Consider the following 121,896-nt stretch of genomic DNA (forward strand, 5'->3'; position numbering starts at 1 on the left):
TTTGCAAAGGGTCCATCGGGGCTGCAGCATACCTCCCTGCCACCCCATTGCCTCATTGGACCCTACGACAGCAGAAGTACTCGATGCAACTGTGTGCGTCGGCACATGTGCACGCACATCATGCACACGCACCCAACGAGCGCATTAGCAAGCGTGACATGCACGTGCAGGAGCCAAAGCATGCAGGTGTGCTCGGTACTTCCGCTGATATAGGGTCCAACGAGGCAGTGGGGCAGCAGGGAGGTATACTGCCGCCACACAGACCCTTTGCAAACGGAGAGCCAGCAGGGGGAAAGCGGAGGGAGGGGTGAGTGCACCCTCCCCCACCCTTAAAGTCAACCCCCTGCCTTCGAACTGGTGGAACCACCGGTCCTTTGAACCAGTTTGGAGGCCCATACAGGGCCCATAAATCTGAATCACCCTCTACACCCACTTCAACAAGGTTTTGGAGTGCATGTAGAGGGGCGATTCACCTGAATTGGCTCCAAGTGTTGTTCCATGGCTGTACACATGGTTGTTCCATGGTACACATGTTGTTCCATGGCACAACTTGAGGCCTAGTTGTCTTTCTTGCAGTCCTCAAGGTCAACATCTCCTGTCAGTAGGTAAGATGTTTTTGTATCACAGCACCACCATATTTCCAAATTGTACTTCTTTGGCTTGCTTGGCATTTGTTACCAGAAGGGACAGCACCTTGGAAACCCAACAGCTGCTCATCTACTGCTGGTCAGACCCAGGAAAGTAGCTGTGCTGCAGCTCCCGCACAAACAAGGTCAAGATTCCAATAATGGTTGCCAGCTTGGCAATCTCTTCTCTCCTGTCATGTGGCTTTGTCATCAAACCTTAAACTACTTATGATGTCCTCAGACCATCTCAGCTGCATCGTAGCACAGAAATAGGAGGGTCTCAAATGTACTGCCTGTAGAATTGTCCTTTTTGCTAAGCAGGACCCTGCCCTGGTTTACATTTGAATGGGAGACTACATGTGAGCACTCAGTGGTGGAGGAAGGCCAATGGTGGCAGCCTGGGTCCAGCCCGCCACCACGGCCTCCTAGCCCCGTCCACCTAAAAGTCAGGGAGAGTCACTCCCGGCCACTCTGTGAACACTGCACTGGTTTAGCTTGCAAATGGGGCCGAGCAGCCTCGTTTGAGAGCACAATCCCTGATCAGTGCCACATTTGCAGCACGGCCGGAAGCGATGCTCTGTGCCTTTTAGGCAGGGATAGCCACTCTGGCTGCGCTGTGAATGTAGCGCTGGTTGGAGATTTTGCCTGAAAACAGGGCCGCGCTGCCCCATTTGCAAGCAAAGATACCCCCCGTGTCTGATGTCAGATGCAGGAAGCATGGTTGGGGCACCCAGCATGGCCCCTGATTGGCAGCGGCCCATGTTCTTTGAACCCATTTGCTCAATGGTGGCTCTGCCCCGGTGAGTGCTGTAAAATATTCCCCTTAGGGGATGGGACTACTCTGGGAAGAACATCTGCATGCAGAAGGTTCCGAGTTCCCTCCCTGGCTTCTCCATATAGGGCTGAGAGAGATTCCTGCCTGGAATCTTGGAGAAGTAGGCGCCAGTCTGCGTAGACAATACTGAGTTAGATGGACCAATGGTCTGACTTGGTAGAAGGCAGCTTCCTATATTCCTACTGTAAGTTATATTACCTCACTTTGAACAATAAAAAGGCAGGAAAGCTTTTTCACTAAATCTCCCCTCCCCAACCCATGATGTTGATAGGGAACTAACTAGGGATTTGAAATTTGATTTGACCTTGAATAGATTCGGATTGAATTGGGGGGTGATTTGGGGGTTTGACCTTGAATCAAATTCCCCTAAGAATAAAGGGCCCGATTCGAGGTTTATTTATTTAGTACATTTTTATACTACCCCATACAAAAAAGCCCCTGGGCAGTTCACAATATAAAACCATTAAAACATTAACATAATTAAAACAATTTAAAATACAATAAAAACTCTAAAATCAAAGCTTTAAAACTATAAATCAAAAGCCTGACTAAACAGGTATGTTTTTTAGGTCCTCTTTAAAAACATTCAGCAAAGGGGAAAGTCTAAATTCATTAGGAAGAGCGTTCCAGAGTCCCTGTGGAACTCTAGAAAAGGCCCGGTTTTGCATCACCACCAACCGAGCTGGTGGCAACCACAACCTGACCTCCCCAGATGGTTGAGGAGAATCATCCCGATTTGACTTGAATTGATTTGGGTGATCTGAGCACCATTTTTGGGGAGAGAACTGGTCTACCAATTTGGGTTGGCAGGTAGACCAGCCCTCTGCTCTGGACTTAGCATGTCAGCCCACCTAGGAGAACTACTATACCCGGGTAGGCCAGTTCTCTAAGGTGGGCAGAGGTGCTAAGTCCAGTGTGGAGGACTGTTCTACCACCAACCACAATTGGTATACTAGCCGTCCCCAGAAAAAGAGCACAATTTTGAGGTCTGTTTGAGTCAAAATGGTGCCATTTTTCCAGGGAGAGCTAGTCTACCAATTGGGGTCAGCAGGTAGACCAGCCCTCCACTCTGGACCAAGGGCAAAGCCACCATTGGGCAAACAGGTTCAAAGAACCCAGGCCACCGCCCACAGGGGCTGCACCTCGCAGCCCCAGACACACACCCCATGTTTGACATCAGATGAGGGTGGCATTATTTTGCTCCCAAAGGGGCCACGCAGCCCCGTTTGTGTCACCGGCTTGCCACCCCCCCACGTCTGACGTCAGGCACAGGGGCGTGGTCCCCCTCCCAAATGGGGCCGCGCGGCCCCATCTGGAAGGGCGATCGGTCCACGCTTCGTTGGGCAGCGCGGGCCAGAATGACTCTTCCTGCCTTTAAAGGCAGGGAGAGCTGTTCCAGCCACACTGCCAATGCAGCACAGGCTGATCTCCCTTCCAAACGGGGCCGTGCAGCCCCGTTTGGGAGCGTGATTGGCCCCACTGCATTGGCAGTGAGGCCAGGAGCACCTCTTTCTGCCTTTAGTCACACTGGCTGTGCAGCGCGGGCCAATTTTGGTCCCCCCTGCATCTGACATCAGATGCAGGGGGTGGGGCCAGGGGGCCATGGCAGCGGCCAAACACGGGCTGCTGCCAGCCTCTCTCTGCTCCTATTCCGGACTTCGTGCATCTGTCCACCTTGCAGGACTTCTCTATCCGGGTACACAAGCCCTCTGAGGTGGGGCTGACCTGCTAAGTATGTAGTACATCGCTCTGGGCTCCTTGGAGGAAGAGCGGGATATAAATGTAACAAACAAACAAACAAACAAACAAATAAATATAAGTCCAGAATGGAGGGCTGGCCTACCTACGAACTCTAATTGGTAAACCAGCTCTCCCTGGAAAAACGGCACAATTTTGAGGCCCATTTTTCCAGCTCTCCCCTGAAAAATGGTCCTCAAAATGGTGCTTGAATCACTCAAATCAAATCAAGGCAGCCAGCCAAGCCAGCTGCTTTCGACAAATCAATTTAAGTTTTTGCTATTTGATTTGAGCTCAAATCGAATCGCAAAAATTGATTCATGCATACCCCTAGAACTAACAGCCTAGTCCATGGGTTCCTAACCTTGGGTCCCCAGATGTTGTTTGACTACAACTCCCATCACCTCCTTTGATTATTGTGGCTGGGGACGAAGGGAATTGTAGTCCAACAACATTTGTATATAAATTGAAATAACAACAACAACAACAACAACAAACAGACAAACATCTGCCACACAATACACCAGATATAACTGTAGTCAAGAAGAAAGAAAAACAAGTCAAAATAAACATGCAGAACAGAAGAAAAAGGAATAGAAACACTCACAAAATACAAAGTTCTACAAATTGAAATTGAAAGGTTGTGGCAGAAGAAGACCAAAATAATCCCAGTGGTAATTGGCGCCCTAGGTGCAATTCCAAAGCAACTTGAAGAGCACCTCAACACCATAGGGGCCACAGAAATCACCACCAGCCAATTACAAAAAGCAACTTTACTGGGAACAACCTATATTCTGCGACGATATCTATAATAACAGCAACAACATTGATAATAAAATTCAGCAATCCCAGGTCCTTGGGAAGGACTTGATGTCTGGATAAAACAAATCAGTCAATAACACCTGTCTGACTGTGTAAACAACAACAATAATAATCTGGAGACCCAATGCTGGAAATCCCTGGAACTGTAGTTCTATGAACAGCTAGGGCTCCCAGGGACATATCTGGGATTGGGCAGGCAGGGCATGTGCCCCGGGCGCCACTTGAAGGGGGGACACCATTTTTAAAATTAATTTTTTTTTAAATGGCCGTCAAAAACAAAATAGCCACCGCGCATGCTCAAATGGCCTCTGAAAGGCCATAGGCCTGGCCAGGCCTCACAGAGGCCATTTGAACATGCACATCAGCCATTTTGTTTTTAGTGGCCATTTTTTTAAAAAGTTTTTTTAAAAAGGCCACCGCACATGCTCAAATGGTCCCTGTGAGGCCCTAGAGGCCAGCAGGTGGAGGGGGAGCCATTGCAGACCCCCCACCTTTAGGAAGCCCCCCCAAAGGGGCTACAGGTAATTTTTTAAAAATTTAGTATAATATAAATCACTGTACACATATTGAGTTTGGCACTATGTACAAAGAATCAGGGCTTGTGAATACTGAGCTGAAGCTTATGAGCTAGGATTGTATTCATTTCCTCTTACTTTGCTTCTTGTGATAAGTGAGTTAAATGTGATGTCTCAATAATATGGCTATTAATGGTGAGTTTGTCTTTGAATCAGTGTTAAATCCTTAGTACTAAGGCCCCACTGGGAGTTTCTTGCTCTCTTTCTCTCATTTTAACTGTCTTTCTGAAATACTATAATATATTCCAAGCAGTGACACAGTTTACTCTGCATATCTTTGAATTATTTTCAGAGTATCTGGGAAAAGCCAAATTCTCCATTTATTTTAAAAACTTATGTAATAGTGATGCTACAATGCATAGTAGAGAATTAGACAGGCACTTCTGTTTAATTTTCCAAGTACATCTCCACATAGTATTTGGGTATTTCATGAGCCCCAGCATAGTGAAATGTGTAGTTTTCCATCATTTTTTGGTCTGACTATGTCCACGGCTAAATAGCTTTTGAAATATTAAAAGATTAATGAGCTTTACTTATTTTTGAGCTGATATCATGGTAAAATTATCTGAAAGTTGGGTGTCAGATGTTTGGACAGGGGGTGCAATTTCAGTGCTTGTCCTAGGCGCTATTTCCCCTAGATACACCTCTGAGGGCTCCCATTCAAAAACATCTCCCTATCAAACACACCTTCTTCCCAACACTACATTTCTCAAGATCCTTTTGGACAAGCCATGATAGCAAGAATGTTTTCAGAGAGATACCAGTTTGTAATGTTGATGTATTCTTGGTGTGTTTTAGGATTTTCTCAGTGAGCAGAGGGCTGGCAGGCAGTGCAAGCACATTGTGCTTTCCCTTCTCACACTCTAGATGTAATGAAAGAGAAAGAACTTGGGAGGTTTAAACGTGCACACTGCAAGTTAAACAACGGTGTATTCAGCTTTTTAAATGCTTTCTTCTTGGCCATTCCTCCAGAAATGTGGGTCAAGAAACCAAACTCACTTCCATGCTTCTCTTCCCCCCCATTGCGTTAAAATAGTCAAACACCAGCCTTGGAAAAGCCCTTGTAATATCCATGCGTTGCCAGGTTAAACACAGTGACAGCTTGCTTCTCTGAGCTACCACCTGTAGGTTCATGACCTCTGGAGGTACATAGGACTGTAACCTCCTCCGGGTCCTATTCCCTTGTCCACTTTGGACTAAAATAAATAAAACACCAATTCAATTAACGAACTGCAAATGAGACGTTTTCCACTTCTGGTTATACATTTCCCCATAAACAAGGAGAGAGAGAGAGAGAGAGAGAGAGAGAGAGAGAGAGAGAGAGAGTTTAAAATAAAAACAGTACTCCTAAAGCAGATTATATTTTCTAACATGCTCTTACTGTGCCTCAGCTGCATTTTCTCTCTATATTCCTGGATTTTGAAGGGAGATGTTTTCCTTGAGCTTTCTTTTTTACTTCTAGTTAGCAGGCTGGAATTTGAACTAAGATCTCATCTACACGTTCCTCAGAATCATGAGGTAAAACCCATGTTAGGACCAAACTAACTACACTTTATTGATAAGCATGTATGGGAACTTCTCTTGGCTGAAGGGCAGAATCCTAATCAAGACCATAACAGGGCAAAGGTTAAAGTATCCCCCTCCATGGCTGCTAATCAGGGCTTTTAAAAAGCACACGAAGATGCCAGTCACGATCCCTATTTACCAGTAATGTCCAACACACAGTCTGTGTACAGTATAGGCGCATACAGATCGGTAAAGGTAAAGGCAAAGCGTGTCGTCGAGTCAATTTCGACTCCTGGCACCCACAGAGCCCTGTGGTTTTCTTTGGTAGAATACAGGAGGGGTTTACCATTGCCTCCTTCCACATAGCATGAGATGATGCCTTTCAGCATCTTCCTATATCACCGCTGCCCGATATAGTACCAGTGGGGATTCGAACCGGCAACCTTCTGCTTGGTATACATGTGATATTCAGGTGTCATATTTAATACATGTCCACCTTGGTTTGCATTTGGATTGGTGATGACTGCATGTGAGCACTGTAAGATCAGGGGCGTAGCTAGAGGAGAGGGGGCCATGTTCACCCCTCTCTCTGGCAACCCCTCAGAGTGAGGGAGATAATGAAGAAAAGAGAGGGGGTGGAGCTAGGGGGCCCCTCAGGAGCTGGGACCCCCGGATTCTTTGAATCCTTTCTCTCAATTATTGCTACACCCCTGTGTATTCCCCTTAGGACAGGGGGTGTTAGTACCCCGGGGTACTTGAAGGCTCCCAAGGGGGTACTCAAAGCCTTCCTTCCTTTCCATACTGCAGACATGCTATTTGTTCCTCATCTGAGGATCGCTGGCTGAAGAAGGGAAGGAAGGACCCTATCCTGGTTGAATTTGTTTGTTTGTTTGTTTGTTTGTTTGTTTGTTTGTTTGTTTAACATATTTTTATACCGCCCAAAACTTGCGTCTCTGGGCAGTTTACAACAAAAAATAACAGAAAAGTTAGAACATTAGTTAAAACAAATAAATGACAACAGAGAAATTAAAACATTGGTTAAAATAAATGATAGCAAACAAGTCAAAACATTACAACAATTTTAAAACCTTAAAACAATATTTTAAAACAATGTTAAAACTATTAAAACAGTATTTAATTAAAAGCCTGGGTGAACATAAGAACATAAGAACAGCCCTGCTGGATCAGGCCCAAGGCCCATCTAGTCCAGCATCCCATTTCGCACAGTGGCCCACCAGATGCTGCTGGAAGCCACAGGCAGGAGCTGAGGGCATGCCCTCTCTCCTGCTGTTACTCTCCCGCAACTGGTACCCAGATGTGTCTTTAAAGATTTTTTTAAAAAAATGTCAGAAATGGGGAGGCTCTTATTTCAGCAGGGAGCACGTTCCAAAGCTTCAGGGCAGCAGTGGAGAAGGCTCGTCCCCAAGTAGCCACCAGACAAGTCGGTGGCAACTGCAGACGGACCTCTCCTGATGATTTCAATGGGCGGTGGGGTTCATAACGAAGAAGACGTTCTCTTAAATACCCAGGGCCCAAGCTGTTTAGGCTTGGTTAATTGTGGCAGTTTTACTAGGAATGCCCTGAAATTCTCTGTTCTCACAATCGGCTCCGTGGGGCTCACTTATCCTGATTAACCTTTTGATTGTGTGAAGCCAGCCAAAATAAATAAAATGAGTTACTTCATTGGAATGTAAACCAGACATACATACATACACAGAGACACACACTCAAGAATTCTATGGGGTGTCTGAGCTGAAGGTTTGCATCCGAAGTGGTACACCTGTTTAGGAATGTTGGAAACCCCTGCCTTGAGGGCGGGGGACTTCAGCTCCATGCAGAAGGCCCCAGCTTCAAAACCTGGCAGCTTCTCCAGGTAGGGCTGGGAAAGTCACCTGCCTGAAACCTTGGAGAGCCGGCCGCTGCCAGTCAGTGTAGACAATACTGAGCTAGATAGACCCGTGGTCTGACTTGGTATATGGCAGCTTCCTGTGGCCCTGTGCCATCTGTAATTGTCTTCCAATCTCAGATGTCAGGTTGTCTGGACGTAGGGCAGGATACGACAAGATTGGTTCATTCAGACGTCAGCGTATCGGAAGCTGAGATGCCCATGAGGAGTGGGATAACACACTCTCCAGGGTTGTGGGAGATCTTGTGGACCGGAGGTGCTGGTGCAGATGTGAACCTTCCCTTAGTTACACAGGGGCAGGGGCGTAACTATAATCGGGCAAGGGGAGACAGTTGTCTGGGGGCCCACTGCCTTGCAGGGGAGGCAGAGGCAAGTCACATGACTGACTCCCCCAGCTGCGCACCCGCCCGGGCTTCCTTCAGTTGTATTCATCCTCCGAAACTGATGTGAGTGTTAAGAGCTTCAGGGGGGGGGGGGGGCATTTTAAAATCATGTCTCTGGGCCCACTCCAACCTGCATAGGGGAACTATAGGAATCCCTCCAGAGCTAGATGGCCTTCCTTGTGTGCCACGAGGCATCAAAATCCAGGAATCAGGGACAACTCTTCATACTAATAGATGTCTGGTAACATTTATTACATTATAGCCAACACGTTGGTTATTGTTTGAACCAAAACTGGAAGAGAAACAGAAAAAGGAACCAAGTTGAGTCCCAGCGGTTTGCAGGTGTGATTTCAAGAATAGGGGAAGCCTTTTTAAAAACATTTTTAAATTTTTATATTTATATTCTGCTCTTTCTTCAAGGAGTCCAGTGATGTTATGTTTATCCTCACAACACCCCTGTGAGGTAGGTTCAACTGAGAGACAAGTGACTGGCTCAGAGTCACCCCGTGAGTTTCATGGCTAAATGGGGATTTGAACTCGGGTCTCCCTGGTCCTTGTCCAACACTCTAACCACTAACCCACTCTGGCTTGCTGCTGGCTGGTTGTCTGTGTCTGCCTATCTGTCTGTCAGTCAGTCTATCATATGCATATACCACCTTATATATCTAGGCAGTGTGTACAGAATCCAAATTACTATATAAAAGCAAAAACAAACAAAACACTTTCACAGGAGAAAAAAATCAATTAAAAACAATTCACAGAGTGAAACAATTAAAATTGGCTTTACTTGTGCAGAGTGCTGGTACTGAGATGGCGGCGAGAGCTCCTTCCTTGGGCCCACCTTCCTCCCAAATGCCAGGTTGGGCCATTTTGGCCTCAAAAATGGCCCTACTTAGCATTTGGCAGGAAGGCAGGCCCGAGATGGCCCGGATGGCAGAGATGGCAGCAAGAGCTCCTTCCAGGAGAGGACCCAGTTTCCAAACTATGTACAAAAGCAGCTCTACATAGAGTGCATTGTAGTAGTCCAACCTGGAGGTTACCAGCTGGTGTACGTCTTTTTTAGGTCATTCTCCTCAAGGAATGGTGGAATTGTAGGATCACTAGCAGCTGTTAAACAGCGCTCCTGGCCATAGACCCAGGTCCAAGAGCAGTCCCAAGCTATGAACCTGTTCTTTCTGGGGGAGTGTAACCTTGTCTAGAAGAGGAAGTTCTATCCCATCTTGCAGATTATGTCCCCCGCAACAATGAGCACCTCTGTCTTGCTTGGATTCAGTTTATTATCCCTCATCCAGCCCATCGCTGCCTGTAGGCAGGCATTTAAGGGGCTCATGCCATTTCCTGATATTGATGACAAGGAGAAATAGATTTGGGTGTCATCAGTATATTGATAACACCCAGCACCAAATCCCCTGGTGACCTCACCCAGTGGTTTCATGTAGATGTTAAAAAGCACTGGTGACAGAATGGAGCCCTGAGGGACTCCATTTAGTAGCTCCCATTTTGAAGAACAATGGCCACCAAGGATCACCATCTGAAATCTGCCCGAAACAAAGGAGTGAAACCACTGTAAAGCAGCACCTCCTACCGCCAAATCCTTCAGGTGATCCAGAAGGGCATCATGGTCAATGGTGTTGAAAGCAGCTGAGAAATCCAAAAGAACCAGCAGAGTCACACTCCCTCTGTCAATTCCTTGGCAAAGATCATCTATCAGACTGACCAAGACCATCTCAACCCCATAGCCTGCCCTAAAGCCAGTTTGAAATGGGTCTAGATAATCAATTTCCTCCAAGATTGCTTGGAGCCACTACCCTGTCAATCATCTAAGTGGGGTAGTAATGGAGCCTGGGCGACTCCAACACCATCTCAGTGACCAGCTCCATAAGCTCAGTTAGGCAGGCTGCCAAGCAGTAGGGATGTGCATGGATCTGGCTGGCCCGGTTCGGTTCGAGTTCAGACCAGACTCAAACTTCACTGAGCCAGTTTGGTCCAGAACTGCCTCGAACCCACCCCCCGGCTCAGTTCGGTCCGGGGGGCCTCGTGAACGTTTTTTGTTAAAAAAAATTACCTAACTCCCCCAAGGGGGATTAAAATAACCTTATCCCCCTTGTGGGGTTAGGTAATTTTTTTTAAAAAAGTTCACGAGCCCCTCACGGACCGAACTGAGCCGGGGGGTGGGTTCAAGGGGGTGCTGGACAAAACAAAAAACAAACAAACAAATGTTTTTGTATTTTTTAAAAAACAAAACACTTTCACGAACATTCATGAATCCCCCGAACGGTCGGGGGGGTGTTCGGTCCGAGGTCGGACCGAACAGGGGATGGTTGGGTTTGATTCCGAACCTTCAAACCGAACAGGTTCGATGTCGAACTTCTCGAACATCGAACCTGTTTGCACATCCCTACTAAGCAGCAGGGTAGACGGCACACCAACTGAATCCCCAGTCTATCCCAAGTCCCCAACCTAAGCCGACCACACACTCAACGTAAGTCAATCCTCTCACAGGGATCTTGGTAAGGGAGATGAGATTCTTATGCACCACAGCCACGCTACACACATCCCGCCCACTTCCCCTAACATACTCAGCCCACTTCCCCTAGCAGAGTACCGGGGGGGGGGGGGAGAAGTTGGGCCCACACAGGACCATTAGCCTCCCGCAACCAAGTCTCAGTTATACAAGCCAAGTCGGCTCCTTCATCCATGATCAAATCAAAATAAGATTTTGATCTTATTTTGAACCCAACTGGCATTACAAAGGAGCATGGTTAGGTTCAGTTATTGTTATTGTTCCTAGAGTCTTTGGAGGAGGCTGTATACAAGGAATTTCTAATAAACAAACAAACAAACAACTCTCCAAGGCCTGATCGCTGACAGGGCAGCCAGAAAGGAAAACAGGAACTTAATTATTGGACTCCCTTCCTGTGTGATGGCACGGTGTCCTGCCAATGCCCAAACCTCTGTTCCCCACCACTGAAATAGCTGCCCCAATCTTACCGAACCATGAGACTGGGAAGTCAGATAATCTCATCAAGGGGATACAAAGAATGTAAAGATGTCAACTCAGTTTTACACTTTGCTTCTCCTTTCTGATCAGAATACAAGCATTTCATGCCATGTGGCTAGATTCTGCACAGCGGCTTGTAGCATGTGAACAGCTAGCTAATAACAATAATTAAAAGAAACCTACATAGATCAGGAGAGGGCCGCTCAATTGTGTAATGTTACTGAAGAAAGAAGTTTACTGTTGTATTGTAGTATACTGTGTTGCATTGTATTATCTGAAGAACACTGCTCTAAGGCAGGGGTTCCCAACCTTAGATGTGGATAAACTACAGTTCCCATCATCTGCTGTGGCCATTGCTGCTGAGGATGATGGAAGTTGTAGTCTGGGACCCCAAGGTTGGAAACCCCTTGCTCTAAGGTCCTTGGGCCCTTGGCAACTACCCAAGGGTGCTAGCCCCGGATGCCAGCCTGAGGAGAGCTGGTCTTGTGATAGCAAGCCTGAATTGTCCCCTTTGCTAAGCAGGGTCCACCCTGGTTTGCATTTGAATGGGAGACTACATGTGTGAGCACTCTAAGGTATTCCCCTGCAGGGATGAGGCCGCTCTGGGAAGAGCTGAAGGTTCCAAGTTCCCTCCCTGGCAGCATCTAAGCCCCCTATCTCCAAGACAGGGCTGAGAGAGGTTCCTGCCTCCAACCTTGGAGAAGCTGCTGCCAGTCTGGGTAGATACTGAACTAAATAGACCAAGGGTCTGACTCAGTAGGAACATAGGAAACCACCCTGAGCCATTTTTGGAAGGGTGGCATAGAAATTGAATTATTATTATTATTATTAGTAGTAGTAGTAGTAGTAGTAAGCAGCTTTACTGGGAACAGCCTATATTCTGCTACTATATCTAATCATAACAGCAACAACATTGATAATAAAATTCAGCCATCCCAGGTCATGAAGGACTCAATGTCTGGATAAAACAAACCAGTCAATAACACCTGTCTGACTGTGTAAACAACAACAACAACAACAACAACAACAACAACAACATACTGAGTCAGACCATTGGTCTATCTAGCTCAGTATTGTCTTCACAGACTGGCAGCAGCTTCTCTAAGGTTGCAGGCAGGAATCTCTCTCAGCTCTACGTTGGAGATGCTGCCAGGGAGGGAACTTGGAACCTTCTGCTCTTCCCAAAGCGGCTCCATCCCCTCAGGGGAATATCTTACAGTGCTCACACATCAAGTCTCCCATTCATATGCAACCAGGGCGGTTAGCTAAGGGGACAAGTCATGCTTGCTACCACAAGACCAGCTCTCTCTCAGTATAAGGCAGCTTCCTCTGTTCCTGTGTAAGCCCATGAAATATTTGAGGTTTGAACAGGGGGGCTTCCTAGTTCCTTGCTCAACTGCCTAACCACTATGCCACAAGAGCGCTACAGAGCTGCAAGGGTGTCTCCCATGTGAATACAGTGAGTTGTGGTGTCCTGCCACTCAGAGGTTAAGCTTCCCATCTTCCTGTCATGGCCACTGTGGGTATTCAGGTTTCTGGCACCAGCAGTTGTGAAGTGTGTGGCACGGCCCCAAAGCATTGTTCAAAAGCCTCCTCTGTGGTGCTTTCTTCTCCGCGCTCACCAACACCTAACCTTCTTGCTCTTTCAGTGGCTTTCCCCCCCTTTCTATTTTAGGCCTAGGAAGGAGAGAAAGATTTCCATCCCAAACCCCATTTCCTGCCCTCACAGCTGCAAGCCAAAGGACAGAGCTCCATCCCCCACAGACACACACACGCTACCCAGCTAAAGCGGACGAAAGTGCCCTGTTTCTCCACCGCAGCTCCGTCACACGCTCCATCCGGCCGCCCACCAACATGCGTGCCAAGAGGTGAGTCTCTGAAAAATGGTTGCAGTTCTTCTTGGTTTCCACCCACTTCCTCATCTGAATGATGAGCAGAGCGAGGCCCTGGGAGAAAAGAAAGCGAGAAAGGATTGACTCAGTTCCACACAACCTTTTACCAAAAAGCAGAAATGCATACTATTTCACTGAGAAAAATGGGAACATCCTTATGCACCAACAGCACCATGCTCTGTGAGCATACACCTGCCCCAGGCATGCTGCTGGAGAATCTTCTCCATCTGTGATATGATAGCTAGCTAGATCACTAGATATCGCGTGAGAGAGAGAGAGAGAGAGAGAGAACAGTGTTTTTGGTGCCTTGGCAAAGCTAGCTGAGAAGTGCAAAGCCCCAGATTTAACTCGAGCTGCAGAGGCTGCTCATTCATGGGCTTGAATGTTCAGCCTGTGCTGAGGACTAGCCTCCTGCACTGGTTTGAGGATACAGTGGGAGACAGTTCGCAGTCTATTATGCAAGCAAAACTTCAGAGATAAAAAGATGCCTCTGTGAAACTGGAAATCCAGTCTGAGATCATGTCTGTTTTGGAAATGAATGCTGAGGCAGGCAACTCATCTTCAAGAGAGGGAGTGCAGCTGATGAGACTAGCTCAGGGTTTCTTAACCTTGGGCCCCCAGATGTTGTTGGACTACAAGTCCCAGAATCCCCAGACACAAAGGTCATGTCTGAGGATTCTGGGATTCCAACAACATCTGGGGGCCCAAGGTTAAGAAACTCTGGACTAGCTGTTTCTTGGGGGCTGAGGGGCAAGGAGCAAAGATGATTATTTGGGGGTGCAAAATGTGCAGGCCCTTTGGGGAGCAGGGTACAAGAGGACTACATATATTTCTTCGCACCCTGTGTAGTACTTCAGGGGTGCAATACCAGAAGGGGAGAAAGAATACGTGGCAGTGCTATATTCTGGCACTGATGATGTCCCCACGCCCAAGAACTGGTGCCCTGGGCCAGGAGTCCCCAACTTGTGGTACTCCAAATGTTGCTGAAGTACAGCTCCCAACATCTGGAGCACTGCAGGTTGGGAACGCCTGCCCTAGGTGAGCGCCTAGGTCTGCCTGGTGGATGGGTGAACCGAGGGAGAGAGAGAGACCTTCCCATGAGGCAGGGTGAGAAGGGTGCCTCAGGTGGTGGAGGTGCACAGCGGGGGCAGCAAGCTTTGGCCTCCCACCACCACAGGCACTACACCATGGGCCTCCCTCTTGCCTACTGCCACCAACCCTCCTCACCCCCTTGGCGTGTACCTCTTCCTAACCCACCCACCCCCACCATGAGCTAAGAATACCTCTGCCACCACTGCCTGGGCGATTGGCATCGTCTGAGATGCTCATATGTCACCACCACTGTCTCAGTTGCCCACAGATCGGGGGGGGGGGTATCCTATAGTCCTTTGCAAAATGTTTTGAACTGCTCCTGGTGTGTGTGTGTGTGTGTTTCTTAAGTGTACCCATCGCTAATCCTATGAGTGGCAGCTCTCGGGAGAGTTCGCGAGCAGCTGCCTGGATAGCGACGGGCACAGGTGGGAGGGAAGAGAATGGCGGCGGCAGCAGCCACTCCAGTGGGAGGGAAAGACGGCGGTGGGCGGGCAGAGAAAATGACGGGCGGGTGGGTGCGGCCGGGAAGAAAACAGCGGCTGGGGGGCTGGCTGGAAGGAGGCAGAAGCAGAGGTGGCGGCGAACAAGAGGCCCACCTGCTAGCCAAAAGGAAGGCTGGCCCACACTGGGGCCGAATGTGAAGTGCGGGAGGGCAGAGGAGAGGGGGGCACAGCCTCCCTCTCTAAGCCCGCCTGCCGGCCAAATGACAAGCCAGCGAGTGAGCGAGCAGGTGGGGGGGGGGAGAACGATGGAGAACTAGAGGAGCAGATGCTCTGAGCCCCATTCAGCTCGTATAATATATATTTTGAAGAGTTTGTTTGTGGGGCTGTTTGTGAAAAATAAAGTCATACCTCCTGATTACCTACAAATACCAAATTTAACATACACAACCCTGCCAAAGAAATTAGCTGACTGTGCTACTTTTTACACCAGAATATGCTGGGGGTGGGGAGGTGGAGAGGTTTAAATAATTTGTAAAGAAGAAATTCTGAATATAAACATCAGATTTGAATGGTTACTGTTCTCAACAGGTCTTTAACGTTCAATAACCATCAGATCACTAATCTCAAAATGACATCATGCCCAAGAGAAGCAGAAGGTCGTTCTCAGATTCAAATTTGCTATCATTCGCATTTACCATATATGGTATATTTTTTAATAAAATGAATAAAGTTTGAAGCTGAAATCCTACACATTTCAAACTGTTCTTTTAATTCCCTTTTTGCAAACATATAAGTGTAATCTTTGCCTGGTCAATGACGGGCCTCACCTCCTAGTAAAACAAAAATGTCAAAAGCACTATTTCCATCAGTCCTTCTATAATTGCCGTGCTTGATTCCATGAAGAATAAATGCAGTCATTTCTTTCTCCCACGACTCCCCAGATGTTGTAGGACTACAGCTCCTATCATCCCCCACCACAGTGGCTGTGTTGTTGTAGATGATGAGAGTTGTACTCCAATAACATCTGAGGACCCAAACTTGGAAATCGGGCACAGACGGTGATGCTGTTTTCATTTTTTTAAAAAAATTGATATGACTTAAATCCCTTTGCAGTTGCCTTTCCCGTAATCTGACAGCACTGATTTCCATGAGATGTTCCCATCAGGATATATCATACCAACACCATCTTGGGATTGTGGTAGAGCCCAGGCGGGTCTGTGCAAATATTCGTTCATTCATTCATTCATTCATTCATTCGATTTCTATACTGCCCTTCCGAAAATGGCTCAGGGCAGTTTACACAGAGAAATAACAAATAAATAAGATGGAGCCCTGTCCCCAAAAGGCTCACAATCTAAAAAGAAACATCAGATAGACACCAGCAACAGTCACTGGAGGTTCTGTGCTGGGGGTGAATAGGGCCAGTTACTCTCCCTCGCTAAATAAAGAGAATCACCACGTTAAAAGGTGCCTCTTTGCCCAGTTAGCAAACTCACAGATATGAGTATTTGCTGTATTTGCTGCTTGAGTGGGACACTCAAAGTTGGCCGCTGAGAAGGTCTGGCCCTCCTCCCAGGCCCAGCACTGAGACTCTTCAGTGCCTTCTTTTGATAATGGAAAGAGACCACATCCATTATCCAAACAGACATGGCAGCTCATCCAGCGCCAAGCACATCAAAACCATTGTTCGAGACAGCACAGACAATGAATGCCAGGATATCACCAAGCCAAAGGCCCGTGCGTGTATTTCTGCCCATCATGGCATCCAATGGTATTATTATTATTTATTATTATTTATTCAATTTCTATACCGCCCTTCCAAAAATGGCTCAGGGAAGTTTACACAGAGAAATAACAAATAAATAAGATGGATCCCTGTCTCCAAAGGGCTCACAATCTATAAAAGAAACATAAGAGAGACTCCAGCAACAGTCACTGGAGGTACAGTGCTGGGGGTGGATAGGGCCAGTTACTCTCCCCCTGCTAAATAAAGACGTTAGCAGCGGGTAGGATAGGCTGGTCTTGCAGTAGCAAGCATGAAGGCAATCCTTTGTTAAGCAGGGTATGTCCAACCCCTGCTAACATGGCAAAGAGGCACCTTTTAATGTGGTGGTTCTCTTTATTTAGCAGGGGGAGAGTAACTGGCCCTATCCACCCCCAGCACAGGACCTCCAGTGACTTTTGCTGGTCTCTCTCTTATGTTTATTTTTAGAATGTGAGCCCTGTGGGAACAGGGAGCCATCTTATTTATTTATTATTTCTCTGTGTAAACATCCCTGAGGCATTTTTGGAAGGGCGGTAGAGAAATCGAATTATTATTATTGATGATGATGATGATGATGATGATGATGTCCTGGTTCACATTTTGGTAGGTGACTAGATGTGAGCACTGCCTGCTGTAAGATGTCCCCCTTAAGGGATGGGGCTGTAGCTCAGTGGAAGAGCATCTGCTTTGCATGCAGAAGGTCCCAAGTTCACTCCTTGGCAGCATCTCCAGGTAGGTTTCAGTGCCTGCCTGAAACCTTGGAGAACTGCTGCCAGTCAGTGTAGACAAGACTGAGGGATCTTCCTTGTGAGACAAGGCTATAACACCTGGGGCTTTTTCGTTTAGAAAGGAGATGACTAAAGGGATAGATGACAGAGGCTCTATGGTGTTAAAAGGGGGCTTAGACAAATTCATGAAGGACATGTCTATATCTGTGGGTACTAGACTTCATGCCGATAAGCCAACTCCAGCCTCAGAGGCCTCTCAATACCTGCTTCAGGGGAGCAACAGCAGGAGTGAGGGCATGCCTTCACCATTTGCCTGTGGGCTGCCCAGAGGCATCTGGTGGGCCACTGTGTGTGAGACACGATGCTGGACTAGATGGGCCTAGGGCCTGATCCAACAGGGCTGTTCTTACATTATGGCCAATGGTCTGACGCAGTACAAGGCCACCTCCTATATGTTATGTTTGCTTGTGTTAGCCCTATTGAAATGAAGAGGAGCTGCATAAGGGATCCGGCTAGGAAAATGAACCTTACTCATTTCAACCCAAGGAGCTTCCACATGCAAATGTGCACACAAACACACACACACACACTCCTCTGCACTCATTTGTATCAGACATGACCTTTTGATTTCTCGGGTAGAGTGTAAATTGCATGTCGCCAGCATAAAATATTAAATCCAATTTATATTTAATTATTGATGTTATTATGAATTCCATAGTAATGGAAGTCAGGGGAGGGGGGGAACCTTCTCCCCCCACCCCCCTACCCCACCATTAAATAGCTTGGTTGCATTAGCCGGTTTCTTGAGGTTAGCTAATTCCCTCTGTTTCTTCTGAAAGGGCGTGATGGATGGTGATGGGGAAGTTTGCAAATAGTCTTCCAGATATATTTTATATAATTATTCTGCCAATAAAAGAGATCAGGAGGTTTCTTAAACCACAGCTAATTATTTTGCTCAGAGAAAGGGTAGAGAAAGAGATGTGGGGGGAGAATTATCTGTGTTAATTCTTTTGACCCTCCCCTTTGGAGGCTTTTCCTTTGATGTCCTTCAAAGATGTGCTTTATGAAAACCGTCATGGGTTTTATTAAATAAAGTGGGGCAAGGGGGTGGGCAGAGTGGGGAACCACATTGGTTTTTCTAGTGGAGGGTTTTAACCAAGCATTCAACTTTGCTCTGGCAGTATTTTGATCAAAGAATTAATTGATCTTGTCACTATTTGATTAGAACCTAATTTTCTCTCCATATAATATATATAGTTTATGCAGGGATCTGGGGAGAATGGGGCATCTTTGCCTTCATTGGTGGTATTTTTTCCATAAAGTATAGCACTTTCACCAGAACTGCCCATTTATGTCATGCAAGCAATTCCAGTTCCGCTTCCTGCCTAACTTGCTAACAATTTTGTACATACAATACAACTTGAATCAGGAGTCCTCAAGTGTGGATAGACATAACACTGCAAGAAAACTCAATTAAAGTTCCTTAGACATGATATGAGGCCAGCTACTATTCAGCTTCGTAATTTCAATGACATTAACATTGGCATATGTACAATGACACTGGCATAAGTATGACATTGGCATACGTACCAACAAATCAAACACCGGTTCAGCTGTCAGTCTTGTCCTGCCTCTTCAAGGGCTTACTCACGAGGCCTGTGCACATTCAGAAAATTTGGATTCAGATTTGGATCTGACCAGTCTGATTTTGATTGGATTTGGATCCTATGGGCTTTGGCGGTGTCAGAAATCGGATCGGATTCAGAATTCGCATCCGAATTCTGACTTAAATTTGGATTTTTCTCTATAGTGGTCAAAGGGGAAATGGGGGTGGATGGGTATAGATCACCAAAAATAAGGGGATGATCTTAGGGATTAGATATTGGGTACACATGTGGGGCTGGATGACAGGAGACAATGTATGCAATTTGAAGCAGATTGGGCAATTATGTGAGTTTTCGTGAATTTTTAATTTTTTAAAAATCTAAGAATTGACAAAACACGTTTCAAGGCAGAGAACTACAAAAACTTCTAGAACTGAAGCCACCCCCCTTCAACCTTCATGTCTTCCACATTTGGAGTATTCTGAAACATACCTTCATTTAAAAAAGGGGGGTAACAGCACCCCTTATTAAGCCAACTCTTATATTTTTGAAATAGTTCAGCACAGAGCTCTGAAACTGGGCACAGTTTCGCTCCAAATATGGAAGACATGAAGGTCAAAGAGCGGGGCTTCAGTTCCAGACGTTTTTGCAGTTCTCTGCCTTGATGGCCAGGGGCGTAACAATAATAGGGCAAGGGGAGACAGTTGTCTGGGGACCCACTGCCTTGGGGGGGGGGCAGAGGCAAGTCACATGACTGACTCCCCCAGCTGCACACCCACCCGGGCTTCCTTCAGTTCCTTCTTGGAACTGCAAAGTACCCTGTGTTGTTGTTGGTGATATCTAGTGGTGTTGGTAGTCGATTGGAGCTTGACTTCAAGCAAGCAGGCAGAAGATCTGTTGCATGAGGGTAATAGAGGGATCTGTGTCCCTCCCCCACAGCACAGTGATTGGAGGAGACACATGAGGATGAATTGCTCCTTGGATGGTCACTGTTCTCTGCCACTCAAGAAACCACTCTAGATTTAAAGAAATACAAGCTCTAAGCATTGACTATTTAAATGTTTGCATTTTTCTCAAGCTTCCTCCCCACCCCACACCCCCAATCATGGAAAATACACTAAAGAACATGATTTTAGCCACTTTAGTGAACTTTGGGTGACAATCCCACCAAAACACATCACGGGCACCATTTTGGCAAATTCCAAAATTCTGATGTATTTCTGAAATTAATTTTGACATTTAGGAATTAATTCTGACTTTACTGATCCAATTTTCAGGGGGAAAGTCGACTTCAGATTTTACCAACTTTTACCGATTTTTCACAATTTTGGATAAAATCCAAATTTTCGAATCCAAATTTGCTCAGGCCTATTACTCACCACTTTTTCGGTGTTTTAAAGAATTGTGTGCATGCCATGAATCCATTGATTCATAGTCTGCTTCATTCATAAACAGAAACTGTTCTTAAAAGTGCAAAACTGCTCCTGGGAGTGCAGGGGATCTTGACAACATCTGAGGTGCTAGCCAATTGGCTTTATCCACAGCCAGCTGCTTCTTCAAGTGTACAGAATCTGTTTCTTGACCCTGAAGAGAAAAGATATGTTTAGACTGAGGATCCAAATCTGGAAATGATAGCTGGTATGGGTGGCGGGGGGGGGGAATTGACAGGTGCTGAGGAAATCATTTGTCACTCTGCACCAGCTGCTCTCAGGGTTGATGCCATCAGCCAACTTCTCAGCAGATGTGAGTGTGGCCTAGGAACAATCTTGTTGGTATCAAAATAGTAGTAGTAGTAGTTGTTGTTGTTGTTGTCGTCACCCTGGTGGAGAGTCTTGGAGGTGGAGAATCCGTCTTGCGGTAGCAAGCATGAATTGTCCCCTTTGCTAAACAGGGTTCATCTTGGTTTGCATTTGGATGGGTGACATCCAAATGAGTTACATGTGAGCACTGTCAAATATTCTCCTTAGGGCATGGGACCATAACTCAGTGGGAAATTATCTGGTCCACTCCCTGGCATCTCCAGGTAGGGCTGGGAGAGACTCCTGCCTGAAACCTTGGAGAACGTTATATAAATATTCGTGGTAGTTGTCATTTAAGACCTCATTTCTCTTCTGGACCTTGTCAGGGCAAGTTGGTCACTGGGAACTCTCCAGGGTGCTGCAGTCCCAATTGCCCGGCTGCTTCATGGGTTCTTACCTGCAGGACATTAGCTAGCTCCATACAACCGTCCATGGGCAGTTCACAACCTAAAAACAACCATTAAGATATCAAGACGATTAAAACAGTTTAAAATACAAATAAAAACTCTTTTAAAAACCCCATTAAAACCCATCTGTTTGGCCTGGCCTTTCAGGGTTTTTAATTAGTTTTAACTGTTTTAATGTTAACCTGGTTTCCAGGGTTTTAATTGTTTTGATAGTTTAATTGTTTTTTAATATGTTTTTAAATTGGTGTTTATATTTGTATTTCTGTTTTAATTGTTTTTAATGATTTCTGGTTTTTAATTGTAAACCGCCCTGAGCCAGCTCGGAAGGGCAGTATAAAAATCGAATAAATAAATAATAAATAAAACCCAAAGCTTTGAAACTATAAACTAAAAGCCTGGATAAACAGGTATGTTTTTAGTTCCTTCTTTAAAACATTAAGAGAAGGAGAAACTCTAGTTTCCTTAGGAAGCATGCTCCCGAGTCCCGGGGCAACTCTAAAAAAGGCCCCGTTTTGAGTCGGTGGCAGCCATAACCAGACTTCCTCAGATGATCTTAATTGGCAGTGGGGTTGATAATGATGAAGAAAGCATTCTTTTTAGTTAGTTAGCCTAGCCTCCAAGGAGTACATGGTTATGTTTCTCCTCACAACAACCCTGTGAGGTAGGCTAGGCTGAGAAATAACTGCCTGGCCCAAAATCACTCAGTGAGTTTCATGGCTGAATGGGGATTTGAATTCAGGTCTCCTCGGTCCTAGTCCAAAACTCTAACCACCACATCATGTCGGCTTTGTGATATTGCGTCTTTTGTGACATTGCGTCTCCCCGGTCACTGTTAATGGTGGTGATGGTGGGGTGTGTGTGTTCTGAGCCATTTTCTCATAACTTTTCCTGTTTTAACCACTTCGAGAAAGTTCTTGTTGAAAAGCCGTGGTTTACTTCCCGACTAAGGAAGCACCAGTGCTACAGATGGGATCAACCCTCAGCAGCAGCAACCACATTGGGGGCGGAGTTTCTACAACCCCCTTTCCCCCGAAAGTATCCTATGTCACCCAATAATATATTCCTAAGGGTCACACAGACCTTAGGGACATATTTTCAGGTAGCACAGAGAGCTCCCATGGAAAGGGGACATAATCAACACACACACACACACCGCCATGTGAGCACCATGGCTGGAGTAGTTGGGAAACTCCCATCGCAACAGGGCATCACATGCAGCCCTGGAACTTCCTCAGCTAGAAAGTTTTGGGGAGGAGAAATAGTCTTGTGGTAAGAAGCATGGCTTGTCCCCTTTGCTAAGCAGGGTCTGCCTTGGTTTGCATTTGGATGGGTGACTCCATGTGAGTGTTCTAAAAGATTCCCCGTAGGGGATGGAGGCAGTAGCTCAGTGGAAGAGCATCTGCTGTGCATGCAGAAGGCACAGATTCCACCCCTGGCAGCGTCTCCAGGTAGGGCTGGGAGAGGGTCCTGCCTGAAGCCTTGGAGAGCCGCTGCCAGTCAGTGTGGGCAATACTGAGCTGGGTGGGGTCTAAATTTGGTATGGCAGCCTCCTATGACCATCTGTCAGCCAATATATGCATAAGAACATAAGAACAGCCCTGCTGGATCAGGCCCAAGGAAGCCCATCTAGTCCAGCATCCTGTTTTACACAGTGGCCCACCAGATGCCTCTGAGAAGCCACGGGCAGGAGTTGAGGGCATGCCCTCTCTCCTGCTGTTACTCCTCCGCAACTGGTACTCAGAGGCATCCTGCCTTTGAGGCTGGAGGTGGCCTGTAGCCCGCCAGCTAGTAGTCGTTGATAGACCTCCATAAAGTTATCCAAAGCCCTCTTAAAGCCATCCAGGTTGTTGGCTGTCACCACATCTCATGGCAGAGAATTCCACAAGTTGTTTACGCGCTGTGTAAAAAAGTACCTCCGTTCGTTGGTCCTAAATTTCCTGGCTATCAATTTCAAGGGATGACCCCTGGTTCTAGTGTTTTGTGAGAGGGAAAAGAATTTATCTATTCACTTTCTCCACACCATGCATGATTTTATAGACCTCTATCATGTCTCCCCACAGTCATCTTTTTTCTAAACTAAATAGCCCCAAGTGTTGTAGCCTTGCCTCATCAGGAAGGTGCCCTAGACCCCTGATCATCTTGGTTGCCCTCTTCTGCACCTTTTCCAGTTGTACAATGGCCATATTTATTGTTGTTGTTGTTGTTATTTATTCAGTTCCTATACCACCCTTCCAAAAATGGCTCAGGGCGGTTTACACAGAGAAATAACAAACAAATAAGATGGATTCCTGTCCCCAAAGGGCTCCCAATCTAAAAAGAAACATGAGATAGACACCAGCAACGGTCACCGGAGGTCCTGTGCTGGGGGTGGATAGGGCCAGTTACTCTCCCACTGCTAAATAAAGAGAATCGCCACATGAAAAGTTGCCTCTTTGCCAAGTTAGCAGGGCTTGTTTTTTGTTTTTACAGTTACCATTACCATTAGGCTTTCATTCTGTTTAGTCTACACTGAACAGTAGGAGAAAGAAGTGTTTAAATAAATAAAGACCTGCCCCTCCCTGCTGGCACGTTTCAAGAAGGCACCTGGCTGGCCGGATTCGAAACAGGATGTTGGAACAGATGGCCTAATCTAGCCAGGCTGATCTTACGTTCCTAAGTTACAGCCTCGAAAGCTTCTTTTTCCTCGTCTATAAAACAGGCCTCATAATGACCTATTTCCCGGAGTTGGTGTGAGGATTAATGCCATGATGGTTGGGAAGCACTGCACATTAAAAAGTGCTTTAATAAGAAAAATTGAACTAGTTATTTTTGTTTCCCCCAAAGGGCTGGCTGCTAGAAGGCTGCCCATAGTCTGGTTCACCCACTCTCAGAAAGCCGGTCAAACCACTTCCAGATGAGACGTTCCGGAGTCCCTGTGTTAAGTGAATGGAAGCAGAGCTGCTCCTTCAGGGTACGGTACATATTGTTAGCATCAGTCCTGGTTCCAGCTTAATTATATCCTCGGTGTGCTGCTCGTGACCCAGGCTCGAAAGACTGGGGCAACAGAAGAGAGGAGAGCAAGAGGATGTTGTTGAACTAAGCACAGGGCCAGGTTACATGGACACTGATGCGGGTTAGACGGTCAATATTCCACTCAACACAAGCTATGGAGAATGTGCCCATCTGCTGAACCGATGTCAGACTCCTCATTTCTTCTCCCCTCCACTTTCTTTCTTACCGGGCCTATTTTCTGCTGTAATGTAATGAAACCATTGAAAATGCCATCTGGCTTGCAAGACTGCTTAAGAGTGGCATTGATGAATTATAGAGAAAGGAGAGCTGGTCTTGTGGTAGCAAGCATGACTTGTCCCCATAGCTAAGCAGAGTCTGCCCTGGTTGCATATGAATGGGAGACTTGATGTGTGAGCACTGCAAGATATTCCCCTCAGGGGATGGAGCCGCTCTGGGAAGAGCAGAAGGTTTCAAGTTCCCTCTCTGGCTTCTCCAAGATAGGGCTGAGAGAGATTCCTGCCTGCAACCTTGGAGAAGCCGCTGCCAGTCTGTGAAGACAATACTGAGCTAGATAGACCAATGGTTTGACTCAGTATATGGCAGTTTCCTATGTTCCTATGTTCCTCTGCAGTTCAGCATATGATGTGTTCCAATAACACTCTTCCAGTTCACACATTCTACCCTAACCAAAGGGAAACCCACTGTGTGCAGCTCTGCAGCACCAGGAGGAACTGGGCAGGCCCACCCAGATGGCCAATATATACAGGAACGTAGGAAGCTGCCTTCTATTGAGTCAGATCATTGCTCCATCCAGTTTGGTATTGTCTACACCGACTAGCAGCAGCTCTCCAAGGTTCCAGGCAGGAATCTCTCCCACTCCTACCTGGAGATGCTGGCAGAATTTCCACCTGGGACCTTCTGCATGCAAGCATGCAGATACTCTGCCACTGAGCTACAGCCCCGAACGGGGAATATCTTGCAGCCACTAGCGGAGCCAGACCATGAGCCACATGTGTCTGGCCGCAGCTGTGGCCCTGCTCACCCCACCCCCTAGGTCTGATTTCAGTGGTGGGGGGTAGCCATGCCCCCACGTCTAACATCAGACACGGTGGCGGGGGGCATGGTCTGGCTCCCAAACGGGGCTGCACAGCCCCTTCAGGACCTAGATGGGGGCCAGTGCTGCATTCGCAATGTGGCCAGAAGCTGTTCTCCCTGCCTTTAAGGCAGGGAAGAGCCACTCCTGGCCATAGGGCGTGGCCCCTGAGGGGTGGTGGCCCGGGTTCTTTGAACCCAGTTGCCCAATAGTGGCTACGCCCATGCTTGCAGCACTCACATGTGGTCTCCCTTCCAAATGCAACCCAAGGTGAACCCTGCTTAGCAAAGGGGACAATTCAGGCTTGCTGCCACCAGATCAGTTCTCCTCCTGAAGCCTATAGCACCTAGTATTCACAGGCAGTCTCCCATCCAAATGCTTCTGAGAACAGACAAGATTGTGTATATTCAGTACAGTATGGCAGTATGTATGCCATCTCTTGTTGAAAAGCTGTTAGAAAGCCCTCTTTCTAGAAATCCTCTGGCTGTACAATATGCTTGCACATTCAGGAAGAGCATGAATGGCATCTTGTTCTGTTCCCGAGCCACTTTCTCTGCAACCCTGGATCTCATCCCACTTTCCTTGCTGCTTGTACCTGATTCTGGACTAGACCTGACTCAGCTAAGCCACTTTAGCTTAGTTTCCAAAGGGAAGATGGCTGATGAGATCAGCATGTCCGTGTCTGTGTGTGCCCCCTAATAACATTTGCTTTTACAGTCAGATACAAAGCAGCACATGGGCAGGGGTCCTAAGGGGCCACAATTGGGTTTTGGGGTTGTTGTTTTGTTGATCTGCCATCTTGTTTCAAAGTATAGGACACACCCCTTTGTAACCCATGTGCTGGTTTCAGCAAATACAGACCAATTCACAGTATGTGGGTGGGGTCCTAGCAGTGTTCCCTGTAACAGGGATTCCAAAAAGGTTGTTGACTACAACTAGAGATTATGGGAGTTGTGGTCAACAACATCTGGGAATCCCAGTTAGAGGGACCACTGGTAGGTTAAAATAAGCTGAAATGACACCAATAGTTTCTTTTAGAACTACTTGTTCTTGCTTGGACCTTGTAAAAAATCAGAAACCAGGAGCACATTTATGTCATCACGAGCAGTTGGGTAAGGCTGTGACCTGCACCCTTTTCCATATGTCTCCATCAGAGGTGCACTTAGATAGTTTTGGAGGCTGGACTTAAAGGCCTTTGGAGGGCCCCTCCCACTGCAAGTTAAGCATCACCCTGCTACACATACACAAACATTGTGACAAGCACAGTAATTCCCATCCCACCTTTTTCTTTCCCCACTCCCCACTCTGTCTCTAAAGCACCCGACACAGGTCAGAATTCATTATTGGCCTTCAGGAGAGCCCTGGCCTGGCCTTCCAGGGTTTTAAAATTGTTGTAAATGTTTTTAATTTGCTGGTTTTCCAGGGTTTTTAAACTGTGTTGAATGTTTTAATTGTTAATGGTTTTATGATGTTTTATTGTCTCTGTTTTTAAGTGTTAATTGATTTTAATTGTTTTGTTTTAATGTAAACTGCCCTGAGCCATTTTTGGAAGGGTGGTATAGAAATCAATCAATCAATCAATCAATCAATCAATCAATCAAATAAATAAATAAATAGAATGATCCCACTTGGCCGCCCAGCGCAGTGCAGGCCAGCTGTGACCACACTACCCGGGACAGCCTAGAGAGGATTTGGAGGACCCAATGGTGTGTGGAGGCCCTGGACTTCGGTCCCAAAGTCCAGGGGTAAGAACACCACTGGTCTCCACGAGGGTTAGGGTTCAGAATGAGATCTGGGATAATCACCAAAGAATCAGGTACATTTTTTAATGTGCAATCGGGCACACAATATGCAGTTCTCGGGGGAAATGTGCACTTCCAGAAGAACATTTGTGTAGCTCAAAAATGCAAGACATGCAAAAGCTGTATGGCGTAAGCTGATATACACAGAGACCGATAACAATGTGAAACATAAAGCATCCAGACTCTTCTGGCATGCCAGGCCCTGATTCTGCAAGCAAGCAATTACCATGAAGCAATATCTGAAGCTAAAGTGTAGTAGATCAGGGGCTCCCCACCTTGGTATTCCAGATGTTGCTGAACTCCCATCACCCCCAGGTGCAATTTATTGTGGCTTGGGATGATGGGAATTGTTCAGCAACATTTGGAGTACCAAAGGTTGGGAACCCCTGAAGTTGATCTTGCTTAAGGATGCTTTTACACAGTGCCACAGCCATCACTGAGTAAGCAGGGGGAAATGTCCTAGGGCCATGGGGGTATGGGGGCCACCAGGGCGCTCCTCAACCCTCCTCCAGGGCACCCCCTTACCTCCCCAGTGCTGCTGCAGCCACACGTGCCTCCATGAGTGGGCGCTGTGCATTCCCCTCCCCATCCCCGCTGCCACTGGTGGGCGCCACGCACACCTGCCCTCCTTCCTGCTCCACCAGCTGCAGCACCTGCTCCCTTCCATTTCCATGCATACTTGTGGCCCATCCATCCAATGAGCACTTTCTTCACTGGCTTCTTTCCTCTCCCTTGTGAGCAAGGGCAGGTGGGGGCAGAAGGGGCATGGCCAGCACGGGATATTGCACCCCACCCTCCCAGCCTTCTTATACCCTTGCTTATATAAATTTATTTCCCTTCTCTATGTATCTGTCATGTCCAGACATTATGGGATTTGCTGGAGAAAAGTCTCTCTGAACATCAATAAGAGATGTTGAGAGCCAGCATGGTGTAGTGGTTAGAGTGCTGGACTAGGACCAGGGAGACCTGAGTTCAAATCCCCATTCAGCCATGAAACTAGCTGGGTGACTCTGGGCCAGTCACTTCTCTCTCAGCCTAGCCTACTTCACAGGGATGTTGTGAAAGAGAAACTTAAGTATGTAATACACCGCTCTGGGCTCCTTGGAGGAAGAGCGAGATATAAATGTAATAATAATAATAATAATAACTGGAATACACAAGTGTGTTGTAGTGGCAGATGCTACCTATGCAGATTAGAATCACCTCCCACTGTGGAGTTCCAAACTCTCCTTTTTGAAAAGCCCAGGATCCGGTCTGCCTGTGGCTATGTCCTTAGGAAGTGTGTGCTTCTCAACCCACACGGATGCTTCTCCTTGCCTCCTCAAGGGTGCCCCATGGTGTTGGGACTTGGCCAGTTAGGATACTTTCCCCTGCAGGCCTGATATTATTCCCTGGTATCCTGATCTGTTATCACCATGTCCAAGTGGGGCACAAGAGGCGAGGGGAAAGAAGATGTACTTTCTTGCCATGTACAGTGTGTGTTCTGGCTGCAGACCAGCCCTGCCAGCTTGCTGCTGAAGGTGCTGAAAGTGCAAAGTAGGACAGTGTTGGCTTATTTCAAGAGAAGACACGATCACAAGAACCCGTTGCCTGGCCTCGATTACACCAGCTGCAACTAATTAAGTGCTGATTTCTTCCAATCCCATAATAGCTGCAAATACCTGATGAACGTAAATGCATGTGGGACGGTGGGATAAAAAATCAACAACCAAGTTGGAGTCGGGCGCTAAAGGAAAAGGGATTAGAGTCTGTTTGGGTTTTATATCGTTTTTCCCCAAGGGGCTTCTGAAATGTGTATAATTTGCCTGGCTGGCATTCCAGCTCAGAGACAGACAACAATTTTCTAAGAGAGTCAAAAGAGGTGTAAGAGAGATTTTGTTCTCCAGGATGTACACACAAATGTCTTTTGACCCACAATCGCCACAGCAGCCCAGCCCGCTTTCGTGCGGTTGTGAGAACCACCGGGCTCGTGGTTGAGCCCGGTGGTTCTCTGGCAGTTAGCCCACCTAAAAACCCTTCCCCTTAACCCAGGTTAGCAGAGCGAGTGCTCTGCTAACCTGGGCTTTGGGGTTGTGAGAAGTCACGGCGCATCTCCGTGCCACAGCAACTCACGAGGACACCCCCAACCTGGAGGGTCCATCAAGCATCCTGGCCTCGGGGGTCTCCTGTGTGCACTGTACACTCGTTGTACGAGTGTTGAACATAACATGCAAATGGGCCTCCTCTGTTATTTGCATGTTATGTTGAACATAACATGCAAATGGTAAAACTGCCGCCCTGTAACCAGAAGGTTCCAAGTTCGATCCTGACCAGGGGCTCAAGGTTGACTCAGCCTTCAATCCTTCCGAGGTCAGTAAAATGAGTACCCAGAATGTTGGGGGCAATATGCTAAATCATTGTAAGCCGCTTAGAGAGCTCCGGCTATAAAGCGGTATATAAATGTAAGTGCTATTGCTATTGCTCTCCCAGCCCTATCTGGAGGTGCCAGGGAGGGAACTTGGAGCCTTCTGCATGCAAGCAGGCAGGTGCGCTTCCCAGAGCGGCTCCAGCCCCTGAGGGGAATCTCTTACATTGCTCAGATGTAGTCTCCCATTCAAATGCAAACAAGGGCAGATCCTGAGGCACTTCACATGCTTAGTGTGAAGCGCCAGGAGTGCTCGCCCTGGGTGGCCGTATCGGCTGCCCACACAACTACCAGCTCCGTCACGAAGCAGCGGGGGTCGGGGGCTGCCTGCCCCCTGGAAGTCCCCGCATGCCCTGCTTGAGTGTGCCAGGCATGCTGGGGAGACCCCTGGGCTGATAAGAAGTATGCCCACCTATCCCATCTAGGCTGGGTGCTCCTCCTACCCTGCCAGAGATCGTGGAAATGAACCTACTTACTTGTCAAAGAACAGGTGATACCCTTATTTACCCAAAAGGAAGAAGACCCAATTAAAATGACCCCTTGAGTTTTAACATGAAAGAACTTGGGGAAAGCCAAGTCTTGGATTCACGTAAATGTAGTATTATTTATCATCTTGCGTACTATCTTTACTGTGTTTTGTACATGTTGCTTTGGTCCAAGCTTCATTTTCTCCCTCTGAGGGAGTCCCAGTTCCCAGAGCACAGGAAGCCATCAGCCAGCCATCCGTCAGCACTTTGCCCTCGGCCTTGCGCACCCGCGAATGGAGTATTGGAGTTGGGCAGGTTTCCTTCGGCTGCTCTCTCATTTTCTGAAGCAAATTACTGAGGGGTTTATGCACCCCCTGCCCCCCTGGAGGATTTGGTTAAAAGACTATTCTGTCCCAAGAGTCCTGCTCAATTGCCCTTTATGAATGAGCTGCTGGAAAAAACGATCCATGCATGTGTCAGTCAGGGAGAGGAAAGGACGTTGTTCTAGTCTCCAACCGATGTACACAGGATGCCGTGTACCCTATGTGGATACGGGGCTGGTTTGGGCCAGACTACATAATATACACAAACGATTACATTCCATACATACATACATACATACATACATACATACATAGATGAATGAATGAATGAATGAATAGAAACTGTTGCTGTAGAAACCTGAAATCCAGAGTGGAGGCTCAGGGGGAGATGCTGGGATGTCTCTAAGAGGTAGCAAAGGCTAGCAGGCACTCCCCTAAAAATAACCCCTGCAACCTCTTTCACTGCCCCACCCACCCAACTGGAACTTTGCAGCCAAGTGTCAGACAATGCAGTCATAGGCCGGATTCAGACAAAGCATGAAAACCAGAGGTTGGCGAAGCTGCCATTTCAATTTGAAACTGTGCATAGCATCACATTGTGAGTCGCCGGACCAGACCTGGGAATTTTGAATGGGCTTAAAGGTCCATCCCAGGACCCAGTGTTTCCCTCCACCCAACTGCGGCCCAGCAACCTCCAGCTGCAGGAGAGGGGAGCCCCTCCCTGCTGCCCACCTCCGAGGCCCATCCCAGCAAGCTCCGTGGCCAGACCGTGGGCAAAGCATCAGCATGTCTGCAGAACGGCCACAATTGGCCACGATCTCGAAGGGGGCGTGCCGAGCGCAATTGTGCCTTTTTGAAGTGGTCCGCCCATCCTTGGCATGGAAAGGGCATTTAAATCCATTCTCATGCCATGCCCGTGTTTCTTCTGACAGCAATGGCGCCGCCACCACCGCCCCCCCCCCCCGCAAAGAGCTCTGCACCCAAATAGTCCCACACAAGCACTATTTTCCTGTTACTCAGAGAAGGGAAGGGAACGTGCTGCTTTACTAGGAGGGGATATGTTGATGAGGGAGGGCAAAGGATCCTGGGGAGGGTGGTCTGTCCCGCTATGACCTAGGAAGGATGCTCTTGCGAGGGATCACCCCGGCAAAACAGCCCATGCAGGCTAAACCGAACTCCTGCTCCCCTGGCAGCTTGCGGCTGGGAGGCTTACCCTCTCATGAGAGGGCCAGCCTACTGGGGAGGATCACAGGTTGTGGGCCCTAGGGCTCCCTTTGGACTGCATGCTCACACGGAACCCACCAAAGGTGGCCCCACTTCTGTGGGTGTTGGAAATTCTCTGTGGTGAGAGAATCCCTTTCTCATTATAGCAGAGTGCACAGAGGCACAACACAGCGGTAGTTTAGTTAGGCATGCGTGTGTGCTGAGAGTAAAGTGACTTGGAGCCAATTCATAGTTTCAAGTCAATATAAAAGGCATTTATTAAGGAACTCCATTCTAGATAGGAAAGTGAGGAGTTAGGATCTCTAATCTATCTATCTAGCTGGATGCAGATGGATTCTGCATCCTCTCTGCACATATGGTGCAGGGAGAGAAGCTTGCCATGTTGCAAGGTAGGCGGCCAGGTAGGAAGGAGAGAGAAAGGAAGGAAGTTTGAATCCCCTAAGATTAGCAATCTACATTTCAAAGGGATAGCATCAGAGCAGTGGAGAAGTGATGACCAATGTCTTGACTCTCTAGCCCTCTGACTTACTAGTCTGTCCTCCACTGTCTGAGACAAAGAGACAGCGCAAAGTCCTTTAACTTCCAACAGTGGGGACCCCAACTCTCTATGGTAAAAGATAGAACAGAATATCTGCCCAAAAACACCACCCAAAAAACCTTCCATGTGAAGGCTTGCATGCACCCAAAGGAAATGTTGATGCCAGCTGCGTGAGCGGATGGGGGAAACACTGGGTTCTGAGACGGACCTTTAAACCCATGCAAAATTCCCGGGTCTGATCCAGGATTGCACCATATGCAGATCTGCCTGTGCGAGGAATATTGGGAGAGGAGAGCCTTGATTTCCAGCACCCCCAGGAGAGTGAGGTTGCTGGTTGGGGGAACAATCAAGAATGCAATCACCAAGTAGGGAGAGGAGTCACTGGGGTACCCTTCCCCGTGGCTTTCCTCCATAGAGCAACGGGGCTGGATATAGAGCCCCAATGGCCTGACACGCTCGTGAGAGAACAAATAGTCTGTGGGGGAGGGGGTTGTTTTGTCATTGTGCGTTATTAGCTATTACTAATCTGCACCTCTCCTTCTGTTGATGTTAGTAACCACCTTGCAATTCCCATGCTTTTTAAAGAGTGAGGGGAAACGGTAAGTACTTTAACTTACTTAAGGGGTTGCAGGTTTTGTTTGTTTTATATTGTAATGCTTGTAGTGTGGATTTGCCTCAAGAGAATGAACTGGGCGCTAGAATGTCCCTAGTTCAGCTGTAAGTTCATGAGGTGGTGGTCTTTAGTAAACTGTGATTCGCAGCCCTCCAAGCTTCAGTTCACAGATAATAAAAATGGGTCTGCTTCACAGAGTCTTGTGGTAGCAAGCATGAATTGCCCCTTTGCTAAGCAGGGTCTGGCCTGGTTTGCATTTGAAGGGGAGACTACATGTGAGCTATCCCCCTTAGGGGGTGAGTGGAGCCACTCTGGCAAAAGCACCTGCCTACTTGCATGCGGAAGGTTCCAAATTCCCTCCCTGGCACCTCCAGATAGGGCTAGGAGAGGAGGCCCATTCACATGTTATGTTCAACACTTGTACAATAAATGTACAGTGCACACAGGTAAAGTGTGCCATCAAGTCGATTTCAACTCCTGGCGCCCACAGAGCCCTGTGGTTTTCTTTAGTAGAATACAGGAGGAGTTTTACCATTGCCTCCTCCCACGCAGTACAAGATGATGGCCTTTCAGCATCTTCCTATATCACTGCTGCCTGATATAGATGTTTTCCCCATAGTCTGGGAAACATACCAGCGGGGATTCAAACCGGTAACCTTCTGCTTGTTAGTCACACATTTCCCCGCTGCACCACTTACAGATCCATATGCAGGTATAGTCATTCACATGTTATTTAACTGAATTGATTGATTGATTGATTTGATTTGGATGCTGCCTGACTCCAAGGGCTCTAGGCGGTTCTAGAGTTAACAGCTACAGAAGTCCACTTCCTCTCTGCACCATGCATTTGAAGGGCCTGTCTCCAGGTCCACTTTGAACACAGGTACAGCCACTCACACAAACACAGGTACGAGTATACAGACATCTGCACACTCGTACAGCACAATGTCTGAATCCGGCTAGACGCCTTCCTGTAGCCTTGGAGAAGCCACTGCAGTCTTTGTAGGCAATACTGAGCTAGATAGACCCATGATCGGACTCGGTAGAAGGCAGCCTGCTTCCTCCTCTGTCGCTATGTTCCTAAGGATTTCTGAGATCATGTATGAGGAGCATGTAGGCCAAGCTCAGGAGTTTGCATTATCTATTATATTCCGTGCAATTTCCAAGCGAAAACCTCACTGCAGAAGGGCTGCCACCGCCAGACCACGACCTTCTCTTTCCTTCAGCAATTAGACACTTCTCCAGCTTTCCAGATGGCCCCGCTCGGCTCTGATGAAGGCATTTGGTTGTGATTCTCCAAGGGAGAGAGTTGGTATGAAGCGACCCCAGCTCGAATTTACTCTGGCATCCTCACAGAAGCCGCTTCAGTGTCATCATCCCAGTTCCCTCGTTACCCGATCCAACACAAGGCCCTCCTGCTCTCACTGGGCTACCAAGAGCTACATCAAGCATTGAAACACAGTCCCATTCCACTCAGCCAAGAGCTTGATTATGTTATTAATTAAAGCAAGATGCCATGCCTGGGAGATTTATTTTCTTTTCCAGATCTTGAGCACTAAGCGCTGCTCAGGAAGCTCAAAAGATTCCATCGGGCTCTGAAGGGGCTTTTTGTTTCAAGCTGCCTCCCCGCTTGATTTCGGCAGGACCCTCCTTCCCCTGCCCAGGCAGGAAGCCGGTGTTGTGGGACGCCTGCTCCACTTCCCCTCCACAAACAGCACCAAACATTCCTGAGAAATACGCGTCAACATTTCTGCTGCTGCAATCAGCAGGGAGGGAGGGAGTGTGCATGGAAGGGAAAGGATGGTTTTCACTTTCGACTTTTGAGCCACGCAGATTTTCACCACACCTTCACATCTCCTGCTTTGCAGATAGAACATGCTCTGTGGATGTTCAGTGGAAGGAGAGGAGAGCCGGTCTTGTGGTAGCAAGCATGACTTGTCCCCTTAGCTAAGCAGGGTCTGCCCTGGTTGCATTTGAATGGGAGACAACACATGAGAGCACCGAAAGATATTCCCTTGAGGGGACGGGGCCAATCTGGGAAGAGCAGAAGGTTCCAAGTTCCCTCCCTGGCAGCATCTCCAAGATAGGGCCGAGAGAGATTCCTGCCTGCTACCTTAGAGAAGCTGCTGCCAGTCTGTGTAGACAATATTGAGCGAGATGGACCTATAGTCTGACTCAGTCTATGGCAGCTTCCTATGTTCCTACATGTGCTCTCCATCTTCAGAGCCCAAGCTCAGTCCTGGCCCAACATTGGCTCTGCTTCTGGAGACTCAGAGGCAATCGAGGTGGATCAAGGGAAGGGGCAGGAAACCCACCAAGGGGTGTCAGGTCTGCAGAGCTCCAGGACCACTCCAGGGGAGTGGCTAGCTCTAGTTCTGATGGTTCCAGGGGGCTGCTGTCATGGGTGGAGTGGAGATGTGCGGACCAGCTCGCCCTTGAGCCGGTTTGCCACTGAGCCGGACTGGGATCGGTTCAAGGTCAAGTCAAACCCCTCCCCCCGGACCACCTTGGAGATGGTTTGAGGGTGCTACATGGGGGGGGGATTAACTACTTACCACCTCCAGTGGCCTCGGGGGTGCTGCTGTGGCCACAGGTAGAGGGTCCCCAACAGTTCTCCCCTGGCCTCCCCCCAAATCTTAAAAGGGCTGTTTTGGCCTGCTTCAGGACCTTTTTGGCCCTTTCTGTGCTGGTGGTGGCCATTTGGGAGGCCGCTGCACATGTGCATTGGCTATTTGCATGGCTGAGTCACCCAGCTATGCAAATGGTCAATGCACATGCGCAGCAGCCTCCAAAATGGCTGCCACCAGCAGAGAAAGGGCCGAAATGGGGAAAAATTGCCACGGCAGCACCCCCCAAGGGCACTAGAGGTGGTAAGTTGTAAAAAAAAAAATTCACTGCTGCCCCAAGCCAGGACCAAACCAGTTCAGACTCAAGCCAGTCAGGGCCCCGTTTCGACATGCACAGAACCGGACTGGGCCCAGTTTAGCTTGAGTCCAGTTTGACTTGAACCAAACCGAGTTTTCTGGTTTTGTTCACACCCCTAGGTGGAGAATCCTGGCAGGGTGGACTCCCCTTCTTCCGCAGACTCACTTCCTTCTTTGTCAATATCCAGGCAGACCCTGAGACAGATTTTGGAGGTGCGATGGCATGGGATTGGCTCTCTGGGATCACATGATTTCCTTGAACAATGATGCTGAGCTGCCTACAGTTCTCTCCTCCAACCAGTGGCTCAGAGAGCGAATATGTATCTGATCCACAAGGTTCACCGTTGAGCTAACAACAACAGCAACAACAACAACAACAACCGTTGAGCTTCATCGTTGGGTTACAAGCATCAGGAGCTTCTTTGCTTTGTCAAACCAACCATGGACATCATTGCCAACCACCAGACCCTGTGTAAATTGGTTTGGCTTGACCCAAGAGCTTTTCCTCCCTGCCTCTTGCTTACCCCTATCAGGTGATCTATAAAACTATTACTCTGACAAAGCAAGATTCATATACATGAATGTCCATTAAAAGAAAATTGAGAGTCTAGGGTATATGGTCAAATGAGATTAAGGAATCGATGTTAGCAAATGAGTGGGCTATGCAATGGGACTGATTTTATTTTAATGAACTGAGTCAAAAGCATCAAGCAGGAGGGCTTAATTTAATATAATGAAAGGCCATTGTTCAATGGGATGGTCCTTCATAGCTTCTTACAGTTTCCATGATGGCATGCTTTATCACTTGCATCCTTGACTAACTGCTTCTGGAATGCAAGGAGGCACAGTGCTAGAAATCAGAAGGCCCTACTTTGCACGGCTGTCCATCTCACAGATACATTAAATTTAAAAACACATACATTGCAGCAAAATCAGCTCATGCCATCATCAGAGATGTGTTTTAGATCCTGTTACATATCTGCTCCCTACTTCCCCAAGCAGTGATGTCCCAGGGTTCAGTGCTACTTGGATTCTGGCTTCTAGGAGGAGAGATCACTGGAGGCATATGGGAGTCTCTATAATCATTGGTTTATTTACCAATATACCGGTGGACTGTTAGATGCTATTACAAGAAGGAATTGTTCCACTCTTTTTGGAACTGTTCAGACCTCACTTGGAGTACTGTGCCCAGTTCTGGGTACTGCATGGAGGAGATCTTGATGGATCGGAGGAGGACCACAAAGATGGTGAAGGGTCCTTTGAGGATAGGACCCAAGTTCTATGAGGAATGGTTAAAGGAGCTGTATATGTTTAGCCTGAAGGAGAGAAGACTAAAAAGAAGGATGAGACCTATAATCCCATGAGTCTTTCCAGAAGGAACTGTGGAATATTCCACAGTTTAAAATTTGAAATTCCAAATTTTCTTTGAAATTTTAAATGAAATTTGAAATTCCATTTCAAAGCTTTTGCACAAATTCCAAGCACAATCTTATTCCCCATACTCATGCGGCTGCAAGCTTTCACACTACTTCCTAGTGCAACCTCTGTACACATGCCAAACAGGGACCTCGCACAATTTTCACAATTCCACCTGCTGGCCAGTTCTTGCATTCTGAGAAGAACTCACTTTTTTCATAACAACTTCTGTGGCAACTGGGAGAAAGGGTGAATTCTTTTTGGAATGGAGCAGACTGGCAGGTGGCACTGTGAAAATTCTGCAAGGTCCCTGCTTGGTGTGTGTGCAGAGGATAAGAGTGTTCTTGGAAGTTGCACGGAAGCTTGCTGCAGCATGTGTACTGGAGTAAGACAGCACACAGAACTTACAGAAAAGCTTTGCAGATCCTGCAGTTTACTGATACTTGGAACATAGGAAGCTGCCATATACTGAGTCAGACCACTGGTCTATGTAGCTCAGTATTGTCTTCACAGACTGGCAGCAGCTTCTCCAAGGTTGCAGGCAGGAATCTCTCTCAGCCCTATCTTGGAGATGCTGCCAGGGAGGGAACTTGGAACCTAGATGCTCTTTCCAGAGCTGCGGCTCCATCCCCTGAGGGGAATATCTTACAGTGCTAACACTTCTAGTCCCCCATCAGGCGCATAGGGAGGCTGGTGACGGCCTGTGTTTGGCCGCCGCCGCAGCCCCTTGGCCCTGCCCCCTGTGTCTGATGTCAGATGCAGGGGGCCAGCTACCTATACCCCCACATCTGACGACAGAGGCAGGGGTGTGGTCTCCCTCCCAAATGGGGCCGTGCAGCCCCATTTGGAAGGGAGATCGGCCTGCACTGCAGTATGGGCCAGAGCAACAATCCCTGCCTTTAAAGGCCACATGACCCCATTTGGGAGGGAGATCAGCCCCACTGCGTTGGCAGCGAGCCCCTAGGGGGCGGCGGCCTCTTTGAGCCCATTCGCCCAATGGTGGTTCTGCCCCTCCCTTTCATATGCAACCAGGGTGGACCCTGCTTAGCTAAGGAGACAAATCATACTTGCTACCACAAGACCAGCTCTCTTCCCCCATGTCTTCAAGGACCATCTGCTGCTTCCCCTGTGTAAATTGCAACCAGGAGGTCACTCTTTTTAGTAGGTTTTCATTCAAATTACATTCATTTATTTAATTCTACATATAAGTAAATGTTGACTTCCCGCTTACCTATCTGCGCAGTTCACAATAACTATACATATAAACCATTGCTAGAATAATTCAAAGTATATATACTCCACGCTACTACTCGATTTTACCCAACCCAACCTGCTGTTATTACTATATTTCAAACCCTACTGAAAAGGCCATATTAGAAAAATAGTTCTTTAAGTAAAGCAAAAATGGTTCCCAATCTTCTTTAAAACATTCCAAATTTTCATCTCTTATAAGTGCTATAAGTTTTGCCATCTCGGCATATTCCAAAATTTTTATCAACCAGTCTTGTTTTGAGAGCATTTTAGTGTCTTTCCATTTCTGCGCATATACTATCCTAGCCGCCATGGTTGCATACATTTAAAAAGTTGAATTTCTTCTGGAGAATTCTCTTTCAGTTATTCCCAGCAGGAAGGAAAAACACAACATAGCTTCTAATGCTGGAGAAGAGGACAGAGGCAAGAATGACAGTAGTCACTCAGCAGTCAGGGATGGTGATCGTAGTAGATCAGGGGAAGGCCTTGGACATCAGGAGTAGGACATCTTATGAGGGTGTTTTGGCAGGAAACACTGCCAAATCACAGTAATACCCTAACTCGGGGGTGGGGAACCTTGGCCCTCCAGCTGTTGTTGAACTACAACTCCCATCATCCCCAGGATGGTGGGAGTTGTAGTTCAAAAACAGCTGGAGGGCCAAGGTTCCCCACCCCTGCCCTAACTTCTCACATACAAAAATAGGGACAATCTTGAATATGTAAAATACCCCTATTTATTTATTTATTTATTCATTCATTCATTCATTCATTCATTCATTCATTCAATTTCTATGCCTCCCTTCCGAAAATGGTTCAGGGCAGTTTACATTAAAACAAAACTAAAATCAATCAACTATTAAAATCAAGGGCTGTGAAAACAACATCAAACCAATTATTAAAACCATTAAAACAGTTTTTAAAACCCTGGAAAACCAGGCCAAACTTTTTATGGTTTAAAAATCGTTGACAAACCGTGGAAGGCCAAGCCAAACAGATCGGTCTTAAGGCAAGATCCACTGCTTATGCACCCCATCCTCCCTTTTACACCTTCCGGAAGGCTCTTCTCCACCTGCAGGGCATTAAATTGCCCACAACTTTTTTTTTTTTTTAAGGCTTTAACATGTTGAATCTCGCATGTGATCTGGCCTTTACAAAATAGCATCAGTTCAAGCCTGCTTCGGTTTCAGGCAGGAGTCTCTCTCCCAGTCCTAGCTTGGAGATACTGCCAGGGGGTGAACCTGGGACCTTTTGCATGCAAGCATGCAGGTGTTCTTCCACTGAGCTATGCCCTGTCCCCTATGGGGGAATATCTTACAGCGCTCACATGTGGTCACCCATCTAAATGCAAACCAAACCTGCTTAGCAAAGGGGGCAAGCCATACTCAGGACCACAAGACCAACTCCCCTCCCAACCTGCCCTCCACGTGTGATCTATCAGTCCGCCTGTAGAGTCCTGGCTTCTCAAGAACTGCGTCAAGAGACGCATGGGCGTCCAGAGCAGAGGACAAAGGGAGGCAGTCCCACCCCTTCACTTGAGCTAGCCCCATTGAATTCAATAGGGCTTACTCCCAGGTAAGTGCCCCCCCTCAAAGTCCTACAGACACCCATGCTTTCATCATAACTGATTGGAAAGGTGGCATCCTATCAGCCCTGTGTTTCCAGCACTCCTGGTTACCGATCCCCACAGCCTGGGTCATATGGCTGGGTCCTCCTCTCTCGGCCAAAATGATCAATCATAATCAATTCACATTTTAAAAGAGGCTGCACATCAGCCGGTTGCCAGCAGCACCCAGCCATCCTGTAATACTTATTGACAACTAAAGTGTGTTTTCGACATAGATGCTGAAAGGAGGATAGAGAAACTCAAAGAGAGCAATCGTTAGGTTCAACAACAAAGTTCGGCTTTGCAGCATCTAAAATGCTTGGGTTTTGTTTGGGTTTGTGTTTTTTTTGTGGGGTTGGGTTTTTTTGCATTTTTGCTGCACGCCCTCTCTCCTATCATTTTGGTAAGAACTGTAGTGTGCCCAAGCAGGAAAGGAAATCATGTGGTCATATTTTCAAGAAAAGGGGCAGACTGAGGCAGGTTTTGAATGCAACTGGGCGGGGAAAGTGAAGATGCACGAACAAGCTCTCATGCCATTAGAGAAGGCCACGGGGCAGTGGCCCAAAGAACACGCAGCTTCAACTCTAGTCATCTTCTATTAGAGTTTCTTCTCCTTCTGCCCTGACAAATTATTTCAGTCAGTTTCTGGAATACAGAGCCCCAAGGGTGGAGCTCTACATTAATGTGTGACATGGGGTGGCTGGGTTCACCTAAAGAGTTGATTGTGCGTCTATCTATCCTTTTCTTTCCTGAAATGCAATCACATGTCTGGCTTAAAAAAAAAAGAAGTATGTATTTATTTATTTGGCATATTTATCTATCATCCAAACTCATGTCTCTGGGTGCTTTACAATAAATGCAAGCCAGAATTAGCAATGTAGAACAACCAGTATCTGTTTACACATTTCTGACATGTTTGAATCCTTCTGACATCCCTCTGAACAGCTCAGGGTCACAGACAAGGTTTTCACCCTGGCTGCTTTCAGACACAGTGTGAAACTGCGAGTTGACGGACCCGGGGTTAAATCTGGACGCTGGGAATCATCCTGCAGATGATCACTGAGCCGTAGCCCAACCACCTTGGGTGTCAGGGCAGAGGAGCCCCTCTCTCCCCCTGATCCGCTGAATCCACTTCCCAGCAGGCTCCATAGCACTTGTGTCACCAGACTGTGGGCAAGGCGTCAGGACGTCAGCAGGGCTGCAACCATTGGCCATGATTTTCCAGGGGGTGTGTCGATCGTGACTGTGCCTTTTCGGCATCAGTCAGCTGCCCTTAGGAGGAAAGGGCAGTTCAACCCCTCCATCAAAGCCTTGCACAATCAGAACTACTGGTATCCAGGGATGCAGAGAAGAACTAGTTTTCTGTTATTCCAGGAAGGGATCATGATGACTTCCTAGGAGGGAATATGTACATGATGGCTGGCAAAGGATCCTGGGGTTTTGTTCACCATGATAAAGGATGCTCTTGAGATGACCCAGGCCAAGCAGTCCAGGAAACCTCAACACATTCCTGCTCCCATGTCGGCATGCCAGCTGGGGATTAGCCAAAGGGATGGAGTAGAGGAAAGTGTGGGGAAGCAACCATACCTCGAATAACCAAATGCCCATTCTCATGACCAAGAATTAGATGATAGGAAGCAGTAAAGCAAGTTATTGCTTCTTGTGAAAACCCACAGGACTCCTGCTTACGCCAGGGCATTCAAACCAAGGTAGCTTGTCTGTTTTACCTTGGTTTTTACTGGGATAGGATGAAATAGCAGCTGTCCTACATCAGTCGTTGGTCGTGTGGTGAAATTGCTGTGTTAAACAGTCTCCAGAAGCTGGCGGCCATGTTTGTCAGAGAGTTCTGTGGCTAGAGGGGCCAATCAGAGGCGAGTTGCGGATGCACTGAGGGCTGCCTCTGTGCTTTCAGTGCAGTGCATTCTGGTATACCTCTCTTGATCCCGGAGGTCCCTGCTCTCTTTTCCAAGAATGGAACCTGAAGCTGCTGCAATAATATGGGTGGTCAGTTTATTTATTTATTTTATTTATTTATTCAATTTCTATACTGCCCTTCCAAAAATGGCTCAGGGAGGTTTACACAGAGAAATAATAAATAAATAAGATGGATCCCTGTCCCCAGAGGGCTCACAATCTAAAAAGAAACTTCAGATAGACACCAGCAACAGTCACTGGAGGTACTGTGCTGGGGGTGGAGAGGGCCAGTTACTCTCCCCCTGCTAAATAAAGAGAATCACCACGTTAAAAGGTGCCTCTTTGCCAAGTTAGCAGGGGTTTGCAGAGGTGGTGAGTTTGCTTGTCTGTGGAGATCAGGGTAGGGGCACTTCCTTTCCCAAACCACCCCCAGATGACCATGTGAAAGACCTTCAAATGTTATGGGCCGGACCCTCTAAAGAGCAAACTTTGCAAAAAATGACATTCACCACCACCACCCAATACCAAATCTCCAGCTTTAGTTCCAGTCAGAGCCCTACACCCCCGACATGCCTTTGCAGAAGATGCATCGAAAGGAGCCATCCCGGCTTGCTCCTGTTCCAAATCATCCAGACTCTTGCTAGCTCTGCTTCTGAGTAAGAGGGCGTGCTCTATGCAATATTTAATGGTTGCTTGAGGTGGTTTTGGTTGGAAGGCGGGTACATGGGGGAAAATGTAGTTACAAAGACAGTACAGGAGATAAACGGAGATTTATTATTTTATTTTACTTTTGTGGTTGTGAGAGGTTGTTTATGACCCCGGCCTAATAACTCACAAGCCCAAATCCACATTGATCCAAGGGAAGCATTACATTAGCCTTCCCTGAGTGCCTGGAGAATTTGCTCCCCTCTCGCTCATTTCCTGTGACATGATGCCCCCAGTTTGGGGCGGGGAGAGGGGGCTGTATGTGACGATCCTTAGGACACACATTAAGAGATGTCGGGAGAGAAGCACGTGCCACTCTCTTCTACTAACTCGAATCTGGGTTGCTTAAAATCCACTGGGAATGCCTAGGACAAACACACCTGGACTGGAGATAATCTGTCCAAAATAATCTGTCCAAACTTTATGATATTTTGCACAGAGTATGTGTCATGATCCTGGACCCCAGAGCCCCACAAGTAAGGGATAGGGTGGAAGGTCTGAGAGAGGAATTGGATTGGGAGGCATAACCAACTGCGGCACCTGGCTGGTGACCCCTGCTGTTGGCAACCCCCTACTCATCAGAAGAACCCCATCCCCCCCACCAGGATACAAGGATATTGATTGATTGATTAAGTGCCATCAAGTCGGTGTTGACTCTTAGTGACCACATACAGGTGAAACTCGAAAAATTAGAATATCGTGCAAAAGTCCATTAATTTCAGTAATGCAAATTAAAAGGTGAAACTGATATATGAGACAGACGCATTACATGCAAAGCGAGATAAGTCAAGCCTTAATTTGTTATAATTGTGATGATCATGGCGTACAGCTCATGAAAACCCCAAATCCACAATCTCAGAAAATTAGAATATTACATGGAACCAAGAAGACAAGGATTGAAGAATAGAACAATATCGGACCTCTGAAAAGTATAAGCATGCATATGTATTCAGTACTTGGTATGGGCCCCTTCTGCAGCAATTACTGCCTCAATGCGGCGTGGCGTGGATGCTATCAGCCTGTGGCACTGATGAGGTGTTATGGAAGACCAGGATGCTTCATTAGCGGCCTTCAGCTCTTCTGCATTGTTTGGTCTCATGTCTCTCATCCTTCTCTTGGCAATGCCCCATAGATTCTCTATGGGGTCAGGTCAGGCGAGTTTGCTGGCCAATCAAGCACAGTACACTGTATACTTTTCAGAGGTCCGACATTGTTCTATTCTACAATCCTTATCTTCTTGGTTCCATGTAATATTCTAATTTTCTGGGATTGTGGATTTGGGGTTTTCATGAGCTGTACGCCATAATCATCACAGTTATAACAAATTAAGGCTTGACTTATCTCGCTTTGCATGTAATGCGTCTGTCTCATATATCAGTTTCACCTTTTAATTTGCATTACTGAAATTAATGGACTTTTGCACGATATTCTAATTTTCCAAGTTTCACCTGTAGATAGATTCTCTCCAGAATGATCTGTCTTCAGCTTGGCCTTTAAGGTCTCTCAATGGTGCATTCACTGATGTTGTAATCTAGTCCTTCCACCTTGCTGCTAGTCATCCTCTTCTTCTCCTTCCTTCAACTTTCCCCAGCATTATGGACTTCTCAAGAAAGCTAGGTATACGCATAATGAGTCTGAAGTATAAGAGTTTGAACCTAGTCATTTGTGCCGCAAGTGAAAATTCTGGATTGATTTGTTCTATGATCCATTTGTTTGTTTTCCTGGCTGTCCATGGTATCCTCAAAAGTCTTCTCCAGCACCAAAGTTCAAAAGCGTCAATGCTTTTTCTATCTTGCTTCTTCAAAGTCCAGCTTTCACATCCATAGAGTGTCATGGGAAAAACCATTGTTCGAACGATTCTAATATTTATAGGTATAGACACGTCACGGCATCTAAATATCCTTTCCAAGGTCTTCATTGCAACCCTACCAAGTGCTAGTCTGTGGCATATTTCTTGACTGCTGGATCCTTTACTGTTGATGGTCAATCCTAAAAGACAGAAGCTATCCACCACTTTAGTGTCTTCATTGTCAGTTCTGAGGCTGGTTGCTGGGCCCGTTATCATTAGTTTCATCTTCTTTACATTTCATTGTAGTCCCATTTTTTCACCTGCTAAAGTGCTCCGAATCAGAGGCATCTTCCAAGGACTTCCCAGGCATGACAAAAGTTTGCCAGCTCTTTCAGAGCAGGAACCTGCAAAACCAGGCAAGTCCCCTTTAAAAGACCGCGGCTTCCTGGAAGGAATGGGGCCAAGTCACCCTGCTTGAGCAGTATGCTCCAAAACCCAGCAGTTTGCAGAGAAGCAACAATGAAGCAACTTCCCACTTGGTTGTGATACCCAGCTCTGATGTCTCCTGATCAGATCTGACCGTGGTCCTGATCTGTTTCTCCAGGAGCTGTCCAAGTCCTGGGGCAGTGCTAGTCCTGGTTATGAAGGATACTGCAGGATTCAAACATGAGGCCCATTCACACATTATGTTCAACACTCGTACAACAAGTGTGCAGTGTACCCAGGTACAGATCTGTACACAAATACAGTCATTCAAACAGTTATGTTCAACATTCATATGACGACGACGACAACGGTGGATATTTATATTCCGCGCTTCAACCAAAGTTCTCAAAGCAGTTTATATAGAAAAATAAATAATACACAAGTCAGATGGTCCCTGTCCCCAATGGGCTCACAATCTAAAAAGAAACATAAGGCAGAAACCAGCAACAGCCACTGGAGGGATGCTGTGTTGGGGCTGGATAGCGCCAGTTGCTCTCCCCCTGCTTAATATAAGAGAATCACCACTTTAAAAGGTGTCTCTTTGCTCAGTTAGCAGGTGTACAGAGTACTCATCTGTACACAGGTACAGTCATTCACACATTTTTGTTGAACACAGGTGGAGTAGTACACTTCCTATCTGTACCATGCATTTGAAAGGCCTGTGTCCAGGTACTGTCATGCACACAAAGACATGTGAGTGTACAGACCATGCAAATCTGACCACGCAAAGGGCCTCTGTGCATGCGCAGAGGCCAGGTGAGTGCCAGAGGCCAAGTGAGCTGCCACACTGGCTACGAGGCAGGGTACCACTGCTTGTGGCAGCTAGCAGGTCCAGGCAGTAGCATCAGTAATAACTTTTTAAAGGTAACGCTTGCCACGTCCTCACCAGCTGCCACTAGGTAGATACAGTAAATATAGCAGTGGTTCCCAATCTGGGGGGCTCCAGATGTTGCTGAACTACAACTCTCATCATCCCCAATGACAATGGGGATGATGGGAGTTGTAGTTCAACAACATCTGGAGGCCCCCAAGTTGGGAACCACTGGTTTATAGGATCCAGGAGTCCTATACAGGATGACAGTACAGGATTGAAGAAAGGGCGTGACATGGACAGGACATGAAATGTGTTTGAACTGGTACAGAACTGGCTCCGAGTTCTTGACCTGGTAATGCAATCATGCTGAAGTGGAATCAAAGTGTTCTTTTAAAAGCTGGTGAATCCAGATGGGAACAGAACCGAAATGTCGGCGAGCTCAATGCCCTGCTTTGTTCCTGCAGACTTCCCAGCTGAGGAAAGAGAAAGATAGCGGGCCTTTTAGTCTCTGCTACCGACATTCTATATTTCTGTGATATATACTGTAAATCTGCTTCATTTGAAATTCACAGTTAATGACTTTACTCCCTCTTCTGCAGGAAACTCTACAAGGTTCCGGCTTTTAAAAAGGAAAAGAGTTTTGCCAACCAGAAGATGATGATTTGGACTGCACAGCAAACTCTATACTCCCAAGCCACTTAAAGGCTCCGCTCAGCGAAGTTTCAAGAATACCTTTAAAATACCATAATAATCCATCAGCAGCAAGCAGGATGGGAAGGGTGATGGCGGGGGGTGGGAGAAGATTCTTGAACACGTGCTGGTCGTTTTTCTTTTGTCTTACAAGGAGAGAATGCACAATGAACAACTAAGTTAGTTTACAGTTAGTTAACCTCGTCTTGGATTCGGGTAAATATGGTATAAGAGAGCACACTTTAGAACATAAGAACATCAGAACAGCCCTGCTGGATCAGGCCCAAGGAGGATCAGGCCCAAGGATGCTATTCCAGCATCCTGTTTCACACAGTGGCCCACCAGATGCTGCTGGAAGGCACAGGCAGGAGTTGAGGGCACGCCTTCTCTCCTAATGTTACTCCCCAGCAACTGGTACTCAGAGGCATCCTGCCTTTGAGGCTGGAGGTGGCCCACAGCCCTCCTACTAGTAACCATTGATAGACCTCCATGAAGTCATTGATAGACCTTTCCTCCATGAAGTTATCCAAACCCCTCTTAAAGCTTCTTAGAAGCTGCCTCTTTGTCCAGTTACGGGAGGTGGGGGAGACATTTGTGTGTGAATTTCTCCAAAGTGATATGAAAGTTCTGACTGTGATGGCTGATTCACACATGCAAGTCAGCCCTTGACGCCACGACATAATCAACCTCCCTGCGTGAACCAGGCTAAAGCAGGGATGTAGCTCAGTGGAAGAGCATCTGCTTGGCATGCAGAAGGTCACAGGTTCAGTACCTGGCAGCATCTCCAGGTAGGGCTGGGAGAGACTCCTGCTTGAAACCTTGAAGAAGTCGCTGTCAGTCAGTGTGTAGCCCCAGGATTCTCAGCGTTGGGTCCCCAGATGTTATTGGACTTCAGCTCCCATAATCCCCAACCAAAGGCCACTGGGGCTGGGGATCATGGGAGCTGAAGTCCAATAACATCTGGGGGGACCCAACGCTGAGAATCCCTGATAGACAATACTGAGTTAGATGGACCAAGGTTCTGACTCGGTATAAGGCGGCTTCCGAGGTTTCTAAAGTTACTCTGGCAAGGTGGCTCAATGCTACAGCACCTGCTTTGGATGCAGAAGGTCCCAGGTTCAATCCATGGCATCTCCAGGTCCAGCTGGGAAAGACTCCTGCCTGCACTGAACACTAAACTGCAGGGTTTCTGTGGGGATGTCTAGATCTGGAAACTCTCCTCCGCAATTGAGGAGGAGTTGGAGGCCCCAGACCATTTCCTGCATAAGAGGACGCCTTCCTTGGGGTGTCTTCCCTTGTTCTCCTTGCCATCCACATCTCATATGACATATTACTATCATTTGAACTATCTGATCAGGGGCTTTAACATAATGCAATTTGGATCCTGGTTTTAAAGAGATTGGAGCATTTAGCTGAAATTCAAAGCCAGCCCCTGCAGCCATTTGGCTGTGAAGGAATTGATTTTGACCCTCACCACTCTCTCATTTTCAACCGACTACCACTGTAACCAGGTTAATTTCTGTTAAGCACATTACTCGGGTACTTTCTGCTCCCTGGCCAAACGATTATGTGTCTGTGTGCTTTGAACGATTATAATTGCAACTCAAGAGGACAACAAGACCAAAAGGAGAAGGAGAAGGAAAGTCCGGACGTTGTGATTTAAAGAGGTAGCGACAGAGAAAACACAGCCCTTCTTCTGTTATACAAAGTTCATGTGTTCTTTCCCCAAAGTTCTTTAAGATCAAGGGAAACTGATGGAAGCAACCATAAAAAGTCTTTTTTTTTCCTTTTCTTTCTTTAGCGAGCAATACCTTACTGGAGCTTGACCTGCGCATAAAGAGGTGGTAGGATCCTGAGATGGTAAAATAGATCAAGGCGGCACAACTTTGGCCCTATGGCTCTTTCGGGACTACAGCTCCCATCATCCTCAGTCATTGGGGCCCAGAGTCACCGAAGATGCAATCTGGAGTCCAACAACTGTAAGATAGGGATGTGTGAACCGGATCGAGGTCCAGCCGGCTCAACTTTGAGCCAACACCCTCCCACCACCTGGGCCGGCTCAGGTTTCTAAACGTTGGTTTGTTTTTGTTTTTTTAAATTAAAACATTACCGGGGTGTGTGTGTGTATGTGTCTGGTGGTCTATGCAGGGGGTGCTGCCACAACCATAGGGGGGTCTCCAGAGGTTCCCCCTCCCCCCACCAGCCTCCCCCCAGTTTTCTGTGGGCTGGTTCAGCCCATTTGGGGGCCATTTCAGCCCTCTCCATGGCCGCCCTACTGACTGCCCACTGCTCGCCACTCTTTCAGAAATGTCTTCCCCAGACCTACCAAATAACAGAAATTGAGCCTGGGACCTTCTATATATGCAAAGCAAGTGCTCTCCCACTGACTTCTATCTCCATCCCCTCATGCAATAAAATAAAATAAAATCATTTTTAAAAATCCCTGCAAATAATATTTTGTTTGTTTTTAAAGCAAAACCCTAACACATCCAGGGGAGAGTTTTCTAACCCAGCCCACTCCCTGCTATGCTAGCTTTCTACTTGCAGAGAGCAGTAGCAGTTCATCCTAATGAACCAGGGGCAGGAGAGAGAGAAGTAACCCAAACTGCCTGTTTTGATGCCCCCCCCGCCTCCCCCCTGCCCAGCCTCATTAGGATGAGCCGCTGCTGGCAGAGAAAGGTCCTTTTTAATAGGAAAGAGTCAAGAATGATCTCCTGCCTGCAGTTTAAAGCAATACCCTCTATTCTACCACTTCAGAAATCAGCTGCACAGATTAATGGCATAGCAAGGCCAGGAAAGGCCCCATGAGCACCACCTACTGGTCACCAGTTAACATTCTCCGATTGCTGCCTTTTTCCTCCCTAAAGGGAAAAGTGTGCCCTCAAGTCGGTGCCGACTCCTGGCAACCAAAGAGCCCCGTGGTTGTCTTTGGTAGAATCCAGGAGGGGTTGACCATTGCCTCCTCCCGTGCAGTATGAGATGATGGTGCTTTCCAGCCTCTTCCTATATTGCTGCTGCCCAAGATAGGTGTTTCTGGGAAACAGAGACCAGCGGGGATTTGAACCGGCAACCTCTGGCTTGCTAGTCAAGCCATTTCCCCGCTGCGCCATTAGGTGGCTCTGTTCCTACCTAGGACTGCCATATTTCTTTCCCTTGCATGGCAAGCTGCACCCCCTTCTGTGCATCTGATGGAGGGACATGAGGCTGATCCTCTTTCCAAATGGCAGCCCTATTCCTGCCTTGATCTGCTGCATGGCTGGAAAATGCCCAAGAATAAAGTCACCAGGGGGTCAGCTAAAAATAAATCCAGCCCTGCCGTGTTTTTTTAACCTCTCTGGGCTACTTTGCTAGCAAATTTTACCATTTTGCTAGCGAATTTTACCTCTCTGGGCCACTTTGCTACACAAATTTGCTAGCAATCCACTTTGGGGGATAAAAGGTGGGGCCTGGCCTAAAGAAAAACAGTAATAAAAGGCAGTCGGTGTGTACAGTCTGTACCGACTCTGATTTATGGTTAATACTCCCTTAATACACTTTTGGTTACAACTGAGAACACTTCCTCTTGCAGTAACACCCCCATCTGGAAAGCCTCTAGGTTGGGGCAGGCGGCCTTTGGCACTCCAGCGGTTATCGAGTTGCAGCTCATCATCCCCAGCCAGCCACAATGGCAGGGAATGCTGGGAGTTGTAGGAAGTGGCAGCAATGGGCTTGTGGGAGGAGGAGGGGGAGCAGGAGGGGGAGCAAAAGGGGGGGGGGAGGAAGTGGAGAGGGGTAGGGTTGCCATATTCAAGCTTCCCAAATCCAGGTGACCTAATTTGCATATTATGCAAATTATGCTGCAACTAATTTGCACTATTTATTTATTTATTTATTTATTTGGCAGATGTGTATACTTTCCTCTCCATCTCTGCCCTCCCATGTGATCGGATCCAGAGTAAAATCCGGGCAAACCGGGCAGCGCATTTGAAATCCTTGTAAATCCGGGTGGAATTTAGCAGCCGGGTGGAGGAGCCAAAATCTGGGGGCTGCCCTAAATTCTGGGGGACAGGGCAACCCTAAGGGGGAGGAGGCGGGGAGGAGAAGGGAGAGCAAGCAAGAGCCAGAGTGGCAAGGTGCCCTATAGATGGCGCTGTGGTCAGTGGGGGAAGTGTTGGCACATGGGCTTTGTAATAGAGGGGTTATGTGAAGAGAGCTGGCCGAAAATAAAGTTCGAAATCTTCGAACCTCAGTGTTCGAACCTGTTCGGAGGCCCGTAGGTTCGTGCACATCCCTTGACCTAAGCTGTTAGGGGCTTTATAGTGGTCGCGGCCACTTCCCCAAAAATAAAGTTTAAATCATTTAAACGGTGGGCCCCGTATTCTGAACAGGGACTCACTCCTTTTGTCTGAAAAACTGCTGCAGGTTTTCTATATTTCGATATATTCGTCTGAGGGTTGGGACAGGTTTAGTTGTCCTATGGATGGCAATGGGAGAACTACTCAGTGCCTCCTTTCTGAAGCCTGTCAGTCAGGCTGATGCAGTGCTGGATTTAAGCACAAGCTAAATAAGCTACAGCTGAGGGATTCACATTATGAGGGGCCTCTGAATACCAAAAAATCATTAAATTTCAAGGCTTGTTTATTTATTTATTTATTTATTTATTTATTTATTTATTTGATTTCTATACTGCCCTTCCAAAAATGGCTCAGGGCGGTTTACACAGAGCAATAACAAATAAATAAGATGGATCCCTGTCCCCAAAGGGCTCACAATCTAAAAAGATACCAGCAACAGTCACTGGAGGTACAGTGCTGGGGGTGGGCAGGGCCAGTTACTCTCCCCCTGCTAAATAAAGAGAATCACCACGTTAAAAGGTGCCTCTTTGCCCAGTTAGCAGGGTTTTAGAAAAATGAAGGAGAAAGGGGGGACTAAAACAGACATTATCATTCTTATAAGACCAAAAATATACTTACGTGGCTACACCGTTATTGATCATGTTGAGTGTATAGATCTATGCAGAAATCATTGTAAGTAGACCAGGGCAAGGTGAGGTCCCCGGCCCAATTTGCAATGCAATGGGGTCTTTTAACTTAGCATAGCTTCGGGCCGCAGCATATCATCATCCGACCCTGGGCTGCTGAAAGGAGTATGCAGCCTCCAGCCTGTTTCTGGTTGCCAGTCTTGCACAGGTTGGCTAGTTTTCACACACAGCAATAGTCAAGAACGTCTATGGAAATTAGTTTGGGAAGAAGACTGCAGATCTTCCCATGGCCAGCAGAGGGTGCCTCAGACTGTGCATTGGTTTCAATGAGCCTGCTTCTTCCAAACATGAGGACTGCTGTGAGGAAGCATGTGAATGCAAAATACATGTGAAAAACTGGATGAAAAGGAGTAAAGGAGCTTTGCGGGCCGTTAGAGTAGATTTCTACATCTGGGGAAAGGAACAGCAACAGATCATCTCTATTCATCATGTACCTTTTCAACAAACTTGGACAGTTACGTTTATATCCGGCTGTTCCTCCAAGGAGCCCAGAGCAGTGTAAATGATTATATTTATCCCCACAACAACCCTGTAGGGTAGGGTAGGCTGAGACATAAGTGACTGGCCCAGAGTCACCCAGTGAGTCTCTTGGCAGAACAGGGATTTGAACTCAGATCTCCCCAGTCCAAATCCAATACTCTAATCCCCCAAAGCAGAATACTCTGCACAGACTCCCATGCACCATGCAGGGACACCCATTTTTCTCTGTGCTGTGCTGTGCTTTGCCCAAGTCTCCTTTAAGGGAAATGGAGCCCTCTTGAGCCCCTGCCCAATCTTGGACAATATGCACAGAATGTTGGGAAATGTAGTCCTTCCCAGAGTGCTTTCCTCCTAGCCCTCTTAAGAGAGGACTCCATTTCGCCTCATCTTCACCCCCAAATCACCCACAAAACAAACAAAATGGTCCACTGCCCACAAGGAGTCCGAAGATGCCCCCCAAGAGTAAAAAAAAATGGTTGAAAATCACTTCTTTCACACACACCCCTTTTTGTGTGTGGAAGAAATGAGCCATAAAATGGCTCCTGAAGTCAAAATGGCGGTCGAAAATAATCCGCAGATATGTGGGTTTAACCCTTTTATCTGCTGTCCCACCCCACCCTGGCCGCACATACTGAGGTCAGGAGTCCATTACCTGACCGCGGATACACGGAACTGCAGGTACTGGACCCATGATTAACAAGGTTCCCCTGTAATGTGCAGAGGCCAGCACAGTGGGAAATGGGTCTCATGGTGCCTTTTTGGTGGTGGCACCCTGTCTGTGCCTCCCCAGTGAGACTTGCCTAGCATCCTCACTTTGTTCTTTTAGAGGCCAGGTCTAAATGGACCGTTCTGTTCACTCGGGCTTTTAAAAACTGATTTTAAAGAGTTTTTTTTAAGTTTTGTATTGTATTTTGTATTTTCTATTGTAATTTGCTTATTTTGTATTATGTGTAAACATAACCATAACCGCTCTGGGTTCCTCGGAGGAACAAGGATATAAATGTATATTTTTTAAAAAAGTAAACAAGCAGTTCAGGTAAGAATTAATCCACCGACTTTCCATGCAACCACCATCTTGTATCACGGTGGATCAGAGTGTTGGAGCTAGGACACTGGCAGCATCAGTTCTCAGCTGCAATGCCTCATAGTGACCACTGGGCGGGGCGGTTGAGGTCAGGGATAAAAGTGCTGGACTTCTCCCCTGCCCTCTTTGTTCTTTCAGTGTTAGTCTCCATTTTGTCTCTCCAGAGATGGTTGTTTGTTTTGGTCTCTCTCTTCAGCCATGAGTGACAGCTGAAATTAAGCTGCAGGCTTTTTCACATTTGTTTGTAACCTTTTCTTTAACTGGTAGTTCTTCAATACTAAAGACCAGTCTCAAGACGTCTTGTTTTGCTGCTTTCTCGCCAAACTGGTTTTGCGTAGTGGTTAGAGTGTTGGAATAGGATTGGGAAGACCTGAGTTCGAATCCCCATTCAACTAGGAAACTCACTGGGTGACTCTGGGCCAGTCATGCATCTCTCAGCCAAACCTACCTCACAGGGTTGTTGTGGGGATAAAAATAAGCATGTACACTGCTCTGAGCTCCTCGGAGGAAGAGTGGGATATAAATTTAAATAATAATAATAATAATAAATGTGGGGGTTCAACTGCCATCCTTCCCCTACAATGAGCCCCTGGTGGCGCAGTGGTAAAACTGCCGCCCTGTAACCAGAAGGTTACAAGTTCGATCCTGACCAGGGGCTCAAGGTTGACTCAGCCTTCCATCCTTCCGAGGTCGGTAAAATGAGTACCCAGAATGTTGGGGGGCAATATGCTAAATCATTGTAAACCACTTAGAGAGCTTCCAGCTATAGAGCGGTATATAAATGTAAGTGCTCTTGCTCTTGCTATTGCTACAATAGCACCATCACAAACCATGCCATTCACGTGTCGCTATGTGGCACATCTGTACCAAATCTTGTGAAGGCATTGCAAAGTTGTTACCGGGGGCACACACAGGGACAGCAAGGTGATCTCATAAGTATACTTTCTTTGTGGAAAGTAGGCTAACAATATAAATATAAATAAATATGAACTGCCCTCCTAATCCAATGCAAAATTTATATGCAACAACAATAAATATTTATATACCGCTTTTCAACAAATGTTTCCAAAGCAAATGTTTCCATAAAGAAACAACAAACAAACAAATAAAATGGCACCCGGTCCCCAAAGGGCTCACAATCTAAAAAGAAACGTAAGACAGGCACCAGCAACAGCCACTGGAGGGATGCTGTGCTGGGGTTGGATAGGGCCAGTGGCTCTCCCCCTGCTAAATAAAGGGAATCACCACATTAAAAAGGTGCCTCTTTGCCCAGTTAGCAGGGGTAGGAGTTAGTATGCAGTTATGCAGTTAGTAGGAGTAAATATGATAAAACAAACATTTTAAACAAAATTATTCGTTTTAATTTTCCCCACAAGAAATTAGACCTGGGTTGGAGAAAGCAGGAAATCTGCTGCTGCCTTTTTTTTCCTGGAGGGAGACACTGTTGCTGCCCCATCTGATATACGATGAAATCCTGGTTATTTCTGGTTATATTTCTAGGGGCAGCTCGCTCACTTGTTCTGCCCCAGAGGAAGAAGGACAAAGGCGAAACATGACCCCCGCTTACCAATCATCCTCCTCCAGACAGTGGCTCTGTTTCTGGGGTGTCTCCCTGATTGTGAGCCCTTTGCGGGCAGGGCACCCTTTGCGGGCAGGCCACCTCCAGCCTCAAAGGCAGGATGCCTCTGAGTACCAGTTGCAGGGGAGTAACAGCAGGAGAGAAGGCATGCCCTCAACTCCTGCTGTAGGCTTCCAGTGGCATCTGGTGGGCCACTGTGCGAAACAGGATGCTGGTCTAGATGGGCCTTGGGCCTGATCCAGCAGGGCTGTTCTTATGTTCTTATGTAACCATCATCAGTCACCACCACCACCATTTTCATTACTGTCAACTTTCTATGTCAACTTCATTGAGAACATCATTTTCTTTCAAAAGCAGTGTCATTCCTCCGTGAGACTCTCAAACCGGAAGTCGAAACCTGTGTGTGAGTCTACCCCTTTGGTCTATGTGGGCTTCTCCTTGGGTGGCTCTAGTTCCTGTTACGTCACGAGTTGGGCGGAAGCGGAAGTGAGAAGCGTTTCGTATACACGAAAACACGGAAAAGATGGACCCGGCTGTGAGTGAGGACGTCGCCTCACCTCGGATGGTAGGACGGGGGAGCTTTGGTCTTCAGGATAGGGTTGCCGAAGAAAGAAAGAAGAGGGAGGGGGCGAGCGAGCGAGCGGGTTGCGGGCATCTGCTTCTTTGTAGGGGTGTCCACGAACCGCGGAGCTGCGGTCCGGCACTGGGGTGGGAGTTTCCATTAAGGGCGGGGGGGGGGGCTTTACTTACCCCTCCCAACAACGGCGCTGTATTTACTTGAGCAATCGGGCGGCAGGATACCGATGCCGTCCGCTTCAATCCCCGCTTGGCTCCGTTAATCACTAAAAATCCGGCGGCAGGATACCTCCCTGCCGCCCCCTTCAAACCCCGCTTGGCTGGCGGCCGCCCCCTTCAATCCCGTTTTAGGGAACACTGTTGCAGGGGTTCTCAAACTCGGATCCCCAGATGTTGCTGGACTACAACTCCCTTTGGCCATTGTGGCTGGGGATGATGGGAGTTGTAGTTCATCAACATCTGGGGACCCGAGAATGAGAACCCTTGCTGTACTGCCTGTTAGGCTGATGCCTCTTAAGGTGGTTTACCTGCAACTCAAAAACCAAAATAACAACTTGTTCCTGCAAAATGTGTGTTGTGTTAATTGTTATTGATTTCCGGTCAGGATGCTGAGAGTAAAACTTATCTCCTCCTGATACTAAATTCTTGACCATGTGTTTTTGTTTTCTCTCTCCTGCTATTCTAAAGCATTTTCTTCTCTTCTGATATTCTAGGTTGCTTCTGATATTTCCCAAGATGCTGTTCCCACTACAGCAGAAGAAGTGGCTGCACAGAAGAGAGAGGAGCGGCTCAGGAAATTCAGAGAGCTTCATTTGAAAAGGGTAAGAGCTCCAAATATTAAATTATTGTGTGCAGCTCTGACCTCACCTTCCTAGCAAGCTGGGATGTGGCAGTAACCCCACTGAAGGTTCATGTCAGTAGAATTACTCAGTGGGGTCTTTGTGCAGCCCTGTCTTTCATCTCTGTTTGCCTTGATTGATCTTAAGGCTTTAAATGCAAGTCTCCTGTAAAATCTTTCATAGTCTGGTATTTGATAGATTTCCAGTGGTGATTCTGGGCAACTTCACACTATAGAAACTGCAGAATGGAGGAAGACAAAGCTAAAATGCATTTCCAGTGTTGGAGCTCACTGCACTTAACAAACGGAAATACCCAAACTGCAGTTATGCACTTTCTGATAATACAGGAGCTTCATGATCTGACTCCAAAGTCATATCACTTTATTTTATATAATTTTATTTCCAAATGCCTTACCCAAAAGTTTAACGCCTCCATCTGTCTACTGGGAGTAAACCAAGTTATATTTTCCAGCTCTTCTATATATGCATATCTCCCCCAAACCCTCCTTTTCTAACATTATAAAGATGATGTAGAAACCACTCTGTATAGAATAGGAGGGTGGGATTATGCGCATGTTTTACACACAAATTTTGCTAGATCTATTTGATATTTTATTAATTAGGAGATGAGCAATTTTCTCTTAAATGGCCAGATTCAATATAGCTCTTCCCCCTGCCCTCATTTCTGTGGTCCAGATTTGCCCATTGCTGGGAAAAGTGGTGGATAACAAGGGCTTTCTTCTTTCTAGAATGAAGCCCGCAAATTAAATCACCAAGAAGTTGTGGAGGAAGATAAAAGGCTGAAACTGCCAGCAAATTGGGAAGCAAAAAAGGCTCGTTTAGAATGGGAACTGAAGGTGGAGGAAAAGAAAAAGGTAAAGTATGTGTAGATGGTAAACCTGTCACACTTTCATCGGGTCACTCACGGTGTTCCCTCTAACAGGGATTCCCAGATGTTGTTGACTACAACTCCCATAATCCCCAGCCAAAGGTCATTGCAGCTGGGGATGCTGGGAGTTGTAGTCAACAACATCTGGGAATCCGTTAAGAGGGCACACTGGTCACTTGGAATAATGCATTCTCAGCCATTCTTCCAAAGCTCTGTCCCACGTGGTAGCCACATTGCCTCTAACCTTCACGTGTTCCCACTGGCCAAGAACTCTGAACTCTGCCAGACAGAACATAGATCTGCACATAGGAAGCTGCCTTGTGCTGAATCAGACCATTGGTGCATCCAGCTCAGCATGATCTAATGACTGGTAGCAGCTCCCCAGGATTTCAGCGAGGGGGCCTTCCCAGCCCTACCTGGAGATGCAGGGCTTGCAGCTGGGACCTTTGGCATGCCAGCAGATGCTCTGCCTCTAAGGTGTGGCATGATCCCCTTAAATGCTGCCTTTGATGATCCTAGATCCACTTCATTTTAAGAGTACATATTCAGGGTCAAAACAGATTATGCCTGAACTGCTAAGACAGGGTTTTCTTGACGTTGGCTCCCCAGATGTTGTTGGACTATAACTCTCGTCATCCCCAGCCACAAAGGCCATGGCTGCGGGATCATGGGAGTTGTAGTCCAAGATCATCTGGGGAGCCAAGGTTAAGGAAACCCTCTGTTAAGAGATCCCAAATAGAGACATAGGAAGCTGCCTTCTACTGAGTCATTGGTCCATCTAGTTCAGGATTGTCTGCTCTGACTGGCAGCAGCTCTCTGGTGTTCCAGATAGGTCTTTCCCAGCTCTACCTGGAGATGCTGCCAGGGATCTGCAGCTCTTGCAACCTGTGTGCCGTCGACTCGTGGTGACCACAGGGCCCTGTGGTTGTCTTTGGTAGAATTCAGGAGGGGTTTACCATTGCCTCTTCCTGCGCAGTGTGAGGTGATGCCTTTCAGCACCTTCCTGTATCGCTGCTGCCCGATAGAGGAGTTTGGGAAACATACCAGCGGGGATTCAAACCGGCCACCTCTGGCTTGAGGATCAAGTCATGTCCCGCTGCGCCATTAGGTAGCAACCTGTTCCCACGTATATTTACTTGAAATAAAAGTTCAGCTTTCCTCAGCAGTATGTACTAGGGATGTGCACAGAACCATGGAGGAGTGGTCCGGCACTGGAGGGAGTGTTGCTTTAAGGGCGGAGGGAGTAGTACTTACCCCTCCCGTCGCGCACCGCATGTCACTTTTGTGTGTGACGTATGCAGTGTGCCAGCGGTGGCAACGGGCGCATGCGTGGCGCCAGCTTCTACTTGCTCAGAGTTTTGCAGACAACGATGGGGGCGGGGCGGCAGGGAGGAACCCTGCCGCCCCAAAAACGTTTCCTTAAAGTCGAGCGCCGGAGGGGGAAGAGCGGCGGGAGGGGTAAGTACTACCCCCCCGCCCTTAAAGCGACACTCCCCCCCAACCTCCGCTGGACCGCCCAAATTCCGGACCTGTCCGGAGGCCTTATGCATGGCTCCGGACCGGTTTGGGCACACCACTACTATGTACACTGAAATATACTTAACATTGTATATTGCCCTTTAGAGTGTTCCAAGCATGTCACGTGCACTAAGGCAGGGCTACTCAGCTCTGGCCCTTCTGCAGATTTCGGCCTACAACTCCTGCTGTCCCTGATGATTGGCGGCTGGGGATGCTGGGAGCTGTAGTCCAAGAACAGCTGGAGAGCTGTCGTTGTGTAGCCCTGCTGTAAGGTGAATCAGTATTAGCTGCATGTCTGTAACTAGCGGTATATAAATATTTCTTGTATTCGTACACATGGTTCTGGTTTTAAAAAATCCTCTATAACCCATATTATAGAACATCAATCTGTATGCCTATCAAACAACATTAACTGCTTACACCATCTGTTGGTCTAAAGCAGGGTTGCACAGCTTTGGCCCTCCTGTTGCTGTACTACAGCTCCCATCATCCTCAGCCACAGTGGCCAGTAGGAATGATGGAAATTGTAGTCCAAGAACTGGAGGACTGAGGTTGGGCAGCCCTGATCTAAAGCCATCTAGTGAGTTCATGGCAGATGCAAAGTTTGAACCAGTGGCTTCATGTTAGCTAGCATCCTTGAGGTATAACAGGCTCAGCTTATGAGAAAAATCTACACCAGCTCACAAGTAACTTTGCATAGGATTGTAGCCTTTGTGTCGTTTCAAGTGACTGGACACCTTGATTTTTAGGAAGATTCAGCATGACAAAGACTGAGAACTGGTTTGCTTGTTTCTAAATATAAAACCTGCTTGCAATATATTAGGAGTGTGTTGCAAAAGGAGAAGACTACGAAAGAGTGAAGCTGTTGGAAATCAGCGCAGAGGACGCTGAACGATTTGAGAGGAAGAGGAAGAAGAAAAACCCTGATCTTGGATTTTCAGGTAAGAATGAAGTTTGCACCCCAGTGCTTCATTCCAGCTATTGGAACTGGAATAAAATGAACACTTTTGTTAACAAGGGTCTGTGTGATAAAAGGTTTCTGTTCAATAGCAGTTTTCTTTGCTCCACAGATTATGCAGCTGCTCAGTTACGGCAATACCAGAGGTTGACCAGGCAGATCAAACCTGACCTGGAGAAGTATGAAAAGTTAAGAGAAGACAGGTAAATCTGACTCTCACTTTGTCTGTCATAGCATCTTCTCAGTCACAGAACCATCATCTAGTTCACACAGACTGTATTTTCTTTTTATCCTCTAAAATGGGTGTGCAACCTTGACTCTGCAGCTGTTGTTGAACTACAATTCCAATTATCCCCAGCCACAAAGTAGTGACTGGGAATGATGGGAGTTGCAGTTCAACAGCAGCTGTGCAGGGCCAAGTATGCCCATCCCTGATCCCAAACATCTGCCGTGACAACTGCTACTGGCTTATCCTCCACCAGCACTGCCTGATTTCCTCTCTGTTGTTAGAAGCCAGGTGCTGCCATATGGACAGTCAGTATTCTTCATTTTAGGGCCCAGGAGCCAGTGGCATCAACCCTAATGTGGTTCCCTGACTAATTACTTATTGGGCCAGTGTAGAACTTTAGCCAAAATTGAATACTCTGCACAGTCCCCTGGCAGCATGTGGAGACAAATCATTCTCACTCTGTAGGGGTGTGCTGGTCCGATTCGGTTCAGGTCCGGTACCCCCGCCTCCGGTTCGGTGCGGGAAGGGCCCATGATTTTTTCTGGGATGACCCAGGCCACACAGAGGCCCATTGTGCAGGCGTGGCAGCCTCCAAAATGGCCACTGAGCGAGGGGGAAAGGCCGAAGAGCCCTTTATGCCAAATTATGGCACAAGGGAAGCCAGTGGGGGGAGGGGAAATGTCTACAGGACACACACCCGGGAGAGGGGGGTAATGTGATTTAATTTAAATATATATCGGCCCGGGGTCAGACTGAACAGGGGAGTTTGGTTTGGACCCTGAACAGTCAAACCTGTTCACACATCCCTAGTGCTGTGCCCAGCATGGGGTGTGTGTGTGTTCCTTTAAGGGAAACTGAACCCTCTTGAGACCCTGCACCATCTTGGAAGGTGTGCACAGAGTGCTGGGAGGTATAGCCCTTCACAGTGCATTCCCCACGTAACTCCATCTCTCTTAAAGGGCCCTCCCTGCAAAAAAGTGCCATGTGGAGCTCAGTGCGGTAGGACATAGTGGCTGCTGACAGTGCCAAGAGGGCTGGAAGCAGGCTGTCAGTGCATGCTGCTGTTGCTATCACCTGGAGGCTTTTCAACTCGGGGGGTGGGCGGTGGTCCAGATGCTGTTGCATGAAGCAGACTTCAAGTGTAGTCTCAGGCTGTCTAGGCTCCTGCCATTGGCTTATTTGGATTGCACTTTGTATCCTACAGTACTGAAGGGGTCTACTTCATTGGATGGCTGGCTTGTGTGTCCATGAAAGCTGAAGCTGCAGTAAACTGGCTACCCAAACTCTTGGCAAAGCTGGCTCTGTAGATCCTGGATGGACAAAGGGCAAACTCGGGGCTCTGCGGTGCTTTCTTACAAGCTGAAGCAGGGAGATGCCCATGGGTAACTGTGTGGTTGTCTTTGGAAGAATACAGGAGGGGTTTACCATTACTGATATGACTTGACTAGCAAGCCAGAAGTTGCTGATTTGAATCCCTGCCGATAGGTTTCCTATGGGAACCACCTATATTGGGCAGCAGTGATATAGGAAGATGCTGAAAGGCATTATCTCATACTCCACAGGAGATGGCAATGGTAAACCCCTCCTGTATTCTACCAAAGAAAATCACATGGTTCTGTGGTCACCAGGAGTTGACACCAACTCGACCAGTAATACAGTGGGGTGTATTTCAATTCTCCCATTGGATCTGGCTGCTTGTCTCAGTGGCATACCCTCTTGTGGAATAGATGTGTTGAACATAAGCCTGGGGGGGGGGGGGGGGAATTCAACCAAAGCATAACAATATTGGTGTAACTTTTTTTTCCAGTGGTGAAGACTTCTATCCAACGTCAGATAGCCTTCTACATGGAACTCACGTTCCGGGTAAAGAAGGAATTGATAGAATGGTTTCAGATCTTGAAAAACAGTGAGTAGCATTTTTAAACTAGTGCTTCAGTGTCTTGATTTTGAATACTCCTATTTCATCAGACCTTTAGGGCCTAAAGCAATTGATCTTGCTTTTTTATGCATTGCTCATAATTTATTTGCAATAAATTAAAGTCAGTTTCAAATTACTCTGCAAGCTTTGCAGCTAAATGTTGATGTATAAAACTTTGGCCCCGAAGCAAATATTCTGCAGCACCTGTGACAGAATTACTGTTGGTGTGGAGGGGAAGAAGTGGTGGGAGAGAATGTTGCTACACCCGACAGGCTTCTCTTCCCTTACTATATCCCCACCCATTTGCTGGCCCCACATCTTGCCAAAGGATGCAGTTTCTCTTCCTCTGCATACAAAGTGCTAATGTGTCTCCTCGGTATCAAAATAGGCAGTTAAGGAATACATTGACACTTGAATCAATTTCTCTTCCAGAATCCAAAAACGTGAGAAGTACAGCCGGAGACGTTCTTACAATGACGACGCAGATATTGACTATATTAATGAGAGGAATGCCAAATTCAATAAAAAGGCTGAAAGGTTCTATGGAAAATACACTGCAGAGATTAAACAGAACTTGGAAAGAGGAACAGCCGTCTAGGTTGGGAGGCTCAGAAGGCATGTACAGCTATATAGCTTGACTTCACAAGAAGCCCCAAGGATAAAAACTTGTTTTGCAGAAAGGATCTTAAACTGTACACCAAGCTGATGTGCAAATGTAGAAATTGAGATCCTTAGGCGACTTTATCAAAAACTTGTTCAATAAACCTTATTCTATGTATACTTATTCCTGTGTTGTAGTACAGGCAAAGTAGCTATTTGCTATAAACCCAGTCTCTGCAATGTTCTCATGAGGATATATATCTTCAGTTAGCTATATTGATTTTTATATGAGGTTGCTATGGAAATGGTTAATGCCTTTGTGTATAGTAAAAGATGCATTATTAAAAGATCTGGTGTAGATTGCTAGTTATGGTGATATTTAATTCTGTTTATGTAGAGCTTAATTTAGCTCAGTCTACTTCAAAGATTGGGGAAAGGGCATATTTCTACCCAATTACAAGTTATGCCGGGTCTTTCTATGGACACCTTAAGTTTGCTCCAGCAGAAGAGAAAAGACTAGATGGATCTAAGCAGACAAGACTGTAAATCACTATGCAGTTTAAATGTTGTTTTGTTAAAGAACAGTAAACAGGAGGGGGGGAGGAAAGAGGCAGAGTCTTAGTTCTGAGGCTGTAGTGCAATGTTCTATGGAGCCTGCTTAGATTCCCATATTATTTATAAAATTCAAGTAAAAAATTGTCATGCCACCACACTTCAGTCAAAATAGCTTTATTTTGAAGTCACCCTTTCAATATGTACACAGTTCACTTTTGTGCAGGCTGAAGATATGCTGCTCATACAAATGGCCCTCCATTTTAGGTCTTAAGCTTCTTAAATGGCATATAAACCAACAAAGTCTAGCTACAGAAACACACCCATACAAGCAATATGGATTTCCTAACACCTAGTTTCAGCTGACATATAGCTTGACATCTGTACTTCATAGCTAATCTTGCTCTGAACAGTCCTTACTGCTTGAGACACTTTATTTTATCCTTGAAGTTTGTTAGAATGTCAAACTCTAGAAGTTCTTGCCCAATGTACAACTATCTCCGCTTTGCAATCAATACATTTAACTCACTAAGCTGACAATCTGAATTACTATGGGCATGAACCTCATTGGACAGAGTGGGACTTAACGAAGTAAATATACCAGCTTTATACTATAAACAAGTATGAGGAATTATGCAGACTTGCAAGACAGCAGGCAAAGATTGTCAACTCCTTACACTCTTCCTCTTCAAAGAAATTTTGTTTGCTACCTGTGAGCCACAGAAAATGGCAGTATTCCAGCTAAGAGGGCACAGACCAACTAAGTTACCACAGGGAGCCATACAAGTCACATTGTTGACTCAGCAGTACAAAACTTGGGTTTATTAGTAGCAACTATACAAGACACAAATGTGCCAGGATTTACATTTTTAAAAGTTACCCACCTGTAATTTCACACAGAAGTATTTGCAACCTATTTACAGAAATTCCCACCTGTGCTTTGAGCCTTTTTATTCCATCTCTCATCTGTAAGAGAAATTCAATTCTCGTATTGAGTAGCGTACTTTTAAACACTGGATTTTGAGTATTTCAGACTTCCTAGACTTAACTGCTCAATGATTTGAACAGATGCTAACATGCTCTGAAGGATGTGCAAAGTTATGGAACAAGCCATTTTCTTCCATCTTGACAGGAATCCATTGCCCAGAGCAAGTCCCTTTTTCTTTTTCACTTCTTGGAGACACTGCAGTCAAAGAGACCATAGTCTTGCCATAGTATTCTAAAAAAATAAAAAGATTTGTTGTAGAAGAAATCTAGATTAGAATAAAGACTAATAGTTAGTACAACAGCTATGCAAGTATTTGTGCTTTTTAGTTCCATAAACTGGATTTCAATTGAGTACTATTTATTTATCTATCAAATTTTTATATTGCCCAAAACAAGTTCTCTGGGCAGTCTACAAGACAATAAAAACCACCAATAAAAAGATTAAAACATTTCAGCAATTAAAATTTAAGAAGTTAACTATTAACTTTTTAAAATAGTATCTAATTAAAAGTTTGGGTGAACAAATGCATCTTGACTGCCCTTTTAAAAGTTGTAAGAGATGGGGAGGCTCTTATTTCAGCAGGAAGTGTGTTCCAAAGCCTCGGGGCAGCAATAGAGAAGGCCCGTCCCTGAGCTGCTGATGCCGGTGGCAACTGCAGACAAACCTACTCTTCCTCCAACATAAGTTTCTAAACCAAAAAAGGTGCAGAAGTCTATTCCGTTTCCCAATCTGAGAGGTACAAACTTACATTAGGACTGAAGGCAAGGCCCCTGATTGTGGAAGCTCTCTCGGTTCCATTTTTGGCATCTTCAGTCGATTTTATGGATTGCTAGAGGGAGATGGTTTGCATTTTAAAAACAGTATCATCTAGATATCAGACTGCATAGTATACTACACACATTCCAAGACAAGTTTTGTCCTAGCTTCTTAAGCTAGTGTGTACACACTACAGCTGCAACATTAAACATGTTTACTTGGAAGTAAATCCTAAATGAAGCAATCTGATTCCCAAGTAAAAACTGTCAGATTCAGGCTGCAAGTGTGACACAAGTTACTGCATATTTATTAGCAGAACTCGTGTTTGCTATTTTTAGTCAATATAAGGTATATAGCCTCATATCCATCTTCAGTTTTTCTAGTGCAGTTAAAGTTTAAGAGACGGATTGATGAAGTGTAGTCTTCGCTTTGAAATCATGGTTACAGCAACAAATTTCTGCATATCAAACCTTCAGGCATTGAAGATCAATAACTTGTCTGCAATTGATGAAAGCTGCTTCTTCCAAGCTCTCAATATCTGTAATATATTCTACATATTATGAAAGATCCTTGTACTATTTTACAGTTGTTTAAAACCCTTGTTTAATGTAGAAAATGCACTTGCTTCGGCTGCTGCTATGTAGCAGGAAAGATTTCTCTGTGTACAAGCTGTACAATTCTAAAAATGTTTAACAGCTTTTGCTAATCCGGCTCATTTTCCCCTCCCCTAAGTCAGCACAGCTACAGCCCACAGTCACTTAATTACCACCAGATTTTCTTCATCAGTGCTGGAGACCATATTCATGATTTCTATAAGACAGAAATAAAGCACGTAAAATGCGCTGTGTCTGAATAAAGGATTTTGGGGAACAGTTTGTTGCATTACACTTTGACAGATACTAAACATGAAGTTGTTTTGTTTTTTTTAAAATGAAACAGCCATTTGAATTAATCTTGCTTGAGTAAGACAGACAATGGAATATAGCCCCAGTTGAAATCTGAACAGCCAATTCCATCAAATAAAATTAGAAATTCTGTTAACATCTTAATGGGCCTGAGACGTTTCCAGCATCACTCGGCAATTCCATCTTGGCAGGTTTGCCACTAGGTTTCCAAATTTGAGAAGTATTAACTGTATTTGTTCATTTGAGAACATTAACCACCAGTGTTACTTTCAGAGCTGCACGAAGAGTTATTTACCTGCAGTACCTGATGATCCTTTTCATACTTACCTCAGAGTCCACGCTCTCCTTTTTCGGCTTCCCATCTTCATTTTCTTTGGATGATGTACACATTCTCAAACTGGCCGGCAAGACAATCTTATCTGCTCCAAAAGTTTTTGCTGCATTTGCTTTCGCTATTTCCAACAGTTCTCTCTTTTCTACAAAAAAGCAGCGAAGCATCTGATTAACCAAGATCCTCATTACCCAACTTGAGTCTAGAGACAGCACTCCTGCTAGTGCTGCAGCTTTCCCTCATCTTTTTTTAAGTATACAAATTATTCCACAGTAGTCCCCATTCTCAAGAGCCTCGAGATATATTGGAGTATCCTTTCAAACTGGTTGTGCTGCCCACTTGCTCCCAACAGACAGGACCAAGTGCAAATTAGAAGCAGCCCCATGGTGTCCTGTGAGCAAGCTTCTCCCAGTTCTGGGACTGTCTGGAAAAACTGCCAAGAAGGGAGGCGGGGTGTGTGTAATTTTTTGTAAACCAAAAAATGTTTACTAAACACTACCACTGAGAAAAAACTACAAACAAATGCAGCAACTGTAGACAAAACACAGGTTCCCCCAAGGGGGGGGGGGAGAGCAGCAAAACAGCATTCAGAGAAAACTGTCAATATAACAGTTTCAAATGGAAATCAAATATACCTCACCCATAAACTGAGGGTGGGTCGGATACCCCTCTGTACACTGGGGAGAGAGAAAGAACCCTGCATAGTAAGTACTACCACTGTTACTTTCTCCCCCAGAGGTATATCTGATTTCTGGGCTGAGAGCAGCCCCTTTCACTGTCTGGGATGAGGTGGCGAGCCAGGCGAAACAAAATGGATGGCCGAGAGCTTTCCCACCTCAATTCAGAGCTGCCCCCAAAAGGAATAGCTGGTGCCTGTGGAGCCAGAGGAACCACTGGGACGCTGGCATTAACTCTGTCCTGCAGGGGGGAACTCGCTTCCTCAACTCTGCTGCCACCAGGTCCCGGGCAGTCTTTCCCCACGAAAGGGAGCTGGTGACTGCCCAGGCAGGGCTAAGAGCTGCCCATGGGCTCGCGCGGGGCCCTGAGTGGGGTAGGCGGGCCAAGTGCCACTACTCACACGTAACCCATGAGCCAGGGAGCTGTGAAGATCCATGGCGACTGTATCTGCCTGAGGCATGCCTGGCTGTTCCGCTGGCAATGAAGAGCGCTCAATTGGCTCATCAGCTGACACGCCACGCTCCTCCTCTGCATCCAAGGAGGTGGCTCGAGAGGGCGCTGCTTCCTCTGAAGAAAGCTCAGAAGAGGCTTGCACCTGATATAGAGGCACCTGTAGATACTTCACACCTGGATTGGCAGCAGATTCCCCTTCAGAAACCACGGCAGGGGGGAAGCCTCGCTTGGGGCGAAACTGTGTTTCCACAGGCAGTGGAAGGCCCCTGCTGAGGTGAAGCTGTGGCATCTGTAGAGGCCATAAAAGCCAGATCGCTCCTTCGAGTACTGGCCTGTGCGCGCTGCCAGGCCTCGGGAGGCAACTTCATTTCAAGGCAGGCCCAACTGTGCCTTGTGAATGTAGTAGTCGCCTGTGAGAGCAAGGCATGAGGGCATTTATGGGCTGTTTGGTTGCAATCCCTTTTCCTTACACACACACTGCCTCTGTCCTAATCTGACCTTGACACTGCCTCCTGATCCTCAGACAGAGAGGGACTGAGTTCTGTGCACAGCATGACTTTCTTTGTTTGTTTGTTTGTTTGAATTTATATACCGCCTTTCATAAAAACAATCCCAAGGTGGAACGGAAATGTAGACCAAAGAGCAGGAAGAAAAATGGAAGTGATTTTTCCCTTTTTTAGGGGAACCAAGAAAATAATCCAGTATGAGTAAGAACCAGCTGGAATTTGAAGAGAAAAGGTAAAGGAGAAAAAATGAGGAAAATTGCAGCTCTTCCAAGGCCCTGCTCATGGGAGCAAGACAGGACCGGAACGAGGAGAAGCTTGCTCACAGGACACCATGGGGCTGCTACTAATTTACATCTGGTCCTGTCTGTTGGGAGCAAGTTGGCAGCACAACTCATTTGAAAGGATAGCTGCCTACACTGGGGGAGAACCGCAAATTCTTAGTCCTCCCTTTTATACAAGGGACACCGAGGCAGTGACTTCCCAAACCACATCTACAGATTCAGTGGCCAAGTTCAGATATGAACCTAGAATGATCACAATGACTCATTTAGTAAAAATTTTTACCCCACCCTTCCTCTGAGGAGCTGAGAGAGATACATGTGTGTCCCCCCTCCACACATACTTTTATCCTCACAACCAACCTGTGAGATGGGTTAAGCTGAGGCACTGACTGTCCCAAGATCACCCAGTAGGTTTTGTGGCTGAATAGCGATTTAATGTTGAGTCTCCAACACTCTAAGCATTACACAGCACCGGATCTCAATATAGGACTACATCCTATCTCCTCAAATCAGTGCTTTTCCAGATGAAGTACAGAAAGAACCTTACATTTTTGCTGTGCTTCCATCCCTTGACAGAGGAAATAGGCTTGCAACTCTTTAAATCTCTCTCTCTGTGTGTTACTTTCTACATCCTCCCTATATAAGTTGATGGATTGGAGGTACCTTTTTCAGTCAAGCGTAGAGGTGTTCTACTGCGAGATCTTGATCGCGAACGGCTTCTCCAGCTTCTGTAAGCCTCAGGATATATGGTTCTTCCAAACCCATAGTATCGTTGGTTCCTTGATTTGTTTGTTGAGTAAGACCTTCTGTAATACGATCTTCCAGGAGACCTGCTCCGTGATCTGTATCTGGGTGGAGAGCAATAGTATTTCCTGTGGTATCGAAGATGGTACCTTTCTCTGTATCTGTAGCTACGTGATCTTGACCGACTCCTGGAATAAGATCTTGAATATCTTCTGTACCTCCGAGAACAATTTCTTTTAGCATGTGATCTTGATCTGCTCCTAGACCTACTGCAGCTTGCTGAAGAAGCTGAAGTACTTGAACTAGATCTTGAACTGTAAGATGATCTACTAGATGATCTTGAGGAGTATTTCCTGCTGCAGCTGCTCCTTGAAGTTGAGCGAGATCTGGCTTGTGGTGAGCTCAAAGTCAGATCATCCATGAAGTTTGTCATCTCTTCTGTCTTTTTGTTAGATCCCTGCTTTTCACTATTTCTGGAACCTGTGTCTTCTGTTTTCTGCTGCCCTGTCTCCATCACTTCATTTGTTGTTGTTTTTTAAAGGCAGGGGAAGAGAAGATTTACTTACATTTCAGAGTAGTGAACTGTAACAATTACTAAATATTAAACATTTCTTAAATTTCTGGGTAAATTCAGAACAAAGGTTTTAAAAACCTTATGCCACAAAGTGTTCACGTAATATATTTCCAATCTGATTTGACATCCACTATGAAAGCTAGTTTCAAAGAGAAATGCCTTATTTCTGGCAATAAAATATTTATTTACAAAATATAATATATAGATGGAATGACAACTAACATTCAGGAACAGTGAAATCAGAACTTAAAGTTACTATGTATATAGCTGTAAGATACCCAACTGTAAAGAATACCAAGTATTTAGTGATCTGCTACTGTAGTATAGTGGCCATTTTACACACACTATACAAAGCCACCACCAAATCCATCCTAGGGTACAATCAACCCAATTTATCAAAATCCTTTTGTTCCCTCAACCTGCTGCTGTCTTTGTTATCCTGGGCCAATATTTCAATTTGGGTTTATCACAAGAAAAAAGTGATCACATTACTATACTAGTTCCCAAGAACCCTGTAAAAAAAAAAAATCGAATGGTCCAACTACAATCAGACAAGTCACTAAGAATTCAGGGCCTACTTATGCAGTCACTAAGCTGAGCCCTCCATACTCAATTTCCAATCACACGTAGAATTTCAGACAACTAATTAGATAGGGTGAAAGCATTTTAGATCCAAAGGCAGGATTGATAGTAGACACACTTCCCACAAAGAACTTACCACCAAGTGTTGAAGTGCTCCCATTCTGCTCAGGACTTCCATGGGCCTGCTGTGGGATCCTGTGCCAAACAGAATACACTGAAGCTTGAAGTCAATTCCAAAGCAATCACATTCTACAATTGCTTAGTAACTTCTTACAGTCTCTACCATACTCTCCAAGAATTAAAGCCTTTTTAAGAACCACCCAGCTATACTGCAAAGTTGCTGCTATTTAATATTACCACAGAGTGCTGAGAAAAAGCAGGCTTGTGCCTTCCTTAGACTTGGGGAGATGGTCTACAAGGGAATCACAGTTCATGAGAGCTGACATAACATACTAGGTAAGAGTAGGAGCACAGCCTTGAACTTAAGAGGTAGCCTTAGGCCCCGCCCCCACAACATGGAGCTAACACCACTTGCTTCCCTCCCAGGGCCATTGTACAGAAACTCTTCAGGTGACCAGTGGTCCCTCTAATTTTTTTCATCTCTGTGTGGAATGAGTTTTGTTCTAGGTGGCAGTATCAAGGCAGTATGTGCACACATGCATTCAGAGCAGGGCCTTCCTGATTCAACCTGAGCAGGATCTAAAATGAACTGAGCGGATATCCAAAAACTTGTGAGCAAGCACACATGCACACGCCTTAGAGGAAACAGTGCATGTGACCCACTAAAAACACACTTGAAATGTGTTGCATCTAGTCAACATCAAGCACTGTTAAACCTACTGATTCTGCTGAAGTGCTCAAGCACATGCTGAAGGCTGCAGTAGACACTTAATCCCATTTAAAATAATGAGGCTTATACTGAGCCAACAACATGTTGGATGGGACTAGACTGCGCTCCACAACCCACTGAATTCACCCAGGCTTGCTTTCCAGCAGGCATGAATAGGATTGAACCAGCACATCCTTTTCCTGCTGGGATCAAAAGCACTGTTGGAGGGACTGTTGTTCAGTGGTGGAGCACCCGCTTTCCATACAGAAGGTCCGAAGTTCAATCTCCAGTTAAAAGGAACTTGAGTAGGGCCAAGGAAGATCACTGCCCAAGAACAACAGTCATGATACCCCGACCATAAGGCAGCACCATCTGAACTCTGGCAAAATCCTGCTTTATAAATTATTCCATTTTTCAGTTGCTAAGCGTCTTCTGCCTTGCAGGAGAAGACTGTATTAGAGGGGTTTTTGTTACACACAAAATAGGCAGAGAAAGATAAATACAGTTTGAGGCATAGCAAGAGAATAAATAAAACCCTAGCATATTCTCAGCAGTTTCCCCACAACTAACTTACCACATTTACAGGTCTCCTTTCAGCCATAACATCACCTCCAAAGGCAGATTACAAAACAAACTAAACATAATTCATGGTCCCAAGCCCATAGTTCTGCCCCCCCCCCCATATAAGCAGAGATTGTTTGTTTTTAAACCAGTCGCGGTCTAACAGTGTTCTTTACAAATACTATATAATCAGTGTGCATAACACTTACGTAACACTTCATTGTAGCTAGAAAGAAGGATTAAGAGGATAAACCAAAGGCCATGCCAAAACAAAACACACACAAGGTCTTTTCTGAGGCAGGATTTGAAACAGAGCCATTAACAGGCAGCCATAAACAGCTAAGCAATTATCCCCACCCCATGAAAAGCATCAACTGCAGACAGTTTGGTGAAAGCAGTGTTTTAAATATTTTATTTACTTGAAGTTCTGAACAAGAATGGAATATAATACATCAGGTGTTCTCAAACTTGGCCAAAGGAGGAGGAGGATGGGAGGGGGCTGATCAACATCTGGGGACCCAAGTTTGAGAAGCTTTGTGTTACATAAGTTGACCCTGATCTACCTTGCAGATATGTTTTCCATCCCACACGGTAACAATGGGTAGTATTCAGGCTAAGTAATTATTACCAAACCCCACTGAAGTCAGTGAGGCAAGCAAGTAGTGACTTACTTAAGCCCTACTAATTTAGATGAGACATTATAACAAACTTAGCGGGGATTCTACCCAATATCTCCATCTCTTACTCTCCCCACCCCACCCCCCACTGATATGGGGCATTCTAGTTTCCCACTCAAGACAAGGGCTCTCAAACTTGGGTCCCCAGAATTATATACTGGTAATATGTATATACCAGTTTTCAACAAGAAGTTCCCAAAGCTGTTTACATAGATTATGTAAGCAAAACTGTTTAAATAAATAAATAGGGCTCCCTGTCCCGCAAGGGCTCAGCATCTAAAAAAGAAACCTAAGCTAGGGATGGAGAGAGCCAGTTGCTCTTCTCCCCCCCCCCTCAGAAGGAGAATCGCCACTTTAAAAAGGTTCCTCTTTGCTCAGTTATAGCAGGGGCAGATGATGCTGGACTACAACACCCATCATCCCCATCACAAAGGAAAGGCCAACTGGGGCTGAGAGTGATAAGCGTTGTACTACATCATCATCCGGGGAACAGTATTCCCTCTAACAGGGATCCCCAGATGTTGTTGACTACAACTCACATAATCCCCAGGCAAAAGCCATTGCAGCTGGGGATGCTGGGAGTTGTAGTCAGCAACATCCGGGAATCCCTGTTAGAGGAAACACCGCTGGGGTCCCAAGTTGGGGGGGGGGGGCTTGGTACCTTCTTTCCACCACCACCACCACCCCCCCGCAAAAAAAGCCTTTATTGGTCACGACAACCTTTCTCCACCCACCGTCGCCTCCTCTAATGAACCACAACCGCCCCCCCTTGCCAAGAAAATAATCCCAGACTTACTGGTAGCAAGCGGAGGGATCTGGGCTCAGGGGCAGCTCTGTGTCATTGGTCACCGCCATGGCGAGGCGAAGAACAAAAAAACACCACGCCGAGGACAACGAGGCGCCCAGAGACCTTTCCACTCGCGGAACCCACTCTCTTCGAGTCCCAAACGTGTGCCAAGAGCGGGTGAAGAGAGCGACTCGCTACGACGAGCGCGTAAATCCACTCCCAACGATGTCCCAGGAGCAACTGAATTGAACGGCAGCGCCGCAGAAGCTTCCAGAACCTCCTCCCGAGCGTACGGGCGGGCGACGCAACAATAACGGCACTGCGCAGCTGCAAGAGGTTGCTTTGGCAACCAGGAGAGGCCCGGCGGGGCTAGAGCGAGAACAATAAGGCGGACCCTACGTGATTTCAGGGTTGTCGTGCGCTGCTGCGCCATGCACAGTTCCCCGGCCGCGCCCTCGCGTTAGGAAGCGCGTGTGTGCCTCCATAAGGGCGGCTCCAGAGCGGGGGCTGTGGGAGAAGAAGAAGAGTTTGCTTTGCCTTGTTGTAGCAAGCATGGCGTGTCTCCTTTGTTAAACAGGGTCTGCTGTGGTTGCATGGAAGAATGGGAAACTACATGTCTAAGCACTGTAAGATATTCCCCTTAGGGAATAGGCCGCTCTGGGAAGAGCATCTGTTTGCAGAAGGTTCCCAGTTCCCTCACTGGCATCTCCAAGATGGGGCTGAGACTGAGAGCGACTCCTGCCTGCAACCTTGAAGAAGGCAGAAGCCGCTGCCAGTCTGGGTAGACAATACTGAGCTAGATGGCCCAAGAGTCTGATTCAGTATATGGCAGCTATAGTGCACCCCCACCCTTTCCCCCCTATTTCATTTGCAACAGTTACCGACATTCTCTTACCCTGCTCTTATTTTCTCAGACTTGAAGCCATCCCTTGCTCTGATTATAGTTTATGTTGACGGTTTCTATACTGCCTTTTGGTAAAATGATCCTCTAGGCAGCTTACAGCAAATTATACTAATGCAGTGGTAATGATACCGTACAATTTTAAAAAACATTTGAAAATCAAGTAATCTCATTTATTATGGTCGGTGACCAGCCATAAATATGAAAATATTTCTCTCGTGATGCAGTCATTGTTTATGTATGTCATTTCTCTAGTTTTGACTGTATTTTTAAGAATGGATGTCTTCTGTTGTACTGTACTGCCATATTCTTTTGCTAAAAAGTAAGTATATTTAATAAAGTTTATGTTTAAAAACTATTTTTGCTCTAGGAAAAATATATATATTTGATAAAGTTCATGTTAAAAAAAAAAAGAACAGTGGGCAAAATTGCAGGGCCGTGATACAATACTTTACACACACTTGAAGCCCTGGGTTGCATGATACCCTCCAGAAGTTAGGTCACAAGTTAGCCTCTGCAACACATTGGAAGGGAGGGGTAGGATTGATTGATTTAAGTGCCATCAAAGTGTTGATGACTCTTAGTGACCACACAGATAGTCCAGGCTGATCTGTCTTCAACTTGGCCTCTAAGGTCTCTCAGTGGTGCATTCATTGCTGTCGTAATCAAGTCCTTCCACCTTGCTGCTGGTCGTCCTCTTCTTCTCCTTCCTTCAACTTTTCCCAGCATTATGGACTTCTCAAGGGAGCTGGGTTTTCGCATAATGTGTCCGAAATATGATAGTTTGAGCCTGTTTATTTCTGCCTCAAGTGGAAATTCTGGGATTGATTTGTTCTATAGTCCAGTGGTTTGTTTTCCTGGCTGTCCATGGTATCCTCAAAAGTCTTCTCCAGCACCAAAGTTCAAAGGCTTCAATGCTTTTTCTATCTTGCTTCTTTAAAGCAAGAAAAGTGTCACAGGAAAAACCATTGTCCCAACTATTCTAATCTTTGTAGGTGTAGACATCTAAATATCCTTTCCAAGGCCTTCATTGCAACTCTGCCGAGTGCTAGTCGGCGGCATTTCTTGACTGCTGGTTCCTTTACTGTTGATGGTCAATCATAAAAGGAAGAAGCTATCCACCACTTCAATGTCTTCATTATCAATTCTGAGGCTGGTTGCTGCCTGTACCCATTGTCATTAGGGGAAGGATGACGATGCTAATTAAATAATAATAAAATCATCATCATCATCATCTCACTCTTCCTACCAATTCGGAAATCAGGGTAACTTCTTGTGACAAGGTCTTTAGTCCCATGTTGCAGCAGTGGGGGCAAAGCAGAGGAGGAGAAATGATGGTGAGAGTAGTTTATCACAAGTCACCTTTAGAGGCGCAGCAGGGAAATGCTTGACTAACAAGCAGAAGGTTGCCGGTTCAGATCCCCGCTGGTATGTTACTCAGACTATGGAAACACCTATATCAGGAAGCAGTGATATAGGAAGATGCTGAAAGGCATCATCATACTTCACAGGAGAAGGCAATGGTAAACCCCTCCTGTATTCTACCAAAAGAAAACCACATGGCTCTGTGGGTGCCAGGAGTCGAAATCGACTTGACGGCACACTTTACTTTATCACAACCCTGCTGTAATGTCTAATAGTAGAGACGAGTTAGCATGCGGCTTACCATATTTACCCGAATCGAAGATTACTCAATTTAAGATTACTTCCTTAAAAAGTAGTGGTTAAATACAGGTTATACCTGAATTCACTTGAAAGGAATAGAACACTGTATTTAAGATGATCTCCTGATTTCTTATATATATTTTTAAACCAGGTAAATACAGTATCTTGTAACATAAAAGGTAAAGTGTGCCGTCGAGTCGGTGTCAACTCCTGGCGCCCACAGAGCCCTGTGGTTGTCTTTGGTAGGATATAGGAGGAGTTGACCATTGCTTCCTCCGGTACAGGATGAGATGATGCCCATCAGCATCTTCCTATATCGCTGCTGCCCGAAAAAGGTTTTTCCCATAGTCTGGGGAACATAGCAGCGGAGATTCAAACCAGCCACCTCTGGCTTGATGATCAAGTCATTTCCTGCTGCTCCCACGTTAATATCATTTATTATATTTTCCCTGCCCTTCAGAATACATGGTTCCCCCACCATTTCATCGTCACAACAACCCTGCAAAGTAAATTAGATAACCTACCTCAGGTTGAAAGAATGTGACTGGCCCAAGTCAACCAGTGAGTTTCACCAGTATGTGGAGATTTGAACCTGGGCCTCCCTAATCCCAGTGGGCTACATGACAAGGTTGTTGTAAGCCTTTAGGTAATTCTCCCCCCCCCACTCCCCAAATTATGGATATAATAACCTTTCAGCACCCCTCCTCTCCCTTCCATTCTGCAAATAGTATGAGGACAATACTGTTGTGGGTTTATTTATTTATTTGATTTCTATACCGACCTTCCAAAAATGGCTCAAGGCGGTTTATTTCTTCCCTTCTCCTAGCGCATGACCCACCTGCAGGGCAAATTTTTAAAAGTTATTTTAACATGCACATTTTCCCCCACCCAAGAATTAGGGTCGAAAAGGTGATTTTTTAAAACAACAACAACATCAAAAGCTTTTTTGCTTCTGGGGGCGGGAGAAAGAACATGATCCTGCAAATTCACTGCAACTGCAAAGTAACAAGCCCTGGAATCTGGATTTCTATATGGGCTCCCATGAGCGGTGGTCTCTTTCATCCCTCTCGCGAGGGAGATCTGGTATCAAAGACCACCGACCCATCCCCAACAATGCCATCTGCCAACCAAAGGAGCTGCAGCAGCCTAGCCTTCTTCCGGGCTGACAGCGCATGCCTGAACTTTTCCCCTTCGCGCGCGCAAGTACCAGGACACTGGCAGCGGCTCTCTCGTCGCGGCGCCGTCAGTGTGCGTGTTACCAACGCAGCCTGCTCCCCGCAAGTCCCCACACCGCTCCCATTAATGCGCCTGCGCGATGCAAGACGCTCCTGGCGACTACTGTGTCGGCCCTCTCAGCATCCGGGTCCCTAAGCCAGAGGCCTCTTTGTTTACTTTGCTGAGAGGGGCGGGGTTGGCGTCGCTGAAAGGAGCCAGACTGCGGAGCGAGCCGGTTGCCTCAAGAAAGAGCTTGTAGGGGTAAGTGGGGAGGGGGTTGCTCCCCATCCCATAATCCCTCGCGGGAGGGGTCTGTGTGCCCAAGAAAGGGCCCACTAGGCCCGGCGGCCTAGCTGTGACCAGCCCCCCCCGCCGCCTCCTCCCTTAGTAACCGTTATTATTCCGAGTTGGCTCTTTCTGGAGAGTTTCTTCCCCAATATTTTTTTCGCAAGAGCAAGCCAGGAGAATCTCCAGGATTACTTTCAATAGTTACCTAGAGATGGAGGCCGATTCTTGGAGATTCCAGGCCAGGCTTGAAAGGTGGACAACCCAGCAGTCGTTGGCTAACGTGGGTGTGGCCAGAAGGGTGCCATGCTGGTCAATTCGAAGTATGTCGAGCAGTGTTCCCTCTAACAGGGATTCCCAGATGCTGTCGACTACAACTCCCAGAATCCCCAGCTGCAGGGGCATAACTACTATTAGACAAGTGGAGGTGGCTGCCTGGGGGCCCCCATGCCTCAAGGGGCCCCCTAGAGGCACGTCACATGAGGCAAGTCACATGACTATATATTGTGAAGTGTGTGTGTATCAGCGAGGGGCCCCATTTTAAAATTTTGTCTCTGGGCCCACTCCAGCCTTGTTACGCCCCTGCCCAGCTGCAGTGGCTGTTGCTTGGGGATTATGGGAACATCATCTGGGATTCCCTGTTAGAGGGAACACTGATGTTGAGCCAGCAGTAAGCCCAATAAGACACCCTAGAGCCAGTGTTCCCTGTTACGGATCCCCAGATATTGTTGACTACAACTCCCATAATCCCCTGCCAAAGGCCATTGCAGATGGGAGTTATAGTCAATATCTGGAAATCCCTGTTAGAAGGAACACTGCCTAGAGCAGGCCTGCTCAATTTAGCCCCCCCCACCTGTGTTTGGACTACAACTCCCATAATCTCCAGTCACAGTGGCTAATAGCCAGGGATTATGGGTGTTGTAGACCAACATGAGCAGGAGGGCCAAAGTTGAGTAGCCCTGGCTTAGAGCAGTGTTTCCTCTAACAGGGATTCCCAGATGTTGACTACAACTCCCATAATCCCGAAGCAAAAGCCGTTGCAGCTGGTGATTCTGGGAGTTGTAGTCAAAAACATCTGGGAATCCCTGTTAGAGGAAACACTGCTTGGAGTCTGTGAAATGAGCCCTGTTTTGAGTTGGTCAATCCATACATCAGATAGCAAGGGTCTTCCTCTTAACATAAGAACAGCTCTGCCCATCTAGTCCAGCACCCTGTTTCCCACAGTGGCCCATCAGATGCCTCTGGGAAACCCACAGGCTAGAGGTGAGGGCAGGCCCTCTCTCCTGGGCTCTTTCCAGATTACACGCTGTTCAGCAATAAAATGGTTCAGCTTGGCAGGATCGTTTTGAAAACGTAAATAGCTTGCACAATCCTCCTACAACAGGGAAGATATAGCTGCTTTTATTTTTTGTGACACACACACAACGTTGTAGGACTAAAACGCAAGGATAAAATACGAAAGAAGGCAGCAGGAATGTGAACGGCACCTTTGCTGACAGCACAGGGACTGCTATGTCAAAACACAGGCAGTACGGAAGCACACTTAGTGGATGGTAGTGACACTGTTGTAGCTGGTAACCTGAAAAGCGCCCTGCTCCTGCTGCCCTGCAACTGAAGGCCTTGCCTCTTGGGCTGGAGGTGGCCTATAGGCCTCAGACTAGTAGCCTTTATTTACTTACTTATTTATTTAATAATTTTCTGTGCTGCCCCATAGGCAAGTCCCTGTGTGGTTCACAATCTAAAAACACAATTAAAACATTAACACAATTAAAACAGTTTTTAAAAACAGATTAAAACTAAAAGCCTGTCCAAACAGGTATGTTTTCAAGTCATTCTTAAAAATATCCAGAGGAGGTGAAAATCTAATTTTATTAGGAAGTGTGTTCCAAAGTCCCAGGGCAGCCCTAGAAAAGGCCCAGTTTCGAGTCTGCACCAACCAAGCTGGTGGCAACTACAACCGGACCTCCCCAGATGATCATTACGCAGCAGGATTCATGAAGAAGAAGGCGTTCTCTTAAGTACCTTGGACCTTAGCTTTAAATACCTTGAACAATTGATAGACTTGTCCTTCATGAATTTGTCCAAGCTCTTCTTAAAGCCATCCAGGCTGGTGGCTGTCATCACATCTGGTGGCACAGAATTCCATAAGTTAATTATGCATTGTGTGAAAAAGTACTTCCTTTTTTTGGTCCTAAATTTCCTAGCCATCCATTTCGTCTTCCATTTCACTTTTGTCATCTTTATTATCTATTTGTTTATTTGATTTCTATACCAGTTTTCATTAAAATATCTCCATGCAGTATAATTACAATATAATTAAAACAATGTACAGTTAAAAAACAAAAGTACAGATATTAAATATAAAAGTATCATCCCTATTTAAAAGTTTGAAAACCTACATAGAACGGTAATGCACGAAACACAAAGCAGCAGTAGTAAAAAAAAACAATATCTGGGTAAAGAGCTATGTCTTTACTTCTTTCCTAAAAACTGTCATGGAGACTGAGGAGCAGATGTTAGTGGGCAGCACTAAGGCCATTATGGATAGAGCCAGCATGGTATAGTGGTTAGAGTGCCGGACTGGGACCGGGGAGACCCGAGTTCAAATCCCCATTCAGCCATGATACTTGCTGGGTGACTCTGGGCCAGTCACTTCTCTCTCAGCCTAGCCTACTTCACAGGGTTGTTGTGAGAGAGAAACTTAAGTATGTAGTACACTGCTCTGGGCTCCTCATCCCTTGAATCAGAATTTGGAACCATCTATTACCCACTATGATGTATTTAATGAGTTTTTTGCGGATAAAATCTCTCGTATTTGGGCCGACTCGCATTTAGACCCCACAATTACTGCTGTGTCTGAATCGGAGGTGTCCAGCAACTCCTCTTATGTGGTCAGACTGGATCAGTTTCAGTTTGTGACTCATGAGGATGTGGACAAGCTGCTTGGAGCAATATGGCCTACCACCTGTTCTCTTGACGCTTGCCTGACATGGCTAATACTATCTGGCAGGGAGGTTGTTGTAGAAGGCCTAGTAGAGATCATAAATGCTTCTTTGAGGGATGGCAGGATGCCTCCTTGTCTTAAGGAGGCAATTATTAGACCACTTCTGAAGAAGCCTGCCCTGGATTCCTCAGAATTGAGCAACTATAGGCCTGTCTCCAACCTTCTGTGGCTGGGCAAGATAATTGAGAGGGTGGTGGCCTCCCAACTCCAGGCAGTCTTGGATGAAACTGATTATCTAGACCCGTTTCAGACCGGCTTTCGGGTGGGCTATGGGGTGGAGACTGCCTTGGTCAGCCTGATGGATGATCTCCAGTTGGGAATTGACAGAGAAAGTGTGACTCTGTTGGTCCTTTTGGACCTCCTCGGCAGCTGTCGATACTCTCGACCATAGTATCCTTCTGGAGCGTCTGAGAAGGTTGAGGGTGGGAGGCACTGCTTTGCAGTGGTTCCACTCTTACCTCTCGGGGCAGATTCCAGATGGTCTACCTCGCGGACTGTTGTTCTTAAAAAACGGAACTTCAGTACACTGTCCCTCAGGGCTCTGTATTGTCTCTGATGTTGTTTAACATCTACATGAAACCGCTGTGAGAGATTATCGGGAGATTTGGTGCATGGTGTTATCAGTATGCTGATGACACCCAAATCTGTTTCTCCATGTCAACATCATCAGGAGAAGGCATAACCTCCCTAAATGCTTGCCTGGAGGTAGTGATGAGCTGAATGAGAAGTAACAAGCTGAGGCTGAATCCAGATAAGACAGAGGTACTTATTGTGTGGGGTGGTAACTCGGGAGATGATTTTGATCTGCCAGCTCAGGATGGGGTCACACTTCCCCAGAAGGAACAGGTACACAGTCTGGGGGTGCTTCTGAACACAGACCTCTCCCTGGTGTCCCAGGTTGAGGCAGTGGCCAGGGGTGCCTTTTATCAGCTTTGTCTGATAATGCCAGCTGCATCCATTTCTTGAGATAAATGACCTCAGAACAGTAGTACATCTGCTGGTCACCTCCAGACTTGATTAGTGCAATGCACTCTATGTGGGGCTGCCTTTGTACATAATCTGGAAACTGCTGTGGGTCCAGAATGCGGCAGCCAGTTTGGTCTCTGGGTCATCTCGGAGAGACCATATCACTCCTATCTTAAAAGATCTATGCTGGTTGCCAATAAGTTTCTAGGCAAAATACAAGGTTTTGGTTATAACCTATAAAGCCCTAAACAGCTTGGGTCCTGGGTATTTAAGAGAACTTCCTCGCTATGAGCCACACTGCCCATTGAGATCATCTGGAGAGGGTCATCTGTAGTTGCTGCTGGCTTATCTGGTGACTGCTCAGGGAGAGGCCTTCTCCATTGCTGCCCCGTGGCTTTGGAACACAATTTCTGCTGAAATAAGAGCCTCCTCGTCTCTTACACCTTTAAAAAAGGCAGTCAAGATGCATTTGTTCAGCTAGGCTTTTAATTAGATAGTGGGGCTATTCTCACGATTGCAGAAAATTGGGCTAGCCCAATTTTCTGTAATTGTGAGAACCACCAGGCTCAGCTGCGAGCCCGGTGGTTCTAGAGCGGGTAACCTGCTCAAGTACCCCTGCCTTAAAACCAGGAACCTGGTTTTCAAGATTGTTAGTAGCCGCGGCGTGGTTCCGCAGCATGCCTACTCATGAGGAGACTCCAGAGGGGAGGCGAAAAGCTGGCTCCGGGGGTCTCCCCAATATGCCCTGCACGCTCGTGCAGGGCATACTGGAGCTTCCGTGGGCAACACAGCTCCCCAGCCCCTGCCGGCTCCATCACGGAGCTGGTAATCGGGCTTCCGCTTGCTTGTGTGCGGGGAGAGCAGGCTTAGCCCGCTCTCCCCGCTCAACTTCACAAACCGGGTCTCACTGATCATGAGACCCAGCTCGTTGTTTTAGTTGTGTTTTTAATAGTTTAATGGTTTAAGTTTTAAATTGCTATAATGTTTTAATCTTTTTATCTGTTGTTTTTATTGTTTTGTTGTAAACCACCCAGAGACTTGTGTTTTGGCCGGTATACAAATGTGTTAAATAAAAATAATAAATAAAATCTGGTTGTTGAAGTCCAGCTGATATGTAGTTCTACAAGTCTTTTGCTTACTTACAGTGCCTTCCTATGCATGTTTGAAAGCAAGTCCCATGCATTTCACTGGGAGCTACTCCTAAATAAAGACACGTTCATAGGATCAGCTTGTAAGACTGCAAGGAAAGATCTGTATTTGCTGTGTCTTTGAAAAATGTTTACTTGCTTTCTTAGGTAACCCTTAGGAATTGTGTGCCAATGTGTTTGTAATTCTCTATTACACATTTATGTTTAGACACATCCATTTTGTGTGTGTGTCACTGTCTGCTTTTTTAAGTTAGTCATAACTAAGCACCATTGAAATCAATGAGATGTCACTCAGGAATAATTTATTGAGTTAAGACCCATTCACTTCAAACAGTACTTTGTCAGGACTAATTTGATCTGGATCCTTCCCATTATGACATTCATTTGATATTCTTAATTATTTACACAGTGCACAAACATGTCTGGATTCCTGGAGAACATGAGGTGTTCAGAATGTGTTGACTGGGGAGAAAAACGAAATACAATAGCTTCAATTGCAGCTGGGGTGCTGGTGTGTATATGTAGCCCTTTTCTTTGTATTTTTGTTGCCTTCATAATAATTTTCTTATGTCCTGTTAATTTAACACAATACTCCCACTGGCTTCTGTAAGAATGTTATTAGATTATGATCCTGTAATTGTGTACATAGCCATATTTAAAATATGCTTCATTTAATTTAGTTGGATAGTACTATGGGTAGCAACCCTGGCTCTCCAGCAGTTATTGAACTACAACTCCCATAATCCCCAGCCACCATAATTATAGTGGAGATGATGGAAGTTGTAGTTCGACAACAGCTGGAGAACCAGAGTAGCCTACCCCTGATCTAGTTATACATTCCAAAAGGGCTATGAAATGTATCACTCCACATGTGTTGTACTGTTGCTGTCTTAAATACTAGATTTATTTAAAGATTAATTATAAGCTTTTATGGGTTAGATGCATGAAGTGTTATCCTCAATAGGCAGCTATAGATCTTATGAATATAGAACGGAAACTGTAAATGTGGGACCCAGAGACCATAAAAAGTGGGTTATTACATTTCTGTGCAAGACTCAAATGTATAAAAGATACGAATAGTAATATACGGTAGTCATAATAGTAATAACTGGGCATAATATTCATTTAGCTGTGTTAATTTAGTGTGTGTGGTTTGAGACTGCAGGTTTCTTGCAATCAAGGACCATCTTTTTTCAAAAGACTTACCTGCATATTCAGATCAACGTCAGAGGCCCTACTCTGGGTCCCTCTGCCATTTGGAATATTGCAGGTGGGTGCATGAGACAGGGTCTGCCGATCATGGTGCCTGGGTTGTGAGATGCTCTCGCTAAAGATACCACCTTGCTCCAGCACTGTTTGTCTTTTCAGCGGACATTTAAGCTAGAAGGCAGTGTATTTGTAATTCTGATCTACTATTCACTTGTGATGCATTTTTTGCTGTGGCTTTTTACCTATCTGTGTTATGATTATTCTTAATGTTTATCTTGTGAACTGATAAACTAGCTAGGGGGTCTTTGGATAAAAAGAAAGGGCAGACATATTTTAATAAATGCAAACATAAATCAGATGGAGTCAGATTTGCTGATCAGCTCTAGTTCAGCAAATTCATCCTGGAGCTTCCCTTTCAAACATATTTTTTTGTTGGGATATTCTTACTTTGATGTCAGCTATGGAATGTGGGAACTGAAATGTTCTGCCACTGGCTTCTGAATTGCTTCCTTTGTGCAGTCAGAGTCATGTCCACTTTATAGGAGTGTTGTATTGATGATCACATTGGAAACTGTTGTGTTCAAATAGTTTTTTACAGGTTGGTGGATTATTATAGATGCAGCTGTTAAATATCCAGAGTCGGGTGACTTCAACCATTCATACCATGCCTGTGGAGTTATAGCTACAGTTGCATTCCTAATGTAGGTATAATTCCCATCACAGTAGTACAAATATTCTTGTAGAGTTTTTATTAAAATGTATATCAGTATGTAAAAATGTACACATCAACTGGATTTCCTATTTTTATCTGATTATTTATTTGTTGCGGTTTATTTTGAATAATGCAGGGAATAACACGTGTGATATAGACCATGGGATAACTGGAGTATTCAAGACCTAGCTTCTTATAATAAATGACAGTATTTATTTATTAGCCAGTGATGTCACCTTTAGTGCTGTATTTAGTCCAGAAATACAGATCTGGATATTTAGATCTGGAGAATTTGCTTGTACTTTATGTAACAATTTAAAAAGGCTTATTTCTTCTCTCGAGAGGAGAGCTGGTCTTGTGGTAGCAAGCAGGACTTGTCCCCATAGCTAAGCAGGGTCTGCCCTGGTTGCATATGAATGGGAGACTTGATGTGTGAGCACTGCAAGATATTCTCCTCAGGGGATGGAGCCGCTCTGGGAAGAGCAGAAGGTTCCAAGTTCCCTCCCTGGCATCTCCAAGACAGGGCTGAGAGAGATTCCTGCCTGCAACCTTGGAGAAGCCGCTGCCAATCTGTGAAGGCAATGCTGAGCTAGATAGACCAATGGTCTGACTTGGTATATGACAGCTTCCTGTGTTCCTTCTTTTTAAAACTCTGGCATGTAACTTGGGCAGTTTTGGGTTTCTGTTGAAGCTGAAGTCTTACTGGTGGAAAAAAATATATAATGAAAACAGAATTGAAAAGCCATGGGCTTTTTAAAAAAAAATCTAGAGATGCGAACTACAATTACCATAGCCCTTCTAAGCATGTTGCATGTTCCTCCATCCCACTAGACTAGCACATCTAGTAGACTAGTATTGCTAACACAGACTGGCAGCAGCTCTCCAAGGTTTCAGGCAGGAGTCTTTCCCAGCCCTACCTGGAGATACCAGGGATGAACCTGTAACCTTCTGCATGCAGATGCCCTTCCACTGAACTACAGCCCCATTCCCTACAGCAGAAGTTCCCAACCTGTAGTTCTCCAGATGTTGCTAAACTACAACTCCCATCATTTCCCAGCTACAATATTGTGGCTGGGGGTTATGGGAGTGGTAGTTCCGCAACATCAGGACGACCACAGGTTGGGAACCTCTGCCCTAAGGGGAACATCTTACAGTGCTCACATGTAGTCTCCTTTCCAAATACAAAGGAGGATGGACCCTGCTAAGCAAAGGGACAATTCATGCTTCCATGAAGACCAGCTCTCCTGTTGTGCAACAGTTGCCGAATGACTGCATTAAAACCACCTGTTTTAATGCAGCCTACTTATGGCAGCATGGATGTACCTGGTAACCCCTGGTCTATTTCATGGTGATGTCAGAATGTAGCATGGTATGTACTGCTTCCATGTTGGCATGATGCAGTATTGAATAAGGAGCACTGGTCCCTCTAAGGCGTGTGCACGTGTGCGCACTCACAAGTTTTTGGATGTCTGCTCAGTTCATTTTAGATCCCGCTCAGGTTGAATCAGGAAGGCCTCATTCTGAATGCAGGTACGCACACACTGCCTTGATACTGCCATCCAAAACAAAACTCGCCCCACACATAGATACAAAAAATTATAGGGACCACTGATAAGGAGTTCCCGGAATATTTGCTTGGCTACGGGGAGGGGTGTATATGAGAGAGCTACATGGGTGCAAGTAGAATTAGCATCCGATTCTTGAGATTTAAGCTTTAATGTGTTGATTTGTCTGCACCCAGTGAAATATGTGCATAAATCTGTAGCAAAAGACTATTGGAATTGTGATTCCCAGTGCAATTCAGCTGAGAGAGGGAGAGGTTCATTTTTGAGCCAAAACATCCATCATACAAACTAGCACAGATGTGTAAGGAAGCAGAAATCTTTTTTGGTTTTATTGGAAACTGTCCCAAGCAGAATTGTGCTGGATGGGCAGGGTAGAAACAGATATGTCATACCTGAAGGTGCTGAATTCGGTTTTCTTTTGTTCATATAGGATCAATGCAGTATCCAATGGACAAGTGCGTGGAGATAGTTACAGTGAAGGCTGCCTTGGGCAAACAGGTAATCTTAACCAAAACAAGTTATAGCCAGCTCTCCCTTCAGTTTCTGGCTCAGCACTGCAGCAGTCTACTTTCCACAGTTCTTATAAACTGTACAGAAAATGAAAAGCAGAAATACAGTGTGCCATTTTTTATATTATTTATTTATTTATTTGCTACATTTTTATACCGCCTTTCTGCCTTGACAGAGGCACCCGTTCTTTACAAGATTAAAAGAAGCAAATGATAGAAGATTAATAAAAGGTCATTTCAGGCTGTTGGTCTTTTCGGGAGCCGAGGACAAGAGCCCCCTGGCCTGGGCGCCTCCTTCCTTGCCTTCCTCTTGGGGCACACTGGTCCTTCCATACTCCTGGGAAGGTGGGGGAGGGGCTGCCCCAACAGATGCAGTAGGCATTGCCCGACAATTGTTTTGCAAAAAACATGCAATGAGGAAGTCTAAGGCAGGCAAGAGAATCCCCCTCCTGAGCTGCACAACTGGTAGTCAGAGGTATACTGCCTCTGAACCCAAGACATTGTGACTAATAGCCAGCAACAGACCTGTCCTCAGATGAGTTTGTCTAACCTATATATTTAATTCTCTTATGGCCAACTGAGTAGGGAATTGCGTGGGGATGCGTCTGGATTCCTGCTGGAACTCGATGAGTTCCAACCATTGCCTTGGGAGGGAACGGCAGCCAGGGAGGCAGGCGGGAGAGAGGAGGAAGAAGCAGAATTGAAGGGGAATCGGCAGAGTCAGGGAAAGGAGGGAGAAAGGAGGAAACCCAACCCATTGCCTTGGGAGGGGACGGCATCGAAGGCGGCGAGACACCAGGCATCCATCCTCGAGCCTCCCAAGGGGAAGTACGGCCGCTTTGGGAGCAGCGCAGGTGGGAGATAAATAATGGCGGCATTGGTGAGAAAGCAGAGGAGACTGGGGCAGAAGGGGGCGGGGGAGAGAGGAGCGGGCGGGCGAGAAATAATGGCAGCCGAGTGGGTGTGCTAGACATAAATAATGGCAGCAGTGATGAGAGAGCCGAGGAGACTGGGGCAGAAGGGGGCGGGGGAGAGAGGAGACTGGGGCATAAGAGGTGGGGGAGGTGGGCAGAAGGTGGCGGGGAGTGTACTCCCACACAGATGCTCTGTGCAGGTTCAGCTAATTACCTTTTAAACATCTGCTAAGCCAGGGCTGCACAATTTCTGCAAGTGTTGGAGTACAACTCCCATCATCCCTGACTTTTGGCCACTGTGGCTGGGGATGATGGGAGTTGTAATCCAACAGCTGCCAGCAGCCTGAAGTTGTGCAGCCCTATTCCAAGGTAGTGGCTGCTTCCAGATATTGTGGCAGTAAAATTCCATGCATTTAATTGTGCATTGTGTGAGGAAGTATTTTTTCAAAGAATTCATTGTCAATCCGAAGTTTGAACCCAGATCTCCCTGGCCCCCATCCTGCGCCCTAGATTCCACACTAGATACCACACTAGATGCTCAGAAAGGATGCTTAGGGTGCAGCAGTGAGAAGTGCATGCTTCAGAGGAGAAATAAGTTTAAATGCCTGTCTTGAAAGTTTGCACACATTTGGAATACCACATTTTCAGATGTTTCAGCCATAAGAGGCTGCAGCATGGAGAATGTGTAGCTTCTATCTAATGCACCTAAGCTTCACAAAGCCCGTGTTCATTTGTGCCCAGCAGGTCAGATGTTGCCCATTCTTTATATATATGCTAAGAAATTCTGCTAAATAATGAAGCTGCTTGTTTTTAAAATATTTTTTTAATGTGTACTTTTGTTTTTAAGGTGCTCGCATCTGGCTGTTCATCGGTTTCATGTTGGCATTTGGATCTCTGATTGCATCTATGTGGGTCCTCTTTGGAGGCTATGTTATTACTGGTAGGGTAACTGTTAAGGGCAGCCTTACAAATACAACTTGCAATAAGAATATACATTTTCAACTGAAAGCTCCTTGGGGGCTGGGACCCTTCTGTTTCTTGCTTATGAAACCCTGCAAAGTGCTGATGGTACTGTATAATAATAATAATAATAACAACAACAACAACAACAACAACAACTAGCTGACCCCCGCACAGAGCATCTGTGTGACCATATACTACCCCCAACCTCCAGCCCCAGTCTCTCCTGCCCTCCCCCCTGCCGCTGCACTTCTTGCCCTCCCGCTGCCGCACCTCCTCGCTAGCCCTCCATTTTCAGGCAGCAGCCGCTGCAGCCCCTCCTCAGCTCACCAGCTGCCTCCACCCGGCTCCCTCCCCTCCTCCCTGCCATTTTCAGGCCGCCACCGCCCCTCCTCTTCGGCTCCCCCCTCCCTCCCTGCCATTTTCGGGCAGCTGCCACCGCAACTCCTCCTCAGCCCACTGGTGAAGCCCCTGCCGCCCGGCTCCCTCCCCCATCCCTGCCATTCTCAGGTGGCTGCTGCTGCAGCTCTTCCTCAGCCCACCAGTGTCCTCTTGCCTCTGCTGCATCCCCACATACACACGCATCCCCTGCTCCGCATTTCCACCCACACGCTCTGGCTTAGTGAAATAATTATATAGATAATAATAATATAACAACTAACTTAACCCACGCAGAGCATCTGTACACTAGTGCTTGATTGCTCCACTCACCCTCTGCCACAGCCCCCCTCACCTCAGAGATGTCTCCACCCTTACCTGAGCCACACTCCTGCTCCTCCTCCTCCATCCCGTTGCTTCCATCCCCCTCATGCCTCTTGGTCACTCTTCCATCCCTTTACTCCACCCCCCTCACCCCTCTTTGTCGTGGCTGCAGCATTGCTAATTGACCAGGCCCTTCTTTGCTGCCACCGCCACCATGGCCACTCGTTCCCATGACCGCTGACAGGCCCAGGCCTGTCCCTTGCCTGCCTGCCTCCTTCCGCCAATGGCTTCAGTTGCCCCAAACAGCAGCAGTGGTTAACTGGGCCCTTCCTTGCTGCTGCCGCTGCCATAGCCACTAATTCCCCTCAGGCCACTGGGACCTCCTCCCTATCTGCATATGGAATCCCCACTGCCCAATGAGGTGCTTCGGCTTGCAAACTCTTGTAGAGTTGCCATGCATGGGATTAGACACGGGTACGCCTTAGAGAATTATATAGATAGATAGATGATAATAATAATTATTATTAATAGGAGAAGGTGGAGGAAGAGGTGCCACCACCTCCTAGATGAGAGACTGCCTGGGTACCCCCATATCTGTCTGTAATATCTGTGCCCCCCAGGAGGATAGGGCTTAGGGTGTTGGTGGGATGTATGAGATCAACACACACAAGGAGTCGGCTTCTGATACTTCCAACAACTTCCAATGGCAATTCTGCACCAGATAGAGAATCCTGGGTACTAACCTTGCTGCCAGCTTGGGTTTTTGAGCAGCCTAGTGGCTATGTCACCCTAGGTCTCTTGAGCTCGTCACTCCCAGCTGTCCCTTGTTGCTTCACAGGGATTGACAGTGCTCTCCTCCCCTTGCTGCATCAGCGGCTCTCCAGGATGCTCCAAAACTTTGCCCAATCTGCCTCTGGAGGGCGAGTAATCTCTCTTCTCACTCAGGCCTCCTCCCGGACCACCCCCTCCGTTCTGTAGCCACCCCTCTTATAGGAAGCTGCCTCCCTGTCATGGGGCTCAGTGATGACACCAATCCAGCCTTCCCTTGGGCCCTCAGGTATGGCTCATTCCAAAACCCTTGCTGAGCCCAGGCTATCCCAGCCCCTCTCATAAAAGCTGATGAGAGCAGATGCTTCGCTCTCCAAGCATCAGAGATCCATCTCTGCTCCTCCAGAGACTCCTGTTGGGCTCTCAGGACCAACAGGGACCACACTGCCACCTTGAGTTCTATGGCAAAAGCCAGAATAACCAATTTGGTATCTGCCCTGGACCCAGGACTTGAGATTGTATTTGTGAGCAGGCACCCTAGTGGCTTCTTTTTTGAGTTACTCTATTTACTTGGATCCAAGGCTAGGTTTTTTCCAAGTTTTTAAATATTAGAAAGCAGGAGGTCATTTTAAATTCAGAGTCCTGCTCCTTTTGAGTAAGTGCAGGTATATAACCCCTACTTTTGGGGGGGGGGGGGTTGTCTTCTTTTCAGAGTCTGATTCAGGTAAATATGGTACTAATATTTATAACTCTTATTTTTATTTACTCTTCTGATTGAAAGGAGTATTTAGTTTAAAAAAAATAGCTTTTATTTAATTGCAGGGTTCTGACAGATTGCCTCTGATACCACCACCAAAAAATACAAAATAACCTGGATGTTGACAGGGGAGGTGTGGTAAGAATGTACCTCTGGATATCAGATAAAAGTGTTTTTCCCCCCTTCCCCTCAGACAAAACAGACAAACTGCCAGTGTATCCAGGAATAGCCGTCTTCTTCCAAAATGCTTTTATCTTTTTTGGGTAAGCATTAGTTTCTTTATTTCTGCTTGAGCCTAGCTTGCATGAATGGTTAGTATTTAATTGGTCGTCCGGGCAGATGAAGGTTGTGGAGGCTCTTGGTTACTTTTGATGGTAATACTCAGCAAATCGTTTCCAGTTCATGAGTGCAATTTAGCACTGTGTTACCAAAGCATGAATGGCTCTGGCATAGGGATGAATTGCTGATAAAATGGGCCTTCTTTGCTGCTGCACAGATCCCACAGTGTCACAAAAATGGCTGTACAGTACCTGCATTTTTATGTGTGGCCATAAAGAGATGCTTGGAAATAGTACAAGAGCCAGCTGGCATGGTCAGTACCATCTGTGGGGAAAGATTGCTCATTGTGGTTTTTAACCAGGTCTTACACCCCTTGTATCAAATGGAATATAGATGATAGCACTGCAATACCTTCAGCATGTTCATATACTTTTATTGTCCCAGCCATCAGACCTACAGCAGCCAAATATGCAGTGGTGGTCTAAAAAGTTTCGAAAGCACAACAATTGTTATAAAATTTTATCAGTGTTGTCCGAGGAATGGAAATTAAAATTGGCATTCATGTCCTCTAAAGATTACTCCATGGAGAGAGAACATAAGAACAGTCGGCTGTATCAGGCCCAAGGCCCATCCATTCCAGCATCCTGTTTCACACAGTCTGCTCACTGTGAAAGTTTGTTCTGTGCAGAAATGACTGCAATTTTACCCTAATCATTTGGGAGTGGGGATAAAGGAGGAGTGATAGCACAGAGAAAACTGTTAAGTGCAACAATGCTTTCCCCTAATTTTCCTCTCTAGGGGCATAGACATTGCCAGAAATCACTATGAGCATTCATCCCCTGAGATGGTACCAATGGCTGAAATTTGTGGGGCTGGTGCATTGACTAAAAAGGAAAGGGTGCTTTCCACCATGCTTCTGTACTACAGAAATTAGGAAGTTGTTGTAACTTAGCTTTTCCACCAGTGATTAAGCAAAAAATCACTGCCCACACGGATGTCTTTTCCTCCCCTAATGGCACTCATTTAGGACTTTGGTCAGTCCCTCTTTTAAAGAGAGAGGCCATAAGTACCACTGAACATTGGCCACGGTTGCCTTAGTCTTGCTACTGAATAACCACAGCCTGTACCCTCATATTTAGTAGTACTTTCCTGTTAGGTGCTCCCATTGTTGCTGGGAGCCATGTCATGTAAATCTAAAAAATCTGAATGTATCTAAAATATTTTCACCCTCTTTTCATTACCATGTTTTCAAACTGCTGCTTGGCTGTTTTTGATGCAGCCTTCTTAATATTCTGTGTAGTTAATCTTGTGTCTCTTTTGTTCATTAACAGTGGTCTGGTCTTTAAGTTTGGTCGCACTGAAGATCTGTGGCAATAAGGGCATCTCTGCTGTTAGTTTTTTAAATGACCCACTCCATTTTGTAAACACTAGTATCTGATCAGCAAAGATGAAAACTGTCCACACTTTTACAATCATGACATATATTTCCGTTTTCCTTTCTGTTTGAGATAGCTTCCTATTCTTGGCTTTAAATATTGTAGCTTGTGACTAAAATGCAAAACTGACCTTGTAAAATGCTTTTACTAAATGTTTTTGTTATAAATATTCAACTATACAAATGTGGTGTGTTTGCACAGTGTAAAAGGCTATTTTTAAATATGGAAATATTTGACATTTTGTATGTAAAGTTTACAGATGGAAGATGTTAACTCTGTGTATAAAACTGTAATGGAGATATGTACTGGAAAAATTCTTGCTTGTTTGACTAAGATGGCAGTTTCCCAGCTGTCTTTTGGGTTCCTTAGAAGCTGATCAGGCATTCCTCAGAGAGAAGGACAAGTTTCCTTCAGAGAAGGAACATCAGGGGAGCATTGGTTATGTTTTAGGGCACAGCCACACAACTTTGGCCCTCCTGCAAATGTTGGAATACAGTTCCCACCATTCCTGGCTATTGGCCACTGTTGGTGAGAGATGATCTCAAAGAGGAGAGCTGGCCTTGTGGTAACAAGCATGACTTGTCCCCTTAGCTAAGTAGGGTCTGCCCTGGTTGCATATGAATGGGAGACTAGAAGTGTGAGCACTGTAAGATATTCCCCTCAGGGGATGGAGCCGCTCTGGGAAGAGCAGAAGGCTCCAAGTTCCCTCCCCAAGATAGGGCTGGGAGAGATATTCCTGCCTGCAACCTTGGAGAAGCCGCTGCCAGTCTGTGAAGACAATACTGAGCTAGATAGACGAATGGTCTTGCTCAGTATATGGCAACTTTCTGTGTTCCTGTGATGGAAGTTGTAGTTAAAAAACAGCTGGAGAGCCAAAGTCATCCTTTATGGCATCATTTTAGTCCAAGTGGGGGAACAAGTGAAGTATACTGAGGATGTATCCCCAGAACACACCCCAGAATCCTCTGCAGGGCCAGATTTAGGCACGAGCTAAGTAAGCTACAGCTTAGGGTCTCACATGATGAGAGACCCCTGAATACCAAAAAAAGGTCTGAATTGCAAGTTTTAAAAAATTGGTTAAAAAATAAAGGAGAAGGGGGAAAAGGCTAAAACAGACATGATTTTTTAAAAGGACAAAAATATATGTATATGGCTACACAATTATCCTATTGAGTTTATAAATCTGTGCAGAAAAAACTGAGTTGTATCAAAAATTTATTAGACTAGGTTTAGACCACCGCCCGCCATCACGGTTACAGGCAGTGTTTGCCTTTCAGAAGAGCACTGCTGTAACCGTGAGCAACACGGCGAGGAGGGTAAGGGGGGCCCTGGGCAGCCTTTGAAGCTTGATGTAGTTTAGGGCCTCAGCATGTCATAATCAGGCCCTGATCCTCTGCAGGGTACTCATCTTTAGTAGATGAGTCAGTGTGGAAAATGAAGGGCGAGAGCTTGAAAGCCACAAGGTGAAGTGCTGTGCTTATGCAAGAAAGGTCCAGTTCAAAATTAATATGTCTCCCCCCCACCCCAGCACCCTCCTTAAAATCCAAACTATCCTCTAAGTCACAACAAGAATGTGCATTACTGGAGTGAATGTGATAAGATTCACTTATCACTGCAAACAAATCTTTAACAAGGAAGAGCAAACACAGAACTTTGGGTGGTTTTAATAAAGCAGATATTAAACCTCATTTTTACACTGTCTTATGGCCGCAGGTGGAAAGTGATTCTTTCCAGTGTCTCGTTGGCTGCAGTCTGGATATGTGTATTCAGTAGCCAGCAGCTAAATGGGGGAACTAGAAATGAAAGTATAGTGTTGCATGAGAAAACAAATCTTAAATAGTCACACAGAACATTAAAAAAAAACACCTTTACTTTTTTTTAGGGATCCTGATTCTTCACACTACATTCCTACAGGTATTTACTAAGGGTCAGACTAGATGTGACATGGGTGACCCATGATCAGATTTCCAAAAGTCTTTTCCTTTGGTTAAAAGCTGATCTAGTGGGGTGGGCAGTTTGGATTAGGACCACAGTGCTAGGGGAGGGGAAGTTTCTCTCCCTGTGCCATTTCCACAAGTTGAATCTCTCACATGCATGTCAAAGCTACTATTAGCGATGCTAGGGGGGAAATACAGTGGAATGGGGGGGGGTCCCTCTTGCCCCCCTCCCTGGGCAATTTGTTTGTATAGCACTTCATACAATTATAAATGTTCCCCAATTTATATTGACCCTTCTCTTATAAGGCTCTTGAGATGCATCTGCCATTGTACAGACACAGAACAGAACACACTAGGACTCTTCTCATGTTCCTGAGTCGGGTCCTATCCAAGTTTGGGAGCTGTGTGCACTCCTGTTGCTCTCCCGTTTTCCAATCGGTAAAAAGCAAGATAGGAGGGGGAGGATGAGATCATCTGCTAAGCAGCTGCTGAGTTGGAGGGCTTTCCGTCCTACCTTGTTAAGCAGCTGCTGGATAGGACAGAGCCCTCTGACCCACCAGCTGCTTAGCAGACAATCACTTCCTCCTCCTCCTACCTTACTCTTTACTTAGATGACTGGAAAACGGAAGCACACACAGCTCCCAAATCTGGATAGGACTTGTCCCCTACCCTCATTAGAATTGTGTAAACCCGGCCTACTGACTTGCTGAGTCCACCCTAGTGAATGCATAGCTAAGTCAAGCTAAGAATCTGAGCCTTCTAGTCCCAAGCTCCAAAAATCTTGGCTCCGAAATGCATTGGTACTGAAAATATTGGCCTACGTTTGTATATATCCCAAACAGGATTCATAGATTCCTTTTTAAGTCAATTCACACAACCCCATTTGAGCATATGATTGCCATCTCCAAGTATCTGAAGTGCTGACACACAGATGAAGGAGTGGCCTAGTTCTCTGTTGCTCCTGAGGGTGGGCCAGTGGGTTAAAACAAGAAAGCAGATCCAAGCTAGAGATCAAGAAGAATGTCCTAAAACGTCAGAGCTGTTTGACAGTGGAAACGTCTGCCTCAGCCAGTGGTGGACTCTCTCATTGGAGGTTTTCAAACAGAGGTTGGACAGCTGGCGGTCAGGATGCTGTAGCAGACCCTTTCACTGAGCAGGGAGTTAGACATGGAGGCCTCCCAGGTCCCTTCTGACTCTAAAATTCTGTGGTTCAATGAGGTCATTCACACAATCGAAAACTCTGTCCTACCTGGGTTTGGGAGCTTTGTGTGTGCTCCCAATTTTTGGTTGTGTGGAAGCAAGCTAGGAGGGAAAGCTGGGTAGAAGTAATTGTGTGGAAGCAAGGTAGAAGGAAAAGCTACCGAGCTTTCCCTCCTAGCTCTTACAAATAATGAGGGAGATTTATTTATTTTTTGAGGTGCTCTAGAGCAGGGATTCTCAACGTTGGGTCCCCAGATGTTATTGGACTTCAACTCCCATAACCTCCAGCCCCAGTGGCCTTTAGTTGGGGATTATGGGAGTTGAAGTCCAATAACATCTGAGGACTCAACGTTGAGAATCCCTGCTCTAGAGCACAAAGGCACCTGTTTCTAACAGCCCTCAGGGGTTTAATCAGTTTAGGGCTGGCAACTTGACCAACGAAGCACATGTGTAAGGAGGCTTTGCGGGAATCCATCAGGCACCCTATGCCGCTCCCTCAATCATCCTACGCATGTACTGTTGTGCCAGAGGGCTAAGACTTCCAGGCGCTGCAGAAGCACTTTGCAAGGTTGGAAACCTGTCGCTGGTCCTCACCAACAGGTTTCCTGTCTTGTAGAGTGCTTTCAGGGTGCATCCAATGCTCAGAAGTCTTAGTCCTCTGGTGTAACAGCATCTGCATAGGAGGACTGAATGAGATGCACACAGGCTTCCAGTGCATCCATGCAGAGCCTCCTTATGCAAATGCTTTGTTCGGATGTCAGCCAGGAAATACAAGATACCTAGTCCTTTGTATAAACCAGTTGTATAGCTCTTGGAATTACGTTTTATGAGTTATAAGGAATTGCACCGTTTTGTCATGTAATATGTTGTTATTCAATAAAAAAATATTGGGGGGGAATGCACCGTCCTTGTTTGAACTACGTTTATCTGATTATTTATTTTGCAAAGTTATAGAGTACTATCCTGTTAATTGGTCTCCAAAACAGTTCTGTGATTTTGGCAGTGATCCGTGAATTATGCATATGCCGTTGAAGTCGCAGTTTCTGTGCTATATTTAGCTCTTTAGGACGGGGGCTCTCAAATTTGAGTCCCCAGATGTTGTTGGACTTCAATTCCCAGGCAGTGTAAAGTCGAAGGCCATTGTAGCTGGGGATTATGTTGATTATGTATGGGGATTATTATATCGGGAGCATGAAGTCCAACAACATCTGGGGACCCAAGTTTGAGAATCATTGCTTTAGGGTATATCTGCAGTACAAATATATCTTTATTTTGCATCCGTTTTGCTATCATGGCGACAGGATGCGGAGTGTTCTTTGAGATCTTTAGCTTTCCTAAAAAGACTACAGTTCCCGTGATTACCTGGGGAGAGGGAATGGCTTGTAAGACAGTTTAAGTCTGTAACACTAAAGATGCCCTGTGCTGCTTCTATCCGGCTCTATGATTATTATTTTTTAACCTTGAGCTGCATTTCTTTGCTACTACCAGAAGGACAGGGGCTAGATGAAGAATCGCCCTGAATTTGCTTGCTGGAAAGATGTCAAGAAGGGGGATGTCAAAAGGGGCAAGAGACTCCTGTTTTATGATTCCTAAGCTACCTAGTGACAGAAGCCCAAGGTCAAACTGAATCTTACCTCCCAATAAGCTTGATCATCAAAAGGATTTGTTTCAGGGGGTGCTTTCCATAATGGATTCATTAAGAACAAACCTGGGTTTAAAGCAAAACCACAGAAAGAAATGCAAGTCAGTTTCCATAACACTGAGGAGGGTCTCACGATGAGTGAGACCCGTTTTTGCCGATACTGCGGGGAGAGCAGGCTAAGCTCGCTCTCCCCGCAGACCGTCACGGCAGGAGCCCTGGGTGGCTGGATCGGCCGCCCACACGATTGCCGGCTCCGTGACGGAGCGGGGGCCGATTGGCCCCTGCAAGCTCCAGCATGCCCTGCGCAAGTGCACAGGGCATGCTAGTGAGACCCCCGGAGTCGGGAGGCAGCTTTTCGCCTCCCCTCCGGGGGTCTCCTTGTGAGTAGCTGCAGTGCGGAGCCACGCTGCGCTACTCGTGATCAGAAAGCCTGGGTTTGCGGAGCGCTTTCTCTGAAAACCTGGGCTTTAGGGAGGGCTACTTGAGCGAATTACCCGCTTGTAAGCCACTGGGCTCGCCTGCGAGCCCAGTGGTTTACACCAGGGGTCCCCAACCTTGAGTCGCCAGATGTTTTTTTACTACAACTTCCATCATTCCCAGCTACCAAGGCCTTTGGTCTTTGTAGCTGGGGATGATGGGAGTTGTAGTCCAACAGCATCTGGAGACTCAAGGTTGGGGACCCCTGGTTTACATGATCAACAAAAATTGGGCTAGGCTCTCCTAGACCAATTTTTGTTGATTGTGCGAATAGGCCCACTATCTGCACTGAGCAAGCCATGGTTAAAGCAATGTGTCTGCCTTTCACACTTCTCTGCTTGCAAGATCTGGGGTCTTCCTTCACATGCTGTCCAAAAGCAGGTCTTAGCTTGACAAGCTTAATCATGGTTTTGCTGTACGTTTGGGAGCTTAACCCCAGTTAAAGCAACAAACCATGGTTAACACTAAGCATGAGCGGTATCCAGAGCACTAAAAAAGATCCAGCTTGTGGAATCTATTCTCTCTGGGGGACTTCATCAAATCTCATGGCTTTCTGTATCATAAGCTGATGATGCTCAGCTAGGACTCTCACCCAGACCTTTATCTAGTCCCAGTTCCCCATCAGTCTTCTATTCCCACCAAACTATTCCTACCTTTCCTCCCACTAAGACTCACTCAAGTTGTTTTCATGACTGATATCAGGATAGGAGGAGCACCCAGCCAGAGTAGGAGAGTTGTGCATGCTCCTGATTAGCAGTCGTGTAAACTCAAAGATCAAGGTAGGAAGGAGAGGAGAGTGAGCGTGTGGGAGGCGGAAGCTGGGTAGGATGGCTTTTCATGCTCCCTCAATAAAGTGCTTGGAACAGAATGTGGATTAGTTGTACCCATCATACCCAGCTCCTGGCTCATACATGATCACTCTCCCCTCCTACTTTGATCTTTGCGTTGACACAACTGCCAATCAGGAGCACGCACAGCTCTCCTACCCTGGCTGGGCACCTGATATCCGTCGGGAGAACAAGCCAAGGGAGTCTTCATAGAATACCATTCTTAGTGCTAACCATGGTTTGGTGCTCCTCTTGTCCGGATATCAGTCGTGAGGACAAGCCTACAAGCTGGCATCCTGACTTAACGAAGCTGCATTGCAACAGGGTTGCATTTCAGACCAAGGCTGCATAGGCACACACGGAGGGATTAAAACTATCTGCCGTTGCCTGCACCACCTGCAAAGATGTCGCTGAGGATCAGTCACCTCTGCAGGTAGCTGCAGAAGGAAGGGGAGATCATATGCCCACCCCTTGTATATGCCGACACGCCCTTAGTGTGGAAGGCAATGCTGTCAGCCAATATGTTCAAGAGTGAACATGATCTGTATGACTTATGCTGCGGGGAAGAGCCATAGCTCAATAGTACAGCACCTGCGTTGCACACAGAGAGGCTCTACACATGAGCAGTTTGGAGAGCCTGCAGGGCTTGTGCAGGGAGAATGGGCTTGACCACACGCCCCGCACACAAGCATTCCACCACCACCTCTGGGCAGCTGGATTGGCAGCCCACACAATTACCGGCTCCATCACAGAGCCAGTAGAGGTGGTGGGAGATCGGGGACCATCTGGCCCCTGGAAGTTCCAGCATGCCCTGCGAGTGTGCGGGGCAATTGTGGGGGAACCTCCGACACCAGGAAGCTTGTTGCAGCCTCCCGGTCTACTCACGAATCACCATGGTGGCATCTCACGATCGGAAAAATGGTGTTAGCAGAGCACATTGATTGATTACATTTTATATCCCGCTCTTCCTCCAAGGAGCCCAGAGCGGTAACAAGGAGGAGAACTTAACATACTTAAGTTCCTCCTCACAACAACCCTGTGAAGTAAGTTAGGCTGAGAGAGAAGTGACTGGCCCAGAGTCACCCAGCAAGTATTTGGTCTTGCACTTGCTCTGCTAACCTAATTTTAGAGGAGAGTTACTTAGGTTGGCTAGCCACCATTGAACCCCCAGGCTCGCCCTCGAGCCTGGTGGTTCTCACGATGGGGGGGGGGGGGGGAAACCGGGCTGGGCTCCCATAGCCCAGTTTCCCCCCATTGTGAGAATAGCCTCAGGAGGCTCTTCTGGGTTCTATTCCCATCCTTTCCAGGTAGGGCTGGGAACAGCTCCTATCTGAAACCCTGGAGACCTGCAGGCAAGCAATACTGAGCTAGATGGACCAATGGTCTGGCTTGGTATAAGGCAGCTTCCTGTGTTCCTATGTTCAGTTTGTCACCAGATCACAGGAAGCTGCTTTCCACTTAGTCCCCTTGGCTAAAACGGGTTCATGCTCTGGATATCCACCTGGACAAACACACCTTCCATTTCTCTCAGCAGCTTCTCAGCTTTTTCTCTTTGTATTAGCATGTTCTATCAAGACATACATTTATAGAGTCCCCAGTCACTTGGGCTCCAGCCTCTGCATGTTTCCAAGGATCAAGTCTGGTATCTCATGCAGAAATTGGTATACCGGGAATCTCACTTTAAACAAAACAAAACTTCGAGACCTCATGGACGCAGTAAAGAGGCTGGAAATGTACAGGCTGTGTCTGCACTGAACCCAGTAGTCAAGGAGAGGGGGGGCTTTAGTCCTTTCTCTCTCCCTTTCTTCCACCCCTCACCTGACAAACTATTCCAAACATATTAGAAATGCTTTGAAGAGTCACAAATGTACTGTGACTTTTCAAAGCAGAATAAATGAAATTTGCACCGTCTATTCTGAGCATAGAATTCAGTTTTCAACAAAACAAAATAGAAGTTGAGGTTGTGGGTTTCCCCCCTTTTTGGTAAAGAGGACACACAGTCCTAAGAATACTGCTCCGCAGAAGAGTCGTGAAGAGCCTTTGTGATACAAACCTGTAAAAAAGCCGGCGACCAAACCCATGCTAATGCTCAGGCTGAGAGCACCGAATTCAAGCAACGCTGCATAACCTACCCTGAAGATTAAAAAAGAGAGAGAGAGAGAGAGTTCACAAACTTGCAAAAGCTCTGAAATGAAAGCCAACCAAGATATTGAAACTATTCCCATGATTGCCCAAAAGCGGACTAAGGGAGCCCAGCACACTTTCGGGCGGTCCTGTGCTGCAACGAGAGCCACATGGCTCCCAGCAACTAGCCACGTTAAATCCCTCTCCCCTTAAATCCCCGTTAAACCCCCCTCCCCTGGTTTTGTGCTCGTGTGTCGCCGCAGCGCACGGCTTGTGGGGAACTTCTGGGGGCTGCGTGGCCCCTGATCCCCACAGCCCCTGGCGGCTCCGTGATGGAGCCAGCAGTCATGTGGGTGGCTGATCCGGCCGCCCAGCTACGAGTGGCTGCTCGTCTATGGGGAGAGCGGGCTAAGCTTCGCACGTGTCGTGTGAAGCGCCTCGCTGTCATGTCTAAATGCTGAGTTCTCTGTCTAAAGTGAGCATGAGCTAGTAATATATTTAACATTAATTCAAGAGTTAAGTTCTCCACGTTTCTGTTTGGCTTTACCATCTAAGTCAGTGGTTTTCAGCCTTTCTATTTTCAGATGTCCCTTCCCACACCAGCTGATCTTTGGTAGTCCCCATGCACATCTTAGGACAGGGATTCCCAACCTTGGCTACCAAGATGGTGGTGGACTACAACTCCCATCATAGCCCACCACAATGGCCTTGTGTAGTGATAGTAAGGCTTTGGGTCTAGTAATTCTACCAATGGAAGATGTTTAGATCACACAAGGGGCAATTTTCACTGATCTCCCTGCCCTTGACAGCTCCCTCGGCACTCTGAAGATACATCCCTGAGGATTGAGGGAACCTCAGTACTGATTTTTGGGAGGTCCAAAGGGCAGCAGAGGGAAGGGGGGATTGGTGAGAATCACCCCTCTTCCCATACATGAGTGGAACTCTACTACTCCTATGAATATGTATATGCCACTTTTCAACAAATATTCTCAAAGTAGTTTACAAAGAAGACTATATAAGAAATAAGTTCCGTGTCCCTAAAGAGCTCACAATCTAAAACCTACAATCTACTATTGCAAATACTGCCCAATGTGTAATGATAGGCTTGTTCTCACAACTGATATCGGAGTCGGAGGAGCACTCGGGGTAGGAGAGCTGTGCACGCTTCTGATTGACGGTCATGTAAACTCAAAAGATCAAGGTAGGGGGAGGGGAGAGAGATTGTGTGGGAGGCGGGAGCTGGAGAGGACGGGCACATCCTACCCAGATACTATCCCCGGCATTTTACCGAGGGAGGATGAAAAGCTGTCCTACTCACCTCCCACATAATCACTGTCCCCTCCTCCTACCTTCATCTTTGAGTTTACATGATCACCAATCAGGAATGCACACAGCTCTCCTACCCTGATATCGGTCGTGAGAACAAGCCTATTGTGTAATAATAGTGGAGAAGTGGCTCATGACATGATTCTTAGTATACTGACAGGGACAGGAATTTCCCTATTTCCATCGCTGAAATGTTGGAGGGTATGCAGTCGGGCACATGAAGCATTTTGCCGCCCATTGGCAACCAAAGATTTCCCGCCCCACCTCGAGGGGCTCGACGGCTATCTTTGTAAAGGGGAATGCGCCAAGGATTCTCCTTTAGAAGTAAAAGGGCTGTAGGTGGGAGGCAGGGGAAAGTTAAATCTTCTTTTTCCATCTTTGAAAAATGCCGGCAGAGACAGCTCCTCCCATGGGCCCACCTGCCTCCCAGATGCCATGAAATGGGTCAAAAATGGGCCAACCTGTCATTTGGGAACAGGCGGGCCCATGGAAGGCGCTTTCGTTGCCGCCCCCGCTGCGCAGCGGTATTTTAAAAAAGGTTTTTAAAAAGATTTAACTTTCCCTTGCCCCCTCTCGACCCAAGCCCTTTACTTGCACACCACCCTCCAAATTTGCCGCCCCTCAAAACTTGCTGCCATAGGCAAGTGCCTATGTTGCCTATGCGTTAATTCACCGCTGAATGCAATAGGTTTCCAAAATACTTCAGGGTTCCCCAGAATACTATTTGAACCACTATGTCAGGGATGGGCAACCTTGGTTCCCCAGCTGTTAAACTACAATTCCCATCATCCCAAACCAACTGTGGCTGGGGATGATGGGAGTTGATAGGATGTTGCTGGGAATTGCTGGGGATGATGGGAATTGTAGTTCAGCAACAGCTGGAGAGCCAATGTTGCCTACCCCTGCTCTAGGTTAGTCTGTGCCAGTGCTGTGGAACATTTCCTGCTCACAGTTGTCGGGCGTAAACAAAAAACGTGTTTCCGACTATCACATTCAGGCATATTATTTAACTAAGGGAAAGACTGAAGAGACAAGCGATACTTACACTGATATGCTTCCTCCATGGTCATTTATGGAAATTATGATGTGGGCTATCCCTCCCAACAAACTGGGCAAGCCAAATGTATAAAGGACTCCACAGGTGTCGTGAATCCTGAATGCTGGATCCAAGCGTTTCTGAGGTTGATGGGAAAGGAGACGTGAAAGATACACAGAAAAGCAAGTTGAACTGAACTGGACCCTAAAACGTTCAGGAGGGTTCCCCCCGCCCCCCGCCATGAACTGAACCCAAACCTAAACTTTCTCCATCCCCTTGAACTTGAACTGAACTGCTAAACACAAAAAGTGGTTACGGGTTCAAAGCTTATTCAATAACCATAGTGTAGAATCCAGAGATGGAAGGGTTGTAGCACACGAGGAGCAGGCACTGGGTCATTAATAAAGAACAATAATCGTTTGATGAAAGAAGATTACAGAAAGGCAAACGCAGACTGTTTTCATTTCTCTTGCTGCTTGTTGGCTGTCCGCCCCACCTCCAGTCTAGAACTGAACAAAAACTGTAACTAATCTAGAACCTGGCCTGGATCAAGGAAGGTATTTACTAGAAACAAAAAACATAGGAATGTAGGAAGCTGCCTTATACTGAGTCAGACCACTGGTCCATCTAGTTCAGCATTACCTACACTCACTGGCAGTGGCTCTCCAAAGCTACAGGCAGGGGTTTTCCCTAGCCCTACCTGCAGATGGCAGCGATCAGATCTAGGACCTTCTGCCTCTGAGCTACAGCCCCTTCCCATCACTCACCCACTAACAAAGTCTAAAACTATGACCATTACCTGTATGAAGGCAAGTCCAACTACAGAGATGGTGCCAGCCCCCAGACCCAAAGCAATCGCAATCCATGGGTGTTGGATGATGGGAGCTGAGAAACCAATAGCAGCCCCACCTGCCAGCATGCCGTTGTGGATGTGGGCCTGTAGAACAAACAAAACAAGAATTCAAGACATGAGAAAAGCTGGTTGCCAAGTCAACTTCTTACTGGTGTCATGTGTTGGGGGGTGTTAAACCAGGGCTTCTAGTGGGGAGGTTTTAATGCTCTGCTTCCACTGCAACCCTGGTAGACCAAACTCTCTTCCAAGAGTGCCATCTAGACTCCAGTACCAGCCTGCCTGAACAGACTGTCAGCTGACCCTTGAGGGCCAATCCCTGCCCTGCCCACCCAGCCCTAAAAAAAACCCTAGCCTCAGCCTTTGCTCTGCAGTCCAAATAACTTCTATGTGCATATACTTCCAAAGTTTGGGCTCCCTTTCCCCTTACTCTACCTTGGGTCTTGACCAGTGTTCCCTAATAAAATGGATTCCCAAATGTTGTTGACTACAACTCCCATAATCCCCAGCGTACGGCCATTGTGGCTGGAGAGGATGGGGATCTCTGTCACAAGAAACACTGGTCTTGACCCCTGTCTTGCTTTGACAGCACACTAGGGTTGTGCACGTTTGGATGGGGAGGTTGGAAATGCTCTGATTTGAGCTCTATTGGACCACATCAAAGAAGACTCAAACCTGACCTTGGAAAGCCAAGATCATTTGGGAGTTCTCCAGTATTGTTCAGAACATTTTGAACATGTTGTTCAGGACCACCCTGAGCCATTTTTGGAAGGGCGGTATATAAATAAAATAAAAACATTTTGGAGCTCCAAATGGTGGTGGGAGTCTGCATTTTGCCTGCTGCCGATCTCAGCTTAGTATCTTATCTGCCTACCCATACATTTATGTGCACTCTCGCTCGCTCGCTCTTTTTTTGATGTTTAAGCCTTCTTAAACTTACAATTTAAAAAATAAAGCAGCCACTAACCAATTTCCAGATTTCTCCTACGATTCTCTGATGTTACATCACTTCCCCGTGACTCCCTGGCGCTAGGTTATGTCTTCCAAGAGTTTCACAGTGGGTATCCTGGTTACTTTTTAAAATTTATTTAAATGATGGTCAGGAAAATACCCGCCCCACAAACCCAATCCCTTCATTCTGAAAAGTCCAAAGGATCGGAACTGATGTTTGTGGGGTCAGCTAAGATCAAGTTGGACCCGATTCCAACATTTGTGATCATGCACTGCCCTACTGCTCAGCCACCTAATGGCACAGTGGGGAAATGACTTGACTAGCAAGTCAGAGGTTGCCAGTTCGAATCCCTGCTGGTATGTTTCCCAGAGTACGGAAAACTCCTATATCGGGCAGCAGTGATATAGGAAGATGCTGAAAGGCATCATCTCATACTGCGCGGGAGATGGCAATGGGAAACCACTTCTGTATTCTACCAAGAAAACCACCAAGCTCTGTGGTCGTCAGGAGTCAGCAGCGACTTGACGGCACAACTTTACTTTACCACCCTACTGCACTCCAGTCTCCAACTTTTCTGATCCTTCTTTGCTGCCCTGCAATTTGGCCCCTGTCTGTTTTGGACCATGCAACTGCTTCTGGCCCAGTTTTCTTGGACTGGCAACTTTCTCCCCAGGGGTTTGGAGAACGCAGATCTCTGGAGCACAACCCTTGCTGAGATGTGGATGCAACTGGCCCTGTTCTAGTACCTCACACAGCAGCCTGGTGGACACCGTAAAATTTAGCATGGAGAGAAGTGTGGACCCGATTTGGAATCATTCATCGTTCTAATTAAAGTCAGTGGGTGTGCTGCTTTGACCGTGTCCGTGCTCCTTTTTCCTTTTGGTCTTTTGGGCTTGACCCTGACTGCCTCTGAAGGAAGAGCTATTCTGCTTCCTGCCTGGTCAGTTTGCCTCTTCCTTGCCTATTTGTCCTATTAGTTCATAAACCAGATCCACAAATTTTGGCCCTCAGTACCAGCTTAGGGGAAGAATGCTCATAGCACTGTAAGCCCCCTAGAGATGGAAAGTAGGTGGCAGCATTGTTGCACTCACAGCTATCTCTGGGTTCTCACCCCTTCATTATCCACACCCCCAAACCTTTCTGGTACAATTGCAATCATTTTTGCACCAAGCAAAGGGTCAGGGTCAGGGGTCCCTCTTTTTTCCCCCCCATCGGTGTGCGGAATGAGCTTTGTTCTGGGTGGCAGTATTGAGGCAGGATGTGCACTCAGAGTGGGGCCTTCCTGATCCAACCTGAGTGAGGTCAGAATTAACGGAGTGGACATCAATGAACTGGGGTGTGTGCGCGCATAGGCATGCCTTAAAGGGAACACGGGCCAGGTTTAGCGTCACAATGAATGGATTGCTGTCCACTCTCCATGGAGTAATCTATGGAAGGCATTCCTGCCCATTTCCATTTCCATTTCTCTGGCAAAATGGATAAGACTTTTAAAAGCTTTTCAAACACCATTGCACAGTTAGTTGTCACAGTCCTGATGGTCAGGACTATAAAGACATGATAGCATACTGAACGCTGAGTCTTGCAATTCAATTACCTCTTTTCTATCTCTAGAGTAGGGGTGTGCATGGAACCGGCTGGTCTGGTTCAGTTCAAGTCCAAACTGGACCCAAACTGGACTGGGCCAGTTTGATCCTTCACCTCCTCAAACCCCGTCCCCACCGGTTCAGTTGTGGGGTTTCACAAATTATATCCAGGCCATGCAAAGGCCTTTTGCATGGGTGTGGCAGCCTCCAAAATGGCCACCATGCTGAGAGGGGAAGGCCAAAAACTGGCCGATTTCTGGAATAAGGGAGGCTGTTGTGGAGGGGGGGGACCTCCAACTGGTTAAGTGTAAAAAAAAATAATTAAAAACCAACAAACTCACAAACCCCCAGGGGGGGATTCAGTCCAGGGTCGGACCAAATAGGGGGTGGTTCGGTTCAACCCCAAACCGTAGAAGTGAATCAGTTCAACATTGAACCTGTTTGCCCATCCCTACTCTAGGGGTGTAGACCTTATCAAAAATCACAACAAGCATTCTTCCCTGCCAGATGGTACCATCCTCCCCAGCTGGCTTTGGTATTATTAGCTTTCTAGATCCTCTATGAATTTACACCTTCTACTCTGTTCCAGTTACACACAACCTGGATTGCTCCTGATGTAGTGACACTGAGGGTCACTTCGCACATTACTCAGGGTTACCACAGGCTTGCAACCCAGAGCAGGAGCCCCAGCCAACAGGTGTATGATTCACACAGGTCAAAACACACATTTGAGATACCTAGAGAATGCAAGATATCTAGACATATCTAGAGAATGCAATTTGAGAAGAACAGGTGATGGATAAGTATGAAGGTCCATCTAGTCTAAAATTCTTCTTCCTTCCAGGAAGCCCACAAGCAGGGGTATGAAGGCACTGTTGCTGCCAGGATCTAATATTCAGAGGTATACAGCCTCTAAGCATGTAGGTTCTGTTTTAACTTTGCAGCTAACACCAGTTACATAGGAAGCCGTCTTATACTGAGGCAGACCCTTGGTCAGTATTGTCTAGAGCCCCTGGTGGCGCAGTGGTAAAACTGCCGCCCTGTAACCAGAAGGTTGCAAGTTCGATCCTGACCAGGGGCTCAAGGTTGACTCAGCCTTCCATCCTTCTGAGGGCCAATATGCTAAATCATTGTAAACCGCTTAGAGAGCTCCAGCTATAGAGCGGTATATAAATGTAAGTGCTATTGCTATTGCTATTGCTACGCGGACTGGCAGCAGTGTCTCCAAGGTTTCAGGCAGGAGTCTCTCCCAGCCCAACCTAAAGATGGGGATATGCACAGAAACGGTTTTCCCTGTTTGGCTCGAATCCTATACCGGATTCGAGCCGCCCCAAGAGGCTCAGGCTCAATCGAGCCCGGCTCGGTCTGGCCATCAAGCCACCTAGTGAGCCAACTCGAGGGGCTTGACGGATATACTTGTAAAGGGGAATCTGGCAAGGATCCTCCTTTACAAGTAAAGGGCTTTTGCAATAGTAAATGCGGGGGCAGGGGGAAAGAAAAGATAGACTTAGGTAGTCTTTACCTTTAAAAACAAGCTGCCAGAGGTAGCAGGGGCAGTGTCAGCTACGGCGGAGATAGTGGGGGCAGCGGCGAGGGCTCCTTTCACACACACACCCACTGGCCTCCCAAATGAAAGGCCAGGCAGGCTGTGGCCCATTTTGGGCCTCTGCGCATGCGCGGCCGCCATTAAAATGACCTCTGTGCGTGCGTGACACAAATGGCCTCTGCACACACAAAGAGGTCACTCTAATGCCAGGGAGGCCAGTGGGGGGTGGAAGGAGCCCCTGCTGGCAAAATTTGGGAGGTCAGTGGGGTGGGTGGGTGGGTAGAAGAACTCCCCGCCACGCTGCCCCACCACCATGGCTGATGCCGGTGGGTTTTCGAACTGGGCCAGTTCAGTTCCAGCACGAGCCTTTGAACCGAGCCAGCTTGAGCTCAAGCCATCTCAATTCCGAGCCAGGTCACACACCCCTACCTAGAGATGCTGCTAGGGAGTGAACCTGGGACCTTCTGCATGCAAAGCAGATGCTCTACCACTGAGCTATAGCCTTATCCCTAATAATTCATAACACAAGGATATAGGAAGCCACCTCATATTGGGTCAGACCCTTGGTCCATCTTGCTGAGTATTAACTACACTGGCAGGCAACATATTCTCCAAGGTTTCAGGCAGGAGTCTTTCTCAGCCCTACCTGGAGATGCTGCCAGGGAGTAAAACTGGACCTTCTTCATCCAAAGCAGATGCTCTTCCCCTGAGCTACAGACCCATCACCTATCTCCACTGAAGAGCTTCAGGAGCTTGCTTTGATGCCCTCGGGCTCGGGAAAAAACCCTCCATTAAATCCAAAAACCAGTCATCCCTCTCACCATGCTGAACTTTCCAATTCTGCTGGTCGCCACTGAGAGTGAAAAGGCAGCCACGGTACTTGCAACAATGGCAAAGTAGGTGTTGCAGACAGCACGGAGCTTCTGGTTCATCACCGTATTTTCTACCAGGGCAGAATTGAAGCTGGGCCAGAACATCCAGAGGAAGAGAGAACCTGGCAGACCCAAAACAAAAACTGCAATTATTGGTGCACGTTCAAGTCCAACAAACCCTGGCTACTCTCCATTGGCTACTCTCCATTACTGGAATTGGAACACAGAGTTTGAGCCAATGCCTGATATATAGCAAGCAGAAACATCGAGAACATAAAAAGCAGGGCTGGCCCATCCACTAAGCGAACTGGGTGGTGGCCTAGGGCGCCAAGTATGGAGGGGTGCCAATAGCCTCAGTCACATGCTAACCAGCAAGCCCAAAGCACCCCAACTTTGCCTGTGTGGGCACTCCCTGCCCCTGCTGGTGTGTATCTACTTCCTGTCTGAGCAAGTAGGCGGATGACTGAAAAGGCACTCCCTGTCCCTGTAGCCTGCCCAGCCGCTCACTGGATCTCCTCACCTCTTCCACCCACTGCTTCTGCTGTGGGATTATAATGCACCGGCTGTGGGATTATAAGGCTGGGAGCCAGAAGCAGCCAGCAATGGCAGTAGCAGTGGGTGAAGGCAACAGTGTGATGAGGACAGCAGATGCCCGCCCACTTGCTCGGACAATGGGGACTACCTACCCACCCACCCACATGGATGATGGGAGGTGCCCACCCATATGGGTAAGGGGGCAGGGGTGCCACAGTCCTCGCTGCACATGGCGAGGAGGTGAGCAGTGCTGTGGGGAAGAGAAGGGGTGAGCACGGTGGCCCAGAAATGGGTGGGGCGGCCCCGGAGGCAGGGCAGCAAGGGTTCTTGGGACCCGTGCACCCTCTTAAAAGCTCTGCCCCCGATCCCACCCATTCCAGTGTGCTGAGAAGCTACAGCAGGGCGAGAAAGGCAAGGCGATGGGCGGCCCAAGGTGTGACAGGTGAGTGAGGCGATGCTCGCTGGCCCAAGGCACACAAGCGCCACCTGAGGCTATCGCCTCACAACAGTGCCAGCCCTAGCACTGAAGAACTCGAGGTGGCCCATTTGTTCCAGCTCCTGTACCATAATTCTTTGACCTCCTCTCTCTGCCTTCAGAGGCTAGAGCAAACGGCTTACCCAGCATTGCAAGCAGATCAGACACTCGACTTGACCTTTCTCTCTCAACTCTGGAGCTCAGCAAGGGATGATAGAGAAACCAGGAGACCATCAGGCCAAAGCAGGCCCCAAACAGATGGACATGCATCAGGCTTAGGTGGTTTTCAATCTGCAAAAAAAAGAAAATAAAATAAAAAAGCCACATAAGTTGCCATTTCTCATGTAGTCAGGGTAGGGCATGAAACGCAGTGCTAATGTGGTATAAAGCCAGCATGGTATAGTGGTTAGAGTACCGGATTAAAGCTTGGGAGACCCAGATTCAAATCCCTGTCTGCCATGAAACCTACTGGGTGAGTCTCTTTCTTTCTCAGCCTAGCCTACCTTACAGGTTGGTTGTGAGGATAAACTAGGGAGCATAGATAATACCCTGAGTTGTTTGGAAGAAAAGGGGAATAAAAATAATAAATAAATTGGGTGTAGGTGTGTGGAGCACTTGCAGAAAGAAATAGCAAGAGAAGGGTGATTAACATTTACCCAGATCTGACCTGCCCACTACTTATTTTTATTTTTTATATCCCGCTTTTCCTCCAAGGAGCTCAGAGTGGTGTACATGGTTATGTTTATCCTCACAACAACCCTGTGAGGTAGGTTAGGCAGAGAGATGCATGACTGGCCCAGAATCACCCAGTGAGTTTCACGGTTGAGTGGGGATTTGAAATCGGGTCTTCCCAGTCCTAGTCCAACACTCTAACCACTACGCTATGCTGGCTCAGATCTAGGCAGTTACCTAGGGCACCAATTCTTGGGGGTGAACAAACAGTGCCATAACAGAGCACTGCCAATTATTCTCTCCCTCCTTCTTGTATTGCACCCCTGAAGTCCTTCAATGTAAGTGCAGTGGTGGAAGAATGTCAGGTGTAATCCTGCACCCTGCTCCCCAAAAATCTTGCACAGTCCGCACCCTAAAACATACAGTCTTCTTCCCTTATTCCACTTCAGTGCTGGACTAGGACCAGGGAGACCCGAGTTCAAATCCCCATTCAGCCATGATACTAGTTGAGTGACTCTGGGCCAGTCACTTCTCTCTCAGCCTAACTTACTTGACAGGGTTGTTGTGAGGAGAAACCTAAGTATGTAGTACACCGCTCTGGGCTCCTTGGAGGAAGAGCGGGATATAAAATGTATTATTATTATTATTATTGTTGTTGTTGTTGTTGTTATTGTTAATAATAATAATAATAATAATAATAATAATAATAATAACAACCAGCCAGTCTCATAAGCCGCATCCCTCCCTTGATTATGAATGGCCTGTCTCAACATTCATTTCCAAAAAGAAATGGGTCCCATTCGGACGTGACAGCAAACTGCGAGTAGACGAGCCCAAAGTGAATTTTTATAACTGTGAATTGCATTGCAGGTGTTGGTCCAACCATTGCCCGGCAATCTCTGATTTCAAGGTAGAGGAACCACTCTCTCTTCCTTGTCCACCGGGGCCGTATCCCAGCAAGCTCTGTTGTTCTTGCATCATCAGACTGTGGGCATGGCATCAGAACATCTGCTGGGTGGCAACCATTGGCCATTATATTCAAGGGAAAGGGCATTTAAATCCCCTTGTATTTTACCAAAGAAAACCACAGGGTTCTGTGGGTGCCAGGAGTCAAAATCGACTCGATGGGACACTTTACTGTTTACTTTAAATGTCATTTAAGCTCTGCTCCTGACAGCAATTGCACCACTGCCCTCATAAGAACCCCGGGCCAAAACAGTCTCGCAAATGCACGGTTTCTGGCAACGAGGGGAGCGCCGAAGGGCAATATTTTTCTGTTACTCCGGGAAGGTATCATTATTTATTTATTTATTTCATACATTTTATACATTTTTATTATGACTTCCTAGGAGGGAATATGTATATGAGGGAGGACAAAGGATCCTGGGGTCTGGCCCACTGTGACCAAGGATGCTCTTGCAATGGCAAACTTCAGCAAAGAAGTCCAGGAAAACCCAGAGGCGGATTAACCTTTTTGCCACCCATAGGCAACAAGGCTTTTGCCACCCTTACAATACATTTTTTAAAAGCTCCTGGTGATGCGGGGAGAGACATGGGAGCTGTCTTCAAATATATGTAGGGCCATCACATAAAAGAAGAAATTGACTTGATCTCTGATGCTCCTGAAGTCAGGACTAAAACCAATTAGAATTACAAGGAGGCAGATCTGGGCTAGACATTAGGAAGGATTTTCTAACTGTAAGAGTTGCTTGTCAGTGGAACAGTATGCCTCATGCAGTGATGGGATGATCTTCTTTAGAAGACTTCGGACAACGGCTAGATAACCATATCTCATGGTCATAGCAACGCCTGCATGGAGTAGGGGGGTTGGACTAGAAGATCTCTAGGGTCCCTTCCAATTCTAAAAGTCTGTGAGATCTATGAGATGAATAGGGGCGTATGGAATAGAAACCAGGATAGCCAATTTCAAACCATGCAAAAGGATGGATCCCAAGGGGACAAGATTTTGGAAGTGGGAAGATTTTCCTGAGATAGAAAAGAGGTTACTGTACCAGTTCGGAAACTTCAGCTGGTCCAGAATGCTGTTGCAAGGATGCTCATGGGCGCAAGTCACTTCACGAGTGTCACACCCATCCTGTGGCAGCTTCATGGGTTACTGGTCCGCTTCTGGGCTAGAGTCAAGGTGCTGCTTGACCTTTAAAGCTCTACATGGCTTGGGGCCAGGGTAACTGTTGGACCACATTCGCCCATATGAAGCTGTCAGGGCCCTCTGCTCAGGCCCTGCTCTAGGCCCCGCCACCAACAGAGATCTGGTGGGCGGGGACTAGAGACAGGGCCTTTTCAGTTGTGGCCCCTAGGCTTTGGAACGCCTTCCCTGAAGAGCTTCGCCATGCTCCCCTCCTCAGTGTTTTTTTTTTTTTAAATTGAAAACACATATTTTAAAGAGGCTTTTAAAATGTTCCATCTCTGTTCATATCTGGTAGATTCTTTGGTTTTTAATTTGAAACTTTTTTTAAAAAAAATGTAATTTTAAATGTGGTTTTAGCTTGGTCTTTTAACTTAACTTCATTTAACTTTATTAGTCTTATTTTACATGGTATCTTTTTATTATGTTGTGAGCCGCCCCGAGCAGTAGTGTACGGGAGGGAGGGAGGGAGGAATACCTGGAGAAAATGGACGGCAATCCATCTGTTGGCAATGAAAACAGTCAGTTCCATCACAGCCATCCAAGTCAGCTGGATTGGGCTAGCTTTGCCAAGTACTGCCCCAACTGATACCAACACTGTGGTTACACTCATGAGGGCTGCTAAGATGCTGTTACAGAGGAATAAAAAGAGAGCAAAGAATTAATAGCAGCACTGATTTGGATCCTACTCAGTGTCAGGTTTTACCCCATGGTATGTATGTTTCTTGAGTGTTACATTCAGAACATAAGAAGCTGCCTTATAACAACAGCAACAACAAATATATAATGAGTCAGACCCTTGGTCTACCTAGTTCAGTATTGCTTACACTGACTGGCAGCGGCTCTCCAAGGTTTCAGGTAGGAGTCTTTCGCAGCCCTACCTGGAGATGCTGCTAGGGATTGAACTTGGGACCTTCTGCATGCAAAGCAGATGCTCTTCCAATGAGCTACGGCCCCATCTGCCTAAGGGGATTGTCTTACAGCAGACCGTGCTCAAATATAGTCACCCATCCTAATGCAAACCAAGGTAAACCCTGCTTAGCAAAGGCAACAATTCATGCTCACAATGGCATGCTTCTTAAGTGCGAGATAGGAACATGGGAAGCTGCATTATGATGAGTCAGACCCTTGCTCCATCTACTTCAGTATTGCCTCCACCAACTGACAGCAGCTCCCCAAGGCTTCATGCAGAGTCTTTCCCAGCCCTATCTGAAGACGCCGGGGATGAGGGATGTGCACAAAACCAGCTGGCCCGGTTCGGTTTGAGTTCGAACCGCACTGGGCCAGTTTGGTTTTGCCCCCCTTCGAACCGACCCCCGCCCCGGTTTGTGGGGTTTGACAATTATTTTTTTTTAATCTTTCTTTTTTTTAAACGTACCTCCTCTGGGAGGGCTTCTCCAAAGAGGTGGGGGGGGGGCCTGCAGAAATCACCCATTTCAAGTTTCTTCGGCCCTTTCCGAGCCTATTACCTAGCGTGGTGGCCATTTCGGAGGCTACCGCACCAGTGCAGTGGGATCCTGTATAGTCTGGGTCATGACCAGGCAATAGGCCCATAAAGGGCCGAAGACGCCCAAACTGAGTGATTTCTAGTAGAAGGAAGGAAGTCTGGCGGGGGGAGGGGGAACCACCGCAGACCCTGCTACCACCTCGGAAAAGCCCCCCCCAAATGGGTGTTATAAGGAAGGTGGGGGAATGATCATCGAACCTCCGAATTGGAGGTGTGTGTGTTCGGTTTGGAGACAACCCAAACCGGGTGTGGTTTGGTTCAGCATGAACCTTCGAACTAATCTGGTTTGATGTTGAACTGGTTCATATTCGAGCTGGTTTGCACACCCCTACCAGGGACTGAACTTGGGACCCCTGAGCTACGGCCCCTCCCCACTAAGAGGAATATCTTACAGCAGACAGCACTCACATAGGAAGCTGGCATATACTGAGTCAGACCTTTGGTCCATCTAGCTCAGTATTGTCTACACAGACTGGCAGTGGCTTCTCCAAGGTTGCAGGCAGGACTCTCTCTCAGCCCTATCTTGGAGATGCTGCCAGGGAGGGAACTTGGAACTTGGATGCTCTTCTCCATCCCTTGAGGGGAATATCTTACAGTGCTCACATGTGGTCTCCCAGTCATATGCAACCAGGGCAGTGCCTGCTTAGCTAAGGGGACCATTCATGCTTGCTAGCACAAGACCAGCTCTCCTCTCCTCATTTGCACATGGATGGAGGACAGGTAGTTATCTATCCCAATGCAAACCAAGGCCAACCCTGCTTTGCAAAGGGCAGAGGCGTATCTAGGGAAAATAGCGCCTAGGGCAAGCACTGAAATTGTGCCCCCTGTCCAAACATCTGACACCCATCTTTTGGATAACTTTACCATATTATCAGCTCAAAAATACAAGTCAAGCTAGTTAATCTTTTAATATTTCAAAAACTATTTAGCAGTGGACATAGTCAGACCTAAAAAAATGCTGGAAAACTACAAATTTCAGTACGCTGGGGCTCATGAAATACCCAAATACTACATGGAGGTGTACTTGGGAAACTAAAGAGAAGCACCTGCCTAATTGTCTACTGTGCATTGCAGCATCACTATTACATAAGTTCTAAAAATAAATGGAGAATTTGACTTTTCTCAGATACTCTGAAAATAATTAAAGGATATGCAGAGTAAACTGTGTCACTGCCTGGAATATATTCTAGTATTTCAGAAAGACAGTTAAAATGAGAGAAAGAGAGCAAGAAACTCCCAGTGGGCCTTAATACTAAGGATTTCACACTGATTCAAAGACAAACTCACCATTAATAGCCATCACATTTAACTCACTTATCACAAGAAGCAAAGTAAGAGCAAATGAATACAATCCTAGCTCATAAGCTTCAGCTCAGTATTCACAAACCCTGATTCTCTGTACATAATGCCAAACTGAATATGTGTAAAGTGACTTATGTTATATTAAATTATTATTTTTTAACCTGTAGCCCCTTCGGGGGGCTTCCTAAAGGCCATGGGGGGGCGGGTCTGCAAAGGTTCCCTCTCCCCCCGCAGGCCTCTAGGGCCTTGCAGGGACCATTTGAGCATGTGCAGTGGCCATTTTTAAAAATATTTTTAAGGCCTCGCAGAGGCCATTTGAGCATGCGCGGTGGCCATTTTGTTTTCAGTGGCCTTTTTTTTTTTTTAAAGTTAATTTTAAAAAATGGCGCCCCCCCCTTCAGATGGCGCCCGGAGCACGTGCCCTGCCTGCCCCACCCTAGATACGCCCCTGCTATTTGGTGGCATTGACAAGAGTTGGAATTTGATTGTATCAGACTGGATGTGTGTGCTAAAGCTAAATATTTGAAAAAATATTTCAAAACTTTTGGTTTTGTACATAGATATCTCAGTTTTCTTCCATTGTGGTATTCAGGGTGGTACACATGGATCTCCTGTCCAGCTACTGACTGGACCCAGACATGCTTAGCTTTAGCACACAGATCCAGTCTGATATAACTAAATTCCAACACATCAAGTGAGATCAGAGCAACATTCTGTTCCCTTTTTGTGAGAAGGTCCTGCTTAATCGCTTCCTTTTCTTCTTTTTTTTCAAAGAAATGTGCATCATACATACCTGACTGTGGAACAGTCTGTTTCATGTAGTGGCTGGCTCTCTTTCACTGGAGGTTTTCAAGGAGAGGTTAGACAGACATCTGTCAGGGATGCTGTTAGTCCATAAGCCAGACTCACCAATTTTGGCCATCAGTACCATCCCAGGGTACCGCAATGATCTGTGGCAACGTCTTCCCCACTAGAGATTGCAAATGGTGATAGCATTGTTGCACTTACAGCTTCCTCTAGGTTATCATCCCTTTTTTATCCCTACCCCCAAATGATTATGGTAAAATTGGAGTCATTTTTGCACAGATCAAAGGGTTAGGGTCAGGATTAGGATGACAATAAACACATTGTTGTACAAGTTGATATTTCGGCAGTGCAATGTGCATATTAACATTTCAGTTCTCTTCACAAAGACCCTTTATTGAGCAGGAAAAAATGTTGGTACAATTTTATAAACAGTCGGTAAAATTAAAAACATTTTGGTGTACACGCCATCATCCGTTTCAAATCAAACACTTTTTCTGTGCTTGATTTGAAACTGATGATGGAGTATACACCGAAACATTTTTAATGTTTAACAATTGTTTATAAAATTGTACCAACTCCCCTCCTCCCTTTCTTTTTTTTGGTGCAATAAAAGGTCTTTGTGAAGAGAACCAAATTGTTGTACTCTCTCCTTGGAGCAATCTTTGGAGCACATTCCTGCCAATTTTCATTTCCGTTCAATAATGGAAATGAATAATCACAATAACGATAAAAATTTATAATAGTTGTTTGTATGTTTTTAAAACTTTAAAAAACTTTTTAAAACCCCATTGCAAATTTGGCCACTGCAGGCCCAAGGGTCAGGATAATAAAAGAATGATTTCAAGCCAGAAGCTGGAAGTCTTGCAAAACTATCACCTCTTTTCTATCTCTAGGGGTATAGACCTTTTCAAAAATCACAAAGCGTTTTTGTCCCCCGCAGATGATACCAACCACCCCATCCGGTTCATGTAGTATGTAGCAAATTCCTGAATTGAACAGGAGGTAGGACTAAAAGACCTCCTCCTCAGTCCTTTCCAACTCTACAATTCAGCGATTCTAGATGACCACATTGCTGGGCCAAATTAATCAAAGCATCAGTATTGCACTCATTAGTTGAAGCAATCAGGGGAGACCTGCTAGCAGTAAAGAAGGCACCGCCCCCAAGCCCGTCAACTACCTGTGTAGATTGATCATCACACTCCCATCTGAGAAGTGGAAAAAGAATCCATTCACAAGCACAGCCCACTGAACTCCCAGGGCAGCAAGAAGAAGGTTGAATCCCACACTGCTGAAGCCGTATCTCTTCAAGAAGGCCAGAAGGAAGCTGAATCCAACCATCACCATGACGTTCACATCTTGAAATGCTGTGTGGCAGAAATCAATAATGTCGCTGAGGCACATCGGACTGCTGGTCAACAGTGCCACATCGGGCTCTCCAAGGACAGGTAACGAGTTCAGCGGCAATTTTCTGCTAATATTAACATTTGGGCCAATTATCCTTCCCCTGGCCCACAGGACCTCTTTCTTAGGGTGGAACTTCAGTGTGTGTCTTCAGATCCCGGCTGCCACCTCCCCTTTGCAAAGTAAGGCCAGGAGGTCTTTAAAAACTCCAATTTGAACCTTCCTTCGGTTATCTCTAAGGTTTTGCTGCTGAAGTGTTACGTCTGACTGCGGGCACAGCTATAACCACAGTTCTATGCTGGTTTTCAAACCGAAACCATAGAGGCAGCAGAACAGACCTGGCCGAAGGTGTGGCTGCTCCGTGCCTTACTTGCTCAGTTAGCAGGGGACTGAACCAGTGTTCTCTCTAACAGGGATCCCCAGATGTTGTGGACTACAATTCCCAGCGTCCCCAGCTGCAATGGCCTTTGGCTGGGGATTCTGAGAGTTGTAGTCCACATCTGGGGATCCCTGTTAGAGGGAACACTGGACTGAACCCCCAGCGCTGGGAAGGAAGAGCAGGACCCGAGGCTCAGCAAGAACTCTTGGTAAGGACTCTGAGTTAGGGCCCCGTATTCGTGTAGGATAGATTGGACGTGTTGCACTCATATTTTATTTCTTCCTTGTGCTCATTTGGTTTCTGTTTTGTACAAGGGCTATTGTTTTGAATTGAACTATTGTAACATTTTCTTGTTTTGAAGTTAAAAATGTGTCGCTGCTGTCTGTTTCCCCAACACACGCTTAGAAGCTTTTCCACCCTACCTAACGTTGAACAAGACAGAGGTTTGGAAAGCCGTTTTAGTAGACCCAGACAGAGGCGGGGTGGGGTGGGGGGGAGTTTACCAGGGAGTTATTCACACATGGCTTCATGCTGCGGGGTAAATGTTGAGCAAAGCCACTTGGAATCACAGCCGCGGCTTTGAGGGAAGCATTCCCTCCCCTCAGCTATCGGGTTTTGTTTTTGCAAGTTCACATGGCATGCCTCCGTGTTTTCCTTGTGGCCAATGGCGGGGGTGGGGGGGGGAGAGATTACTAAACAGCTATATCTGCATTTCTAAAGAGAGTATCCCTCTTATTCTGCTAATGCTTCTACATCAGTGCCTCTCCCTATTTGCTCCGGAGTTTTCAGAAAAACTCGCTTAAATCCAGCATTTTAAAAATCCAGAAATATACTGAGATAAGCTAGAATTTGCAAGACCAGGGGCGTAACTACAATTAGGCAGGGGGAGGCCATTGTCTTGGGGCCCCCCCCGCCTTGGGGGGCCCCTCAGAGGCTCTCCCCCACCCATCTTCCTTTTGAAGTTATGTTAAAAAAAAATTCTCCTCCTTGTTCTGGTGCCCCCTGCTATTTCCTTCTTGTTTGTCTCTGCGAGTCCACCTTTGGGGGTCCACCTCAGAGGCTCTCCCCCACCCAGCACCTACCCGATCTTCCTTTTGAAGTCATACAAAAAAATTTTCTCAGCGGTGGGGCCCATTTAAGAATCTTGTCTCAGGGCCCACTCCAACCTAGTTACGCCCCTGTGCAAGACATAGCCCGATTTGTGTGTGGAGTGGGTCCAAGGATCTCGAAGGGACTTCGGGGTATGTTTGGCTAGTGTGTGAACGCACACACTCTCTTCTGAAGGACATTGGGGGGAGAAGCCCTTTCTGTAGAGCCTCTTGGTGTGGCAGCAGAGAAGCTGAGGATTACGGGGCTGGTTGAGACCAGGCTGTGACACATGGTGGCAGGACGGTGAGATCCGTGACAAGAGGCAATAGAGGAAGGGGAGAGAAATAGAGTTGGGATCAACGGTTTTAGCTGATAAATCTGCTGATGAGGCAAAATAGTTGGCAGCCCATAATATGACTGATATGCAGACTTACCTGGGTAGATACTGAGGTCTTCTTGATCATCATATTCAACAAAAAAGGCAAATATGAGGATGAAAGCAATTTCCAAAAAGAGTAGAAATATAGGCAAACTAATGCGGAGACTCGGAGGATCCTGGAAAGCCATTGTTTGTAAACTAAAGCATTAAAAAAAAGGCAGACGGGGGGAGTCGGGGTGTCAAGAATGTCCCTTCTGTTCAAATGCTCCATAAGCCTTGAATGAGAAAAAGAAAGTGGCGGAGAAAGTATGAAGGTGATAAGAGAGCCCAAGGGGAGGCGTTCTCATTACCTTCTTATCTTAGATGGCCCAGGAGTCAGACCTGGGCTGAGAGGGAGTAGATTTGTAACTTGCAGTAATCAACAGGGTCACACAAAAATGCGGTGGAGACATAGGCATAGGAACGTAGGCAGCTGCCATATACTGAGTCAGACCATTGGTCTATCTAGCTCAGTATTGTCTTCACAGACTGGCAGCTGCTTCTCCAAGGTTGCAGGCAGGAATCTCTCTCAGCTGTATCTTGGAGAAGCCAGGGAGGGAACTTGGAACCTTCTGCTCTTTCCAGAGTGGCTCCGTCCCCTGAGGGGAATATCTTACTGTGCTCACACTTCTAGTCTCCCATTCATATGCAACTAGGGCGGACCCTGCTTAGCTAAGGGGACCATTCATGCTTGCTACCACAAGACCAGCTCTCCATCCAGCACAAACGCTGGAAATTGCCAGTAAGACATTTGCACATTTCTGTGGGGGTGAATTGTACTGGAGGTATAAAACACACAGCAGTGAATCCGTTCATTCCACTAACAGAGCAAAGAGGCACCTTTTTAAAGTGGTGAATCTCTTTATTTAACATGGGGAGAGCAACTGGCCCTATCCATCCCCAGCACAGCATCCTTCCAGTGGCTGTTGCTGGTGTCTATCTTAAAAATATATTTGTAGACTGTGAGCCCTTTGGGGGACAAGGAGCCATTTTATTTATTTATTCTATATCTATGTAAATTGCTTTGGGAACTTTTGTTGAAAAGCAGTATATACATTTTCATCGTATTCATATTCATTGGTAGTAGAATCAAAACAAGAATTTGGGGATGAGGCTCTGGCTCCGTGAGTAGAGCATCTGCTTGGCATGCAGCAGGTCTGGGTTCAATCCCTGACGTCTCCAGCCAGGGGTAGGAAAGATTCCTGAAACCTTGGCGAGCCACTTCCAGTCAGCGTAGATCAGGGCTGCGCATCTTTGGCCCTGTTGTTGGACCACAGCTCCCATCATCTCTAGCCACAGTGGCCGATCATCAGAGATGATAGGAGTTTTATTGATTGATTGTTGAATTTATATACCACCTTTCATTAAAAACAACCTCAAGGCGGTTTACAAAAGTTAAAAAGCATACAATAAAATGACAATAAAAAAATAAAAACAAACCAAATTTAAAATCTATAAAATCCTATACCATAAAAGCCTTCGGCGTGCGGCCGTGCTGCCCGTGTCTTTTTGGCCCATTCTGGGCATGCGCGGAGCGGAGCGCATGCCCAGATCGGGCCAAAAAGATATGGCCGCCCAGAGACGGGCGGCCATGTTGGCTCTAAGCAGGGAAAGGCGGCGGTGGCAGGAAGGACTGGCCCTGCTGCCGGAGAAGCCTGGCCCCGCTCACGGCAGCGGCGGCCGCCGAGAAGACTGGCCTTGCTGGCGGTGGTGGCGGCCGCCGAGAAAACTGGCCCCACTGGCGGCGGTGGTGGCCGCCGAGAAAAATGGCCCCTGGCTGGTGGCCGAGAGGAGGAAGAAGGGGGGGCCTGATCCAGCGCCCCGGACCGACCGGGCGCTCTACAAACGGGCGGGCGGCACAGCAGCGGGATGTACGCCCGCCCCCTTCCCTGCCATGTCTCTGCTCTGCAAAAGCGTTTTGGAAGGAAGCCTTCTGCGCGTGCGCGCGCAGAAGGCTTCCTTCCAAAACACTTTTGCAGAGCAGAGACACGGCAGGGAAGGGGGCGGGTGGGAGTACATCCTGCTGCCGCGCTGCCCACCCGTTTGTAGAGCGCCCGGTCAGTCCGGCTCGAGACTTAAGGGGGCGGCAGCTGCAGGGGGCTTCAAGCGCGGGAGGGGTAAGTAAAGCCCCCCCGCCCTAAATAGAACCCACCACCCCCATGCCGAAACAAAACCACCCCAAGTCCGGGGGACTGGGCCCGCTGGCAGCCCAAGGTGAGGCTGAGAGCAGCACCCCCCCCCACTAGAGCCCGTTATTGAAACGGGCTTAAAAATACTAGTACAAGCATAAAAACTATAAATGAGTAAAAACACATAGAAGCAGCAATAGAAACAGTCATGTAAGAGCCTGGGTGAAAAGCCAAGATTTAAGAAGCTTTCTAAAAACTGCGATGGAGTCCGAGGAGCAAATGGCCACTGGGAGAACATTCCAGAGTCTGGGGGCAGCAACAGAGAAGGCCCTGTCCCGAGTGCATGACAGCCGAGCCTCCCTCATTGTCGGCATCTGGAGCAGGGCCCCCTCAGATGACCTTGTCAAGCGGGCAGCAACCCTTGGGAGCAGGCGGTCCCTCAGATACCCCGGGCCCAAACCGTTAAAGGCTTTAAAGGTCAAAATCAGCACCTTGAATTGGACCCAGAAACGAACGAGTTGTAGTCCAACAACAGCTGGAAGGCTAAAGTCATACAGCCCTGGCATAGGCAATATGGCACTAGGTAGACCAATCGTCTGACTCAGTATAAAGCAGCTTCCTAAGAAAGAAGGCTGTGACATCACAAGAGAGCATCGCAGGAAGTAGGGCAAGGCTCCATAAATTTTGGCTGGCTTTGGTGATCAGCCTTAAACCCCACAAACCCTCTCCCTCATCCCAGGGGCAAGGTCAGAGAGCTGGTCTTGTGGTAAAGGTAAAGTGTGCTGTCGAGTTGGTGCAAACTCCTGGTGCCCACAGAGCCCTGTGGTTGTCTTTGGTAGGATACAGGAGGGGTTTACCATTGCCTCCTCCTGCACAATATGGGATGATGCCTTTTAACATCTTCCTGTATCGCTGCTGCCCAATATGGCAAGCATGACTTGTCCCCCTTGCTAAGCAGGGTCTGCCCTGGTTTGCCTTTGAATGGGCAACCACATGTGTGAGCATTGTAAGATATTCCCCTTAGGGGATGGGGCTGCTCTTGGAAGAGCATCTGCCTGCTTGCATGCAGAAGGTCCCAGATTCCCTGCCTGGCATTTCCAGATAGGGCTGAGAGAGACTCCTCCTGGTAAACTTGGAGAAGCTGCTGCCAGTCTGTGTAGACCAGGGATTCTCAACGTTGGGTCCCCAGATGTTATTGGACTTCAACTCCCATAACCCCCAACCAAAGGCCACTGGAGCTGGGGATTATGGGAGTTGAAGTCCAGAAACATCTGGGGACCCAACGTTGAGAATCCCTGGTGTAGACAATACTGAGCATGGTCTGACTTGGTAGAAGGCAGCTCCCTATGTTCCCATGTAAGGTTTTCTCTCATCTTGCAGCATACCTCTGAATGAAATGCAACATAAGGTCGGGGGAAAGCCCTGCTTATAGGGGTCTAGGTCATAGAAACACAGAGCGAGAGTTGCAAGGAATCTTGGAGGACTTCTGGTCCAGGGATTCTCAACATTGGGTCCCCAGATGTTATTGGACTTCAACTCCCATAATCCCTAGCCAAAGGCCCCTGGGCCTGGGGATTATGGGAGTTGAAGTCCAATAACATCCGGCGA

General features: G+C 46.7%; 4 protein-coding genes across 8 annotated transcripts; 2 read left to right on the forward strand and 2 right to left on the reverse strand.

The window, feature by feature from the left end:
* Positions 1 to 54,758: 54,758 nt before the first annotated feature.
* Positions 54,759 to 62,216, forward strand: SYF2 (SYF2 pre-mRNA splicing factor). Its single transcript, XM_053268401.1, has 7 exons — positions 54,759 to 54,896; positions 55,621 to 55,728; positions 56,496 to 56,621; positions 58,977 to 59,094; positions 59,224 to 59,314; positions 61,148 to 61,246; positions 61,691 to 62,216. Exons 1-7 carry the CDS (start codon positions 54,855 to 54,857, stop codon positions 61,854 to 61,856), a joined length of 750 nt encoding a protein of 249 aa, XP_053124376.1. The 5' UTR covers positions 54,759 to 54,854; the 3' UTR covers positions 61,857 to 62,216.
* Positions 62,217 to 62,571: 355 nt separating this feature from the next.
* RSRP1 (arginine and serine rich protein 1) lies at positions 62,572 to 76,402 on the reverse strand. Of its 5 annotated transcripts, none has more exons than XR_008310871.1 (7): positions 76,337 to 76,355; positions 69,345 to 69,403; positions 67,972 to 68,568; positions 65,387 to 65,535; positions 64,625 to 64,692; positions 64,147 to 64,227; positions 62,572 to 63,629 (listed from the first exon to the last, which is right to left on the reverse strand). XR_008310871.1 is itself a non-coding variant. In XM_053268400.1 (7 exons), exons 4-7 carry the CDS (start codon positions 68,564 to 68,566, stop codon positions 63,600 to 63,602), a joined length of 855 nt encoding a protein of 284 aa, XP_053124375.1. In that variant the 5' UTR covers positions 68,567 to 68,568; positions 69,345 to 69,403; positions 75,410 to 75,466; positions 76,337 to 76,402; the 3' UTR covers positions 62,572 to 63,599. The 5 variants fall into 5 exon arrangements, 3 of the variants coding, with proteins under 3 accessions (XP_053124375.1, XP_053124372.1, XP_053124374.1); XM_053268400.1 differs by lacking the exon at positions 64,625 to 64,692 and adding an exon at positions 75,410 to 75,466 and having other exon boundaries at positions 76,337 to 76,402; XR_008310870.1 differs by having other exon boundaries at positions 64,147 to 64,692.
* Positions 75,851 to 95,111, forward strand: TMEM50A (transmembrane protein 50A). The gene is made up of 7 exons (XM_053268402.1): positions 75,851 to 76,104; positions 81,656 to 81,757; positions 83,044 to 83,156; positions 85,163 to 85,230; positions 87,003 to 87,095; positions 89,536 to 89,605; positions 90,953 to 95,111. The coding sequence occupies exons 2-7, from the start codon at positions 81,665 to 81,667 to the stop codon at positions 90,996 to 90,998; spliced, it is 483 nt and encodes a 160-aa protein (XP_053124377.1). The 5' UTR covers positions 75,851 to 76,104; positions 81,656 to 81,664; the 3' UTR covers positions 90,999 to 95,111.
* Positions 92,706 to 120,878, reverse strand: LOC128333200 (RH-like protein). Its single transcript, XM_053268396.1, has 11 exons — positions 120,780 to 120,878; positions 118,176 to 118,395; positions 116,050 to 116,236; positions 111,735 to 111,885; positions 108,582 to 108,729; positions 107,379 to 107,551; positions 102,426 to 102,563; positions 101,636 to 101,766; positions 99,194 to 99,273; positions 95,829 to 95,902; positions 92,706 to 92,850 (listed from the first exon to the last, which is right to left on the reverse strand). The coding sequence occupies exons 2-11, from the start codon at positions 118,306 to 118,308 to the stop codon at positions 92,824 to 92,826; spliced, it is 1,242 nt and encodes a 413-aa protein (XP_053124371.1). The 5' UTR covers positions 118,309 to 118,395; positions 120,780 to 120,878; the 3' UTR covers positions 92,706 to 92,823.
* Between the last annotated feature and the right edge of the window lie 1,018 nt (positions 120,879 to 121,896).

The sequence above is a fragment of the Hemicordylus capensis genome, chromosome 7, assembly GCF_027244095.1.
Source record: "Hemicordylus capensis ecotype Gifberg chromosome 7, rHemCap1.1.pri, whole genome shotgun sequence".
In the NCBI taxonomy this organism is placed as follows: domain Eukaryota; kingdom Metazoa; phylum Chordata; class Lepidosauria; order Squamata; family Cordylidae; genus Hemicordylus; species Hemicordylus capensis.

Bases quoted from the DNA above. Each gene is read 5' to 3' on its own strand.
- LOC128333200 (XM_053268396.1), bottom strand. From the start codon at position 118,308: ATGGCTTTCCAGGATCCTCCGAGTCTCCGCATTAGTTTGCCTATATTT. The intron at 116,237-118,175 runs GTAAGTCTGCAT...TCTGCCACACAG, and splicing joins AGACCTCAGTATCTACCCAG to CATTTCAAGATGTGAACGTC. The intron at 92,851-95,828 runs GTAAGATTCAGT...TTTCATTTCTAG, and splicing joins ATGATCAAGCTTATTGGGAG to TTCCCCCATTTAGCTGCTGG.
- TMEM50A (XM_053268402.1), top strand. From the start codon at position 81,665: ATGTCTGGATTCCTGGAGAACATGAGGTGTTCAGAATGTGTTGACTGG. The intron at 81,758-83,043 runs GTGTGTATATGT...GTGTTCAAATAG, and splicing joins CAATTGCAGCTGGGGTGCTG to TTTTTTACAGGTTGGTGGAT. The intron at 85,231-87,002 runs GTAATCTTAACC...TTTGTTTTTAAG, and splicing joins AGGCTGCCTTGGGCAAACAG to GTGCTCGCATCTGGCTGTTC.
- RSRP1 (XM_053268399.1), bottom strand. From the start codon at position 72,130: ATGGCGGTGACCAATGACACAGAGCTGCCCCTGAGCCCAGATCCCTCC. The intron at 68,569-69,344 runs GTAAGTTCTTTG...CAACAAATGAAG, and splicing joins GAGCACTTCAACACTTGGTG to TGATGGAGACAGGGCAGCAG. The intron at 63,630-64,146 runs GTAAGTTTGTAC...TTATTTTTTTAG, and splicing joins GCCTTGCCTTCAGTCCTAAT to AATACTATGGCAAGACTATG.
- SYF2 (XM_053268401.1), top strand. From the start codon at position 54,855: ATGGACCCGGCTGTGAGTGAGGACGTCGCCTCACCTCGGATG. The intron at 56,622-58,976 runs GTAAAGTATGTG...GCAATATATTAG, and splicing joins AGGTGGAGGAAAAGAAAAAG to GAGTGTGTTGCAAAAGGAGA. The intron at 59,095-59,223 runs GTAAGAATGAAG...TTTGCTCCACAG, and splicing joins CCCTGATCTTGGATTTTCAG to ATTATGCAGCTGCTCAGTTA.